This window comes from Anser anser (assembly GCF_964211835.1).
Source record: "Anser anser genome assembly, chromosome: 9".
In the NCBI taxonomy this organism is placed as follows: Eukaryota; Metazoa; Chordata; class Aves; order Anseriformes; family Anatidae; genus Anser; species Anser anser.
In genome coordinates this window covers 13,661,115-13,780,652 of record NC_139729.1, presented here as the reverse complement: position 1 = coordinate 13,780,652, position 119,538 = coordinate 13,661,115, and the positions used below count along the sequence as shown (strand labels likewise).

Below are 119,538 nucleotides of genomic sequence, written 5' to 3'. Positions count from 1 at the left end.
GCTGGAAGGGCACAATTCAGCATTACAGGTGCTTACCTCCTTCACAGAGTGTTCCTGCTACCATTTACTATGCAGAGTGAAGGCAGCTTATTCCATCTCAGCTGATGTTTGCAGCAGCATTGTTTTAAACATTTACCTTCCTCTCCCGACTAGTCAGTCAGAGGCCAATTGAGCTAAGAAAGCAGGGTTTAGTCTCTGTAGGGGCAGCTTGGAGAGCAGTCCATACTGCTAAGTGTCTGACAGGGAGACATCTTACCTCTGCTGGTCATCCCCATATTAATGCACCTTACAGACGTTTTAATTTAACTCATCCTAGACTAGTGTATTTATTTATTTATTTATTTTTTACTGCTGAAGACTTGGAAGACCTCTTAACCTACTATAGCATAATCAAGCGGCAAACACCCATCACCATTTTACGCACTGGAACTTTACTGTAACAACTCAGACTAAAAGCAGCTCCTTCAGGTAGTAATCGGAATGGTACAGGCTGAGGGAAGTGGGCAAGCTCACAACTTGTACCTGATCTGGTTTGGTAACGTACGCTGGGCTGTCTGAATTTCACTTGGAAAGTGAAGTGCAGGAGTCACTGCTGACTCTTCCTCTGATCTTGGTCGCAGGAGTAATTCAACCAGTCTAAAGGAATTTGTGCACCACTCAGCCTTCAACTGGGTCTGGTGACAAGCAAACATCTATTTCGGACTCCCCCCTGCCAATAGCTGTCCAGCTTCCGTACTGTTCTCACTGAACAGCTGGGGAGCAGGCTGGAATAGGAAGTCATCCATCCCTTCGTACTAGCAGTGATCCCTGTATTTAGTGCCTGAACTGCTGCACTTTCACCTCCTGTATGTCCTTCTAGAAGGTAAGTGATCATAGTGGTAGGAAAAAAAAATAAACACCTTTGCTGCTGTACAAAATGTTTAAAAGAGTAATTTATTAGAAAGTATTATAAAAGCTGGTTTTAGCACAGGGGATGCATTCCACTAGAGAGAAAGAAGAACCAGAAACATGGTAGTTCTCTGGAACTTCAAATATGGGAAGGCTGTTCCCTACCTGTTGCTTCTGATCACATTTGGGGAAGATCTGGGCTCAGTATCCAAATCTACATTACAGAACCAAGCCTCCAACAAGAGATCCTACCTGAAGCAGGGAAGATTTCACAAGGAATGTTTTGTGCTCTCTGTATGCTCGCTTATAAAAAAAAGCAGCGGGGACTATGGAGAATGGAAGAGGAGAAGCAGGCACAGTCAAAAGCACATCAGCACCATGCTGGACCAGGAAGAATACACGTGATCTAAGCTGTAGTAACTAGAACGTGATGTAGAGACGTCATCCACCCAAGGAAGGTCCAAGAGGTGAATTTTTTGGTAGGTCTAAAAGAATAACCTGTATTAAGTTTTATTTCCAGAGTTCTCCCAAAGGTTTATTCTGTACCTCCAGCATGGTTTCCTCTGCAATGGACTTAATTTCTCTGTGCAAGTCTTCTATGCTCTTTGAAGCATCAATCATCTGTTGCCAAAACACAAAATACAGAAACATGTTCCTCAATTTCCAACACCATGGGGAAAAAACCCACCTTCCTGCTATTTCTGCTCTCCCCCTTTACTCAATATCGTTACAATTCATGAGCAGTGAAAGGAGCTAGTTACACTTCTCATGCACTACTTCTGCACTGGAACTGGAAAATTTATTTTACACAGGAACAGACACTTAAGAAGTAGATGTGCGGCAGGATGAAGGGAAACAAAAAGGGACAGCTTGCTTGATTTTCACCTTTACAGAGACTGCAAGGCAACAGAACAGATGTAAAGCAATACAACCCATATCAAAACTAAATTCCACAAAGCTTGTATTTAACAGGAGAAATTCCAAGCAGCAATGTTTTTCCTAATATTGTTTTAGAAAACATGACATTTCACTTCAGAATTACAGCTTGCAGGTCATCACAAGTCAACGTTAATTGGCAAAAGGTTTTGTTTCCATGGCTTTAAAATTATTTAGGAGCGACCAAGGCAAAGGAAGAACTTGGTTAAAAGACATAAGCAGGTGCAGGTTGATCATGATGACCTATTTGATCATGATGACCTATGAATACTGGACCGCACAGCATTGTTGTGAAAGAGCAGACTGCGAGGCTATGTATAAATACACTTCGTAATTAAATGGTAGTCTTCTCATTATGGAACAGCTAATGACCCAGCTTTGTGCTCACACAATATTCTCAAGCAGATAGAGGACCTCAATTTATTCTTGTAATTGATGGTGTACTGAGCTCCATTTCATGTTCTGGACTACATGGATATTTGGCAACTGTTGATGTCTATTATTTTATCTGATGTTGAGGGGCAAATTGCCAGGAATGCTAACTGTACTGTTAATGGGTGCTGGAACTGGATTTCTGTGCTCACTTCAGGGATACCTGTCACCTCTACATCATCTGTTTTGGTTATGTACTTGTTTAATAGCTCTGCAGTTTGGCGTATTTTAAACAGACATGTCACTGATACTTTAAACGAAAACTCCTTTCGCATAATGGGTAGAGAGATAGCAGATGACAAGTAATAAGGGAAATATATTCCACTGCTAGAATCTCTGGAAAATCAGGGTTTGCAGACTAGACGTTAGGTAAGTTCCATACTGTCTAATACAATAATTTTGACAGCATGCTCTTTTTTTTTTTTTTTAATTTTGTGCTATGGTGTATGTTTTCTTCTCTTCTGCAAAACCAACAAACAAAAACATTCCCCCACCCAACAGGGCCCCTTACAGTATCCTGGAGCAGTGTGTGTCAGCAGTGCCCTGCTGCAGGCCACAGCAGCTTTGGCTGGTCCCCAGCACGCCCCCCCAGCTTCTTGCCAAGGGCAGGAAGTGGGAAGCACAAGGGCACAACACACACGATCCAGGGGGGAGCCCTCTCGTGAGAGACCACCCCCAGTCTGTGACAGACCCCTTAGGGTTATTTCCTCACCTTCCAGTTTAACGTCTTGTCCTTCATCAGATGATAGAAGGACTGCAGAACTTTCTCTTGGAAGAGGCTGTTCTCGTAACGTTCGCTTCCGAAGTCCCCTCGTGCTGCTGCTTCCTCTGGGCTTAACTGAAGAAACAGAATCAGGTCTGGCTTTGGGAGTCCAATGTCAGGCTGTTTGCACCAGTCCACGCAGAAGTTCTGTCCCAAACAAAGACAACCAAGTTTGAGGTGAAAGAAAGGAATGAGAACAAGGGAAAGAAGCAAGATAGCTGGAGAGTGGGGTAGGGGAGGAACAGCCAGAGAAGAGATGCAGCACAAATCACTGAATACAGCCCTACAAACTGAAAAGGTGATTTCCCAGCCTAAAATTCATGAATTCACTCCTGGCAATTTTGAGGGTCCAGATTTTCCTAGGTGCCGTGCCCCTCTCATGCTCACTGAAGTCAAGCAGAGCTAATGATTTTAACATCTCTTCCGCAAAGCCCAGCAGAGGGAAATAATGAGTCACATTTTGAAGTCCACACAGCGATCAGTCCAAAAGAAAGGTGCTCCCAAATATAAACACCGTGCAGCTTTAGTAGGTTTGTGCCCATGGAGATACCTGTTTGAATACCTCCCGTACACCTTCTCAGCCCACCCAGGAATTCCAGCCCCGATGCAAGAGACAAAGCTTTCCAAATTTTGGATCCCGCTGACAAATTTGAAGACGTCCACAAGGGTATATGGATCCACAACATTGCAGAGACTGCTGAGGCTTGTCTGACCCTGTTACTCCTTGCTGCTCATCCACGTGGTGGACAGCGATGCAATCAGGGTGCACGTACCAAGAGCGACCACCGGGCTTGGGGGGATGAGGATGACACAGGGCATGGGAGCCCAAGATCCACTCAGTTCTTCCAGAAAGGGGGAAAGGTCTAGGTAGGAATAAATTCAGGTCAACTCCCAGCTGCGTGGTTGCTGTTGCAGGCAAGCTTTCAGCTTCTGTGACCACAGGACACTCTTCAAGGACCGATGGCTACAGAGCAGGGATGGGATACATCCCAGCGCAGGCCAAGAGTGTCTGTAGTGAAAAGAGCTTTAAACTAGGTATGTCAAGGGAACGCTTACAAGCTGTAGAGAACTGAAGGTGGCAGGCAAGGAGGAAGCGTCTAAGGGAAAATATGAGAGCAGAGGCTCTCTGGAAAGCGGCACTACTGGGGACCTATCTCAAGCACACAACATGGGAAACACCCAAGGAATGTCCCTGCACAGGACGCTGCGGGGCTGTGATCCTGCTCGGATTACAGGGGTGAGGTGGGACAGCCTGCCAGACTGCTGCGCTGCAATGGATCCACAGAGGCTGTTCAGGAAAGACAGGCTGGAAGGTGAGGAGGAAGAGGTTGTGCTGTTTGCAAAGGAGTGTCTGCAGCACAGGGAGCTTTGCCTTGGGATAGGAGATGAGCCAGGTGGGCACCTATGGGTAAGGGTCAGGGACAGACCAGAAGACAGGACGTCGATGAAGCCTTCTTCATACAGATGGAAGAAGGGTCACAATTGCAGGCCCTGACAGTCATAGAAGACCTTAGCCACCTGTGTATCTGCTGGGCACAAGCGGTCCAGGTTTCTCAGGAATGCTGAAGACAAATTCTCCACACAGGTATTCAATAAGTTAGCGAGTGAAGGTGCCCTGATGGACTTGCTACTCACAAGTGAAGAGGAACTGGCTGAAGGTGTGAAGATCAGGGGCAGCCTTGGCTGAAGCGAACAGGATGGTGGGGGTTACAGTCCAGAGAGGAGTGAACAAGACAAACAGAACTGCGGGTCTGGACGTTAGCAGAGCAGATTTCTGTTTATCAGGGATCTCCTTAGCAGGGTGCCCAGGAAAACTGCCACGGAGGGAAGAGAACCCAGCAGAGCTGGTTGATCTTCACAGCCAGCCTCCTCAGAACAGAAAAGTGGAACATCCCAGCGTGCAGAAAGCACGATAAGCATGTGAGAAGGCTGGCAGGAATAAACAAAGAACTCCTAACTAGGCCCAAAGTGCAGAAAGGAAGCAGACAGAAGATGGAAATAGGCACAACACCAAGCAATAATACAGAAACATTACTCAAGAGTGCAGGGAAGAAGCTGGAAAAGCCAAGGCTCAGCTGAAGTCAGAAGTAGTGAGGGATGTGAGTAACAAGGGCTTCTCTAAGGATGCTGGCAGCAGGAGGACGGCTAAGGAAAATGTAGGCCTGCTGCCCAGTGGGACTGGGGACCTAGTGCCAAGGGACAGAAAAGGCTGAAGTACCTGATGGGTGTTTTGCATCACTTTTCACTGAGAAGGTTTGCCCCCAGCCAGCCAGGTCCTCAAACCTACTAGCAAAGGGGGCAGGAGTGCAGCAGCACCTGCAGTAGAGAAAGACACATTTAGGGAAGCAGTCAAGCCAGCTGGACATATGCAAATTCACAGGACCAAATAGGATGCATCCACACATACTGAGGGAGCTGGTAATGTCGTGGCAAGGCACTCCATCACCTCTGAAAGGTCACGGCAAGCAAGCAAAGCTGCTGAAGACTTTACAAGAGGTAAATATTGCACTCGTCTTCAAGAAGGAAGATCCAGGGAACAGCAGGCCAGTTGGCCTAACGTCAGCTTCTGGGAAGGTACTGGACCAAATCCTCCTGAAAGCCATGTCCAGGCACATGAAGGAACAAGGCAACTGGGAGCAGCCAGCAGGGATTTATCACCGGGAAACTCTGCCTGGCTCTCGTGACAGCCTTCTACAGTAAGGCCGGCTCTGAGGATATGAGGAGAGCAGTAGGTGCTTTGTACCTTGACGTAAGCATGACCTCCTTTCCACCAAGCTGGTGAGATACGAACTGGTAGGCAGACAGTCAAGTTGGCAAAAAAACGACGAGGCTGCTGGGCTGAGCGTGGTGACCAGTGGCACAAAGTCCAGCCGGTAGGTGGCTGCTGGTGCCAGCACTCAAGGATGAATATCCTTCATCAATTATCCTTCATCAATCATTTGTTCAACATCTCTAACGACTGAAACGACAGGACAGGGCGTTCCCTCAGCAACCTTCTGGATGACACCAGGCGGGGACAGTGAGCACACAGGAGGGCAGGACTGCTATCTGGAGGGACACAACACACTGAGGAACAGGCTGCCAGGAACTTCAAGACATTCAGCAAAGGCAAACTCAAAATGTCCTACCCTGGGGAAGAAAAACCTGATGCACCAGGACAGGCTGGAGGCTGACCAGCTGGGCAGAAGCTCTGCAGAAAAGGGGCTGAGGCTCGTGGTGGACACTGAGCTCACTATGAGTCAGCAGCATGCCCTGGCCGCAAAGGCCAGCAGCAGCCTAGCTGTATAAGCACGAGGAGTGATCCTTCTTCCTGTCTGTCCTGCACCCACACCTGGAGTGCCATGTCTGGTTTGGGGTTCCCCAGTGCAACTCTGGAGTGAGCCTACCTCGCTAACAAGTAACCTAACGAGTTTCTCTGTTCTTCTGGGGGAAGGGGTAGACACAGGCACACAGGCCACGTTAACATTTAAGCTGAAACTTTCATCCCCCATTTCAATCCGCATTTCCCCAGAAAAGGAGCCTGGGCCACACTGACCGACATCGAGAGCAGGCCTCTCCCCGTTTCCTGTTTCTCCAAATACAGAGAGAGGCAGGGCCTGCTGGGTCCTTCACTCACCTCCTTGGCGCTTGTGAAGGCCACTCCAGAAAAGGCATATCTGTCAACCACAAGCGTGACCCCTTGACGTAGCTTCTCTTTCATTGAAGGCCTGAAAACCATAGAGAAGAAAAAATAAGTTACACTTCCGACTTCAAACTGATCATTAGCAGCATCAGGGTCATCCGTGACACTGATCATGAATCAATTCCTATTTGTGCTCCGTCCTCTAAGATATTAAGCAAATACCCTTTCGAGACACCCACATTCAGGGTGCACCAGTGCAGGGCATTGCTCTAGGCAGCTCCACAGCTTGCAGCACGATCACCGATGAGCTACAGCCAGGCACGAACAGCTTAGTCTTCCTTCCTAAGTGGTGCAGTGGGTTTGAAATACTTGCCTCTGTCAGAGAAAAGCATCCTTTATTTACAAGAGACATTTCTTACTGCAGCTCACCCATCTGCCTCATGCTCTCCCAGTTTGCTCGGCACTCCTGCTACAGCAGAATCAGCGAAGCTTTTTTTTAAAAACAGAAAACATTTTGCAGCACAGAGGCCCAGGTAAGCACAACAGCTGTCACCGACGGCCCCAGCTACACACACAAAGCCTCCGTTTGGCAAAAAACCACACGAGCAGTAGCTCCCAGGCTGGGGCAGCAGCTCAGTACACCAAAGGCTGTGCTCAGGGGCTCGGTGACGCTGCGGTTTGCCCGCTCCCTTTGGGCTCCCAGGTGGCGGTGCTCAATCCAGGTGGCGATGAAATCCCCTGGTTTCTGGACCCAGCAGCACAGAGGGAGCTGCAGGGGACGAGCCCGAACCCTCCACCCACACCGGGAGGGCAGCTCACAGGGAGGGCAGCCCGTTTAGGGCGCTGCCTGGGGCTGGAGGGGAACGGGCACAGGCTCCTGGCCTCGAGCAGGCCGTGCCTGGCCCTGACCCCGACCCCCAGCCCGGCGGGGGCTCGCTGCTCGCTCAGGCCGGGCCCGAGGGCAGCAGCAGGGCTGAGGGGCGCAGGGCTGAGGGGGTGCCCGCCTCCCCCCCCCCCCCCCCCCGACCCCCGCCATCTTTACACGTGCTCCCAGCGGTTGGCGGAGAACAGGAGGTGCACGGCGTGGTCCTCCACGTCCTTCTCCCCCACCAGGTAGGCTCCCAGCAGCCGCCCGATCTCCGTCGTCCTCTCTGCAACCGAAGGGGCGACACAGCTCGGTGGTGGCGGCGGCGGTAACGGCGGCAGCACCCCCCCCCCCCGACACCCCCCCCCCCCGAGCCCCAGCCCCCGCGTACCGGGGAAGCGGAGGAGGTCGGCGCGGTGCCCGCCGGCCCGCAGCGCCTCCACCAGCCGCCGGCCCTGCGTGCTCTTGCCGGCCCTGTCCATCCCTTCCAGCACGATCAGCGCCCCCCGGCCGCACGCCATGCCGCCCGCTCCCGCTCCCGGTCCCCGCCCCGCCCCGGCGGCGCTCTGGGCAGCGGGGAGCCATAGAGGCGGCGGAGTCCTCCAAAAGGGAGGCCGGGCGTTAAGGGGGGGGCGGGGGCGGTGCTCGCCCGCTGTTTTGAGGGAAAAAACGGGGAGAACGGGCAAAGGGCGCGCGGTGGGGTGGTGGGGGGGGAGGCCGCCAGGCGCAGCGCCCCCCAGAGGGCACCGAGGGAGCGCCGGGCCCCGTTGTGAGGGGTGAAGTGAGTGGTCCCGCCCCCCTTATGAATATGCAATACGTGGCGGCCAATGGGCGCGGGCGGCTCATGAATATGCGATGAGGTCGAGGCCGCGGCCCGTGCGCGGCGGGGCCGGCCGGCGGCGGAGCGGGGCGGGGCGGGCGGCACAAGATGGCGGCCGCCATGTACCTGGAGCACTACCTGGACAGTGAGCGCCGGGCGCGGGGGGCGGCGGGCGGCGGGGCCGTGAGGGGGCGCGGCGCTGAGGGGGCTCTGTGCTCGTTTCAGGCATCGAGAACCTGCCCTGCGAGCTGCAGCGCAACTTCCAGCTGATGCGGGAGCTCGACCAGCGGACGGAAGGTGCGTGCGGAGGCGGCGGCAGGGAGCCGCGGCACCGGGGCCGGGGGGGAGCCGCGGGGGCTGGGCTGCGGGGGGGGGCTGCGGGGATGGGGAAGGGGCCGGAGGGGGGCTGGTGCCTGGGTTTGTTCGGCCCGGAGCGGAGCAGGCTGAGGGGAGGCCTCATGGCAACCTGCAGCTCCCTCCCGAGGGGCAGGCGCTGAGCTCCGGGGACAGCGACGGGACCCGAGGGGTCGGCATGGGGCTGGGACGGGGGAGGGCCGGGGGAGGGCGTCAGGAAAAGGATCTTCACCCAGAGGGTGGTCGGGCACCGGGACAGGCTGCTCACGTTCACGGCACCGAGCCTGCTGGAGTTCAAGAAGCGTTTGGACAAGGCTCTGGGACACACGGTTTGGTTTTTGGGCGGTCCTGTGTGGAGCCAGGAGTTGGACCCGGTGATCTTTGTGGGTCCCTTCCAACTCAGGAGCTTCCCTGTTTCCCTCAACCAGTCTCATGCTGGTTTTCTGGGAGTCCTTCACCTCACTGGGCATGGGGTTTCATTTTCAGCTGTTGCTTGCTAACTTGTAGTTATGTATAATTGTGGTCACTGTACCTGATTGCCCCTTGGACGTTCTTGCTGTCAGACATACTTATTTTCACATCTACTGAATTGTAGATTGCTGCATGCCTTTAAGACTTCTTTTCCTTTTTTTTTTTTTTTGAGGTTTCTGTTGACATGTGATTGTGCATTAATGATTTTCAATTTGAGACATTAAAACAAAGCCATGCAGCAAATACAGTGTTCTTCATACGGAAAGAGAGGTTGAAGTTGGAGAACGTATTGATTCTGTTTCTGGTCTTAACTGAGCCTCTCCTCTGAACAGCAAAACACTTGAGAAACCAGCACTATACCACAGGTGTTGAAGACAGTATGCCTTTAAATTAATCTTTAATAAAAAAAGGTAAATGCATTAAAGAATCAAGGCAAGTCCAAAAACTCTCTGGAGGGGTCTTCTAAATACTAGAGAGAGGCAGAAGGTAAAAATACTTCCTTTGGATGATGGCTTTCTCACGTATGTGTACCGTGTCTCTGCTTTTCAGATAAGAAAGCAGAAATTGACAGTCTTGCAGCAGAATACATTGAATCTGTGAAGAACATGTTGCCCGAGGAGCGAGTGGAACACCTGAAAAAAATCCAAAGTGCCTACAGTAAATGTAAAGAGTACAGCGACGATAAAGTACAGCTGGCCATGCAGACATATGAGATGGTGAGGACCAAAAACAGTGAGACTCGTAAATAGAATCATAATCTGGACTGGGGCTGGTGACAGACTTGAGAGGTGCTTCTGCAGCATCCGTTTGTCTTTTTCCTGGCGTATTTGCCTTTAATATCTTACTGAAACAAAGTATTAGTTCTTAAGCTTCCTTTTCTTACTGTTATCCTCCCCCCCCCCTCCAAAAAAAAAAGGCCTCCCCTTGTGTTCCTGGGTTTTGTGTCAAGTAGGCTTCTCTACTGATTAAAGGTTGGAGATCGCTTTATCAGAAGTACACATCTGCTGTCTAATAATGACAGCATATTTACCCCGCCCACTCCCCTTTCACCCACTAATTCATTTAGGCCTGGTCTTGGTCATAAACAACATTTTTTAGGTCAGCTTTAAAGCTGTATTGTGGAAGAGTTGAGGGAAATCTTTCCAGTTTCTTGGATTTCCAGGTGACAGAGGCATGGAGACCGGTCAGCTCCACTGTTTTGGCTGTATACTAGATGTCAAACTTGCAGTGAGAAAATATCTTTTCTTAAGGTGCAGCTTTCCACTTTTCTCCTGTTCTGCACCTACTCCTGTCTGTTTATCTGTCCCTTGAGTAATTCTTATCTCTGCCTATTTTATCCCATAGGTGCATCTTAAACGAGGGGAATCCTTTTTGTCTGTTCTTAGCATGTTTTATGTAGCTTCTAGAGATGCTCTGGATTCTAATTAAAAGTGACAGCTGCAGCTGGAGTACTTTTTATTGACGTCAAACACTGCAGAAAAGGAAATTATTTCACAGGGATTGAAAAGCATCCTAGATAAACACTAACTTCATGAATAGGTACTGCAGCAACATGGTTTGGGGGTGAGGGATGAGGGTTAAAACACCTTTGCTACATCTCTGTTCTGTAAGCCACATTATTGTCACCAGGGTATTATGAGATACTTACGTAATGTGTACTGACTTGATATTGGAGATGGCTTGTATTTGTTATTCAATTTCATTAAATAGCATGCTAGTGAAATACTACAGAAAATGTTGCCGCCTTTAATGGATATCAGTTGAATAATATATTTTTTAGATGGCCAGGAGAAAACAATCTTTAAATATCTTTCATCATTTTGTTTTGTTCTGCAAACCATTAGTCTAGTTGTTTTGACTCTCCTTTATGCCGCCTTCTCCCACCCCCTTTTTCCTTTATTTCTCTTTGCTTGCATTGGGATTGGGTTCTCTTGCTTTTAGCAAGCTTGCTTCAGCTTTTTTCTTTCTCTGTTTGCTTTAATTCCCATTGTATGTACCATTTCCCTTCTTCCAGTTTGGTACACCTCTCACGCCTTGCCTTCAAGTGTTACATTCCTGTTCATGCTGATAGCAGCCAAGTTACTAGACCTTCCTGTTCTTGGTTTAAGAGTTTTTTTTGTTTTGTTTTGTTTTTTTAATAATTCAGTTTGTGGTTTCCTCTTCTGTGCAGGTGGATAAGCATATCCGCCGGCTGGATGCAGACTTGGCACGGTTTGAAGCAGATCTGAAAGATAAACTGGAAGGCAGCGACTTTGAAAACCCTGGAGCACGAAGCCTGAAAAGTGCGTAAATGTTATGTGTTTGACAGCCTTTTTCAGCATGGAGCGTAACCAGAGAGGCTAAAATATAGAGTTGGGCTGTCGTTTCAGGAGGCTATGGTGCTCTCCTGTACTTGTGAATGCTCTTCAGATATTTACAGTGTTGCGCTGACCAATGAACAGGGGGAAGGAAAAAATCTAGTGCTAGAATCTAACCTGCGCTCTCCCTTGTCAGAGCATCCTGAGGTGGCCCATGGTCACTGGTTGTCAGTCATGGTGACTGGTTGTCACTGGCTAAGGGGGATCTAACCGAGGCAAAACTGAACTGATGTTCAGCCCATGGTTCCTACACCTCTTGAGTTTAACGGTTGGATTCAGGCTTGATCTATTACTGAGTAAGTTCTAAGATCTTTTGGAGAAGACATCTGCTTATTTTCCTGCTTTTACTGGATTTGGATATTCGTCAAGCTGAGAACAGCAGGAAAAATTAAGAGGTAAAGGAAGATACCAATTTCTGTAACATATACAGGAAATCTCCTGTAACTACGGTGAAACTTGGTTACGGTTAACATCAACACAGCTTTATGCCTTTGAGCTATGAAATAAAGAGTAAGATGAGGAGTACGGACCTGTGGAGATAAAAGTTAAGTCAGTAGCTGAGTAACCAATTAACTGGCCAAATGTTTAAAAATACACTTATTATTTTTTAAATCTGCATTATGTCACATCTGATCAAATGTGATGCTGTTTAAATCTTGTGTGACACTATGCACTGACATTGTACTGTAGTGATTTAATTGCCAGAACTGCAAACATAGGAATTAGGCGCTTAGTAATACTACCTGCAAGCTTGGCGTGTTTGTGGCAGAAAAGTGTATGTATATTTCAGAATCGGTGTTTGTATTGAATTACGTATCACGGAAGGATTTCAAAACAAATGCACCAAAAGTAAAATACCTGGGGATGTTTCTGGTATTCAAAGAAGCTGAAACAATGCACTTTTTTTCTTTTATAGAGGGACGAAGTCAAAAAGACAAAAGAGGCTCTCGTGGTCGAGGCAGGCGAACATCTGAAGAAGATACACCAAAGAAAAAGAAACTCAAAGGAGGGTAAGACACCCAGCTACAGTTCTGGTGACTTTGGCTCAACATTTCATGAATTTTCCCTAAGCTCATGTTACCTTATTTATGACTCTCCTGTCTGGGTGTTAGTGGTGGTTAGGTTATTGTGGTCTTAACTATATTTCATTAGAGTCCTCTTTAGGACAAGTCAGATTTGTTAATTAACTCCTTGCTTGACATGTGGAAACTCAGCATGCTTGGAATGCCCTCTGTCTGGAAGGACAAGATCAGAGCCTGTGTTGCTGTTGGCAAGCTGGTAGAAAATAGCTTTGATTTTTGTCATGCAGCTATTTTTAAACGTTGCTTGCAATACTCATTGCAAAGAAACACTTGCCTATTGGGACAAATACTGATGTTGTATTGCTGTTGCGGAAATCTTGGAGAGTTTTTTGTGGTTGTTTTCAAACAACTGTGTCCTAAATAGTCTTGAATAATATAATTCCATTTTGTGAGGCGAGGAAGAAAGCACGTCACCTCCATCGTGTGATTTTTTTATTTTTTTTAACCCAGTTAATTCTACTATCTTCAATTGGCTAAATGGAGGGGCAAGAAAAGAATGTATTTTCTATTACGTGTTACTGACGTGTCAGAGCAAGGGGGTTCCCTCATGCCTGGCAGAGAAAGAAGAATATATATTAAAATGGACTGGGGAAAAAAAGGCAGATTATTCTGCCCTGCAAACAGAAGTGAGTTGTATGTTCATTTGGTTACTTTAGTCATGTCATCTACAAATCATTCTCTTAATCTTTATAGTTGAGCTCATATTTTTGTGTTTGATCAAACCTGCTTTATGTTTTTAATTATTGGACAATATGTGAATGTAATTAAACTCTCAAGTGGGTTCAATGATTTCTAAGGAAGATATTGTTAAAAACTAATTTTCCCAAGAGGGATTTAGATCTTGGAAATGTATAGTTGTCCATAACTGAAAAGTCTTTTGTCCTCAAACTGTTCTTGTCTACAGCTCTGAGTTTGCTGATACCATCCTGTCAGTGCATCCCTCAGATGTCCTAGACATGCCAGTGGACCCCAACGAGCCCACCTACTGCTTGTGTCACCAGGTGTCGTACGGAGAAATGATCGGCTGTGACAACCCAGATGTAAGCACTTGGTTTGTTGTCAAAAGGTGCTCCATGTCTTTCGAAATGATGATTGCAACATCACAGCACTGTGAAATCTGAGGGGGGTACTTGCTCAATTAGATCATCCAAAACAAACGTAACGCTTGTGAAATGCTAAGCATCTCTTCTGAGGATTTTTTCTTTGTTTTGCAGTGCCCAATTGAATGGTTCCACTTTGCTTGTGTGGATCTCACCACCAAACCAAAAGGGAAATGGTAAGGAGGACACACAGGCTTTTTACTTTTACCAAGCTACATTTTCCCTCAACAAGAATCACAAAAAGAATCGAAACCCTATTGTGACCCTTCCTGACAAAGGAACTTTGCTCTTGTCATCAGAGCTTTGCATCCTGTAGGGTTTGAGACTGCAATTTTGTGAAGGCAGAAGGGGAACTTGTTTATTAGGGGCTGCTTCCATGGGAGTCTTAGTTGCCACAGATTTTGGTGGGAGCAAAACAAGGACCTGGGTGTATGTAAATTTTCACGGTAAGTAGAGCAGTTCATGAGCTGAGGCTTGTGTCAATATGTATATCTTAAATCTCACGTTTGCTGTATTGCTGTGCAACTGTTGTTGTGGTTAAGGTTGAGAAAATAATTCTTTTTTTTCCCCATTTATGGAAACGAAGTGTTAGAATTCTGTTTAGGTTTTGCTTACGTGCCCATCTTTGAAAGTCATACGCTTGTTCTGTACTTGCTTTATCAAAGGACAAAAACTTTGTGTAATTGTTCTCTTTACAATTAAAATGCCACACTCTTCAGTTAGCATAAGAAAAGTGAATTTTCAAGAGGAAATGAAATTGTGCTACTGTATTAAGTGGGGACAAATAACATGACTAAAATGTTTATTTTACAGAACACAGCGTGATGGGAATAATCGTAAGCGTGCAAGTGCATAGAGCAGTAGGTCACTGCATTCCAATCAGATACTGAAGTAAACCGGTGATAGCATGGAGCTGAAGTTTAATGGCTAGCCACTGAGTTAAATGCTGATTGTTTCAGTAAGCAGACTTTGAGACGTAAATATTTCTATTTGATGGGCTCCTCTCATCTATCTGTAAGACGCTTATCAGAAACAAGCTGAAGTAGAAGTGAACTGCAGCCATCTGCAGTCACTGGAGGGAGAGGAAGGAATGAACTGGAGGAAAATATCTTATTTTCTCTGACTTTGTTACTTGGAGTAACTTTTAGGTGAATGAAATGGGGGAATCATGGCTGTGAGGGGCAGCCCTGGAAGCCTTTTAGTGCTGTTCACCAGAGTCTGTACAATTCCTTTCCTGTTTGCCCAGTCTTCCTACATGTCATGAAGTTGTTGCTATTAGTTAAAATTACCACCCCTCCTGCTCATTTCCAAATGATAGAAAGAGCTCTTGAGTGATATGTTGTTATCTTCAGGAACTAATTACTGTCTTTTTGTTATTCTTTTTCCCTGTAGGTTTTGTCCACGTTGTGTTCAGGAAAGAAAGAAAAAGAAGTAAGGAGTAGAGGGGAATACGTCCTTTGAGGCTAGAAGAGTTTTTTAATATATTCCTTCCTTCAAGTTGCAATATCATCTTTTTGATTTTGATTTTAAAACCTACCCTCTTCCTTTTTCTGATACGATATTTAATTGTCCAGTGGCCAGTTGTAATTCCTGTTCTTTCATAAGAAAATGACTGCGGGAGGGAGGGAATCTGCCACAGGGATTTTATTTATGTTACACTTGCACAACACTGTAATCAGTGTTACTATGAAGTGTTAGGGCAGCCAGTAGCTGTAAGTCTGCTAGTTTATAGGAGTCTGTGAAACCACATAAGGCGTTGCAGGCACATGAGATACCTGTAACTTCACGGTGCATCGCCATCACTGAAGTCGTTCAGTTACCTGGAGCTTAGCATGGTAGAAAAAAAGGAACTGTCTCTATTGTAGCCTGCAGAAGAGGAATAGTTTTGGTGTGAAGTCCATTTGTTCTGCAGTTTTGTTGTACAGAGGAACAAGAAAGCTGGTCAGCTGTTTCCAATGTCTGTTTCCTCAAAGCCAAATACTGTGCTTAGTTTTGACAGGGTAGGGATGGGATGGAGATAAGACCGTATCTTCTCTTCTGGGGAATTTCTTCTGTCTAACTTTGCACTGCCATTATTTTACTTGATCTTGCTTGCATTCATGTGAACCTTAAGAGAAGCAAAACATCTGACTTTTTGCCTCCTATAAAAGGTTTGTCTCTTCTGGGACAAGAGCTTTAAATCTCACAGGAATTGTCCTGCAGTGTTTCTTACTGACAGTAGTACTGAGAGAGTGAGTTACCTTTCCTGTCAGTTTTCATTTCTTTGGAAATTCTTTAAGTATATTACTGTGAAGTTGAAACCTAGAGTATTGTTATAGAGGGTCTGATTTATTCGTAACAGAAGATGAAGGCCTTATTTTTATTACTTGTGTATGCCTGCGTTGCACCTCAGTAAATCAGGAAAAGAAGCTTTAAGGGAATCCTCTGCAAGGATAACACGTACATTCCTGTGATGGTGCAGCAAAGCTGAAAGAAGGGTGGCCATTAGGTAGCTTGGTGGAGGTTGTGGTGTGTTAATAGAATTGTGCTATGAAGCTGTCTTATTGAAGAAGGCAATTCAGTAGGAATGTTTTAAAATGACATCTTGCCTTCTTAGTAGGGGCATATTTGCCTGTTCTTGACTTCTTTAAGCTGCCTTTCAGATCTTGAATGTGAATCCTTGCTGTCATCACCGTGCCAGTTGCTGCAGCAGAAGGATGAGAAGGAAATCAGTAATAGGAAAACTCAAGTCTTTTTGTGTGTGTGTGTGTTTTTTGTGTTTTTTTTGGTGTTTTTTTTTTCCCTCCTTTGAGTTATAGCAGATTCAGAAGCTGAGGGAAGAACAGAGATAAGTATTGTCTTTAGATATATCCTGGATTATTGGGCTTAACTGCCTACACAAAAATGTTGTGGGTAAAGGTTTTTCTGCTAGGGGAGGGAGAAAACACCAAAACCCTGCAGCAGTACAGACCAGGGTTCATGAACTCTTCCAGCTGTGGTCTGTGATGGGTGTTTATGGCAGCTCTGTGCAGGGCTGTGTGTTACTTGGCATACCATTGTGCGGAGCTCTTGGTGCAGACTGTTGGAAATGCTTCCAGATAAGCTTTTCTTCTGCTTTAAAAGCAATCTGAATAAACAGTACAGAGGGGGGTGAGGGGGGAAAAAAAACAAAACAACACTGTTCTAGTTGGACCTTGGCAACAGCTTCTGAAAGAACTTTGTTGTTGTTTTTTTGGTTGTTTTTTCTTGCCCTGGCCCTCTTACTTGTGCTTTGCAGTGAAAGTAGAACACAGCTCTTGCCTGTTTTCCTTTCCTGCTTTGCTCTGCTGGGTTTTGTAGATGCTACAGGTACGTAAGGACTCTTGCAGAAGAAACATTTTGATACTGAGACAGGTTTTCTGTGAACGTTTTGATTTATTGCATCCGCTATGCAAAAAGACCTGTCTCCAGGGCCCTCTCATTTGAAGTGTGATGTTGTACATGTCCTTGTTAGGTTGCATCACTCCATGCTATATATGAAGTTTCCATAGCTATGTTTACAAGACAATGTACGTTTCTCATTGTTGTCATTGTAAAAGCACCCCAAAACCACACAGACGAATTAGAAACGGATTGAGGGTGAGAGGGGGAGAAGCAGCACAATCATGTAAACCTGATCTTAGAAATACAGTCAGCCCTCTTCTTTCTGCCTCTGTTTTGAGAGTAAATTCAATTGTGATACCTCATGAGCCAGCCTGTAATTCAGTAACCAGTGGGTGAGACCTGTACCTCATTGATCTGCTACACTGGATTAATGTAAGAGTGTAACCGTGTCCTGAAGGCTAGTGGTGATGCTGTTTCACGTTTTATTTTCCCCTTCCATCCAATGGTATTGTAAAAATTTTTTCCCCTTCTCCTAAGGCTTTAATAGTAGTGCTATCACCATAGATTAAGCATTTGATTTGAAACAATCTCAAAGTTAGATTGCGCCTCTTTGGAGGTCTTGCTGGAAGCATGCAAGTATGGAAACGTGCAGCTGTGGATGAATAAGAGCAAAGCTAGCTGCCCTAAACTCAGAAAGGATGGTCAGGTAGGACAGCAAATTTTTTGTTAGCAAGTGCTTTCCTGGGCTCAGAAGAACAGATGTTTTCCATTTTAACCAGCAAAGCAAAAAAAAAAAAGTGCTAGAAGTTTGCATCAGTCTTCAAAAGGAAAGATGCTTCTTCACTAGGAATCATGAGCAAAGCTGAGGTGATCCACGCTCTTCTTTATGCTGGGACATCTTCGACGTGTCTGCCCATCGCACCGACACCAGCAATAGACTGTCCTGTCGCCAACATACCAGCACAGAGCCTCTAGCTGCTGTCACGGGCTCAAGAGCATCTGTTGGCTGTTTACACCTGGGTTTAGAGATCTTTAGAGACTCTTGTAGATGGAAATACCAGTAGCCTTCATTTTTGGTCACTAAAGAGTTTAAATCTTTCTCCTGAATTCTGAATGTACGGTGTTAAATCTGCTTTAAGGAGAAGGATGAACAAGACTGTGATACTTAAAGGAATGTTCCACTAAAGATTGTCGAAGCACCTGCGTACACTGTGGTGTTCAGCTTTATCGCAGCTCATCCAAACTGGAGGTGACGCGACTTTAACCCGATTCTTCTATTTTTGTAAAGAATCCGACCTGTGTTCCCTTTGTAAATGGAAGAGACTATAAAGCTTTTTATTAAACAAAAACAAAAAAACAACAAACAAGAATGTAAAGTAAAATCTATATCTGTATTTTTGGATCTTGTCATAGATGATGGCTATATTGATTTACAAATAAAGTATTTTTGGGAACAAGAGCTGTGCGGGTGCCTGGCAGCACGCGGGGCTGAGGCGGGCGGGCGCTAGGACCGCGGCGCGGCCGGGCGCGGGGCCGGGACATGGCCGCCTTCTGCCCCGCGGGGCGCTGAGGGAGCCGGGGGGCCGCGGGCAGCGGCCGGGCTGGGGGGCGCCTTTCCGTGAGGCGAGCGCAGCCCTCGGGCTTGGCCGGGCGGCTTTGGGGCGAGACGCCCGCTCCCCGCCACCCCGCGCCGCCTCAGGAGGCCGAAGCCCAGCAGCGGGGCGAGGAGCCCGAGCGGGAGGGAGCCCGGCCTCCCCCCTCGCCCCCCGCGGCGGGCATGGCATGGCTGCGCCCCGCCTGGCCCCGCGGCGCCCCGCTAAGATGGCGGCCGTGCGGCCCGGCCTGGGCCCGGCGGGCGCCCGAGCCGAGGAAGGCGCCCGAGGCGGCCCCGCGGGCTGCAGCCGGGCCGTGGCCTCCTCAGGGCGGCCGCGGGCTCCGCACGGCCTCGCCCGGCCTCGGGGAGGTGCCGCTGACCAGCGAGCGGTACCGCGTGCGGCGCCTGCCCTTCTCCCGCCTCAGCCCCCGGGACGTGGCGTTCTTCGAGCGCCTGATGCCGGGCAGAGCCGTCACGGACCCGGAGGAGCTGGAACCGTTTAACGTGGACTGGCTGAAGTCGGTCCGAGGTAAGGGGCTGCCGTGGTTTGCGCTCCTGGTGAAACCCCCGCCGTCTGTCGGCACCGCGGAGCGAGGTCTGCCAGCAGCGACCTCGCTGCTGTCCTTAGCAGAGCGTGTCTTTGCGCACCAGCGAAACGAGTTTTCCCCATAAAAAAAATAAGAGAATTACCTAGTTTTTTTCAGGCTAAAATAAATTCTTCCTAGTTAATTAACTATCTTCCTGAAACAAATGGGTTTGCTTAACAGCTCCTGAATTTTTCTGAAGTTCTGAATGGACCCTCAGAAAACAGGTGGTGTGAGTTACCTGGTGCTGTTCAACAAAGCTGAAGATTTCATGAAAATTCATGATTCGTGAAAAGATGCGTGGAAATTCATGGTTCATGGAAAGACGCATGAAAATTTATGATTCCTGAAAAGGTTCATGAATTCACGATTCATGAAAACATTTCCTGTTGTCCACACTGGCAGCCAAGTCCGTGGCCACGTGCAAAGCACTTCAAGGGAAGGCCCGCTGTTAAAAACGTTTGTTTTAAGTCATTAAAGTAACTGCCTCACGGTGGAGGAGTACTGCTGTCTCACACATCCCTTGCCACCGTGTCCTTTCTGAACTCCGTGCAGCAGGAGACTTGCCATGAGCATCCCTTGCTTTCGTTGCAGGCTGTAGCAAGCTGTTGCTGAAGCCGCAGACAGCAGCGGAGGTGTCTCAGGTTCTCAGGTAAGGTTTGCCTTTTGTACGGGGTGAGGGAGCTCAGCTCTGGTTTGGGAGGATCAGGCAGGAGAAGGGAACTCCTGGATGTTCAGGCACTGAGTGCACAAGCGCTGATCACTGGAGCTGTGTTTGTCTTGGTGGTATGTCTTGTACTCGAGCTCTGGTGACTTCAGCCCTCCTTTCTGTGCTTTATATCCCCCTGCACTCCCCACTGACTTCTCTGCTCTGCGAAATTGTCAAAATTTAGACGTTTCACCAGTGCTCGACATGAGCAGTTATGTTGAAGGGACTCAGGGAGAGTCCCTAAGGAAAAGGGAGAAGCAGCTTGTTGGGTCCAGCGAATTGGTGGCAGCGCTGCCCTAGTTCAGACATGCAAGAGCGGGTACGGTTGAGCATCAGTCTGCGGGATGCTGTTCAGCTGGAGAGCCACAGGCTGCAGGAACCTGCTCACCTGCTCCTAGCTCTTAAAACAAAAGTACAGAGCTTGGGACCTAAAAATAGCTGCTGGTGCAGTGCAGCTTGTGCCGTCCATTGCCCTTGAACTCTGGCGAGCTGGGAGAGGATGTGCTGGGTGGCACTTTGCGCTGGAGGGTGGAGCAGCTGAGGCAGAGATGCACAGACTTCATTGCCTATGGGACATTCTTTCCTGAGAGGAGGAGGAGGGCAGTAATGTCTTAAACTGCTGCCAGAGATCGTCTGTCAGAACCCCCTGAGGAAGCTGTTAGCAGAGACCGCTGAATAAATGTATAAACAGAGAGAGGTGTGTTTTCCAGGCAGATACTGCATGGCAGATCTGGGGCTATTCGAGGGGATGACCCCGAGTGTTCATTCCTTTGCACAGGGCTGGAGCGAGGGGAGAGAGGAGCTGTGCTTTCCCACATTTGCAATGAAAGCGCCCCTCTTTATCCATTTAGTCTTTAGGTTGAGCACCGCTGAATTTTAAGGAGCATTGAGCACGCCCACAGCAGGACCTATTCACGGGGAAGTGAAACTTTTCTGATAGACTGGATTATGGCCTTAAGTGACGTAAGACTTGAGAAACCTGCTTTCTTCCAGGTACTGCTCTGAGAGGAACCTGGCAGTGAACCCGCAGGGGGGTAACACGGGCCTTGTCGGGGGCAGCGTTCCTGTCTTCGATGAGATCATTCTCTCCACTGTTCTCATGAGCCGGATCATCAGCTTTGACACCGTGTCTGGTAAATATTGTAGACACGTGGTGCACGGAAACGAGCCCCTGGCTTTAGCCTGGACATTCTTCTGGGAGCTGTAACTGCAGGATCAGCAAGGTTCAGCCCAGCAGCATCGTAAGGGGCATCAGAGATTTGTTTCCTCCAGATTCCTGCTGCTGTTGTAATCCTTAGGTGTTAACAGTAGCAGATGTAAGAAAACATCTGGTGGCAGAAAGAAGAGGAAAGAGAGCAGAAAAGCATGTATATCGTGTTTGCTAAATGAGAAACCCATCAGGGGGAGAAGAACCGTGGTGGTGAAGGAGGCGTGTGAGAGCCACACTAACAGAGAAGGGAGGAATGGGGAAAACTTGCAGGATGTTTGGGTTTGGAAAGTTAGGAGCCAGGCTGCTTTGAGTATTTCAGTTCTTAAAAGACAGCAAGAAGGGGAACACCAGGCAGAAACAGTCTTAATGTCACTGTATTTCACGTGTCCAGAGCTGGGCATGATCAGATGTTAAGACAATGGCGAAGCTCCCCTGGGGCTGAGGAGGGGTAGGACAATGCCCTGTAACAAGCGTGGGGTTCTTGGTAGTTCAAATTGAACCTCAGAAAGTTTTGGAGGAAGAAGTGGTTGCACCTGCTTATGCTTATCCTGCCTCTTTAGGAGCACCTTCTTCCTGGGCATCGGCTCGTTTTTGTTTCAGGAATCCTTGTGTGCCAAGCTGGCTGCATCTTAGAGAAACTCAACGAGTACTTGGAGGAGCGGGGGTTTATCATGCCTCTTGACTTGGGAGCGAAAGGTAGCTGCCACATCGGTGGTAACGTGGCCACAAATGCTGGAGGCTTGCGGCTTCTGAGATACGGCTCCCTCCGAGGGACCGTGCTAGGACTGGAAGTGGTAAGGCGAGTACCCAGCAGCTCCCTCTGTGTTCGCACCTCCACCTCTCACCTGCTGCCTGCTGTTGTAGCTCTCGGCTATCTGCTACATAGACAAAAGTTCCTCTGCAGGCTCATGCTCCTCGCTGTTCCTTTTGTGGCTCTGTCGAGAAGGGCCAACAAGTGTCTTTGCGCATGTAGCATCAGTTACTGCCGCCAAAGCTTCCAGCTTCCTCCTCTGTCCTTACCGACAGAAGTGGTGATGGATGGTGTTCTTATCCAGGGAAGCGAAAAGGAGGTAGGGAGAGCTTTGGTGATCCCTTTACCCGCATCAGGTTGGTTCCTCTGTGGAGTGGTGGGTCTCTGGAGTGCTCTGCTAAGTCCATCCTGCCACGTGCTCTGGTGTTGACTGCTCACTCAGCTTTTAATAGAGCTTTGTGTTTTTTTTGACTGCTGGCTTTGTCCTAGAGTCCTTCCTGTTCCTCAGCATGCTTCTGCCTGTGCCTCTGTGTGTAAAGGCGGGCATTTGTGATTCTAAAAGATTTATGGTGTTGAAAGCAGAGATCTAATAGAAAATAAATTGAACAATGGGAGCCAGGGCTGCAAAGAATGGCTGATCTTGTGCACCAGTGGTAAGAAAAGTAGAACAAGCTCAGTCTTCTGTTATTTTAGAACATGTGTAAACAGCACCATTTGGAAAAAAAAAAAAAAGAAAAAACAGAAGTAGGAAAGTTTGTGGGAAGATTCAGGTAGGATATAGAGGGATAGAGGGATATATATAGATAGATAGAGGGATATAGAGGATATAGAGCGGAGAGAGCTGGAACCGGAGAGAGCTGGAACCGAGGAACAGTGACAAGACTGGGAACGGCCTGCAGTTGGTGTCTGCTACTGAAGGCTGGCGCTAGCCTTTCATCGGGTTGGTAGCAGACAAGCTTGTTGCAGCACGTTTCTGCATAGGTGCATGGCATCTCCGTGTCCTCGCAGGTGCTGGCAGATGGCACAGTCCTGGACTGCTTGGCATCTCTGCGCAAAGACAACACTGGCTACGATTTGAAGCAGCTTTTCATCGGATCTGAGGGAACCTTGGGAGTTATCACGGCTGTCTCCATACTCTGCCCTCAGAAACCGAAGGCTGTGAATCTGGCATTCCTAGGTAGGAGCTGGTATTAATGATCTCACACCTGGATTCCTAGGCAGGGAAGGGAAGAGTAGTGAAGAGAAGCAAGCACTAGTCAGCCTGCTAGCTACTCAGACAGCACGCTTGTAACAGGTGTGGCCTGGAAAGCCGGGAGCTGAACTCCTGGGGTGAGGGGAAGGAAGAGTAGACTTCAAGCCCTGACAAACCTGTGGAGTATGTGCAGTGGACCCCAGAATTTGCCTGGACTCTCATAATGGCCTTTAAATTCATCCTGGGTTGCCTTCTTGCCAGTGCTGAGAAGTGAGGGTTGGCTCAGACATTTTGCTGTCAGCTGTCTTAGGATGTTCAAGAGGTCCTTGCCACAGCAAAGACCGGTTGCTCTCTCCTCCTGCTGTTCTGCTCTGACAACTATCCGAGTCCAAACTGTCAGAGGAACTAACAGGGATTGCGTGGGATCCAAACCCACACAGGGTTCAGCTTTCCGAGCGATGGGAAAAGTGACTTGAAGCCTGATAGACTTTTAAAAACTTTTGACAAGGTTTTGAGGGGTTGCTTTTGTTTCTTATTCCTCTTTGTCATCTGTCTGCAGGGTGTCAGAATTTCTCTCAGGTTCTGGAAACCTTTACGACCTGCAGAGCCATGCTGGGAGAGATCCTGTCTGCCTATGAGTTCATGGATGAGAAGTGCATGGAATTGGTTGAGAAACATCTCAAGCTATCCTGCCCAGTAAGAGGTACCAGAGCTGATAACTCTGTCTAAAGAAGAGATACAGGTAGTATCATTTGGGCTGCAGAAAGAGACATTATGCTGCTCGGGCATTTTTAGCCCAGTTTTACATGTGTATGTCAGTGAGTGACTGTGTGTGTCCCTTAATTTTTGTACCCAGTATTCAATTCCAAATACACTCGGTAAAAGTCTTTAAAGATATGATTTTTTAGTTCTACCAGTTCCCACAGAACTGATAGTTTTTTGAACGGCAGTGGCTAGGTAGAGGATAGAACATGGAAGTGAAGCGCCTTCCAGATAAGATTGCCACTTGAGCTGCACTCCTGTCTGGCACAAGAGAATCTGGGCTGAAAAGAAACCTTATAAAACATATCAGGTTTGGGAAAAGATCCAGAATCTGAACTAAATTCGTGTGCTCACAGCACAGAAGAGCATCTGCTTATTTTGTGCTTTTTCACTTTCAGACAGCCATTTTTATGTTTTAATTGAAACTTCGGGCTCTAACTCAACCCACGATGAAGAAAAATTGAACAGCTTCCTAGAACAGGCCATGACTTCTGGATTAGTCACTGATGGAACTGTGGCAACAGATGATAAGAAGATAAAGGTAAGTTATCATTTCCTCCTGCACAAATCCGCTTGGAATGATTCTCTCCTTGAAACTACATTTTTTATAAGGAAGTGTTTGTCTTGTTTGATGTTTGAAATAAACATGACTGAATGACCTGGTAGCTTATTTGGTATATTGAGTAAGAATGCTAAGAGAGAATAGTTCCTACTGCTGCCTCTTCCCAGAAGGCCTGAGTGGCCTTCTGGGAAGTTTTCGGTGGATGTTTTCTCTTTTAAAAACATCAGGTTAATAAATTATGTCTATCAGTAGGACTTAAGCAGCTTTGGAGAGAATGCCTGTGGCTGTGACACTTGTTCTTTTCTGTCTGGGGTACTGTCGAGCTTAAAGGGTCAGTGTATCACCTTACCGTACAGTGCTGCCAAGAAAGCGTCATTACTGTCTCCCATGAGGCGTAGGATACCGAGGGAAATGTTGATGTTACATGCAAAGAATCAAAGCTTTTCTTCCCTCCATGCCACAAAGCACTGAACGCAAGAGGAACTTGGCTGATTGGGATTCCTTCGATCTTTGTTCATCAGATGCTGTGGAGCCTCCGGGAGAGGATCACAGAGGCTCTCACTCACGACGGCTGCGTTTACAAATACGACATCTCCCTGCCTGTGGGGAAGCTGTATGATCTCGTGACTGACATGAGGGCTCGGCTGGGCCAGAGTGCCAAAAATGTGGTGGGCTACGGCCACTTGGGTAAGTGCAGATGCTGGGAAAGGGGGAAAAGGAGGTGGTTTCTTTTGTGTGCTCCACGTTTTGCTGTGCACTTCCTAGTAGCTCCTAAAAGTTGGTTTTAGATTACTGGGAGGCAGAGACTAAATAGCTGAGAGCTATCAGAGGAGGAGGATGCGAAAGGATCTTCACTGCCTTCAGCCTGTGTTCCATATATTACTGACAGGTGTGACTGGGCAGCGTAACCACTAGCCACTCAGCAACTGTCAACTGGCTGTTTGTATCTTCTTGCTGTGTACTTTCTGTTTAATTATCCAGGTTATTTAATCGGACCATCGGTGTGATTAATGTACTTAGACACTTTTGGCAGATAAACATCTTCCTGTCCAAAGTAATTAGGCATATTGGCAATCAGTTATGTCTGAGCCATTAACTCTTCAAATGAGAGTGATAAAATTAGTGCACAAAATTAGTGAACCAGCCTTTCGGCTGGTACATTTGTCAGAATGCTTTGAAACTGATTTGATTTAACATACTCCGGAGACAGGTAAGTTGTTAGCAAAGCTGTTCTGTGTTTCCAAACCCATACCCCCCAAAAAAGAACAGAACAACAAACAAAAACATTCCTCAGCATGCTTGATTTGAGATGATTGGAAAGACAGGTTTTTGTAATAACGGCTGCATTTGCTAACTATTGGCATTGAGGATTAAGCTGTGTACTATGAAGATTTGCTGAAGTGCAGGAAGAGGTTCCAGAATGAGAATGAGTATTTTTTTTCTTTCTTTGTGTGTGTATAATACCCAGTGACTATGAGCTTAATTGAGTATCATCACACGCAACACCAACGGAGAAAAGAAATGCTCTGCTTTCTTTGTTTCTGTTGACACAGTGCCAAAGTGCCCTTAGAACACTGCGCAAGTATAATAGGGAGAGATGCAGTAATGAAGGACTGTACTGAAATTCAAGCATCGTTAGGCAATACTGTTGGGGAAGCCATCCGAGTGCAGGGAGAATAATTAATGCAGCACAGTTGTTTGAATGTTAAAATCTCTAAAGTGGGAATTTGAGAGTTGCTTAACTTTCTCAAAGATTGTACTAAAAACGTGGAAAAAACAAAGATCCTATTTGAATTACTTGTGCACGGAGAGGCCTCATGTTTGGTGAAGGACTGTTCACTTCCTTCTAGAAGGAAGACTTCAGTGAATAAGGAAGGCACCGTTGTTGAGTACGGAGATGAAACGGTAATGATTCTCCATTGCAGATCTACAGTTTTTCTTACAGAGCCACCTCTGCAATGTTTTCTTCCAGGAGATGGAAACTTGCACTTGAACATCACAGCAGAATCCTACAGCCATTCCCTGCTGGATGCCATTGAACCATTTGTGTATGAGTGGACTGCAAGGTACAATGGCAGTATCAGTGCGGAGCACGGATTGGGCTTCAAGAAAAAGCAGTTCATTCAGTACAGCAAACCCAGCGAGGCAGTCTTTCTAATGCAGCGCTTCAAAGCCATGTTAGACCCCAAAGGGATCCTCAATCCATACAAGACACTGCCCTCCAGCTCCTGAAGCAACATGTTCTGAGAAGTAAGCAGGTGCCATCACGAGAGGACGACGTCTCTAGTTCGGTAAATGTCTTTTAACACCAAACTGAGGGATCAAGCAAGCATGTAGGATGCTCCTTGGCTTATTTGCTTAGTGTGATGGAACAAGTAAAGGAACGTGGTTCCTCTTTTCAGGGGTGTCTGCTCTTTCTGAAGAAGAGCACATTACGGGTTTTCACTGTGTAGGCTTTCTGTTTAATCTGAACACTGAAACAAAGCGTACAGATTTTTTTTTAATCTTACCTGCTTTTTCTACCATGGGTATGATGTTTAGCGTTGGTAGTAGAACACTTAACTCCTTACATCTCTCAAGCTCTGGTGATTGCTGTTTTTCTTTCCTTTCTGTTTCGTTTACTGCATGCATTCTGCAGTGAGATCAGCAAAGATCTTTGACTTTCTCCATCACCTGTGTAATATCCTTATTGAGGTAAAACTGTGCAATTAGAAGTCAGACCTTGTAAATCTTGTAGCAAGCACTACTTTTCAGAGGGGAGGGACCTTTGGAGTTTTATATTGCCTTTATCTGAAATTACCTGCCAAATTATAACAGTAGAATTGTTTGTTAAAAATAGAACATATTTACCACCCTTCTCACTTACCTGTCTTGGTGAGGTTGGTAGGGTGGAATCAGGGTTCACGGCATGTGGCTAGCACCAGAGCCAGCTGGTAGCAGCAGTGCCCTTGCTAGTGTGCAGCATTTGGGGGTTCCTTAGAGCGTGAGACCTGCATGCACATGGGGCTGAACGTCAAGAGGCAGGCCTTCTGCTTGTGGTGGGCCTTCAGATCCCACTGCCCACCGCTGCCCTGACGCTGTAAGAGCACTGCAGTATTTTGTTACGTTTTATGTACGTGACTGCGGCATACCAACATCAAAAGTATTACAAACCTGAGTCCACAGAGATACGGGGAGGATTTTATCAGTGATGTTTTGGGTCCACAGCAGGTAAGGACTAACCAGCCAGACACATACATCCTTCTTGCACATGTTTTCTGTTTCTGAGGTCCTCCACCAAATTTGACTTGTATGAGTTCATCTGGACTGCTCTTTCCAGCCCCTGGGTTCTGCCCTTAGCCTTATCTTGGATTTTGCCAAGATTGTATTGGAGCATTATGGGTTGGAACAGGCAAGCACTGGGAGCAGTGCTTAACAAGGTAGCTGTAGCAGACATGGCCATTGTCTTTGTGGGGAGGACTCTTAGATACCTGACGAGTGCTGTTCACATCATTACGCCACAAAAGGCAGGAGTCAGAAGTGGCATGACGTGCAAAATGACCATGCAGGGGCAGAGCTGTGCGGGCTGTAGATCTGGCCACAGGAGTGCGTTCTGTTGTTTGACTTAGTACAATGCAATCTCCCCTGTTTCAGGACAAACAGCTTTAAACCTTACACAGAATCAGTAGAAACTATTGCTACTTACATAGGAGCAGTAAAAACTATTCATCAGGATTTTTGACTGTGATTACTCATGTTACTGTGAATGTCTTTGAACTATTGTAACTTAAAAATTGATGTTAATACTGTCTCTAAGGGGTACTCTTCTAATAAAGATTTCTTCACATTTTGAAGCTCTTAGCGTTACGATAGAATTGTAATGAAACTGAGTTTTGATCCTCTTTTAATAAAAGTAACAATTCAAAAGACATTTAAACAAAAAAAAGCCATACGTTCATTCTCTGTGGGCTGTGATAGTGTGTTTTCATTTCTTGTGTATGTACAGTAAATATAAATTATTATAATTTGATCAAAATCAGAACTTTCTGGTCTGTGCCTCTTCTAGTGACCCAGAGATTTTAAGCAGAAATCTGTTCTTGCCAGAATCCCTTTGTCAAAATGTCTTTGCTCTAGGAGGTATGGCTGGAATCCCAGTGGTGCTCTGTCAGATCCTGCAGAGCCCAGCACCGAGATGCCGAGGTCCTGGGCTGGCTGCGTTGGTTCTGGCTGCCTTTGCTCTTTTATCCTGACCAAGCCCAGCACGGCTGCCTCGCAGCCCAAGGGCTGTGTCCCACCGCCTTCTCAGGACTGACCGGGTGGGTAAAGACTGGAAATCTCTCTCTTCATTGAGCTATTCAGGGTTTTCTTTCAGGTACCTCTCTACTCTGCGTTTCCTCTGGAAGCCCTGCTTTCCTTGGGAAGTCTTCAGCCCCTTCGAGAGGTGTTTATGCATGTGAAAGGAGCTTGTCAGGAGTAAATGTGTGGTCTTGAGAGTTAAGGCCCATCGCTGTTGATCCTATATTCTGGCTTTTCACTGCACCAGGCTGAAGAGAATTGAAGGAAGGTGAGAAAGTGTTTCTGCCAGATTATGCAGCATGGTCTCTTCTAGGGGCTCAAGAGCTTGGGTGTGAATCCGTCCCTGGCAGAGTAAGGAGCTGATGCAGTATCTCCTCCTCTCCCCGAGCTGTGGGCTAGCAACTGCCCCTTTGCACAGAATGGTTCTTCCTCCGTCATCAGTGTCTGTCCTTCCCCTGTGTCTGCTCTGAGCGGTGTGAGATCAGTTCTGTTGCCTTTGGGTTGAGCTACAGCAGAGTTTGCTGCTTTTATCTTCAGCACGTCAGTTGCACTTTGGTTTTTGGGAGCTCCTTGTGTCTGGGTGCAAGCCCAAGGACATGCTGGGTGGCTGCGTCAGAGCAAATCTCACGTGTGGCCCTCCTAAAGCCTTGGCTAGAGCCCCAGCCGAGAGCCGCCTTCCTCTACAGCTTCAGCTAAGGAAACAGTTTAGACACATTTTGTGTCCTGGTTGCCTCCATGGTGCTGTGTGTGGATATTTCAGCTTTCTTCCCACTGGTTTGCTCTGATTTAGTAGTGAAGTGCCATCGGTCAGAGGAGGCATCTCCTTTGGGGTGTACAGGTGAAGCCTTGGGCACACAGGAGAGGATGCCACACCACCATCTCCAGGTGAAAATCTTGCTCTTCCTCTCTCGTTTTGATGTAACGTGCTTGAAAAAAACCCACACTAGTGTCAGGCTGTGGGGTCGCTAGCAATGCCACTGCCAGGCTGTCCCAAGGAGGCATCAGCGTTGCTGCAGGTACAGGTTCGCAGTCCTGGAAGGACAGACCAGAGAAGAGAGGGTTCCTGGAGGTTTAACCTCAGGGTAGCAGTAACTGGGAGGGCTTCGATGCCAGAAGCCAGGCTGAGGGGAGCATTTCCTGCTTCCTTGGCTCCCTTCTCCTACATAAAATATCAGGACAATAAAATCATTCTGTTTGACCTTCAGAAGGATCGCTGATTCCAAAAGGTGTAGGAAAAAGTAGGTTCCTCAAGTAGGAGTGTGAGAGGGGAAAGGAGACGGTGGTGTAGGAAAGGATCAGAAGTCAGCACAAGACCTGCTGGCAGTGGAAGGCGACCTTACAACAGCTTGGTTTTACTCGTGCAATTCTCTCAGACTTTGTGTGCCCTCTCACAAGCATGCCCCATGCACTGTGTGTCCACGTCGTCTGCCTAGGGTCACTTCTGGGCAACAAGGAGGATGAAGGATGTTTGGACAGGCCTTCTGTACCCCTTGGGAGTCACTGATTATTATGGGATAATCCTGTTGATTCCGGATCTTGCCTGATCCTCCACAAACCCCAGGCACTGTCTTTGTTTCCTCGCTTGAGCGGGGTTGTTTGGCCACATCCTGCCTCTGTTTTGAGATGACAGGAGAGATCGTCAGGCACAGTTTGGCCTACAGAACTACGCGGCCACCCTTTTGTTGCTGGAGCGCGGGTCATCTCCTGATGAGTCTCCTCCAGTGTTTGCTGATGTTCCTACTGTCAGCCACATCCGTGTTTGCCATTATGTGCACGTCACTCAGCCCAGCAACTGCTGTACCTTGTGCTCCTGCACAAACATTTCTGTTCAGACCTGTTCAGACCTGTTCAGCCTTCACTCAGCATCAATTCGTTCAGTTTTATTCCTTCTGTTATAAATCTCCCCAGCACAGAAACACCCCTGAGGGGCCCTGACACAGCCTCTTCCCCAGGCTGTAGAAATGCAAAGCCAAACCCTTCTTTCCCTGCTGAGGAGCTGCTGCAGTACCTACCTCCTGCCCTCCTAGAGCTGCGTCCTGCGCAGCCCAGCTGGCTTCTGCATTCATATCCCACCGGTCCCAGGTTAGGCTCCTGGCTGGGAATGCCTCGCCAGGCTTCATGAGACCAGCAGAGACAGTTGTCTTACCCAGTCGCCGTCTTTTCCATTACCTGCTTGTCAGTAATTTCTGCTCTCTCACAGTGAACTGAAATAGATGATCCATCCAGAGCATTTTTCCTGGAAGAAAACCATCCTGAAGAGTCTCTTTTTTTCTGTTTTTATCCAGAACACCTCTCTACAAGGCTGCAAGCTGCTGAGCTGAATTAAGGATGGTGGCTTACAGCCCTGCATTATAGCACCCATCCATCACAGCGCAGTTCTAAGGTTGTGACTCTAAATTTGCCACGTGGATGCTTTGACGGAACAACCGCCATACAGCCTGCAGTGTCAATATTTATCCCTACCCTGTGATCTCTTCAATCCCTTCTCTCTCTCTGCTATCGAGGCACCCTGTACCTCTCCCTTCATTCCTCAGGGGCTGTCAGGGAGGAGCTGATCGTCTTCTTCAGGCCTCTGGCCACCACATTGCTGCCATCTTACCATCTTTGCATTTTCCTATAGCTAAAAGCTAGCTCGGGCAGCAGTGCCCTTTAGAGTAGACCCAGTACGATGTTACCCTGATCCAGCAGTAGTAACCCCAGAGGAAATAGCTCCTCAGTCTCTCCCAGTAGCGATTTGAAACGGTGTGTTCCTAAATGACCTTCCACTCCTTGAAAATTCACATCAAGGGACTGGCACTCAGTCATCATGCTCTATATATAGCTTTTGGTGGGAGCTTAGGATGAACTTAGTGGTGTCCCTGGAGTGGGACGGACATTTGGACCTAATGCGGGTGTGAGCCAAAGCCTGGAGTTGCTTTAGTTAAGAGAGGGTTAAGTGGAGGGAACGATGCTGTTGTTAGCAAACAAGGCAGAAGGTGAAATGCTCCCGCCTGAGCTGTTTGTGTATCAGACGATGCAAAAATAGAGAAAGTCCATAGAGTGGTAAAGAAGAAACATAAAGGATTTGCTTTCTGCTAAGTTAATCTGATACAACCTGTTCTTTCCAGATCAGGCTGTTTATATTCTCTGTCTTTTTCCTACTCCGTTCTTTTTTTTTTTTTTCCACGAACCACTGACCATAAGAGTTTGAAATGCAGGCTTTACACATGAATGGTTCTCTTTGGGAAGTGGAACTTTCCATACTGCTCTTCTTTTTTTTTTTTTTTTCTTTTTTTTCAGCTATGTATGGAGAGCGTGCTAGGGAGGGGGCCAGGGCTGGCAGATAACCCGGGGCTGCGCAGTGGCCAGAGGAATTCCAACAGTCACATTTAGCCGCCTTCTTTACACACTGAGATCCATAAACACAGCGTTACAATCACCATCTCGGACAAACAACAAAGCAATTACCTTGAGGGAATGGAACCCCAGTTACCGTGGGGTTATATTATATAATCTTTGCTGTGTAAATTAATTGCCAGTTTATTAATTAATTAATTATCCCACTGTTCAAATTTCTCAATGATGCTTTCAAATACTGGTTTACTGTTGTGTATAGGAGAGAGAGAGAGGTGTGCACATATTTGTGCATGTATTTTTTGATAAAGAATCATTGTGGTAGAAATTTTTTGTCCACAATCTGTCTGTTTTTTTTTCTAGGACAGACTTAAATATTGGAAGGATGAGAAGTGTCTATGGCTGCTCAACACCTTGAAGCAGCAGTCTTCTGGCATGGTGAGGAAGGACTTGACTCTCCTAACCGAGTGGGCTGTATGGAGCTGTTCATCCTGCCCCAGCGAATTCTGTGTCACCTGCATGACCTTCATTGCTTCCAGTCTTGGAGCAAGCCAGCGCTGAGCTATGTGAAATATTTCTTTATGGCAGCATATTTTCTGCATAACCAAACCTGAACAGGTGGGACATTTCTTGTACAACACCCAAGGAGTGAGCAATAAATCATCTATAAAAGCATAAAAAATGGTCTTTTATGATTCATGGGCTCTACCGGGTTCTGAACAAGATACCACACAATTGACGGGTAAAAATTAACAAGAGAAAGAAGTGTGTTAAGTGGTGCCCTGCTGCCAGCAGCAGCTGGCACCATGCTAAGAATAACGGTGCCAGCTAGAAATACTTCAGAAAGCAACACACTGGCTCACGTTCTACCATGTAACTCAAGGAAAGAAACCCTATACCTGCTAATCTCTGAATCTGAATAAGCACTGTGGGACTGACCTGAAGAAGGTGGGATTTAAAAACAAATGCAGTATATTTGAATTTAGCAGCTCTCATGAGGAATACCAGAACGGTGAGTACATGCCTGCTGGTGGGACAGGTTGATGCCAGCATCTGAAAAGGTGGCACCATGCATGGGGAGGGAAAGGGGACTATATTATAAGGTGCATAGGAGTGGCATAGCCATAAATGCCCCACACTGACTGATTACTGCCAAATTCCAGGCTGGAAAAGGTGCCACAATGTTTTATTGCCCGCATTGGGCATGCATCAGCTACCTCCCATAAGGAGCAATTCCTCTGCTGAGCGTGGGCTCTGGGAGGCCACAGCAGTGTGTGTATGTGGAGAGAACTGGGGACTGGGATCAGGCAGCCTTCATTGCTGATGTACAGTGCAGTGGAGCTTCTGCTGTCCCCTGCCCAGCTCCTGCTCCCGCTTCTTCTCCCTTGCCTTTCTGAGGAGATCCCTCGGTGCAAGGAGATGATGCCAGGACAGGCAGCAAGAATGCAGCAAATGGAAGAATTGCAGTGGCATGAGGCATCACAAGACCTCTTCTTGCATGAGTTGTTCTGCAGTTGTCCCCGTGCAGATGAGCAGAAGCGGCTGGAGGCAGCTCCTCTCTGAGCTCGTGCACGCTGTGCCTTCTCCCAGCATAACCCCAATGTGGGGGTTGGGGAAACTGCCCCCACCTCCAGACCTGTAGGACAAATCCTGCTCTCCCTGGGCAAACTGCATCAAGAAACCCGGTTTGTGAAGTGTTGGCGTACAGGAGCCTTGGTGGACTTCCATATTCACGTGTAATGCAAGTTGCAGTGGTCATTAATAACACCAGAAAGATGTAGATGAACCATCAAATATAGCTCAGCTGGTGTAGGTGCAAAAGTGTGGTGCTTTTTTTTCTTTTTTTTCTCCCAAGACTTAGATACAGCAAAGGACCTAAGCTCTTATCCTCCAGTTACTGTAACTCGGTTTTCACTGGGAAAGGCTTTGAGCCTAAGTGGTTTGTGTCTTGGGCTTTTATGCCGGTGGTGCTTCTTAAAATGAAGGGGGATTTCCAATAGCCTAACACCATTCCTGTTTTGCTGTTGTCCCTAATTTCCTGCTGCCACACATGTCTGACAGAGAAGTCTGGACCTGTATCTCCAGGCAAGAACTGGAGGAAAGGCATCTCAGGTACCGAGCACCGCAGCAGGAGGTGTGGCAGAACATGTCGCTTTGGAGGGGCTGCAGAAAATGAAAGGGACCAGTGATGCCCTCCTTCGGCCCCCAGCCCAGCATCCTGCCCGCATCAGCTCCGTGCCTCCCTCCTGCAGCCAGGCACAGCATTTGTGTGCATGTTTGTCTTCCCCCGTCTGTACCCTTGTTCTTGAGGGGGGGTCCCTGCTAAGGAACCTGCTAAATCTTCAATTCCCTGCAAAACTGCTGCAAACCCTGTCTCCTAAGGCAGCCCTGGAAAAAGCATCGGTGCCTGTGTAAATGTGATGCCATACCAGAACTGTTCATGGCTTATTAATTAACTTCCACCCGCCCCTGGGAACACCTAGCCACTCCCTTTGTCCTCACCTGTCCCAGCCATTCATAGCAGCAACAGGATGCTAGAAATAGACACTCTTACACCAAATCCGTCAGAGACCGTAAATGAAAGGAGTTTTGGAACTGATTTGCAAAGGAGATACTTTCTAGCTCACAGCAGCAAGGCAGCATGAAAACCCTCAGGTGCACTTCAAGGTAAGGGGAGAGGGATGTGAATGTTAAAAGGTGCAGAATTAAAACGTGATTTGTAGAAAGGTCTGATTCAGATAGTTCAGTTAATCTATTTAAGTGATTAATAACCTATAGTTAGTTACAGTTTGCTCCGGGGTAGAGGTTAATTTCAGTGTGTGTCTCCTCCTGTATTCCAAGTCTTTTAATTTGAAAGAACCTTGTTATGTTGACACAGATCCTTAGAGATGTTGTTTTCAGCTTAACGCAAATAAACAAAAAGGTTGTCCCACCTTAAAGCATCCGTAGCAGCACATTCAAGTGCTACCTTTGTCAAAAGGACAAACTCTTTGGCTTAGAAGAATTTGTGTTTTAGTGGTAGCTCTGAAGCGGGTCCTCAAAGGGATCCCAGGCTGGTTTCATACCCTGCATGCTTCGGTGATTTCTGTGCAACACTCAGATTTGAACTCTTGAACTTTTGCTTTGGGGAAGACTGTATTAAAGGGGCAGAAAAGCAGGTAGTGTGTTGGCAATGAGGGGTGCTCTGAACGAAACCTGCGTCTTGTGGCTGCGTTGAACTTCACTCCCCCCAGGCGAAATGCCTCCTTGCTGCGTGCTAGGGAGGAATAAAACCCTGCAGCCACGATTCTGCACGTCATGCCCTGTATGCTCCTGTTGATCCGGCTGATAGTTGTGAAATACCTCTGCTTATGGCTTTAACTGTTCATACAAAAGATCAGCTCTGTCCTCTGCAATGCTAGGCACTCGCACTGTTCACCTTCAGCAAATAGAGCAGAACAGCTCTGGAACAAGAGGGACCTGTCTTTCTTGAAGGGAATAAAAGATAGCAGATATTTTAGCCAACATTGTGCATGGTGTCTGTCGGCATTCGGTTTTAGAAATGACTTGGTCAGAGAGTTGTGACAAAGGTAGGTGTGTGGTCAAGGGAACAGTCTTCGAGAGCAGCACTGGCTCTCACAGAGATGTGCCGGGGTGGTGAGGGCAGGATGGGCGGTGAAGCCCCACGTGCAGGTTGGTGACACTTGCTGCGAGTGTGGCTGAGCCCCAGAGAGGTGGGGACAGGCTCCCTGGTGCTGGGCTGGCCAGGGTGAGCAGCAGCTCCTTTGCCCCATTTCCAGTGAGGTTCCCAGGCCCCCTGTGCATCCTTCCAGGAGCCCCTGTCTCCCCAGGAGCCCCAGACCCCCCAGGACTTTCTATCCCAGACCTTGCTGCCCATGCTGGCACAGGGAACGCTGGAAACAGGACTGAAGGAGAGGGCAGGACGAGACGCAGGGCTTGGCGGCACCCCACAGATGTGCTCCCATCCTTTCAGCCCCCCTCCCTGGCCTCCATTTTCCCATTCTCGTTCCTGGAGGTTCCCTCAGCCTGAAGGCCCCATGTGTTACCCCCAGTGTCGCCAGCAGTGAGAGCTGGCCATGCCTGGCCACGAGGCTCTGGTGGGAGCACCCAGTTACACTGCAGACAGGCTCGGCTCACTGCACATTTGGGTATCTGGAAGCAGGATGACAAAATGTAATTGCTTGTAAACGTCAGTGACTAATAAGATAATAAGGGTTACTTGGAGGTGATAAGTTGTAGAGCTGTAAAGAGCCCATTCAGCTTCTTTCTCATAACATAGCAATGATAATCTTTATGGCACATGTTGCAGCTGACTTATTTTCAGGATGTTTAGGTATATGTTGATTCACTTACCTATTGAAAGATCAATCAGAGTATAACTGCTTTCCGTTTTGGGTACACTGCCTGAGCAAACAAGTTCCCTATTGCACACATTCAGTTCTGCAGGAAAGAGGCAGAAGAAGGCTGTAGCCAGATTGCCTTAGGAAAGGCCTCCAGGCAGGCAGGGAGGCACTTTCTGGAACACCATCACACCAGCATCAGCTTCACCTTAAGTGAAAGACCGAGAAAATAAGCAGGGGGTGCATTCAAGAGACAAGAGCCTGCTGGCCTCTCCGCATTTCTTCCCTAGTCTCAGCTCTACTTGTATATAGAGAGTGATCAAAGGAAAGGGGTTGTCTCACCCCTGGGAACAAAAAGTGAAGAAATATTGATGGAAAGCTGCCCCGTTTATGTCCTGAAACTCTTCTTTCAGCAGCTGTGCTGCAAATCCCCATCAGAGGTTGGTGCTGGCTGCGTCCAAGGGGCTTCCTGGGCCTTGGGAAGGGCTCTTCAGCCCAAGGGTTTCCCTTGCAGGAGGGCAAGTGCTTTCATTCAAAGCAAAGCTTACAGCAAAGGTGTTTTTTTTATGGGAAGCAAAGCCAGCACGCTTTCTGCTATGCCATGGCCCAGGCCCTGCATTCTGATTCCTCTGTGTTTGCATTCATTTTATGGCACTTCAATCATTCGGCAGGTGGTCACGATTGCTGTATTTTCATGTGTGGTTCCTAATTTTCTGTTGGACTTTGCGCCCATCCTGTCTCCAGTTTTCCATGGCTGTATCTGGCTGTCAGAGCCCTGCTTGTCACACTGTGGCCGGAGTCATGCAGCAATGGCTGCGTCTGGCTGTGGGTAGACTCTGACAATGTAATAAAAAAGGGCTGACGGACCATGCACCAACCACATATGGCTGGTGTGCAACGACAGCTATGTGTCCGTCATCTTACCCCACAAATAGGGGACAGCCCAGAGCCTGCTGAGCTCTTCTGCACTGCAGTGGGCTGCCAAGATCTTCCCCTTGAGCATGGATGCCTCTCAAGGGTATTCCTCGAGGTTGAGAGATTCCTGTGATAGATACTTGGTAAGTGATTATTAGCTAGCTTCTTGAAGCTATACTTGCAAGACTGAGAAACTTCTTACTCGCTAATAGCTTGCTAACTTGTTATATGGTATTGAGTGATATAAAGGATTGATTGCTTGGTAGAGTTCCATGGGATAAGGCCCTGGAGGGAAGAGGTACCCAAGAAAGCTGGTTGATACTCAAGGATCACCTCCTCCAAGCTCAGAGGCAATGCATCCCAACAAAGGGGAAGTCAGGCAGAAATGCCAGGAGGCCTGCATGGCTGAACTAGGAGCTCCTGGCCAAACTCAAGCAGAAAACGGAGGCCTAGGGAGGGTTGAAGCAAAGACAGGTAGCCTGGGAGGGATACAGCGATATTGTCTGAGCAGCCAGGGATCAGGTTAGGAAAGCTAAAGCTGTACTAGAATTGAATTTGGCCAGGAACATCAAGGGCAACAAGAAAGGCTTCTATAGGTACATTGGTGATAAAAGGAAGACTAGGGATATTATGGGCGCTCTCCAGAAGTAAATGAGAGACCTGGTTACCTGGGAAATGGAGAAGGCTGAGGTACTCAATGACTTTTTTGCTTCAGTCTTCACCAACAAGAGCTCCAGCCACATAGCCCGGGCCCCAGCAGAACAAGGCAGGGACTGGGAGAATGAAGAACCACCCTCTGTAGAAGAAGATCAGTTTCAAGACCAGATAAGGAACCTGAAGGTGCACAAGTCCATGGGGCCTGAGGAGATGCATTTGTGGGTCCATCTGTGGATCCTACTGGTGGATGTAGTTGCTAAGTGACTGTCCATCATATTTGAGAAGCTGTGGCAGTCTGATGAAGTTCCCACTGACTGGAAGAGGGGAAGTATAACCCCCATTTTGTAAAAGGGAAAAAAGGAATACCCAGGAGAACTACAGGCTAGTTGGTCTCACCTCTGTACCTGGTAAGGTCACGGAGCAGATCCTTCTGGAAACTCTGCTAAGACACATGGAAAATAAGGAGGTAATTGGTGACAGTCAACATGGCTTCACTAAGGGCAGATCATGCCTGACAAATCTGGTGGCCTTCTACAGTGGGGTTACAGCATTGGTGGATAGGGGAAGAGCAACTGACATCACCTACCTGGACTTGTGCAAAGCATTTGACGCTGTCCCCCATGATATCCTTATCTCTAAATTGGACAGACATGGATTTGATGGCTGAACCACTTAATGAGTGAGGAATTAGCAGAATGGTCGCATTCCAAGAGTTGTGGTCAATGGCTCAATGTCCAGGTGGAGATCAGTAATGAGTGGTGATCCTCAGGGGTCAGTATTGGGACCCGCACTAATTAACGTTTTTGTCAATGACATGAACAGTGGGACTGAGGGCACCCTTAGCAAGTTTGCCAACAACGCCAAGCTATGTGGTGCAGTCGACACGCTGGAGGGAAGGAATGCCATCCAGAGGGACCTGGACAGGCCTGAGAGGTGGGCCTGTGTGAACCTCATGAGGTTCAACAAGGCCAAGGTCAAGGTCATGCACCAGGGCTGGGGCAATCCCAAGCACAAATAAAGGCTGGGTGGAGAATGGATTGAGAGCAGCCCTGAGGAGAAGGACCTGGGGGTGGTGGTTGATGAGAAGCTCTACACAAGCCAGCAATGTGTGCTTGCAGCCCAGAAAGCCCCCCGTACCCTGGGCTGCACCAAAAGCAGCGTGGGCAGCAGGGCGAGGGAGGGGATTGTCCCCCTCTGCTCTGCTTTCATGAGATCCCACCTGGAGCCCTGCACTCAGCTCTGGGGCCCCCAGCGCAAGAAGGACAGGGAGTTGTTGGAGCGGGTCCAGAGTAGGCCACGAAGATGACCAGAGGGCTGGGGCACCTCCCTTATGAAGACAGGCTGAGGCAGCTGGGGTTCAGCCTGGAGAAGAGAAGGCTCTGGGGAGACCTTATAGCAGCCTTCCAGTGCCTAAAGGGGGCTGCAGGAAAGCTGGGGAGGGACTCTGGGTCAGGGGGTGTAGTGATAGGACAAGGAGTAATGGCTTTAAACTAAAAGAAGGTAGATTTTGATTAGATATAAGGAAGAAAAATTTTACTCAGAGGGCGGTGAGGCCCTGGCCCAGGCTGCCCAGAGGAGCTGTGGGTGCCCCATCCCTGGCAGTGCCCAAGGCCAGGCTGGATGGGGCTGAGGGCAGCCTGGGCTGGTGGGAGGTCTTTCTGCCCATGGAAGGGGATTGGAATTAGATGATCTTTAAGGTCCCTTCCAACCAAAACCATTCTATGATTCTATGATTGCGTATATAATCCTTTAGACATAAATTGTCAGCCAACCCCATGGGAGGGTCTCTCTGGTGCTTTTAGTCTGACCTGGTTCTCTATGCAGTAAATAGCCCAGAGTGTACCTTGACATTTGAAATCTTGTTAAGTCACTGTTTTATCTATGATTAAGCTTAGTTAGATCACTGCAATACAGCAATCAATATATTGCTGCTTTGCTCTTGCAATTGAAGTGCAGAATTCCGTTCACGAAATGGGAGAAGCTTGAAGCGAATAAACTCTAAATGAACAAACTCTAAGGCCTCAGAAACCCAAAAGAAGTAGGTTGTGTGGGTGAAAATTAGGGAATGAGAGTTAAAAAAAAGTGATTTCTCGTTGTCCTGCCTCAAACCCCAGAGCTGCTGATGCAGCTGGTGGCTGGCACCGTAAAGAAATTACGGTCCCAGTGATGGAAGCCCCGAGGACAGCATGCAAAGCTTTGTGGTTCACATTTGGGGAGGGGTTGTCTTCTACGAGATAACATTCACAGAAATTCTGGTCTCTTTCCAGGTATACCAAATGTTTCCTCTTCTTCAACTTTTTTGTGGGAATCGCCCTGTTGGGATTCTTCCATACAACTAGTAAAAATCTGTAAGTCTAGAAAGAGCAAGAACAACTAGTTGCTTGACTTCACCTCTGCAGGGCAACAAGGATCTGGCCTGTGACACTTGATTTAGCTCCCTCAATCTAAGGTAATGCTGGAAGGGCAGCAACCCAAAATCAGGCCCTAGATCCACATTTGGGCACACAAGTGATCAAATGAGCCAAAGTGCAGCTCTTTAAGGCAAAAACAGCCAAATGACAAATTAAAAGGGGATTGAGCTGAAGTATTTGGGCCCTACTTGGCAAGTGAGGAGCAGGAGAAACAGAAAACTGTCCAACATCCATGCCTAAGGGATGGGGCTTGTTTGGGTTGGTGCCTCGCTCCAGCTGCTGTTGTGGGGTCAGGAGAACCCACTTGCATTTGGCTCCTGAAGCTTTACTGCCATGGGAGAAAAAGAGATGGTTAGCTGAGCTTTGCCAGGTCTAAGAGACGGGGTACGGCACTGGAGAGGCTGTTTTCCCCATGCATTGCCTTCCTGCAGATTCTGGAGGAGCTCTGCACAGTTGCTGGTAACTCCCACACCATGTCACGCCAAAACCAATGTCATGTTCCTGAAGACCCACAAGACTGCCAGCAGCACCGTCCTCAACATCCTGTTTCGGTTCACAGAGAAGTATAACCTCACCATCGCCCTCCCAGCTGACCAGCGCTTCCACCTGGGTTACCCGAAGAGATTCATGACCAGCTTTGTGGAGAAATTTCAAACCAAAGGGCAAAACTACAACATCATGTGCAACCACCTGCGGTTTAACCCCTCAGAGGTAAGAGCCACGGCACCTGTGGAGGTACACAGTTGAACAAACAGGGTCCCTGGACTAACAGCCCCTCTTCTTCCTCCCCACAAACAGGTGCATAAAGTGATGCCAGGGAACACCTTCTACTTCTCCATCCTGAGGAACCCTATTTTTCTGCTGGAATCTTCCTACGTCTACTACAAGAACGTGGCCCCTGCCTTCAGTAGCTCCAAGGACGTGAATGAATACCTGGCATCGCCCTTGAAATATTACCGTGAGGAGGATTACACGAAAAACATCTACGCCAAGAATAACATGTGGTTTGACTTTGGCTATGATAACAACGCAGAGGGCAATGAAAACTACACCCAGGAGGTCTTAAAGGAGATTGAACAGAACTTCCACCTGATCTTGATAGCAGACTACTTTGATGAGTCCATGATCCTCCTGAAGCACACTTTGTGCTGGGATCTAGATGATGTGATCTACTTTAAGCTCAATTCCAGAAGCAATGACACTGTCCAGACCTTGACTCCAGAAAGCAAGGAGAGGATAAAGACGTGGTGCTCGCTTGACTGGAACCTCTACCTGCACTTCAATCGGAGCTTCTGGAGGAGAATTGAGGAGACCATAGGACTTGAGGAGCTGGAGAAAGAGGTAAATCACCTGCGGATGAGACAGAAGGAGCTCATGGAGACCTGCCTCTTGGGCCAAGAGGCAGTGGTGAAGACTCACATCAAGGACAAAACTCTCTTGCCTTTTCAGTCAGGGGATGCAAATATCCTTGGTTACAACATCAGACCAGACTTAAACAACGAGACTCTGAAAAACTGCCAGAAAATGATTGTGCCAGAACTCCAGTACATGTCCTATCTTTACTCCCTTCAGCACCCACACAAGAAGAGGAAGCCGTTAGACCTTCCCTTGCCATGGAGCAGTTCCCTGGAGAAGACACGGGTCCCAAGTCAAAACTAGAGCGTACGCCAGCCTCTGCAGCATCCCACTGCTGTGGCCCTTTGCATCGCCAGGGTTTGGTGATGAGACTCTTGCACACGAGGGGGATACTGGGGGGGTGGGGGTCATTTGAAAGCTACCTCCACTCTCCAGCTTTTATTTTATGGGAAAAAAAAAAACACTTATATTTCTCTACATTTACCGCCTCTGTCATTAGGTGGGTGCCACCCACTCCTCTCTTCCCCTCTCATGGGGTCGTGATGCTTGCTGGGGCACTGAGCCCACCACGTGCTTGCAGTCCTCCTTCCCAGCTCACCGAGGTTGAGGCAGGTCCCAGAACGCCTCCAGCCAAGGACTCGGCCAGATAATGCTCAGGTCCGTGCCGCTCACAGATGTGCTGCTGCTGTCACACGCAGGGGACAGCCCAGTGCTCCTGGGAGCTGGCAGGCTTTCGGGCTGGGTTAGATTTTCCTCCCCCTTAATCATTAATCAGGGGCTTAATCATTTGGTTTGCATTTGACCTTTTTTTAATAGCGGTCATTACTTCCAGGCTGGTTACAGCTCACTAGAGCGAGTCTCAATTTTCTGCTTTTAGGAGACAAAAGCCGGGGGGGAGATAAGGACAAGAGCTCACCAAGGGAATGCAGTACTTGAAGGAGCAGGTTCATAGGAAAGAAATTAGGTCTCCAGGCCAGCAGCATCGACATTTTATCATCAGCAGAGGCTTCATCACATCCCATTGCTCCTGTGGCCAAACTTCCAATGCCGATTAGGAAAGGGATCCAGGGAGGCACAGCCACTGCTGGCCTAGGGCATCACCTCGTGATGGGAATCAAACCCTCGTGGGCCAAACCCCCCCAGGGAGTGACAGCTTTGGCGTCATTGCAGTTAATGATCGCCCTCACTCAGTGGCTGGGCTCAGCGCAGGTTTCTGGAGCCCATCCCTGGTTTCTACTGCGCCTGCCACCACCCGTGGGGCAGGATTGCAAAGTTTAACCAGGGTCCCCTCCCTCCTGCGCCGTGCAGGTTGGCCGCGAGGGAAGTGCCTGGGGAAGGTCTGGGCACAGCAGCGGCACCACCCGCTAACCAGTGATTTACCCCACACCAGCACGCAAGGCATCGAGTCACCCGGGTGGTGACGGGGCGATGGCCACCCTGGGGCTGCTTCGGTGGCTTCAGCGGCTGCCTCAGGGTGAAGCGGGCAGGAGCAGGGACATCGTGCAGCTGTAGCTGGAGGAGAGCTCCGGGGCTGCGGTTCAACCCAGCAGCCCCAAGGCCAGTGGAGGCAGGAGCCTGCCATGCAGATCCCGTGCCTCCAGCCTCACAGCACTGGGAGGGGGGAGGGGGGAGAGAGATGGGGGGGAGCATTTGCTCTTACAAACTCGGCATTTTCCATGCACCTTGGTGTGTTTTATATTTTTGTCCTGCAATGAGGCCAAATAGGCCAGTGAAGACACAGCCTTTGCCTTGCACCCAGTGAGACCGTGAGCTGTAGGGCAGGAACAACACAGTGCTTAATGGCACCCTCATGGGTTTTCTGCTCCAGCAACCCCAGCTACATCCCAACAGCCTGAGCCAGCTGGGGCAGAGGAGATGGCAGCCTTCTGGGGGCCCCTGCACTGCTCCCGGGGGTGAGCAAGGGAACTGAGGCAGGAGGGACCTCTTCCCTCGGCGTTCCCTCCCTGCGGCCCTGAGCGCGGCAGATGCAGGTTGAGGGGCCCGGGTTCTCCCTGCCTGATAATGGGGCCTTTGTGCTGCTGCTGACTCAGGGCTTTTTGCCGGCCGCTGGCCACGGCAGGAGCCCCGTGACATATCGGTGGGGGGACGGCTGGGGACAGGCTCTACAGGCAGCCAGCCCTGCAGGAGCCAGCATTGCCCCAATGCCTGCCAGGGGACGGAGGCGGCTGCCCCGCGCTGAGTAGGACCGGGTGAGTGCCTGGGCTTTCCCCATGGGGCGTTGGGCAAAACGTAGGCAAGAACCCCTCCCGGCAGCCTGGGGTGGGCAGCAGACCCAGCCCTTGCCCTGTGGGAATGCAGCAGAGAAAGGGGAGATGCTGAAGGGAGCGGGAGAGGCCATGGAGCTTCCCCAGGGCAGAGCCCCTGCTCCAGCAGGACCAGCCCAAGTCCTTGGTGGCTTCATTCATTGCCAGACAGGACTCCCACCTGCCAGCGTGGCTCAGTTGTGAAACCTCTAGTGACAGCTCTGGCTGAAAGAGGGGGATGAGAGCTGGAGAGCAAAACCAGCAGCCGCTGTGCCCAGGGGCAAGGAATCCCATCCCTCAGGTCCAAGGACGTGCATGGGGACACCCAGGGACAGCTCTGCCCCCTCTGATGCCCTGCCATGGCTCCCACCCTGTCCCTTGCCAGCCTCGGTTTACTGGGAGCCCCACTCCACGCGGTGTCCTGCCCAGCACCTTTCCCCACATCCTACCTGGGCAGGGGCAGTGCCACGAGCCCCCTGCCCGCAGGGGGGCCGCCCCTCTCTCTGCCGCAGGCACCATGGGCTCCCGGCACTTCCCTGCCCGGACTGTGCTCTTCGAGAAGGAGACCAGCGGCGTCACGTACCGCGTGCCGGCCCTGCTCTACCTGCCCTGCGTGGCCAAGCTGCTGGCTTTTGCTGAGGAGCGGCTGAGCGCCGACGACACCCACGCCAACCTGCTGGTGCTGCGCCGCGGCACCGTCTACGGCGGCTATGTGGAGGTGGGAGCGGGGCCGACACCGCAGTGGGGGCTGGATCAGGCCCGGGGCGGGCTGGGGAGGGGTCTGACCGCTCTGCCCCGTCCCCGTGCAGTGGGAAGACATGCGGGTGCTTGAGACGGCGACGCTGCAGCACCACCGGTCGATGAACCCCTGCCCGCTCTATGACGAGTTCACGGGCACCCTCTTCCTCTTCTTCATCACGGTGCTGGGCAGGACACCTGAAGCCTTCCAGATTGTCACGGGCCAGAACGTCACCCGCCTGTGCTGCGTCACCAGTGCCGACCAGGGTCTGAGCTGGAGCAAGGCCACAGACCTGACGCAGCAGGTCATCGGCAGGGCCATCAAAGGTAGTGACACCAGCAGGCAGGGGCAAAAAAGCCAGCGAGTGTGGCACGGCCAGCAGCAGCCTCGGGCTGTGACCAGGCGAGGGTCCAAGGGCAGAGCTGGGGCGAGGGAGAAGAGGAGCCTGAGTGGAGCGGGGAGGAGATGGAGAGAGCAGCCTGGTGGTGGGGGAGCCGGGGGCTGCTCATCACGCTCGTCCCCCTGTCCCCAGACTGGGCCACCTTTGCACTGGGCCCCGGGCATGGGATCCAGCTGCGCTCCGGCCGACTGCTGGTGCCCGCCTACAGCTACCACATTGACTGCAAGGAGTGCTTCGGGCAGCTCTGCAAGACCACCCCTCACTCCTTCGCCTTCTACAGCGACGACCACGGCCGGGGCTGGCGTTTCGGGGAGTTCATCCCCAACCTGCAGACGGGCGAGTGCCAGCTGGTCTCGGTGGATGAGGAGGATGGCTCCAATGTCCTCTACTGCAACGCCCGCAGCCCCCTGGGCTTCCGCGTCCAGGCACTGAGCACCGATGACGGGGCTGTCTTCCACGGGGGGCAGCTGGTCCAGCGGCTGGTCGAGCCCCCCCACGGGTGCCACGGCAGTGTCATCGGCTTCCCTGCGCCCTTCGTGTACGGCCCCCAGCCCCCTGACGTCCCTGGACAAGGCTCGGCTCCGCGGCCGCTCCCCCGTTTTCGGGACCTGCTTGCCTTGAGGGCAGCAGGGGATAAGCTCCAAGTGGACCCCAAAGCCACCTCCGGCCCCGGCACCTTCTTCCAAGCACCAACGTGGGTGCTCTACTCCCACCCCACCAGCCCCATGTCGCGGGTCAACATGGGGGTTCACCTCAGCACTTTCCCCAGGGATGCAGAGAGCTGGACCGAACCCTGGGTCATCTACGAGGGTCCGAGTGCATATTCGGACCTGGCTTACATGGAGCTGCCCCACAGCCAGGCCCCCGTCTCTGGTGGCCCGGCCATTGCTTTTGCCTGCCTCTACGAGAACGGGAGGCGGTCCCCCTATGAGCAGATATCCTTAAGCATGTTCACGCTGCACGATGTGCTCCAGAACATCCCCCTGACGGCTGCAGTGCCCTGCAGGAAGCGGAGGCAAAGAAGCTGCTGTGTCTCCTAGAGCCGCCCGCCGCATCCCCTGGCGTGGGCCGGCCGTGGGCACGTGGGGACCGGCCGCCTTCCGTGGCTGGGCTGGGTCTGGTGGCACGCAGGGAGAGCCCAGCATGACCCTGCGGCAGGGCGAGCTCTGCTGATGTACACCAGGGTGGGATCTGGGGACTCCTCCAGTCCCCTGGGCTGGACCGTGCTGAGGGCTGGTGCTCCTGTCCCAACACAGAGTTTTATCTCATTTGTACTGCTACTTTTTAATTATAGAGGTGGTTGGGCTCAGAGGCTCATGCCATTATTACCATGTTATCCCTGTCCTCAGCCTTTATCTCTCTGTCTCACTGCCCTTGTACCTCTCTTCCTCCACCCAGCATCCTTCCAAATAAAGGACGGGTCCCTAATGACGTTCTCCCTCCTGCTTCCAGCTTCACATCGGCGCAGAGTGGTGGAGGTGGCATTCCAGCAGCCCCTCCGTGCACCCTGCCAGCGAGCAAGCTTCACAGCCAGGTCCTTGGCACTGGAAAAAACCCTTCGATTCACCTCAAGAAAGCAGTTTATTGCTTTCCCAAGTCCACTCAATCAACCATCAATCTGTGAAACACAAATTGAGTGGCACTAGCAGCGGTGCCGCAGATCGGGGCTGCCACGGGGGGGGGCTGCTGGGGCACAATGCCATGGCCTCTCCTCTCACAGGCACACTTGCTTATGCACCTTCTCTCGCTCCTTTTTAATACTTACTTTCAACCCAATTTCTCTCATCAAAACCTTAATCTCATTGTTTTTGTGTAATCTGGCTGACTGCTTTTTCAAGTTACCATGGTCATTGCTACTTTCCTCTCAACCCGACCAGTTCATGTGCAAATACGCTCCAAGCACAGGCACTTTCTGTTCCTGCAGCCCCTGTGCTCTGCCCCTGCATCAGGCAGGGATGAGGACGTGCTGAAGGCGGTGACGCTCGCCGTGAGCGCAGCCAAGCCCCAGGGGCAATGGGGATGGGGCTCTGCACCGCTGGGCTGGTCAGGGTGAGCAGCTGCTCCGTCGTCCCATTTCCAGTGAGGTTCCCAACGAGGTCCCTCCAGGAGCCCCCCATCCCTCCAGGGCTTGCTCCCATACCTCGACGTTCGGGATCCGCTTCTCCTCCTCTGTCCCTAGGCCAGTCTCCAGCCGCCAGCACCTGCAGTGAGCCCCGTGCACGCCAGCACAGCTCCAGCGCTCAGTCCAGGCGTGTGGGGCGGCCCTGCTTCCCCTCGCAGAAGCCACAGAGGCAGCCAGCACAGCCGTTGAGGATCTGGATGGAGGCCAGCACCATCTCGGCAGCACTGACGAGCAGCAGGAGGGAGAAGAGGGCGACATTCCAAGCCACGATGCCCGCCGGCTCCAGGCAGGTGTCCCAGGTGTCCGGCTTGTACAGGAAATAATCCGCCGGCACCAGTACCCTGTGCCATGGGGGGGGGGGGGGGAGAGAGGATGAGCCACGAGCAGCCGCTGAAACACCGCCTTCATTTCACTGCCTGCATTATGAGGGCCCTATACCTGGTGTCAGACACCTGGCTGCCGGTGTCCAAGAAAGGGTATCCCCAGGTGGGGCCGTGGCCATGCTCGGAGGCGTTGTAGAGGCAGAGGGGGCCGTTGGTCAGGCCCACCCCAGACAGGATGAAGCAGGCGGCAGAGCCCAGGAGTGCCAGCTTGGAGAGGACGGCGGAGAGAAAGGCCTGCGGGGAGCACAGGGCTTGGGGCTGGGCGGAATTTGGGAGCCCGCACAAAGCCCTGTCCTCCAGGGAGGGGACACTGTGCAGTGTCCCACCGTGGGCTCACAGGAGAGGTGGCACCATGCAGTGTCCCACCGTGGGTCCACAGGAGTGGGGACACCATGTGATGTCCCACCGTGGGCCCTCAGGAGAGGTGGCACTCTGCGAACATCCCACCACGGGGTCACCGCGCAACGCCCCACCACATGCCCACGGGAGAGGGGACACCCCACCACGTCCAACCCCGCGCTGCTTGGGGGCCTCAGCCCTGCCTTACGTTGCGACGGGTGCCGCAGTCGGAGCAGCCGGCACATCGCCACCCCACCGCTGTGATGTGGGTCGCCACTAGCAGCACCTGCGGGATGGAGAAGACGGCTTGGGGGGGGGGATGAATCACGTGTGGGGGATGGAGGATGCCGTGCAAAACACGATACTCACAGTGATGCCTCCTCCCCAGATGCCCGGCATGACCTTGGCCTGCTTGGTGATGTGCCCGTCCACCAGGTACTTCCACGCCCCGCCAGGGAAGAGCAGGAGGATGTTGGCTATCACAGAGAGCGTGCCCAGTGCCAGCAGGCAGGGGCCCACGATGCGGCTGCACCTCCCCACGCACATGGCCTGCCTGCACGGGGATGGGGAGGAGGAGGAGGATGAGGAGAGGACAAGGCTGCCTTCAGCCCCACCGTGACCCCCAGCACTGCTGCCCCCCCACCTCACAGGGATCTTCCAATGGAAATGCCATTTCCCTGCACTGCAGCCATGGGATGTTTTACATGGGGCACAACCATACATGCAAGCTGCAGATAAGAGTGAAGACAGAAAAAAAAAAAAAAGAAAGAAAAAAAAACCAACCATCCCCATGCTCATCAGCCAACAGGATGCGTCTACGCAAAAACTTTTAAAAGAACAAACAGATCGCAGTGACAAGACCATGTGATTCATTACTTATTCAAATTAAATTCAATATTAATACCAATCTACTGCTGTCAATAAATTTTCTTGGGGCTGAGCTATTTTATTGTAGAAGGAGATGCCCAATTTCAGACCTGCCAGTATTTTTCGCTAGGCAGGACTTCAGACTATGGCAGGTCCTGCATCAAGCTGTCCTCAAAACCCATGCAGCCCTCAGCCCTTTGAAGCAGTCCTTGGGCAAGATGCTCAGCTTTATTTTTCCATTTTATCAAGCTATCAGTGCACCTAGGAAGCACCCGGCCAGCTCCAGGTGACACCTGGTCAAAACCTTGCTCTCGCTCTTCCACACCTCCACCACAGGTGCTGTCCCCCGGCTGCTTCGGGAGCACTGTGACAGCCTGCCGTGCGGCTGTCTTGGCTTTGGATCCCTGCACTGAGATCACCTTGGAGTTCATCTCAAAAGCAGGTTTGTTTGCCAGAATGTGACATTTCAGGCACAGAGCTAGGGGGAAGATCTCCAGGTTTCTTCTACCATGCACACATGCATTCGTTTTTGTTTCAGGTCTCGCTGTTTTTTATGCATTCCCCCCCTTTTGTGGTAGCTTACAACCTATTTTGCATGAATTCCATCAGTCCGGTCACTTCTCATGCTGGTTAATTTATTTCAGGCTCGCACTGGCTTTACAGAAGCAGAACCACTGAGGTGCCGCATGGCTGTTTCCGTGGGAAGAGGTGCCCTGTGAGCAGCTCGGGCTGCACGCCCAGCGCATGGCAGCCCCATGGGACCTGCACTTGCTGTCCCCCCAGCACTCCCCTTGAGCCAGAAGCAGGTTGGCATTAGCTATTTCCTTCTTCCTCGTGTGCTAAAGAGGAACACACACAAACACACACACACCAAGGGGAGAAGAAGGTAAAAGCGAACGGGCAGCAGATCCAGGCTCTGTTAGGATGTTTGCAAGAAAGACACCCTCCCTGCCAGCATGCCTCCATGGCCAACAAGAAAGGGATTCAAGGAAAGCACAGGGAACCTGTCCTCCTTTCCTCCTGGCTTACCTGGGAGCAACACTGGGAGAAGTCAGCAGTGTGGAGCTGGCAGCATCCCCCTGGGAGGAGCTCTGCCCTGGGAGAATATACGGAGGCAGCACCCATGGGTGCTATTTATGATGTCCCAGCACACTCTGCACATCCTCTTCCTCCACCCTGAGGTCCACCCACCGCATCATGCACCATCCCTCTCCCACACAACCAGTGGCTCAAAAGGAAGAATGACTCTTCCTTGTGAATGAGGCAGCCCCTGCCTGCAGCTGATTTCCTTCCCTAAGAAAGCCAGCTCTCGGGGAGCGACGCCAGAAAGCAAATGAGCACGGAGAGCCAGGCAGAAGGAGCAGCACAACCCCCTTGGCATGGGGAGAACCACCAACCCAGCAACCTGCAAGAAAATACAAGCAATCTGTGCTCTCTAACACCCTGCTCTGGTGGCCAAGAAGCTGATACAAGTCCAGCGGGGAGAGGGAATCCTGTACGTGCTCTTCAGCTGGTGAAGAAACCTCACCAATGTTTCGCTCAGAGCAGGTGTGGTATGCTCTAAGGGCCATCTCAGACCATGTTGCAGGATTACGGTGGATGTGCAATACAACGGTGCCTCGCTGTTTGTGGGGACTCATTTTTATGTAAGATGGTGGTGGCTGATCCTTTGTCACACTGATGTGGTGTGTCAGAGACAGCAGCAGATGTGGCTTTAGCTGACGAAGGGCTTCAGAGCAGAATAGAGCTCCCAAGGCACTGGCTGGCCAGTGCAGTTACTGAAAAATGCCTTCCCTTGCTGGACGTGAAGGATGAAAAGACACCTCCACCAGGGACACGTTCAACCCGTGGAAACTGAAGCTGCAGCAAGATCTCGACACCAAAAACCTTCACTAAAAGCTGTAACGCTGCCACAGACAGCTCTGGTGAGATCAGTTTTGCCATGACGACACCAACATCCTGGATACACAGCACTTCCCATGTTCTTTCCAAAAACCTTGCTCTCCAGCCATGTCTCCAACTCAATGCCTCCCAAAGAGCAGGGGAAGGCTTTCAGTAGTGGGGTGTCACAGCCTGGCCCACACCTTCCACTCCTCAGAAACGGCACTGGACATCAGCCAACGGGATGCCCAGGCCCAGCTCACATGTTACAGAATCACAGAATATCCCAGGTTGGAAAGGACCCACAAGGATCGCTGAGTCCAACTCCTGGTCCCCAAAGGACCACCCAAAAAATCTGACTGTGTCCGATAGTGTTGTCCAAACACTTCTTGAACTCTGGCAGGCTCGGTGCCATGACCACTTCCCTGGGGAGCCCGTTCTAACGCCCAACCACCCTCTGGGTGCAGAACCTTTTCCTAACCCCCAGCCTGACCCTCCCCTGTCCCAGCTCCATGCCGTTCCCTCGGGTCCTGTCGCTGTTCCCAGAGAGCAGAGCTCAGCGCCTGCCCCTCCGCTCCCCTCTGAGGGAGCTGCAGGCCGCCATGAGGCCTCCCCTCAGCCTGCTCTGCGCCGGGCTGAACAAACCCAGGGACCTCAGCTGCTCCTCACATGTCTTGCCCTCCAGACCCTTCACCATCTGTGTGGCCCTTCTCCGGACACTCTCTAATAGTTTGAAATAGTTCTTATACTGTGGTGCCCAGAACTGCACACAGTACTTGAGGTGAAGCTGCACTGGCACAGAGCAGAGCAGGACAATCCTTTCCCTTGACCAGCTAGCAGGGCTGTGCCTGAGGCACCTCAGGGTGTGGTTGGCCCTCCAGGCTGCTAGGACATGCTGCTGGCTCATGTTCACTTTGCTGTTGACCAAAACCCCCAGATCCCTTTCTGCAGGACTGATCTCCAGCATCTCGTCTCCTGGTCTATACGTATAGCCAGGATTGCCCTTTCCCAGGTGCAGAATCCAGCACTTGCTCTTGTTAAACTTCATGTGGTTGGTGATTGCCCATCTCTCTAATTTGTCTAGATCTCTCTGCAAGGCCGCTCCACCTTTGACGGAATCGAAAGCTCCACCCAATTAAGTATCGTCTGTGAATTTGCTCAAAAAACCTTCAAGTCCTACATCTAAATTGCTTATGACAACACTGAAGAGGACTGGCCCTAAAACGAAGCCCTGGGGAACCCCACTGGTGACAGGTCACCAGCCTAATGTAATCCCATTTACAAGAACCCTTTGGATATGAATTTCTGTCCTTCCCTCGATTTTCTTTCAATGCTAAATTACTGTTAGAAGTCCCCCACGGGCAGCAGCTCCCCCCAGACCCCCTGCTCCTGCGTGGGCTCCTCTCCACGGGCTGCAGCTCCGGCCCGGGGCCTGCTCCTGCGGGGGCTCTCCATGGGCCGCAGCCTCCTCCAGGCCACATCCACCTGCTCCACCGGGGGCTCCTCCACGGGCTGCAGCGTGGAGATCTGCTCCATGTGGGACCCATGGGCTGCAGGGGGACAGCCTGCTCCACCAGGGGCCTCTCCATAGGCGAACTTCTGCTGCATGCCTGGAGCCCCTCTTCTTCCACCTTCTTCTCTGACCTTGGTGTTTGGAGGGTGGTTTCCTCTCTACGGTTTCTCATTTCTCTCTCCCAGCTGCAGATGCTCAGCATTTTTTTCCCTTTCTTAAATCTGTTCCCCTAGAGGCGCAACAAATTTCACTCACTGGCTTTGCTTTGGCAGGTGGCAGGTCCGCTGAGGAGCTGGCTCTGATCTGACACGTGGCAGCTGCTGGGCTGACGTGGCCCGTTTCGGTGTCAGGCCCCTGGCTGCGGAGGACAGCAGCACCTGAACCAGGAGGGACTGGTGCCAGACCAGAAGATGCTCTGGAGTTGGACTCTGCAAAAACAAATCTCCCTCTCTTCTGCAGCCCACACCAAATGCAACTCTTCTGGTACCAGACGTCCACAGCCTCCACCAAGGGCTTCCATCATGTTTCCCCTTGCTTCACCTGCTGAGCAAGAGCTTTGTATGTAGATGCTGGAAGGTTCAGGTTTGCCTCTTCTCATTTTCACGTGCAGGATGGAAAACACTGTTATTTTAATGAAAGCTTCTAAATGAATATACTCACTTCTCAGCTGTTCCCATCTCCTGCCTGTTGCTTTCTTGCAGTTTTCCTCCAGGTGTTGAGCATACCCCATTACATATATATCACACGTTTTGGTGACAGCATTTAGTTAGGAAGGTTATTTCTGGATATTTTAATTATTGCAAGTGACCAACATTCAGAAGTGCTATCTGAGCTGCTCGTGTTGGTAGTTAATGGGCAGTGGGCAAGATCACACTCGTGGGCCCTCAGAGCAGACCTGACCATGGCAGCTCCAAGACATGAAAAGGGACCGGGAGAACACAACTTCTGTGTCCCAGAGCAGCAGGAAGGGAAGCCACAGTGCAAAAGCGGAGCAATTTTCTGGCAGAGGAGTTGCAGACAGCACAAGCAAAGAGGAGAATTGCTTGTGGGTTATATAGGCAGAAGGAAGAACCTTCTCAAAGCAGCATTTGGAGAAAGCTTACACTCCATGTGGGGTCATCAGGGGGACTTGAGGCACATCAGCTGCTTGGGACGTGAACTTCCCCGTCTGCAACAGCCACAGGTCCTCCTCTAACACAGTAGACAAAATAGGAACCGGAGGGCAACCTGTAGCCACCTCACAGTATATAACCCAACTTGCTCTGCTTAGGGTAACGTGTTGGCCAACACATTTCAAAATGGCTTTTTCTGCTTTCAAATCAACTAGGACATGAATGCTGAGAATATAAAACCTGCCCTAATAGGGCAGAAACGGATAATGGAGTTCAAGCCTTGAGTTCCACATGGAAAAAAATGAACAGACAATGCTGGGTTACATCAGCCAATTCCTTTTTTGTATGGAAAACTGTCCGCGAGGAGCAGATTATATGAATAACCAGATAGTTACTCTGAGAGGAAAATCACAGTTTGCACCAGCACGTAAATCCCCGTTTTATTCTTAAATAAGAGGAATCGGTCTCTAAAAGCAGTCAGCAGTAAAGAGTAGCCAGTCTCACATAGGATAGCTGACAGCAGAGAATAATCCAGTTTCTCCTTTCTCTACTTTTTGCATAGACTGGGAGGAAGCATTTTTCACTCCACTGGAATAAAATGTGTTGCAACCTCATCTCGTGCCCTTTTCTACGTCATGGCAATCTGAGCTTCCTACGTTGCCACACACATGATCGGGTCAATCACGTCCCACAGAAAGCCCCATGCCATTCAGCATGAAACATCAGACTGAATCTTTGCTCAGGGAAGGCTGACGTTTCCCTTACACCAGCTCAAGTCCATAACAATAATGAGAAAAAGCTAATTTTAGCCCTGCCTGGAACAGAATAGCCTCCTGAGCACTGTGAGCAACTGTGTGTCTCCCTTCCTAGCATGAGAACATAATTATGAAAATCAGCACATCAGCACAGCAATTACAGTCAAATAACTGACTGCCAAGTCACCCAGCCACCGTGGTCCCACACTAAGTGATTCTGGCTTGGCGAGATCGGCACACCAACTCCTTTTCTGACAGCAGATGCAGCTAAATAGGTGCTGACCAACTTTTAACCTAGTTGTTTCGTGGCACTTCAACCTGTCACTCTTGGGCTGTCGCTCTCCAACCCATCATGTTTGGCAATGGGTCCTTCTGAACTTTGAGGTCTGTGAGCCGTTTATAACAACAGCATCCACTCTCTTAATCATGCTCTTCTGGTCTTTGCTTCCCTAAACTCCTCTGGGGCTGTGGAAGTTGTATGGCAGGTTAGGTTTCAACAGCAGTTTGGCTTCGACAAGGATCAAAGAGGCCAAGATGAGTTTGAATTGACAAGATCACTGCTATGGAGACGTTCTTTGCTGGAATCATTCTGGGCAAAGCCAAACTCCACCTCGGTCCTGCCCAGAGGATACTCAGCATGATTCAGTTGTCTCTTCCACTCTTTTTGGTAGCACACATAAATCTGTTTCCACCAATAGATAAGACCTCTCTGAACCCAGGTGTGGGCACGTTCACTGCCACAGTAAGCCCATTTGACAAGACCTGCACTGTTTGTGGCAAAAACCCGACAGAAGAAATACCAACATGATGCTGCTGGGCAGTATGATGATGTTTGCTTTAACTTCCTTAGGAATGCCACAAATTTACCACACCAAGTAAATCAATGCAGTTGGAAGGCATCTGCTGAAAGGAAAAATAAATACATTAAAAAAAAAAAAAAGGTATCTTATGAGTCTATCCTGCAGCTGCCTGGCTGTGATGAAAAGGTATTTCCGACTCAGTCAGAATGGAAAATATTTTCCTAAGCTGGATGAAGAGATCAGGTTGTTTTCCAGCTTTGAGAGGTGCACAAGCAAGTCTTTATCACAGAAAGCGGAGCTGTCTTTCTTTAACATAGTGAGGAGAGGTGCATGTGCTGAAAACAACAAAGTCACTTCCCAGATAGCCCCGGAGAGCTGGCTAGCACAACAGCCTTCTCCTTTGGAGGTCAGTGCCTCCCAGAAGGGCCCTATCACAGATCTCAGAACCCCCCACAGAGAAAGGAGAAAGCCTTGGATTTGGACGTGCCAAACCAAGCACATTTACTCTTTTCCAGCACACACTAGAAAGATTGTCATGGTGAACACTAGTTTAAGGCTTTAGGATGACTTGACACAGTTACGCTATTCCATAACTTTTTGGAGCTGTTTAAAGAGGTAGAAACTGGGGCAGTGGCTGAAATTATTGCTTCAGTGGAGACCTAGCTACAGTCAGCAACATGAGGATGGTCCAAGATCAGTTTCTTTGGCCTTTTTCGCCCCACTGTGTCTGCTGAGTACTCATCCAGAAGAGACTCTGCTCATTGGCATTTTGTGTGAGGCTGTTACAAAACGTCTCAAGGAGCCCACAAGACAACTGGAGAAGCTAGGGGCTCCATCTTCACAGCATCTATACCACGAGGACATTGAAGGTTCAGAAGAGGAAGACATCTCTGCTGTTCCCTTGGGAAGGACAGAAAATAGGAGCAGCCCTGCCTCTATTCGTTTTTACAAGGGTATTTTCCTGTCAAGATATAAAAAAAAAAGTATCTATCACTTGAAATTTTTACTAGCTTTAGAACTGGCTGAAACTTCGTTGGTCTAGGCAAGCAGGTTGCAGCAATCAACAGTTCCTCATCAGCAGGAACTGGACGTGTTCCACTGCAGTCACTTTGTTGTGTTTACTCTCAAACTCACTTTGCCAATGGGCTGCAAATTCAGGCAAGTCCCTTCCTTGCTGGTCAGGCAGAACTGGAGCTAGTACCGAAATAATAAATACTTGGACTTACTGTTTTCAGCCAAGCTGCAGTCTCTTGTGACTTAATTTGTAAAACACTTAGGGTCAGCAGAAGCAGCTACAGCCAGGATAGGGAAACTGTAAGCTTTCCAGAGGTTCAACAGAAGCTACAGCACCTTGACCTATTCTGCCAGGTCACGGACCAGTAAGCAAAACAAAAGTACCCAGGCTGACAATTTTACCGAAAAGTCAGATATACACGAACAAGGAGCTCAGCTTCATTTTCCTTCCTTCTGCTCCATAAACTTAATGCAAAAACCCCAAACTCTCTATATTATGAAGGGACAGACCATCATTAGAAATCAAACAAACCAAAAAACTCAAGAGATGACGAAAGCTACTGAAAACAGTTTGTTTTATTTCCAGGATCAAATATTACAATAGGACATTTACATATATTTATAAAAAAATGCAGCAGTTGTGTATATAGATCAGAGGTTTCCTTGAGTTTGGTCCCTCCCAGCACAGTGAGCTGAAAACTTCCAAATTAATTCTCTCCCTCCTCCAGCGTGAAGTTGCATCATTGAAGGAAAAAATGACTACCATAAAAACCGACAGGCAAAGCCCTGATTTTGAAACTGTAAGTTCACTCATTAGAGGAAAGAACCTTGCTTAGAAAATCATCTGTCCTATAGTCCAGTGTCTCTGATTAGACACCACGCCTCTGAGGCGAGTTTTACCCAGACTCAGATTTGTTTCATATAAAGCTGTTCTATAAAATAGCACCTCGTCCCCCTGCTCCATGTACTTTTACTATCTATCCTTCTAAACCGTAAATTCTCAGCACCATTTAACAGGCAGTTACAAAATGACTCTTCTCTGTACTGCAGACACTCACAGTAATTAACGACAGTGACCAAATCCCAAACTTCTGCAACTACTCGTAACATCCTGGTGTAAAACAGAAGATAAAACATCAGTGCCTCAGCTTGCCTCAGTTAAGTGCTGCATTCTCTGGTTAAAAACGTGTGTACATATATACATATGGCTATATTTATGGGGAGCAGACAGACACTAAGCACCTCACAGAATAAAAGTCATCTCGCAGCACATCACAGAAGGGTGTCCATTAACCTCGCAGGCTGGGAGCGGGCAGCAGGATGTCTGCAGCCACAGGCAACCTTTGCGGAGTGGCAAGCAACAGCTTGTGCAGACCTCAACAGCTGCCATCAAAATGCTTTTGCATCAACTCCAAACATGACTGAGGGAATTTCCAACTACACAGATGGCCGATACAGGGCTTGGAATGTGAGTTCTGCCTTAGAATAGCTATTCCATGTATGGGAAATAATTTGTTAATAATAAAAAGGATGAGGGAGAAGTGGGGCTGCGTTCAAATCTGTTGAAATAGCTGGACAAAGCATATCCAATCTCCATGAGAGGCTTTGCACTTCACCTAAATTTCAACTACCCCCCTGCTCCTTAGTGTACAGGGCTGTATTTATTATTAACTTGATTTAAAAGGGATTAAAAACAAGAATAAAGCTGTGGAATTTACTGAAAACTTATGAGAAAGAAAAACACAGTAACGACCTGCCACTTCAAGTCCCTGAAATGACATAGATTTGCCTGGATATTCCCATATAGGTCTCTGTTGTCCGCTTTTACGTGGTTTAGAAAAAGACACATCTTATGTGTTCTCTGTGGTGTTTGGTACCTGTCAAAACACAGCCGAAACGATGCCTCGCTGTCCCTTTCTGTCCCAAAAGATGGCTTTGAGTTTAGCCCTTGTTGCTCTCAAGTTCCTGCAACCCTACCCAATGCTCCAGCACTAAACAAGAACGAACTCAAAAAGCCAGGATTCTGCCTGCAGCTCCCAAAGACAAGGAGCCTGTTCTCAAACCAGCCACAAGGAGCTGCCCGCACCTGCTGCGAACGATGCCTCGCACCCTCTGCAACAGGGCAGCTGTGTTCAAACAGCTCCTGCGCAGAGATGGGGCTTTTTCTTCAAAAAACTAGAGAGGAAAGCCATCATTCTCAACGTTAACTTTACCACTCAGTTACCAAGAACTCAATTATACTGAACACCAGAAATTTTCAATACTCAGAAGGCGTGCCGAGCAGCAAAGCACACGTGGAAGTCTTCTAAAAGGTCTGTTGGAGACATCAGGCCCTTCAGCAGTGAGGTTTGTTCATTAAAACACTAAAACAGCTGCCAGTTTCTGATGGTAGCACATATACAAGCCACAGCACCAGTGAAAGTGGAAGCTGGTGTGAGCAGCGCGTACATTGGCAGGCAGTTCATTTGGTAGTCTTCAAAAAAACGCCTGTGAAACCGGTGGGACACAAACGCGAGCTGCTTGCAGCAGCACACAAGGGACGTGCGTTACGGCCAAGGCATTATTCTCCTGTAACAGCAACGTAGCAGATCTGGTGAGCTCTGGAAAGTATGCTGATGCATGATCAACATGGCCATTTAAGTCTGTGCATGAAAATCGGTACCTTTTGATACCTTTTTATAGACAACCGTGTTTTACGACGCTATTACACACACATGCACATTCTTTTAATATTGAGGTTGTCAACTTCTCTGATTTTATCAGAAAGGGTGACGTTATTCAGACCATAAACGTCAGAAATGTAAAATTGCAGACTCCAATTCAAAGCCTAATGAAAACAACGCCAGTACACCCGGCAGCTTTTGACACAGCTTTTAGCTGCCCTTTTTGCATCAGGAGGGAATGCAGAGGTGGAAACTGCTTGGGCAGCCTGACTGAGAGCAGGTATGGTTAGGAAGAGCCCAAATCTCCCCGGGTCTCCAAAGGAGCCAGCAGTAAATGTGCCAGCAGCACCTGGAAGAGAAAGCCAGTGCTCGTTTTCCCTTCTGAATACCAGCCGACTGTGACTATGAACGATTAGCTGTTGTTAGACATTAAATATCAAACAAAAACAAGTCGGATGAAGAGCACGTGCAAAGATTTGTCTGCAAGCAGTGAGAAGCTGCAGCTTGAAGCACGCTAGTTCTGTTTAGCTCTCTAACCACAAAGCCTTCCACCGTTCAAACACAACTCTGCTCCTCTGAAGTCACAGCAGCGCTTTCAACATCTGCAAATTGTGGCCAGGCAACACCCAGAGGAAGCCACAAACCACAGCCTTTGAAGGATGCTCTGCTTTGTCCTTCAAACTTCAACTTTTGCAATCGGAGATTTAAGGTGTTTTTTCCAACCTTGTCAAGAGCAATCTGAACTTCAGATTTAACATTTAGAAGCAATTGTGACCAAGGCTCTTTTTAAATTGAGCTCAGCTGGCTTGCACTTTCAGTTACAAGTGGTTGTATGCTTAACTTGGTTAATGTGTTCAGCCACATTCCTCGGGGCAGCAAAACACATTCCTCCCAACTCCAAAGGGCTTCGAATTAAAATCTGACGAGGCTGTATCCTGGCTTCCAGCCACTGGAGCACAGCCAGCTGATGTGTGCACTTTCACTGGAGGGCAGGAAGAAGGGGAAAAGGGAAGAGGAAAGAAGGGAGAGAGGAGCCACATGCAGGGACACTTCTCCCTTCAAATTTTTTCTTTCTGCCTCCTGCTTACAGATAAAAGCAAAAGAAAACTGAAAGAAAATGCATCATGGCAGCGAAACAAGAACAACAAACTAGCTTGTCTTTTCCTGGAACAGAACAAATTATCAGGAACTGCCAAAAATGAATTCTGATTCCATCTTTGAGATAGTAGAAAAATTCCATTTTCAGTGTAGATTTGCTTCCCCCCTCTTCACCCCCCCCATTCTTCTTTCCCTATTCGGTTGTAAAAGGATTGCTGTTTGCTAAATAAAAGTGCAAGAAATAGAAATAAAAAGTCAAGAAATAGAAAACTCAAGAAACACATGTAGAAAAGAAATAAAAGACTCCCAGTCCCACTCCACCAGCACGCAAAACCATTTACCATGCTGGAGAGGCACGTTTCTTGATGGCTTAAAAATGAGCCTGTCAGAGCCAAGTGCAACTTTTGCTTCCTTGTGTGAGAGGTGACCGAACTGCTCTAGGCATAACAACGGCAATGGAAAACTAATGCAGGACTCCCCCCGTTGTGGTTTTGATAGCGAGACGTTACAGCCAAGCAGTACAGCTAGTTACAGCCACGCAGAGAAGAAAGGAAGGAGCTGTCAGCTCCACAGCTCTTAGCTGTGAGAAAGGGGGGGTCAGAAAGGAAGGTTCGTAGTATGAGGCCAGAGTGGTCTCAAGCAGCAGAGCTGAAGTTCATCCTCTTGCCCGCAATGGTCTCCCCTCCTTCCCTCTGCTGATACAGCTGTTAGTTACTTTTACACTGAAATGCTGAAGTCCCAGCCTAGCCCCATGTACAACTGGGGAGGGGAAGGCAGAGAAAGAACCTACCAATTAAAGACGTAAGGACAATTTTGTATGTTTAGCTTTACTACTAGCTGATGTGGAACAATGTTCTCAGAACAGATACAAACCCGAGCCTGCCCAAGATTAGCTGGACCTCCACCAGCAAACCCAGCCAACAACAACAACTCAAGAGAGACACCAGTGGAAGCACAACGGCTCCCTGCCTTCTGCAGGCAGGCATGGGCAGGAGAACAGGAAAAGTCAGCTCACTCCCATCCCCGCCTGCCTGAGCAGGAAAAGGACTGCGCTCATGCCGGGTACTGCGTCCTGTTGGCAGCCCACCTTCATTTTTTTGCAGCTAACCACTGAAGAAGAGGTAACAAACTTCAAGGCAACAAAAATCAGAGCAAGTTATTTCAACTAGAGAGCTGAAGCTACCTAGGGAAGCATCAGACCTATGCAGAAAGGGTTTCCTTCTGTCCTGCTCTCTCGTATGTCCAAGTGCGAGCCATGAATTTTGGGTATCGCAGAAGCACAAAGGATCCTTCAGTCTAGAGGTGCTGCTGCTTCAAAGGCCAAACACCAACATCCCTGCTCTTCTGCTGGCCGTGCAATTCACTTTTTAATGCTGGGAAGTACCCTCTGTGAAATGATCTCTTTATAAACCAACAATGACATCTGATGTCACATCACTCACTGATCAGGAAACTGCTATCGGATTTTGCTCTCATGGTACTGTATCTTGCAGTAGAATGCCAGTCTTCATGTAGAAGGGAAATCAATTTATACAATTGTATGATTTTGTATAAAGCCTCAATATGGGACATTTGTGAGTTAATATTACCACAGGGAATGCAAGATGTGTATGACTTCTTACATTTAAAAACTCCAGAGTATGTAGGCTAGCATGAAGTTAAAGGCAAAAATATCTTGAAAAGTTTTAGGCTATAAGAAATTTCTGACACTGAAGTCTTTCTTTGAACATGTACAGTCATCTGACGGCTACAGAAACAGTTATGGCAGGTTTCTTGCCTTTTTCCTCACCGATGAAGAGGATGCTCAACTGGATTCTTAATGGTAAACAAACACATTCACCATCCATCTTGGCAGTGTTAATTGACTTTCGTCTCATTGTAATACATACTCTAACAACAACTGACCAACACAGCTCAATGTCTAGGGGCGATGTTGGGAAAACAGGGCACTCGGTGTACGCATAGGTACGATATGCCTGCGGGACTTCTGATGCCAGCTGCCGTAACTGAAATTAAAACCTAAATAAAGGAGTAGCTTTCAATACTGTCTTCTGGATTTAGAGGTAAATGATGGCAGATTACCACAGAAGATTAACAAGAAGAATAAACAGCAGCCTGGAGTGCTCAAGCCACCAGGCTATGAAGTCTTTTATAAAGCATTAATTCCTTGCACAGTTTTGAAAGGCTGTGTATGTTTTGAACTACTCACAGGAACCCTACCTACGACTTGCTGAGCCCAACTGCAGCCTGAGCTCTGAAACTGCTGCAAAAAAACACTCCTGGTGGGGGCTGGGGGAGCATACACAACGGAAAAAGAAAAAGCCAACTACTTGTCGAGTTTACCACGTGCTTTCTAAGCTCCAAGGTCTTTACAGTATCCTGCCACCTTACATTATCAGTCGTAAAATCCTGAGAGCAAGTAAAAAAGGGATGCTGGGCAGAGAACAAATGGAATTTCCCCCTGCCTGTATGGAGGAGTCAGTCAGCTCTGCTACAACAGTGGACACACAGCTTTCCCTCCAGGTCAAGAAGCTGATCCCATACAGGGTACCACTGTTTTCTCCTTGTAGGCTTTTTTTTTTTTTGATGTGTGCATAAGGGTATTTGTTTGTTTGCTTTAAAAAAAAACAAAAAAAAACCTGTGTCCACTGGCAGCATTTAAAAGATGAAGAAAACACGCATGCAACCTAGAAGCCTTTAAACTAGACGGGGACAGAATACCTTACCACAGCTCACCTCAACTCCTTCCTAAAAATAAGTTTAAGCATAGTGCTAGATAAGTGAACCCTTAAGAAGGCTGTAAGGTTAATGGAGACCTTTCACACAGAGAACCAAAACAAAGAAAAGACCATACTGAAGATTACACTCTCTCCTTACAGAGAAACGACTCAGTGCCTTATCACACAGTATTTTCAAATATAAATTAAACAAAACAGATTTAAGAATAGCAGCGAGAAGGGTATGTGTATTATGGCCACTCCGAGCCCCAGCATGTTGGATACACAGATAATTCCTTTACTTTATTCCATGAAAACAAAGGAAAGATGTTCTTCCCAATGCTCTCTGCAGGGCCCAAGCTGAGAACAAAAATAAAACTCTGAACACTCTCATTTGGTCACAAGAGCAAGGAGAAGGGAAGAAGAGAGAGAGAAGGGCCAGCCAGCTGCCTGCCTGATTTCAGCACTGCAATCCTATGACCCTCAACTGCATATTCAATGAGTTGGTGTCCTAGGCAAAGAGGAGAGGGGAGGAAGGCTGGGAGAACTCAGGCCACGGTGCTAATTCCTTTCCTGCACAAAGACAGTCTCTTGAGGACACAGGCCTGCTTCCTGTAATGTGATCTCATAGTCCAGGTGGGAGAGTTTCCTTCGGGGGAAGTTGGTGAGAAGTTCAAAGCGTTCATTGGGGTATCCTTTTGACTGGACATGTTTCACAAGAGCCTAGGGAGAAAGAAAGGCAAAGAAGCATCATTTCATTACACACACCAAAAAAAAATCACAAAAAAGTATCGCAAAAGTATCCTGGTTTCCTTTAAAAAAAAGTTTGTAATCACTGAGAAAGAAAATTTTGAAATTTTGCATGTAATATAGAACTTAGCTACTTTATTATCTAATTTGACCCTCACATGGTGTGAGTAATCATAGAAGCTAATTACCAAGCAATCCCTTACCTAACTGATTCTTTAAACAGAAGGAATACATACACAGCAATACATTAATTCAAGCAATCTGAATTCTACATCACACATTCAAGTCACAGTAAAATAAGACTTGCAAAAAAAATCAAAGTGCCCCAAATCAGAAGCCCCCTCACTTGCTTATCAGACATTACCCCTATTGAACCTAAATGCCACCAAAGAAGTATTTTTGTCAGACAACACTGACAAAAATAAATGCAACTTTTTCTTTTTTTTTTTTTTTTTTAACTAAAATATTGATTTTTTTCCTGCCTTCAAGAAGCATGTGTTTTTGGGGATCTTTTTTTTTTTAAAGCACTTTTTAATTCATCAGCTTCTCTGCCTACAATAGCAATCGAGGCAGGATACAGAGGGCATTGGGATGATGGGGTACCAGCCTCACAACCCAACACTCAGATGCACCAGGAAGAGCTAATGCCCATGCTACACAAGAGAGATTTCCCAAGTTCATTAGCAAACACAGCAGATGAGAGGATAAAGTAGGAACAGACAGGGACAGAGAAATGGAGTTTGGCTAAGATACAACAGGGAGTACAGCAACAGAGCAAGACAGGCAGAATGAAGAGTCATAGCTTTTTGAAGAGCTGGAAAAAAAGAAAATACGTATGTAATAAACAGAAAGCGTGAAGGAGTCCCAGCAATCCTGTTCACATAGTTCTGGTAGGTAACAATCTAGTAAATTAAGTGCAAGGAGGTAAGCTAACAGTGTTAAACTTCTACTAGGACTAATTATTCTGCCAACTTCCACTTGCTATTCAGCTGACCTGCTGGGACCTCAGCGAGCCAGCACACAGCAAAAAGTGGCTGCCATCACGGGGCTGGCAGTTACTGTGGCAGCTCACACCCACAGGGCTCAGGAGATGGCTGGCTGCTGTTCGTTTCGGTGTTTGAGTTCTGTCAGGAAAGCCGGTGGTGATACCGTGCTGACACGACACAAGATGCAGCCTCCCACAACAGCCCGTGGCACTGCTCTATTATTTCAGGGGCACCGGGGCAGCTGCAGCACCCAAGGAGAGATGTGTTTGTGCAGGTGATGGGCTACAAGGACGCAGCCCCGCGTGGGGCTGTGAAGGATCAGGTGGGAATGGTGGGAAGCAGGCTTTGGTTGAACCCCTGAGCTGTCAGCTCAAGGAGCTGCAGGAAGAGGTCAGCACGTTCTGCTCCATCGGGGAAGAAGAGCAGGAAAGCAGCAGCAGGATGCTGGTAGCAACACTACATGGGCAAGAACTGAGGCCTCACAGTGCGGATGGAATAGGACGACCGGGAGCAAAACTCAAACACACAGAGGGAGAACAGCAACTTGTGGGATAAGGTTCCCTGACGACTTGTGACCCGTGGCAATAAAAACAGCAGCTCTCCCATCATCTGGAAAAATAAAAATAAAAAATCAACTGAAAAACAGATATAAAATCTTGGTAATAAATGGCAAGGACAAACAAGTTCCACTGGAATTCAGCTGGATCTACTGGTCCTGCTCAGTAAATCAAAACCAGCAAGGAGAAGCAGTGAACACTGCAGGCAGGGACACCCTTCTGGGGGGGACTGAGGCACCAGCTGCTGACCTAACTCTGAGTCTTGGGAAGTTTGCTGCTTGCTTGAAGCCAAGACCCAGGATGTCACAGACAGAATGCCAAAACGCGTTAACAAAGCTCAACATGTATCTGAAGCGCACCCTTGCAGCAGCAACAGCAAACCTGGGCTGCATCAGGAAGAGTACGGCCAGCAGATCAAGGTGATTACCCCACTCTGCTGGGCCACAATTGGAACACAGTGTTCAGTTTTGGCCCCCAAATTCAAGTGAGACAAGGAGAAACTAGAGAGGATCCAGTGGAGGGCCATCAAAGTGACTAGAAAATTGGACATGTATTGGCACGTGAGAAAGGCTGAAGGACTTGGGCTTGTCCAGTCCAGAAAAGAGATGGCTAGGTGGGAATATAACAACAGTGTTCTGACACAGAGATGAAGGCATTTCTTTCACAAAGATGCATGGTGAAGAGACAATGCACAGAAGCTGATCTGCAGGAAATTTAATCTGTTTATAACAAAATAAATCTTTAACATGAAAGAAATTAAACATTGGAGTAATTTTCTCAGAGCAGCAATGGAACATCCCTTGCTGGAATCACTCTAGACTCAGCTTGACAGGGTGCTGGATAACCTCGCCTACAGCCCTGCCCTCAGAGGGTTACACCAGATGGTCTCCAGGCATCCTCTTCACCATGGGCTTTCCCATGATTTGATGACTGCAGAACAGCTAGGAAGGTAATCTGCACAAAGATTTCTTACCAATTCATCAGAATGCACAGGCAAACCTTTGGGATAAGGAGACTGTGACCCCAACCTCCTCTTTTACCTGGACTATTCTGCAACAGGCTTTGCACATAAGGATGCCTGTGTCTGACGAGGAATGTATGTTAGACTTCCTTTTCAAGCAACAAGGATAACCGAAACTGCTCACAAACCACTGTACCTAAAGATTTGGTTCAGTTTACTGTCTACATCTTGCCACAGTTTTAAGGCCAGCCTTTCCTGCACACTCTATGACACTTGCTAGCGAATGGAAGTTAGTCAGGCAGCCAAGCAGCTATGCAGACAAAGTGCTAAGCTGCTGAACAGAGCGAAGTCAACTACTTACTGCACATACAGAGTAACTGCTTCTATAAAAAGGCAGTTTTGCTTTTTTTTTTTTTGCCTGGGGAAAAAAAAAGGTTACAGTAATATCAGAAACAAACATATCCTGGAGATAACAGTGTGTAAAGCAGCCACTCTTGATCAATAACAATGCAAGGATTAAAAAAAATCTGTCTTCAAAAATAGTTTTGGTGGGAGAAAAATGTCAACTTGTCAATTAAAACTTTCGAAGTACAACTCTTTCCTTATACAATTTTCTTTTTATAGTTCTGGACAGCTTTAAAATGAAAGCATCTAAACTGAAAAAAAGCTTGGAAATGATGCTCACAGAACAACATCTGAGACTCAGCCTTCGTTTGACTGAAATGGCTTTAAAAGATTGCACTAGTCCCACCGCATCTTTTAGATAGGTGAGAACAAAAGCTGCCTGTTCAGTTCTATAATGAAAATAACACACACACATCTTCACCACACCTTGTCTTACCTAAATTCCTCTGCTACCTGCAGAGCAGACAGTGAAGAATCTACGTGCTGAGATTTAACTTATTTTCAAATTGTCAACTACCATAGTCCATTAAAAGGAGTCAAGCCAGAAGTTAGGATTACTGGAAAAACTTCAATTTCACACCTATGTATCATATAAATTAATTCTCTAACCATGGATTAGTAGCACTTGTGCACAAAAAAAAAGTTAGTTGCATATGCAACTGTAACTTAAGTATTCAAAAGTTCGACATGTTTAACAATACATGCAACAGACTGCTTTCGAAAAACCGTTCAGATATAAAAGAGACCTTGAAAAGATCATACAGAGATGACTTCTATGGCAAAGCAGGAATGAGGGTCTGACACGGGAAAACTGGTTCCTACTATAAGAGTGTCCTCCGGTCTTCCTTTCAGCCTCAGGACTCCACAGTGACCTGCAGGCAGTCTGCATCCTCTGAATGGTTTTGAGACAGCTGCTGGTGTAACAAAGATGACTTTTTTTTTCCTTTTAAAGCTTTCAAGCAAAAGAATAAGGATGAAAACATGACCCTGAGAGTACATTTCTAGAGTTTTGTGGACAATAAGTCTTATTTTAAGAGATGCAAACATTTTTCTTTAAGCTCCTTCTGGATCTGCATGAGGTCTCTGAAGAGGCGTGCTTTAGTCTTCCCTTAGACTTCAACACCAAGCTTTTGAGTTTCTTACACTAGAATGAGCTTTATTGGCCATTGTGTCATGAAAACAGAATGGCTAACAGGAATACAGTGACCTCTTTACACACTGCTTCCAGATGAACGCCTGTGAAAATTTGATGGAAACACCATCAACATCAACCCCTCCAGTGTAAACAAGACAGAAGAACAGTTGAGAAGGACACTTGAAGCACGGTGATTAAATGATGCCATAGAAAGTCTGTTTTGGGAGAGCTTTCCCCAAAGTCTACTGTCATCCATATCCAGAAGGGAGTGCGGAAGCATGCTGAAAGAGATGGAGAACAAGAAGCAAGAGTTTTGCCTTCGATTTCACCGTTGCCTGACCATGGACAATGACTAAATGTTTCAATTTAGAGAAAAGATAAACGAGTGAGCTGAGAGTATTTCATGGTAATTTAACGATCAATGCAAAAGGTATCTGGAGTCATATTAGAAAGGAAACTAGCAGTTTGGGGACTAAGAAAGATATGCAACCTAAGCAGCAATGGAAACATACAGAGCCAGCAGAGTCTGTTGATCACAAGAGAGGAACAACAGGGAAAAAAACACAACAGAATGACAGTGAAAGCGCTCCCTGCTAGTGCCTTTCACTAGATCTAATTTCATTAGTGCCACCATAGGAAAAGAAATTCTCCGGTTTCAGCTTTCCTGTACTCAAACAAGGATTCCAATTAACTCCACTCACCAGAAGTTTAGCTTGTTCGGGCAGTGAAATTTGTTCCCTCTTTCCATCTGGATACCTTAGCATCAGCTGTGCCTTTGGTCCTAGCATAAAGGAAGTTACTACAAGTTAACAAACAACAAGGCAGCTGAATTGAGCTCTTCTGTAGATTTTAGGTGGCACACTGCATAGGATAGTAGGGTTAGGGACTGGAGACAAATACAAAGCTTTTAGCACACGAGGTTTCAGTCTGTGAAGACATACTTGTACTGCATGTGTTTAAAATATACGCATCAAACTCAGGACTCTTGAAAGAGCTCACAGTACTGACCAAAACCAGTCAGTGTTTCCAGAGAAAAGCATACCGTGCTACCTCTGCCTGTGAGACCACCTCACAGTGCTGCATCTCAGCTCAGAACCGCAAGGAGGAACAGAGACTCCTGCGACTTGTTTGTATTAGCCTAAGTTGCACCGCTAAAACCCAGTCCGGACCCTCAAGGCAGCCAAGCTGAGCACAAGGTGGGGCTGCTGTTATTTCATTTCTCTCCACCACACCGGTAGAAGCCCTGTCATATGCATCGGCATTACACCAATGCGAATTTCACTCGCAGACAAGGTCTCAAACTAAGAAACTCGAGCTCAGGGACTAACATGACTGCAGCATCACTGCATCAAAGTGCTGCTGCCGGCAACGTGAACCGCCCAAACGTCTAGTGCCAAGGAGGGAATAAGACAGAAGAAAAGGTTTAGCTTTTCAAAACGAGGGCTGAAACTATGCTCATCAGAGTGTAAAGCCTTTCAGAAAAGAAAGCATAACACAGGTCACTATAAAAAAAAAACACCAACGATGAGGCCTCTTACCATTCACATCTAGGCCCTGCAACGTACTTTCAGGCTTGTCAGCTGACTCCTCCAGTATCCCTGCATCAATGCAGGGCAGTACTCTGTGATTTGATGTTGTTCCAGGCTCAGTCCTTGCAGGGGGCTCAGGCTGAGGCCTTCGGCTCTCCTCTTTTTTATACCCCAAGTCCTTGTGCGGAGACTTCCTCAACTTGGCAGGATTCTCCGATTCCTCCTCCTCCTCAGATCCACAGACAGAAATAAACTCTTCGCTTCCAGAAAAAAGCTCTGACTCAGATTCCTCATCTGATCGACTCTCCTGCTTGGCCTGTGAGGAATCGAAATGTGTCTCCTGTAACGAGGCTCTGATAGCAGCTTCCAACTGGCTGTCCTCACTGGCATCAATGAGACTCTCCTGTTGAATACAGACACAACATAAGGACGTTATAATGGTTTTAGATATGTACTGAAAATCAAGAGGATATTAAAGTGTTCCAAAGGAAAGCTACTAAAACTGTCATGAACAAACAGCATGGAAAGCTAGTCATCCTGTGACTACTTAATGATTCCTCCTTGGAGTTTCATATGGAGTAGTAAATCTTCCTTCCACACACACACAATTCTGTGACTGTTAAATCCAAAACAAACGCTGAAAGTGCAAACTGTAACAAAAACAGTAACCGAGGGAGAAGGGCAGAAGTCCATGGTGCACCACTGCTTTCGTTTTTGCATACTCTTCCACTAATTCATGAAGTCTGTTTATAGTACAGAATTGCAAATCAGTACAGCTGGATACAGACATACTACATTTTCTTCCAGGTTTCTGCAGTCCTCATACTTACTGAACGAGAGCATTTTTGGGGAGGGCTGGTAGAATGCCCATCCAGCTGTCCATGCTCACTCAAGAACCCAGTCACTTGGTCCAAGAAAGAAGTCACGTCCAGCTGGTGCCACTCCACTAGCTTCTGGCCTAGGGAACATAAGTCATCATAAAATGTATTTTCAGCAACATCGACAGTATCATTTCACTACTGTGCAAGCACTATGCAAGAATCCACATTTGTGGAACTGCAGCTGCCTACAAGGCCACCACCTGATAATGACAAAACTTCCTCTCTTCACCCCCTTCAAAAGGTTCCACTCACGTACAGACATAAATACAATCTGTATTTAGTTCTGCTAAGGGAATGTGTGCAGAATGGTGTATTAGGCATCAAAATTAAAAAACACAAAACACTAATTTTATGAAGAAGCATTTGTACATTCACGTCTGCTTTGATTCTACACCTTGGCAAGCAGCATTTATTTCCATGAGTAAAGTGCCGAGAACTTCAGTTTCAACAACAAAAAAATTGTTTTGAGGTGGTTTAAGTCAAACAACAAGAGAAGTCAGCTCTAATGAAAGAAACTATTCCTTCAGTCCTGAGAAGCATGAGACCAAACCATTAACACAGTAGCCTTCTACAATGATAGAAAAGGCAAGGGTTCTGTCACTCAAATGGAAAAGTTCTAATTTCAAAAGAGCTCGAGGTAAATTATTTCTAAGACAGTTTATTCATCACAAGATTTCATGCAGCTTTTAAAAGGCCACTTCAAAAAAACCTCACCAAAAACTAATTTAAGAATTTTACCAGCAGGTGGTACTATTTTCAATTTTTAAGCAAAGCATTTGATAAACTATACCAAGTACCATTATCAAACATAGAATTTCACAAAGCCTTGGGAGTTTTGTTCCTTTAGTTCTTCCAGAAGTTGTCTCACTTCTTCGGGGACAAGATGATCTCTTGGAGGACAAATAAGAGAACTGAGATGCTTTACTTGCAACGTAATACATACTGCCAAAGACGGTATTCTAGCCTACAACTGTATACATAAACTGCAGGTAACTGTCACTTGTCTTACCTGTCCTGGGATCCAGGATGGAGACATAAGGGAAGTCTGCTAATTTATAGAACTGTATGTACCTCTGTCCCTCCTCACTGTCATGGTACACCTACAAAATACCACATTGGAAGCTAGTTACTGAGGGGAGAGGGAACAAAAACTCCATCTTGAAAATGTACCAAGTTTTTCTCTATTTTACAGCGTATGCTACAAGTGGTATGCACATGTCTCAGCAACTTCTACAAGCTGAATATGCACCTCTAATGGTGTGTGTATTAGAGTTTAAGCGATAACATTTTGAGTCCACACATGAAAGGTTGTGTATGCACTAGAACACACATCCATAACTACAAAGATTGCCTCTTCCACAGTTCTGCAAGAGAACCGCAGCAGTACCATTTTATTCAACGAAGTCTGTTTTCACTGTCCTATGTATCAGGACATCGAATTACCAGTGTGGCTCCATTAAGTTTCCCACCTGCCAAAAAATGAAATGTTCCCGGATTATGTTCTTCACGGCCTCGTTGCTCCAGACATCACGGTTGAGACACTGGCACGCAAAATCTTGCACATTCTGAATGTTTATCATGAGCCATTTGTTCTGCATCTGACCACACTCCTTGGCCTGTAAGCAGAGAGAAAAGCTTCATTAGCTAAAACCAAAGAGCTAGATATAAACAATGCCAGCAATGATCACTGATGGCTTCTAACAGTGTCAGATTTTTCACCAAAACCCCTTCACAGTGAGAAAGATGGACAGAGCTAGTGCAAAGGCATCCACAAAACAGAAAGCAGGGCTGAAAGACCTGCTCAAATGAGATTGGTTGAATTACAGAATCACATCAATGAACAGAGCTGCTGGATTTCAACAAGCCAAGCACAGAGTGGGAAAAGCAGCTTTAGGACTGGGGTGGGGGAGAGGTGGAGGGAAAGACACTGAATTAAGTATTTGTTCAGGGAAGAGTGTAGTCAATCACACCAATCTAACAACAGAGAAAAGACCTGTTCACTCTAGAGATAAACCTGTGGAACATCTTCTATTTAAACAGATAGCATAATTGACAGAGGAGTTGCATAAATGCAACAGGACCACCTCTCTCTGTGTTTTGTTTTTTTTTTTTCTCTCCAAGTTTTGAGTTACTCTATTACTGTACAACTGCCAAATTAGACATCCTTTTCTGACACTCGTTATCCAGACTGCAAGTTGGGAGGAAGACGGGAAGGCGCAGGAAGAAATCTTACTGGTTTGAGTCACAAAGCTGGCATAGTCTGACTGCTTGGTTGCAAGTTAATGGTAGGAGTTTGATCAAGAATGTAATTCTGATCGCTGAATTGTCATACCTGTTGAAAAAAAGAGGGCTATATCAACAGAAGGAATGCTCTTACCACCTGGAGAGACTGGAACTAGCATATGAGCTTCCCTTCCTTTTTAAAAATATGCATTTATTTCTAAGTGCATTCACCATCCTGCTGGTAATGCACTTAACAGCAAAGCCAAGGAATTAGAATGTTACAGAAGATTTTGCTGTTTTGGGCAGCAGTTTGTTCCCCAAACCAAAGCATTTACATTTAAGGTGATTTTTAACCAGTGCACCTTCGAATAGTCAGTCTATCCGATGCATGATAGACACGCGAACCCCATCCACTTAGCTCAATGAAGTTCAGGCCTCAACACTCCTCTTAAACCTGTAAATATTAAACTATAAGCTTGCTCGTTGTTCAAGTCTACAAAATATACTCTGCATGGCCAAGTGACCTGCAGAGCCAAATAGTATTTTATTCAAAGAAAAAAAAAGCTACAGAAGAAAAAATGAATGCAGAAGTGTGGAATATTCCTCCTGTTGTCACAGGGGACCTCACACCAACTAGGTATCGCTAACATTACCAAGTGAGAATCCTGTATTTGTTCACCAGAAGGGAGAAACAAGGCAGGTGGCACCTAAGTAACTGCTAAGGGTTTTAATTATACTTGTGATGCCTTTATTTTAAAGATTTATTTTGAGCTAGCCGTGGGATTTGAGGACTGACTCCAGGCAATCAGTTTAAGATGAGGCCTAGAGGTACTGCCCAGGATTAAAAGGGAACATATGTCAGTATGTAAGGTCAGTTAATCACACTGCCTTAGTCCCGTGTTCTAACGTAACCCTTATGGCACTGAAAGAACAAACTCAAAAATACGTAACTAGCATAGCTGGAAAGTTTATCACACTCTTCTACACTTACTTTGTATACTTTTTAACATTATTAAAAACCTGACTCTACCTCTCCTCCATCCAGCCACTGCACGCAGAAGGGTACAAGCAGGAAATTCCACATGACATTTTTGCAAAGGGAAGTTTTCACCTGGAGAGCAGGTCCAGCTCTTGAAACTACTTTTAACTTCCTTGTAAAAACAACAGGCTTCGCTTTGAACAGTTCAGAGGACACAGTTAAACTGCTACCATCTCACACACACATACACCCATGCTCTTACACAGCCATTGCTTTTTTGGAGGTAGAGGGGGAGCGTGGAAGGGAGAAATAGTGTGGGTTTAGAGATTACATTTGTGGACCATTTCGATGAATGACCAAAATAACAACGCAGGGCTCAAGAGCTGGCTTGCATAGCCTGAAAATTGCCTGATGGCTTTAGGTCTGCTGTTTCCTACATCCGTTCCCTCCTCTCACTTCTCCTCCTTAGAGGTACGAGTGCCTGGCACTTAACAAACAGCACCCAAAGGGTAAGTACAGAGCAACTCCTCGCTGCAAGCGTTCCCACTCAAGCCTTCAGCAATCAGGAACTTCCAAAGACAGATGCTTGTTAGATACAACAGGACAGGCCCCCAAAAGACCCATGTCCCCTAAATTCACCTTTCCTCTTTCTACCCATCCATATTTTTTTATCACTACAACAACTTACGGCAACAAACCAGCCATCACAGATCTGGCTAGACGATGTGGGAAACGAGCCTTGTTTTACAATCGCTACTGCCTCTCCCTGGAAACTCTTGCTCTTGTACTACTGAAAAAATCATGGTTTATCATTTGTTTGACATTTCTGAACCATGTATGGTTCATAACTTCTGTGCTGGCTCTTTCTCATCCCTTTTCTGAAATGCACTACTCCCTTCAGTCAGCAGAGAGGAACGAGGAAGTGGAGCCAGCATCTTGTGACCTTCCAGACATCTCCTAGTCAAGCGTGATTCAGTTTGGAAGATACCAGGTGACACAAAGTCAGATCAAGAGATGTGTCTAACAAGAAACATCCTGTTTATGTTAGGCTTACACCTCTTGCCTGGGCCAGCACGGAAGGACAGGGTGCTTTTCATCCTCCTTTCACCAACCAGCCATTCCTTAGCCCATGGTGCATCTGCAGGCTACACTTACACAGAAGGACAGCCTAGAAGCACTTTATGCAATAATTGCACCATTTGAGTACAAAACTAGGTTAGCTTCCAAACTATTACTGCTTGCTTCACACAAAGACAAAAGTCAACATCAGCTGTAAAGCAGGGAGCAGCTAGAGATATTTAACTTGTAGACTGAGGAAACTTCATACAGATAGGCTTGTAACCCTGCAACGTCACAGCTGCTTCACAGGAACACCAAAATCCTGATGAGTATGAAGTAGAGAACTGCACACGCTAGCACTGTCTGCTCCCAGAACAAGAAACGCAAACTAAGCCAATTCGGTGCGTACCCCCCCCCCATAAATTAAACCATAGCTTACACCACGTGCATGAAGAAATAAACACCTACAATTCTGGAGAGCAATCTGTGACCTCAGAACAAAACCAAGCTGCTCATTAGAAAGCAAGTTTGGTGCGTTGCTCTAGCAATTTATACCTAGCAAACTCTACGTTAAAGAGATAGCAAGTGTGAAGCTTCATATGAAGCTCAATACTAGAGTCGGGAAATAAAAGCTAAAAATCCCTCGTGCAAGCTTAACTGATCCTTAACAGCTTCATTGTACAACCACGCAACAGTCCGCAAATACAGACTTTTGCTGGCACTGTTTTGAAGGTTTCTCTGAAATTCTCTAGCGGGGGAAAAAGGGCAGTTCAGGTTAACACCTTGCTGGCACATCAGTCGTTTGCCTCTGGTTTATTCAGCCCTATTCCACCATGGGCCATCAGGTAACTGACATCCACTGCCTCATCCACCGCGTTCAAAAGGGCTGCAGGATTAAAATAAAGTCTTTTACAGATTTTCCATATCAAATCTTTTTTTTCCCTCTCTTTTACACTGTAATTAAGTTAGTCACACACAGCTTTACAAGTGTAACGATCGTAGTTACTATGTGAAGCACACTGCTCCTTGATGGAGCTCAAGTTAAAAAAAATCAATGCTTGTGTAACACTTGAAAATTTCTCTGATGAAATTTAATTCACATCTATTCTTAAAGGCTGGTATTGGAGAGTTAAAATGAGATGGCAACTTTTTGCAACTTACTGTTAATAAAGGTTTTTTTGTGTGTTTGAAGGAAAACTAATTTTCTCGGGCAAAACCAAGGATAAATGAATCTACCTACTACGAAAACCAAAAGTTAGAGTACCTAAACAGGAGCAACAAAAGATGGACAACAGAGCTGCATGAAAAGCTTACTAAGACCAGACGCCGCCACTATTGCTAAGTTTGAATAAAGGCATAAATACAGATGGCACACTGTAGGCAGGCTGTTCGTGCACACCCCTCCAGAGCTTAGAGCACATCACACACCGGTAATACAAAATAAAAACCACAGATTAATACTAAAATATAAGAGCATCAAAACAACTGAATTGTCTTTGGTACTTTGGAATAGGATAAATATATATAAACTACATAATAGAGATGTTATCTAAGTGTACAGAGAAGGAAGAAGCCAACAGCAGCTTGTCAGAGGTGAATTTTGAGAAAGATTCTGGTCATTGGATTCACAGGAGGCCCCACATTGTCCCAGGCTGAAGCAGTACAGCAGTGCACAGTCATAAAAGGTAACATGAAAAGGGTAATGGTCAACAAATCGAGAAGCTAAGATTTTTCTTGCAAGAAAACTGAGGAGCATCAGTTTGAAATGAAAGGTAACAAATGGGACAAGGAACTGGACAAGAACACAAAAAGATGAATACCAATACCATGAAGTGTATGTGTCTTTAAATTTGAGTTACTACAAAGAACAGGACGAGGTGTGTACATACAAACCCTGTGTTGTTTTTTCTTTTTAATTTACACAATGGAATAAGAGCACACAGACTTTACAACAATCAAACCTTTTGATCAGCTGCATCTTCCTCTGAAATTAATTTTGACAGTGGTGCATGCCACAGTCAACATCGCTAAAGTCTTGATGTGTTCTCAGCAAGACATGAGGAGAGACTTGCACACATCTTAGATTCCACAGCAGAGATTACAGGGCGCTTGCTGACTGCGTATACACTCTAGTATGGAGCAGCACTGGCTGTTTAATGTGAATTCCCTTTCTCAGTCCCTCAACCCACGTTTGCTTGGCTCACAAACAGCTCTGAACCACAGGCCTGGTCAGGATAATCAGCTGGAGGACAAAAGACAACCTTGTTTTGAAGTAAACCCTGAAACACATATCATGAGGCAGCGATGCCTCAGCACCAGCTACTTGAGCCTGCTCGTCTGCTTCCATTGCACCAAATGACTTGCTGAGGTAGACACGGCTATCCTCTGTCAGCATCCTTTCAAACCTGGAATTCTGCCGTAAGATTAAATATACGGAGGGCACTGTCAGGACACAAGAACTGGTGACAAGCCAACTGACCTTTGGTGATTCGGGAAGCACAAAAAGAGAGATGAGGCCAACAGGATGGGGAGCTGGAGCCTCAGTGAAGGCAGCACGTCTCTAAAAGTTCTGCAGCAGCATTTGGGCATGGCATTAGAAACAAATGTAAGAGTGTAAATAATATTTTGTTCAGCTCATAGTCAGATCTCCAGCACCACTTGCAGTGTCTGCGCTGCCCCATTTGGTCATTAGTTTGCATTCTCATGAAATCATCTCTAACACTCAGCTACTTAAAGATGACCAGGCGGAAGTTCAGTAGTAACTGTGACTTTCAAACAATATCTGGAAGTTAGGAACTCAGAAAATAAAAAGATATACCGCTTTGCATAGTCTCTAATCACTAACTGGGGCACTGATCCCTATAGTAGCAAATTCTGACTAGACCCACAAGAAACGCCACAAGCAGAAAAGGTGACACCTGAGATCACTGAAATCCTACAGTCCCCTTAGCTTTCCCCTTCTTACAGGGACAATCTCTGGGACAGTTTTTCCATCATGACCAAAGGCAGAAGATGATCACTGTAATTTCATATACAAACACGACTTCTCCTGAAGATAAAGTTGCGTCTTCATGACAATGCCACACCCAGATACATTTATGAACACTCAGGTATCAGAAATCACTCAGCCATGTTAGCAAAACTGCATGAGCTTCTTAGCTGGGCTGGGCTGCAAACTATATTGCCCCTTGCAAAGCACTTGTTCACCTATCAAAAGCCATCTTATTTCAGCTATTTCTGTTTCATGCTGTACAAAGACGCTTCAAGGGATGCAGTTCTTCCATTTTTACCAGCCTCATTTGTGCACAGAAGTCTTTCACTGAGCGCCATTTGCCATGCTGGCATTTAAACAACAAAAAATGCGGTCTACAACCATTAGTTAAATCCTTCAGAAGTCACCAACATTTCCATAAGCACTGTATCAAATATTCATCACTATGTGGTCCTTTGCAACTTTCTCATCAGCCTACATACACGCCAACAGCCTAACACAGGGCTTTCACACTGTACACAGCCATCACATATGGAACTTCACCAGAAGTTCAAAACTTACCGTTTCGAAGCTGCCTTTGTGCATCAGATCAATGGGAGGCCTGAAGAGGTCTGCTAGAGTAGTGAGTTTCTTATCTACTGCCCCTCCATTTCGTAGCTCCTGTTCTTGTCGAACTGCACAGCCCCAAGAGGAAACAAAGCTGAATTAGACAAAATACTCACATGATGGATTTATTATTGACTCTACACCCATACACAAAACTTTGGCACCTAAGTCACAAGGTTGGTCCACACTGAGTAACATTAGCTGTTACTTATGGCAAGAACCCCACTTGTCCCAGCTCCCTCAAGCAGTGGGAATTTATTTAAATACATCTTAAGAAATGTAAGTATCAGTGGAAGTGGTCACGTGCCAATATTTGAAAACAAAAAAAAGGCCACGACTTGTCCCCCATGATGCTTTTAAATAGAGAAAACTGAGCTACATTGCAAGATCATAGCTTTACTCAAGAGTATTTCTATTTCAATGTTTATAACACCTGACGGTAAAACAATCCCACAGAAAGATTCAGTTTATGCGGACAGATCACAGCAACTGCTCACCTATATGCATTATATGCAGTGATATAATGCAGTTTATGGAACCAAGCCAGTTGAAATGAGGAATAACAATCTCATAACCCCAAAGCCTTCCATTTGTGAAAGGAGTTGCCAAGGGGCCATACCATACAAGCCACTTTTGAGCAGAGACTGGATCCCTCCAGGGATAAAAGTATCCCTGTGGAGCAGGCCTGGAAGCCAGGAAATAACGTGGACTTCCGTGGCTAAAACAACTTCTTCAGAGATAACCGGGACAGTGATATTAACCCATAAACTTTTACCATGAAGCATCGTAAACTTGCATCACAAACCTTCACAAAAGTTTACATATCACACACCTCTAAATGTTTTTGCTATAAGAGAGCGGAGATGATGAGAAAAAAGTTAAGGGCATGAAGGTGCTGTAGATTCTGTGTTTTTATTTACATAGCTGCCAATTACTTTAGTACCTGACTAGTTATTACTGCTGGAAACCCCTGACCAGAGCTGTCAGGGGAAAGCCAGCAACTACAAATAGTTATTTTCAGCATCCAATAGCATCTAGTAACTCAGGAACCTGGTCCTTGGTTACAGCTCTTGAGCACTCCCACAGCGTTAGCAGTAACAACTGGGTAACAGCCCTAACTCACAGCTGCGAAATACCTGGTGTCAGCTGCTGCCAAAGAAGCCTGTTCTGTGAAACTTAAAGGCTTAAATAACAGCCAATGCTTTGTCATTTGGAGATTCTGCATATGAACGGATAGACAGTGGTAAACAGCAATTAAATTCACACGAACCTTATGTGTGGCCAAGGAAGAAGCCTCAGGGCTACTCAAATAACATAACAATTTAAGATTGCCCCCAGAAATAAAGTAACAACCTTAACTGCACCCAAAGGACGTGGAAAAGAACTGTCAGCAAATGGTACTGCCACAACAAGGAACAGCCTAATAATAATATTTTTTGCAAAATAACTTTTGCTACACAGTAAGCAATTAAAAAACATTCAGTGACTGAAAACTATCATAGCCCATGCTGGCAATTAATTTACAATCATACTTAGAAAAAAAACAAAGAAAAGGAGAACCTCTAAGTTACTGATCTGCAGACACTTACTGGTTTCTGTCTGAAAATCCCGAAAGCCATCGAATATTGAGCGCGCAGGTCTGCGTCTTTTAGGAGCTTAAAAGAAAAGAGTATTTAAATAATTATTCCAAAGGTATTCTATCAAAAGCATTACTTATTAGTACCCTCCATCACATGTTGAACAACAAAACAGGAATTCAAAGTATGACTGATGTGGGAGTAAAATCATTAGGAAAGGCTGGAGGAGGACGCAGACAAGTCATTTATGAGACCCATTCATTCCTATCACATCCTCTGTCCAGCAAACCTTACCACAGAAGGAAAATGGATCAACAGTACACAAAAATTGAAAGTTCGCCCCTGCAGAAGAATACCTTCCTTATTAAGAAACGCATTTGTTTCTTCCACAAATCATTTCTACTCCTTTTTAATCTCTTATCCAGATCCCATCTTTGTCTGCATTGGCAATAGCCAAGCTCTTCCACTGGATCCAGTGTCACTGCCTGCAAGGAAACCTTCAGCTGGGCACAGACAGCGGGCCAGGCTGGTAACTGAAGTACTGCCTTACAGCTCCACTGAAGTCCTATGATACACTAAAAGCACTGCAGTTGGGATGCAAAACGAAACTGCCTGCCAAGACTTATTTTAACTACTTGCCCGCTTTACTCTTATTTGAAAGCAAAATAGCTTTAAGATAGAACTTTCAAAGCATAATTGTTAGAAGACATGAAATATGAAATGAATTAAAGAGAGCAAGATAAATACAACATATACCCACCAGAAATGTGTAATGGGAAAAATCCATTTACATTGAGGAAGCATGAAATACATACAGGTCACAAAGCAAGTACCTCCAAACCTTGTTTTTAGAGATCTTTATGGTTTTGCACCCGTAGACGAGAGGTGCTGCATGCACTGTCACCCTGCGCCGCACTAAGGGCACGGAGAATGACACGCAGTTCTTATTTCTTGCATTCTTCTTGTACAGTGTATCAAGCAAATAGCAAGAGCATTTTGCACAGCATATGAGGAAATTGAAAGTAACCCTGAATGAGGAGCGTGCCTGTGAATAGCGCCTGTCCAACTCCAGTATGTAACATTGCTCTCTCTCCTAAAAGCTTACCGCAAGCACAGCCTGGTACAGCCAGCTGCAGAGCCATTTAAACTGTTGTTTCAAACAGCAACTGAAGGATCGTTTCAGCAAAGCAACATTTGCCTCTCCAGGCTTAGCTACAAGCCCAGTGCAGCTGAGCTGTTGGACTTTTCTGATTTATTTTGCAGTGCAAGAGCGATTCAGAGTATCTGGCAGAGCAAACGGACACGGGCTTTTCAATCAGAAGAAAACTAAAACATGACCTCAATATGAGGCTGTTAAAACCACAAACTGGAATATTTCCTGCTTGAGATTAGAGCTGAAAGGACCAATAGAAGTAGCTTTCCACTGTCAGCTGGGCCGCCGGGCTGCTTCGTGCTATAAACAAAAGTGGCATTAATGAGAATATTAGCACTGGGGGATGAGACAGAGCCAGGAAGCTACCACTGATCCCCAGATTGCCTCGGTAGGGCAGTCAGGGACAGCATGTCTGCAGTCAGTGTGTGACAGGTGGGTAGAAAAGGATCAGGCAAGAGGGTTGGCAGATCATACTCCTGCACTTTGTGGTTTTGTGAACCCACAGGCATCTCTAGACCTTTGTCAAAGACTCTGCTGGGTCACAAAGAAAGCAAGAGGAACAAGCTGGTGCACTGCCTTCAAAGAGCCCTCAGCAGGTCATCTTCTGCAACCACCTCTCAGCTTGTGCATCCTGGCAAAAGATGTCTCTGATGTTGAAAACAGGATCAACAGAAAACCAGTTCCGCAGTAAACCTCAGATTTGATCTCATGGCTCTCTCTAGCACAGGAACTAAACAACCGAAAACAAATTTCCTATGGGTACAGGATCACATTAAAGACGAGCACTCGCATGTCCTTCCTTGTTAAAAAAGGCAAGACTCTTAATCCAGCTGACGTGTTAAAAGCCATAGACAGCCTGGTCAACACAAAAAGGACAGAGCCTCACAAGGGAAGTACGTAACAAAAACAGAGGGAACTTTAGATCTCTGTACAGAGGTGGACACTATACATAACGAAAGGATAATGCACCCAGTAATCTAGTCCTGCTAGTGAAGAATTCAGAGCATCAGCGTATTAGCTAAGTACTAACCAGTGTTTTAGATAAGTACACAACAGAAAACAGTATTTCCATTACCTCTTTGCTTACAGCAAAATATGTTTCAAAAGCAGAACAGCTTCAGAAAACAAGAAAACTATCTGTGTGATACAGTTTAAAGAGCAAATTAAATTCTTTTAAAGGAGAAATGGATAGCATGATGAGTAACGAAACAATTCAACCCCTTCCTCATGGATCTCCGTGAGAAGCATCCATTTGTCCTCTCCATTTTCACCTGTCAGTCAAATCCCCAGCTTGGACACTTTTGCAGCAGTGTTGCACAGTTCTGAACCCCCAAGAACACAGATGTGCACTCATCATTGCTAATTGGCTGTTACCTCACAAAGTCACATGAAACAGGAGCTAGAAAATTGGTACCGCTGGGAACGTAGCATCTCCGATGGGCAAGGTTTTAAACAACACTGGTGTATTTCCAAGTATGCAACCATTTTACATGGCTGCACGGTTGCAGCAAGAGAAAAACAAGAATAAAATTATGTACACTGCTTTCTTTATATTCACCAAGTTCTGCTCTTTTCTTGCCATGTAAGCTCATCTCAAGGTATTTTAAGAAAACAAAAAAGAAAATAAGAACACAAGCCTACCTCCAAACAAGGGCTCAGGTTCTACTAAAATTTCCTGTTTTTGAGGAATTGGAGCTCGTACTTCATCCCTATCAAAGAGGAAAGAAAAGTGAGAGATAATAACGTTCCAAGTACTATGTAAATTATACCCTGTTGCGCTCCAAAGGCTCCTGCAACTTGGATCAGCTAAGGATGCTGCTGTATCATTGCACAGAATCAGAGATTTGGGGCCAAAAGGGACCTCAGAGACCATCTATTCCCACTCAAGGCACTGAAGCAGGACTTAGTACACTACGCATTAAGATCTGGCATGGATCACCTTTCTACATCTTGACGTAAGATTATACTAATCCTTGGGTGACTTGATCCCAGACTTTGTCAATCTACTATTCAAACATTTTTTCTTCTTTAGTAATTTCCTTAGAACTTGGAAAAGTTTATTAAAAATTAGCAAAGGCTAATTAATCCACTTGCCACCCTCCTATCATGTTTATCTACATAGAGGGGAAAAAAAAGATTATTGGTTACTACAAACTTTCTCCTGCTGGAAGACTTTTTGCCTCCACTTTAAACTCACGGCCCTTTCTTTTTCCAGAGGAAGGAAAACAAGATGGTCAAAATTGTCATTTCCCTCCATACAATTCGGAAGCAGTTATTTGCTTTCATAGCTGGGCTCCTTCGCGTAACAGCTTAGCTATGCTTACAGAGACTGCTAGGTAATCTGAAATTATGTCTGGGAGAAGAAATAAAATCACAAGGGCTACAAAAAGTATAATTTACCCAGTACAGTCACCTAGCCCATGCATCTACTCAAAGGAGCGCATGGGCTCACTCAAAGAAATCCGCTGCTACAACCTGCCTATGAACTACTCCTGAAGCACCCTCTTCCCTGGACTCTCCAAAGTCTTAAGCGTGCAGTTTGTGGCTCTTGGCCATGCAGGTTTCAAAAAGTAACTCGTAATGTCAGCAAGATGCACTAACCTTGCTATTAACCTCCACATCTTTGATTGCTGTTGTGAAGCTAGTTATTCTCCATTTTGCATTGCATATTTATTTTTCTCTCTTCCTAGAAGTAACACTAAGCTGACCAGCACCTGGAGGGTGTCAAGTATAAAAAAGAAAGTATTCCAATAAAAACTCGAATCGTAAGTCACTGATGTGCCAGAATTTGTCTAGAAATTAAGAACTCTAACACCTACAGACACAGACTTTTAACTTCATTGCCTGTCACAGGTTCAAGCAGGGAGGCACTTAAAGGTTAATGCTCAAACAGTTGTTTAAATTTATACATGTGCTTCAGAAGTATAAGCGACAAAAATTTTCTTTAAAAGTCAGTTGCCTTCTCCTTGAAGTGGAAGACTTTCAGAAAGACAGAAGCATGGCTAGGTTTAATTTAGACCTTTTAACAAATGTGACTGATACTAATTAGCTTCCACTCAAAATAGTCCACTCATCCCAAGCAGGCACATTAACAGGCAGCACTGAAAGACTCTCTGCCATGCTCAAGTGCAACAACACTTTCCTTCATTGGCATGCGACGTGTAAGACACTAATGCAGATTTTGTAGTTGCTTACTCCTCTGCATATTAGTGTACACAATCTAGCCATTCCAGTGCCAAACCTAGCTACTCCTGAGAGAACACAAGAAAGTGCTTACAAGCAGGACTGAAGTCACTATGTTTTATAAGAACCAAAACAATGGGATTCTCCCAGCAAAGCAAGAGTGCTGTAGCAATTTTAAAATAAAAATCTCTTTCCACTGGATCCCCACTTTAATGTCTCAAGCTCTGTCTGCAAAAACAGTGTGCATAACTTACGGAAAACTTCTGAAGTACACGCAAGAGAGACCAGCTTATTTAAGAAGAACAGCTTATTTATTAAGAAAAGTATCAGAGCAATCAATTAACAAGATCATCAAAGAAGCACGTTATTACAGTGAAGTGACAGCAGGTTAGGAGAAGGAACAATCGTTTTATTTGTTCCGCCTTCCACTGTTGAATTCCTTAGACAGACAATTCATTTATACACAGATATGTTCAAGTACATACTCGGTGTGCGGTCGAACAGAAGACACCCCTGCAGAACTGGTGCTTGGCTCCTCTGCTATGCCTCCACCATCCAGAAACATGGTGACAGCCATCTCCAGATTGTTGTTGCATGCTTCGAGCATGTGTTTTCCCACGCTTTCGCTGGCACCTGTAACGCCAAAGGAAAAAATAAAGCATTCTTCAGAAAGCGTGTTGATCGGAAGCACTGGGAACAGCTAACCAGCACGCTTTCTCTCTCAAAGCATTAGCAATCAGAGCAGTTCACCGGTTGCCATTTATCCCTAAGGCACAACTGTAAATTGAGACAAACACATATCTCAAGGGGGAACGGAGTGCCCAGATACAGGACAGCCAGACTTCTGCCTTCCATAAGGAGAAAATTTAGTGGAAGCCATACAAAGGGGTTTAGCATGGTCTTTCTTCTTTCTAGACCCTTTCCTGGTACAATTTTCCAAACATTAATTAACAGGTGTACCAATCTTGACTTCTGTTGTGGGATACAAAAAAAAAAAAAAAGAAAACCTGACTTAACATTGTTACAGGGTGAATACTAAATATGGTGCTAAAGTTATTTACCCATCTATAACAGGTACTTAAAGAAGAAAAGATCCCCTGTTTTTCTGAGTGCTCTAAAATGTAAAGGCAATGAGCAGAAGCTCAGTTCACATAAGAGGAGGAAAAAAATAGTAAACAGGGAGAAAGTAGTACTTGAAAATACAGTGATTTGTATCATGACTAACATTTATTAAAATGGGTCCCAAGCCCAACTAAATCCACTCTTTTTCTTGCTGCTCAGGATGAAATATTGCTTATCAGCACCACGTGTAGCTCTTTCCTCAGAGGGTCTGCCTCTGCCCCCCAGAGCTTTCTCAAAATCACACAATCCAACAAAAGCACTCTCATCAAAGGAATCTCTCCTGCACCCAACCTTATAAGAGCCTACTTGCTACAGCATCGCTCTAGAAGTAGCAGGCTGCCAAAGAGTTTATTTTCATACAGGAAAACTAGTATAGAGGAAGAGTAGCAAAATGCAGCTGAACCAGTTTGGGAGTAGCTTTTGGATCTGTAATAATTCTTAGCAGGTTCACTACCAGTCACTGAAATGAAGAAAACACCGTTTTCCCAGCATCAGAATAACAGCTAACATGAGAGAAACATGATTATTTTTTTCATCAGATGCCTGAGATTTTTCAGAGAGCTCTAGATTAAACAGGCTGATAAGTAAGAGAAAATACACTTTTAGAATTGATTTATCTCAACGGTTTCAAAGACCTGCACCATTACGTTAAACCACAAAGAAAGCCAGACAGACCGAAGGAACGGCTTTTTCAAAAACAAAAACAAACAAAAAACAAGACCAAAACAACCTGCCCCAACACGTGTAACCAGACGACACTTAGCTGTACTTAAAGACATTAATTAAGATGAAAAAAAATGCAAAAGAAAAAACTAGTAACATCTCAAATAAAACATAAAAGCATCAAGCTCACATTTTTCCACTAACTGCTCTTTGGTATTTTCAGGAGCCCATTTCATTACCAGTTGTACCAACCAAACACCACCTGCATAGCCTGGATTATACACGCCACCCTCCAACCTTACTGCACAGTCACGTGAAGTCATCCATTTAGAAGAACTGGCACAAAAACTACATCCAATCCTACACTACTTAAAGATACCAAGTCTTCCTCGCTCCTAAGGAAACCACCACCACATGAATATTTTCAGCGCTTGTGACGGCAAGCAGAAAATACTAAACATTTGTTAAGACTCAAAACAAACTTCAAAGAGATCCCATCATTCCATTAGCGAAGATTTACAGGAACTACACACTTTTAGCACTTAGTAATTTTCTGGGTGAGAGCACCAAAGAAACACAATTCTGCCATCTGGAAAAGAAAAATATAGTCAAGACTACTCCTCAATCTTCACCACCAGGTTCTACAATCAGATTGCCATATGGAATTCATTTAGCCTTTTCCATGCAAACACAGGTAATTTTGTACACTTACAAGTCAAATCTGAAAGCTGATAACACAAACCACCAAGGGTGTGTGCTACTGAGCACCTGTCACTTCACGCCAGCGCTGGCAAAACAAGCTCCACGAGACCAGACTTTTGATAGAACCTTAAATTCTGTTAAAAGGAAAAAACAAAACTTCAAAATCCTCCTTTAAGAGCGGATGGGTGAAGTGCAGCAGGTTCTTATTTTCCTTTTTGAAAGCATAAAAGGGGGAGCTCTTACGTTTAGCACGACCCGTAAGCAGAAAAAGCTGTTGGGCAAACAAGCATGATTCTGCCTGTTCCGGTTACTTTTTGAGCAACTGTCTCAGGCACTACTGAAAAAGAAAACACAAGACATCCTGTAATGGAAACGGACTGACTGTAGCTTTTCTTTTTTATTTGAGGGGATTAATTCTCGACGGCTTCTGTAAGGCTAACTGAGCGATGCACAGCCTGTCAGTGCGCCGTACCAGCCCCGTTCAAGGCCCAAGCGTGCACACACTGTGTAAACACAGCCACAACCTGAAAACAAACTGGTTGGAGCAAGTGAATCAAGAGCAGCCGCGCTTGTACCAGCCGAAGAGCCAAAAATATTTTACTAAGCACTCCTTCGGGCCCTGCCCCGCGGTGCCGTGAGCAGGGGGCCCGGGACGAGGTGGGCTGCATCCCCGCAGCGCTCTTTAAGCGGCTCACGACGTCGCTTCTCAAACCGGGTTCTCAGCCAGCCGACACACCTTAAGAGCTGTTTCGGTGCTTTTTTGCCCCGAAAGGCGGACGTGGGCTCACCCCGGCCCCCCTGTGCCCTCCAGCTGCGAGCCCACCGCCGGCTCCCGGCGCAGCAAAACCCAGGGGGACCCCGGGGGAAGGAGGGTGGGGAGGGGGGCAGCCCCGCTGACAGGCCCGGCCGCCGCTCGCCGCCCCCGGCTCGGCGGGGCCCTCCCCACAGCCCCGGCGCCGGCCCCGGCCCCGCGGAACCGGCCCCGCTCCGCCCCGCGGGGCCCAGCGGGAGCTGCCCTCGGCCGCCCCGAGCCCGGCCTCCCAGCCGGGCGGGGATCCGCCCGGTTAAGCACGAAACGACGGCGGCGACGGCGGCGGCTTGTGCCGGGCCCGGCCCTCCCCGCGCCTCACCCGTGATGGCGGTGAACTGCTGGATCAGCCCCCGGAGCGCCGCGGAGGCCGCGGAGCCCCCGGGCGCCGCCATCTTGCCGCCGCCGCCGCACAACAACACGCACGCCGCCGGCCCGCCCGCACCGCGCATGCGCGGGGCCCGCCCGCGCCCTTCCTCTGCCGGGCCGCCGCGGGAGGGGCGGGGCGGGGGCGCGGGGCGGGAGTTGCCGTGGCAACGCGGCTCGCGCCGCCTCTGACTGACAGGGGGGGATCCCTGACAGGAGCTGCGGGGGGGGAAGGAAGAAGGGGTTTTGGGGTGGTTTAACGTTAACCGCAGGGCTCGGGGAGCTGGGTGCTTGTGGCTCGCCTGCTGCAGGACCCAAGGTGGCCGTTTCGATGGCTGTGCTGTTCATCAATGGGAACGGTGAAGCCGTTTTTATCTTTGTTTGGGGCACTCGGAGTACCCGGAGAGCCCGCTGCTCTGTCCTGGTCCTCCAAGCCGGTGGGCGCACAGCCCGGAGTTAGAAATTCTGATAAGAGACATTTGCTTTTCAAATCCACAGCGGAGTGCCTTTTCTATTAAGATGCTTTTGTTCCAAATTCGGAAGCAAGGGCCTCAACAACAGGCACTCCCAGCCTTTCCTTGCACTACTTGCAGGAACTGCATGTGTAGAAAATACATTTCCCTCTTTTCAGCTGGTTTCCAGCACGGCACAGCGTGTCTCACTTGCTGCTAATGCCATCAGCAGGCTGGAATTTTGCAGAGGAGCACCTTATTAATAGGTAGCAGCCACCCTGAATGCAAACACAAGCAGAGGTTTCCTTAAAAGCCTAAGGTGATTTAAAAACTCACTGCCATAAAATTAGGTAGATCTGTTCTCTTTCTCACTCCTCTTCCTACTTCCCAACCCCACACCAACTCTGGCTCCTATAGGAGCTCTCAGGGAAGCAACCAAGCCAGCCCAAGTATTTAGGGGTTTGGTACTTGCTTTTTCTTTTTGTGCCAGTTGGGTGAGCTGAACTTGTTCACAAAGGGAGGTGGCTGAAGGCAGCAGGTACACTCACCCCTTTGTGCAGCAGTGAACCATTGTATCAGCTCAGACAACCTAAGTATGGACTCCTGCTTTACGAACACCATTAAGCAGCCATCAGTCACCAACTCCAGCTGCTCACTTGGTCTTCCCTTTCAGTTTCCCGTGCTGTAGCAATATTCCAGCTGTTACCCTCACAAGAAACCATCTAAATCCAATCCGTAGACGCTGCACAAGCAGTGGAAGCAAGGCTGCCACAGATTGAGAAATATTACCATACCAACAAGAATGGCTTCTGCTCGTGATTCAGTGCTCTTAGCTTATGGATTCTGCCTGTAGTTATGTCTGCGCTTGGCAACTGTAGACAAAGAATTAAAAAATTAAGTTGCACGATCTGACGGTATTTGGGTAACTAACACTCAGAAGCAAAGGAATCATTAACCAACCCAAACCAATCAAAGATATTTCCCCTGCTTCAAGTACCTGGATTGTAACAACAGAAAGAGGTTGCTGGTGCAACCAAAATCCACTCAGCAGTGGCTGAATTCTACCCTCTAACAAGAAAAATATAGAAGAAGCTAAAGAGGAGCCTCCTAAGGCCTATTGTGCCATGCATGCTGTATGATCATTTGGGGGATCTGAGAAGGCTGTTGGACTGGCCTTCTGGTATAGGTTATAACTTTTATGCGTTTTGCAGTTCAATTAGGTGTGTAGCTAATGATTGACTTCTTAGTCTTGTTTATTTTCCCCATCCTGCAACAGCCTTTAACCTGTTCTACGCATGTGACATACATTTATAAAACAAGGATTATTATTATTTTACCTAGTCCAAGCCAAAGCTATAGTGAATTCTAAGCAGCTGAGAAAGTATAGTTACAGAACTAAGAAACAAATCTACATCTTCGGGGTACATGAACTTAAAAGACTGACCCAGTAAGCTTCAAAAATAATGGCTCTTATGTAAGAGGTCATTGGTACAATGAGAGGACAAAATCCATGAGGCAAGAAAAAAATACACAAAACCCCCGAATCCTTTACCACCACTCCTCCAGCAAGTGTACATCTACCCTAGAATACACATCTGTACAATTTAGGCCTTTGAAATGGCTTCTTTTTGTGATTTTTATATTTATTTGCAGTGGAATCATAGCTGTAGCATTTGCTATTGATGGCAAGGAAGTAAGTCTGTAAGATGCAAAAAAGCCCCCAATTCTTATTCAACTTCTAACTGGGATTAGTTTAGTGCATGTCATAAACCTTAGCTATAAGAGACACGTAACTGCTACGTTAAGAGGGAAGAGAAAGAATCCACAGAACAGCTTTGGAGGAAAAGGGAATGGAACTGGCGTTAACTGGCAACGCCATATGCTGGATGTGCTGAGCTACACCCTGGTGCATGTGTGCTGGAGGAAAGCCTTCCTTCTCCCCTGCCCTCTCTGTCCTCCTTGCTTTCTGTCACCCTTTAGCATCTTGAACTGGATGACAGAGAGCCCCAAGCACCACAGCTGAGTGGGACTTGTGTTGTTGGTTGTTTGAACGTACTCAGCTAGACTGCACGATGCTACCCAATTAAGCTGTTTTTTAAACAGAATGCCATCTTGTGGCTTTGCATATATTATTTGGTGTCGTCTTGTTACAGGGATGGAATTAGCCCCAAAACAATGAGACCACTAAATAAGTTGAAACCTGATAAAGAACAAAGCCATCAGGGGATATGTATCTTACTTCCAATTCCCTTCCTTTGAGCTCTTGAGTTTTTAATCTAGATATTCATCTGTACGATCACATATACTTCCTTTTCTCTTTTTTTCACTAAGAATCTATCAAACATCAGGATTTGGCTGTAAAAGTATCTTCCACGCCAGCACTGCGGTACTGCAGTATAATGATGGTTGATCTGGGGAAAACACAGTAATTAACTAGGGCCAGAAGCTGTACGGCATGTAAGATTAATTCTTAAGATACAAAAGGCTTGCAGCTCAAAATACTTCAGGTTCAGACCCCTTCAGTGCTAGACAGTGAAGGCAGTGATTAAGAAGAACAAGGCAAACATTCAAACTGTTTGAGGGGTACAGAAGTACGATCAGGACCAAAGAACCTCAAACTGCAGAGAGCTGTACCAGGCATAAATTATAGGGTTTTGGTAGCAGGTGCCAGCACCTGTAGGAGGCCAGGAATTGCCTTTTACCACTCAAAATCTGTTCCAACCAGCTCCAAAATGCTAAGCACCAGAACTTGAAAAATAAAATCAGAGGAGCATGTGGTGCCTTTGCTCAGACTTACTTGAGAAAGGTCTGCAGTCGGCAGATCTGTGCTCTTGGAAGGAGGTGCTCCATGCCAGAACAGAGACTGTCTTCTGACCAAGTTAAGAACAACTCTGATGTTTGATAAATTGACTGTAAGATGGGGCTGAGCAGAGACTTTAGAACAAAACTTTCTCTTCAGCTATTCTGAAAATATAGGGTTTACTTACTACATGCTTATGACTAGAAAAGCCAGGTGTCATTAGCCCCAAAACAGTCAATACCTCTGCCTTCAAGAACACTGTAATCAATGAACGAATATATTTGACAGCCTAGATAAGACACAAACAAACAAAACAAAAGTAACAATGATACAGAAACTGATCCATATTGAAGGCTTCCAGCACAGTGGTGGAGGCAGCATTGGAAAAAAATGAATTATGTGCAGCAGGCTGCCTGCCGCAGCTTTCTCAAGAAGCATCTTTGAAGAGGCTGTTTATTTAGGAGAAACCCACCACTATTAGAGACATGCAAGCAAAGAAAAAAAATATCACATTTTTGGGTCAGTTTATGCTTTCAATACATTTTTTTAAACTTAAAAAACACCAGAAGTTACTGCTTTGAAACATTTGTTACAAACATCTCAGAGCCGAGTTGAAAGTTCATAGATGGTTCCATGAGTCCATGAGGTTCCAAAAAAAGTACACATTTGAAACACTTCCTACCTTCAGTTATTAGCACGCATATTTTAGCAGCATAGGTTGGTGTTTTTCTCTCATTCAAAAACATATACTTGAGCAATATATCATTACATGGAAAGAAAGGCCAAGAGATGGCTTCACAACAGCAGTACAGAAAACAATATAACAGGAATACTTCCTCTGCTGACTAGCAGCTAGTCAGCTTTTCCAGAGGCCTCAACTTCCCACAGCTGTCACCCTCCCCACACATCTGGGTTGTAATTCCTTTCAGTGATGTTACTTTTAAACCCAACTGGAAAACAGTATTTGGTAGTCCTCAAAAAAAAAAAAAAAAACAAAAAACAACCCAAGCCACAACAGTTAAGAGTCAGGCATGGTAGCTGAACTCCAGTTGAAAGTTAAATGAATCTTTAGGGTTGTTAAGTCATTACTGACAACTCCAGTTTCCATTTGCTTTTCCCCTTTCGGTTTTTGTTTTTGGTTTTGTAACTGTCTCCTGGACTAATAATTTTTGAATATATATACTTTTAATCAGACTCAACAGTTTGCATATGAAAGTTAAATAGCAGTAAATGTAGGCAGTATTGTATAAGAATAAAGTTACAAAATACTAGCACTAAGAAAACAAAATTAACAGAGGTAAAAATGAACAGAGTACATACAAGCCCACAACCAGTTAGATTATCAGCATCTCTAAGAGATTCTTGCCTCTGGCTGTGGGGGAACGATCCGTTTTTTCCCCTCTGACTAAGAAAGGGGCTACTACGCGGCAGGTTGAGGGGGAGGGAAGGAGCGTGTTTGCAAGGCTGTCTGGTTATACCCTTGCTAACTGCCAGGCAAACTGCGCAATTCAGCAAACAGACCAAATTCCAGTAACGTGCTTCAGTTTAACAGAACAGCGGCTGTGCCGAGTGAAGCCTCGATCTCGGTCAGCAGACTACTAGAGACACAGAGTCACCTCTCATTTCATATCTGGGAGATGTGCATCTTTCTCTTAGAAGGCTCCGAATTCTTATTCTAACATAAGACCAACAGTTATCTCAGATTTTAAACACTAAAGAGTATTTACACTCAAAATTATAACAAATAACAAACTTGCAAATGCAAGTCGTAGAAAATAAGCCATAGTCAAGAAGAGGCCAATTAAAATTTTTAAGGTCTAGGGACAACAGTTACTAAAACTTCTCAGAAACATTCACTGCAAGTTTTAATAAGCAGACAGTTTTGGTTGCTCTTGTAGCCTAAAGCGATCCCGTCAAAACCATCACCTTTTCAACTGTTTAGAGGGAGCTTTGCCTAACACAGGGGAAAGCATTACCATGGTTTTAATTCTGATCCTTTCCACCATGTGTCTGTGGTTCTGTTGCTCTACTCCGCAACAGGGCTTTTAAACATTTGAAGGATTGTCTTTTGCTCTTTTTTAGGCAAGGAACAAATATCATTTGAGTCACTGGTATTAACGACACAATTCAAAACGTTTCCACCCTTGAGGCCAGGTGACTTCATTCGGACTCTGGTAGGAGACTGCCAGTTTTCATTGCATGAACCTTTCCGAACCTTGCGGTGATTTGTTTCAGTCTGTTTTTTTGGTAGCTTCATGTCTTTTGCCTTCTTACAACTTCCCTTTCTAGCAGAAGAGTCTTTCGCAGACTGAGGTGTTTTGGTGCGAAGAAGGTACTCATCGGGAGAGCCTTTTTGTCGATTGAGTGACCTTTCCTCCTTGTTGAGCTGTCTTTGCAGCTGCAGGGCCAGAAGCCTATCCTGCTCCTCTTGCAGACGCCTTTCATAGAGCTCCTGCTCAAAGGCTTTCTGCATTTGCAAGTCAAAGTCATTTATCTGCTCCCCTTGGTCCCCTGAAGTTTCTGGGAAAGTTCTTCTCCTCTTATCAAGCACACCCAAGTCAACCACTGCTTCAGCCAGTGGTTCCAGAGATTTTCTTTTTGGAGTCTCCATACTGTTCTGCAAGCTCTCTGGTATCTTTTCATCTGGGTTTCCAGCCACCTTCATGAGATCACATATCACACTTTTGCTGTTAGACATCATAGAATTTGATGCTGACTGAATACAAGCACTAGTTTCAGCACAGTTTTCAAGGCTTATGCGTTCTACATGTGTTAAACTGTCACTGTCCAACTCTACTCCGTCTTCTCCTTTAGTTCCAAGAAGAACTGGTCTAGCCCCTTCCCCTTCTGCAACTCCACAAAGCGTATCCGGAACTTCAGCTGCCAGACAATTTGGCCCAGGTGATCTTTTCTGCTTGACAGTGGTGGTCTCCTCTGAAGTTGAGGCACTTAAGTAGTTCATGCATGACTCCAAAAACGAATCCTGAGCAGTGGAAGACTTGGTCACACCAGACAGCTGTGGAGACAACGTTGGCATTTCCTCTTGCTCATCTTGCCACACAGTACTGCTGCCTTCATTGTTACTGGTCTCCTGAAGGAAAGAGAGACATCCCTAATTAAATACATTTATTAAAAGTCAATGGGTGTGAATAAAATGCAAATCTCATTTATCATAGCCGCACTGTTCATAACTACTCAAGGATATTAACTTGGATTCTTCTTTAAAAAGAATAGAATTGTTAAGTAATACTGAAAGTATGTAGAACAATCTGTCGCAGCCTGGCTAAAGGACTGGAAACAACTGCGGCATTCTTCTGCTATCAATGTCTCAAATCAACTGTTCAAGATATTAGTCTGCTCATCTTCTTTAGCAGTCTAGCAGGAGATACAAAGAGACAGACAGACACGAATTAATGAAAATCAGAGTGCAACCTCCTCGAATGAGCTCCAGAATGATCGTTAGTTTTATACACCATCACTTGCAGCCCAGAGCTCACTGAAGATCTTCATGTAAACAGCATTTACTCCTTCTGAAACCAGGAGTATGCATTATTGTAATCATCAAAAAAGCTACAGAATTAGAGGAAAAACTCAAGGTAATTAAAATTGTCCGTGGACGAGTGATAGTCTGTGAATTGAGTAGACTCAGGTATCCTGGAGCAGACAGATAGCACACGAGATACAAGGAGACTTGAACTTCAAAGTTTTCTCAGTACTTAAGTTTAGTTAACTGGAGTCTTTACATAGATACACAGGGGAACTACCAAATAAGCTGTAGGTGTGCATCTGCTGACTATCGAGCGTGGTTTCTTCCCTTTCCACTTCTGGGAATCATGAATGCTGAAGGCAGTTCAAGATGGGAAAGCTGAATTGCACAGTGCTGATGGGCATTACTATAGGCAAGGCGGAGAATACCCTGGAATTACTAACACTGAGATTTAAGAAATGATTCTAGTTACCACAGAGCCAGAGTCACTCCTGCCTCCTTCTGTTGTTCTGGAGAACGAAGTTGATCCCGATGTACGATGATGCTTTGGAGACAGATACCTTAAAGGAGAGGAAAGTATACCTTTTAATTTTTTTTTTCTCCTTGAATTGCCAGTGCTTTGCATTAATCATCATCTCAGGTTCATTCTGATAATGAAAAACAAAAGAAGGGTGAGGGTTTCCCTTCTCCTCCATATTATCCTATAAGATATTTTAACATTCAGTAGCTTACATTTATCCGAATTATCATGGGAAGCCAGGCTGCAAGATTCCAAGGAACCACATGGAGCAGAAAGACGTTATATCAAGAAACAGATCACTAATCATAAAACAGAAACTTGGCCTTCTTACTTCTGAATGTCTCCAGAGCTGCTTGGTTTGCTCTTCATCTTGCACAAATTAGCTGTGAATGATGCACATGAGAGGCTGTCTCCTGGTGAAGGACTGCTGAGCACACGTTCTCTGGAACTGTCATTCTTCAATGGCAAGGAAAAATAGCATTATGTAAAACAAAACAGAAACAGAACTACTATTGTCCTTCTGTTACAAAATTAGTTACTTTTAACCAAGGAATTCCAGAACTGTGAGTAAAAGGTAATCATGGAATAAGAAACATTGAATGTTCTGTATGCTTTCCTGTATCTGGCAGTAAGGGAAAAGAGGTTTTGGTTCTCAAATTACCTTATTAGGACTATTAGCAGATAGCAAAAAAGCAACCAACAAAAACCACAAACAAAAGCTCCCCCCACCCCTCCCAAAAACAAAACAAGTTAAATTTTCTCAAATGTCATCATGTTCCTTTTTCCAGTACAGGAGGATATAGACCTCAATTTCTTCCAAAATAGTGTTTTTTTAATTCACAGGGAAATGGAAGTAGTCAGAAGAAAAACAATGTTTTAAAACGTTTCACAGCAAGAACTTCCTGCACCCATTTCAGGTTCCTATTATACAGTTAGGAACGCTTGGGGTATTTCACACTCTCACTGGTTCTTCAAGAGTTAACAGTCAGTCAAGGATCTAACGTATCGATGGCTGACAACAGCTTCCAACTACAATTCAGATAAATGTAAGTTATTCCGAAGTTTAACTTTTGCTCTGAAAAGCCTAAGTTGCTTTCATTAAATGAACATCGGTAAATGTCCCCTTCGTGTTAACTCACCAGGCTGTTGCTCAGCTCCCATGCCAATTCTTCATCTTGTTTAAGCTGTTTCTCCATCTCCTTCCGTCTTTCTTCTGCCAGTCTGCGTTCCTCCTCTTCTTCTGCTAGCAGCCTTTGAATGTATTCCTCACTCGCCTTGTTTTCCTCTTGTTCGTGTGCTCGCCTTTCTGCCTCCACCTGAAGAAGTTTGGGTTTTTTTTTAGGCATCTGGTTACTACTGTCAGACCACACTTTACATCAAAACCTCAACTGAGGCTCCTTCGGTGGGGACGATCCACTCCTCACAAAGACACCGCACACTTCAAAGACAGTATTTAATTGCAGAACTCTCCAAAAATGTAAGAATCGAATAGATACTGTGTGCAGAGTCTTCAGTTTGATACCAGCGACCTACCTTTTTTCAAATGAACACAAATAACACAGGGAATGAACAATTAAGAAAGAGAATGCTGTGTATTCATTACTGAAGCTCATTTAATCAGTCTGTTTTACTCAGAGAGTGAAATCAAGAAGGCAAGTACAAGACCAAAGCCAAAACAGTTCCAGATTTTTGTATCTGCTAGTCCCAAATCCTTTATGTGCACCTCAGGACCTGCAAAAGCCATTTCAGTACGTGTGAGTAGGAATGCAGATAGTGAAAGGGCGATACTAATCCCGGAGGAACTCCTCTGTGCAATTTTGGGAAACATGAGGAGAGCTGCCTGGGTGTTCTGCTGTGCTTGTACCTCCACGCATTTCCTAGCTTGTGAAGCACACCTCCTTGAAGGGACAAGCCAGCATATGCTGCTGGCTCAACTGAGATGCTGAGGTAGGCAGGAGAGTTAACTGGCACAAGAAAACTTGGGAAATGCTGGCTTATGTCAAACACAAGGAAGCCTGTCTTCTTTACTGCAGGAGGCTGGCAAGGCGCTCGATTGCAAGTACCACGTATATTTATCCCACTCTCGCAGTCTTCCCTAGGCAACCATTTGCAGCTACTGTTAGAGAACAAAAACACACAGAACTGCAGAGGCTGTGGCCTCACCCAGTACAGCCTTGTGTAGATTTTTATTTAAAGCAAATGGGAAGGCTCAATTCAAATGAAATCATTCCAGCTATCTTGCTGTACTTCCTGCAGAGCATGCTTGAACAGGAACATTAACAAAATAAAAGTTTCAAGTCCCTGAGCCTTTAGATAAAAAGAAACAAAAAAAGACCATAAAAAAATAATCTGCCCCTCAGCCTTGACTTGGAGTGATGGACACTAAGGCTGCAGTATGTCAGTTCGATTAATACTTGAAGGTGGCAAAAGCTGAAACTGCCACCAGAAAATGCAGCCGTTAGCCAGCATAAATAGCTGAGCAAACAATGGCTGCTCGTTCAGCTTGTGCCAACTGTGTGTCTGAACTGCAGACTGCCACCTCCCACTGCTGGCAACAGCCGTTTGACCTTGCCAAAACGCACGCACTCCATCCTTCCTCTCTTCCTTCCACGTGGTATGTACACCACCCGAGTGACACACCGGCGGCAGCACAGTTCAGCATCGCAACCAGATGTGGAATGCCCTTGAGGGTTGCTTCTGCTTGTTTCTTATCTCTGCATGCTCAGCCCTGATATCAAGTTCTCTTCCTTATTCACAATTTCTTATATGCAGAGGTTACAAAGCCTTGTTATATATAGCTTTGTGACTGTGTAGCCTTCTTAGAGTCTCTTTAGTAAAGGATAAAAATTTAATTCATGCTTTGCAAACAACCAGTGTGCTCTCGCAGCAACAATCCCCTTTTAAGTATCTTCTTTGTCTGATAAATAACATTTCAACTGTTTGTGGGAACAATTAAAATACCCAGATACAAAGCATTTCTGCTTTTATATATATTTTTTAGACTTACCTTGCTAACCTCTGCTTCATATTCCTGTCTCAGTTCCCCAGGTTTGCTCAGCTGGTGTTGTGGATGAGGGACACAGACTAATTCAGAAGAAGGGAGGATGGGGAGAGTGAGTAACAAAGCAAGACCGTGACAGTCAACAACAAGTTTTTAACAAAAAAACACTTCCATGCCCTGTCGCAGGAATGACTTAAGTCATGCCTTATGAACAAGGTATAAAGACAGCAATAGTAATGAGGTTATTGCTGCACAACAAAGCAGCAAGAACAGTCAGTATTTTCCAAGCACTGTATACTGAGCAAATATATATGCTGATCATAACTTACGTCTTGCTTTTTGCAATTAATTATTTCACTCTAAGTGGAAAAAGTAAAACAACACGTCTTAGAGCCATCCTACCAAAGGAGGTCAAAACGCTATTCACTGAAATATGTATGTACTTTGTTTTCTGCTAAGAATGTTATGTTTTATGCACCCAGCTAGAATACTACAACCTCCTGAGAGGTCAAATCAGCCCTTCAAAATATTAATTCTACGTCAATTTAACATAACAGACCTAAAATATACTAAGAACAATCTGCTCATGTGTTCTGTTCTTTTCCTGAGAAACTCTAAGGTTACTATATCCATCATTCTCTGATGTGTGTTAAACACTCAAGGTCAGTGCTGTTACTGACCACGCTGGCAAGGATAAGCAGAGGTGCAGGAAAAAAAGTGTTGCCTCTCCCAGATTAGCCTCCCCCAGATATTGACTGTCAGACGAGATCAAATTTTAAGAGAGCTTACAACATAATAAACCCCCAAACCCTTCTTCTAGGAATTAGTGAGATTTTGCTTCCTTTTGTCCAACATCACAATTTTAGGCTCTATGACTCCTGGATAGACTGAAGCTCTGGAATTTCTAATCAAACTTATTAAGAACATCTGCAAGTTGAAAAAAAAAAACAAACTACTTCACTTACCTGACAGTGATGAACACAAACACTTACAGATTTTATAGCTGAAGTTGAGTCAGTAACAAAAAGCTGTCTTTGCAAGGACAGGGAACCATACAACAACACTTTGTGCAAAAAGCACGAGCAACTATCTACTTAAATGATGAGACAATACAACTTCTCTGCCTTGCAAGTCCTTTTCATGGAACAGCTCTGATACCACACCTTCTAGCAATAACACAGCATGTCTATGGACAGTTTCTTCTGTCACAACAGCCCAAGTCCACTAATTACTTTGGTAAAAGCAAAGACAACCCAGGACAAGTCACATTTTACTTACTTTCCTCTTCCAAATCCTGTCCGTTAATTCTACGCTCGCATTCCTTTGGATAATTCTTCTGAATCTTTTCCCAGAACTCCCAGTTGATAAGAGTGTTTCTGCGGGCATTATATCGTGCCCAAGAAGAGACTCGACGCCGACAAAAAGGGCAACAAAGACTGGCATTTTCAACTGTCAGCTGGAAACAAGAATTACAGAGGGTGTGGTTGCACGGTAATGTCACAGGCTCCACAAAGATCTCCATGCAAATTTGACACAGGCAGTCAGCTAAGGAAAGAGGAGCCTCCGATTTCTTCGACATATTGACTCGAAGCTCAGGAACAGGACTAATATAACATCAGTACCTGAAAGCAGAAAGAAACTTGTATTTTGCTTGTCTTAACAAATGTAATAGAGAACACTGTTCCATAAGTACCTTATGAAAACCTTAGCGTATTTAAGAAGTCTGATTAATTCACTACTTTTGCTTGCAATCGCAGAAATTCTTGACTTACAAAGGAAGACACAGGTCTTACCAGAAGTCACTATAGCAGGGCTTCCTACAGTAGCTTCCAGTGTACTGTAGCAGGTACTTCAGAGGATAGCAAGGAGGTAGTAAGAAGAAAGGAGAAAGAGTAAAAATTCTTCCAACATTTATTCTCTAATAGTTATAAGCTATGCTCATGTTTAGCAGATGATATTGCAGTCACTGAATCAACCCTCAAAACAGACCATTTTTTGGTATATGCACATCCTTCAAAAGCTGCTTCTACTACAGATTTAATTCTGATATTTTCTAAAGGTGAAATACAACATTTTCCCTGAGCATCAGAGGAGGTTTTTCCTTGGAGAGAAAGTTCTTCCTCATTCATTCATTTGCTTAAGCTGGAACTTGAAAGTCAAAACACTTTTCAGACTCACAAACATAATCAGAGAACTAACCAATGCATTCAACACTTCACCATCTTCCACGATGACTTGTATGACTTAAAATGGTGGGGATCATCCAACCTTTCCGCTACCAACCATCCTCAAAGGACTTTTCACTTGGCCCACAAATGCTGTGGAACAGAAAACAAAAATAAAGGGCTACCCCCAAACAGGAAAATCAACAAAAATACTACTTTTCAAGTTACAGAGATTTAAGAAAGTTCTTTCAAGCTCCACAAAACAGCCGAGAACAGAAAGACAGGAGAACTTTCTGACAGAAAGGCTGTAATTTCAGTTCAATCTTAAATGATCCACATAGGAATTTGACAACGAGACAGATCTATATTAAGGCAGGTTTTAGCGGTTCTGTTCTTCCTTCACTGATAAAGCAAATCCTTTATTTTTTAGAAAGGATGCTAGGTAACATTGAAACACCCAGTTGTACAAGTCTTTGTAACAAACCACCTAAAAAGTCCATATATACCTCTTCTGGACCAAGCAATTTTAATGGTTACGCGCACAGAAAAATTAGCGCCTGCGAAGTAGGCTAAACGTGGATCTTCAAGAACGAGAGGCGGGAAATGACAGCGTGCAGGTGGCTGCACGACGCAGGGGTCTCACAGCTGAGCGCTCCTCTCACAGATGGGCGACGCAGCTCCACCTCGGAGACGGAGGAAGCGAAGCGGGCAGCTCGGGCCTCTGCTGGGCCGACGAATGCAGGCTCTAAGCAGGTTCCGGATCCCCAAACGGAGCGGCCAGCGCGGCACTAGCACATTAATACCTCATTAAAACACACAAACAACCACCAACAAGAACAAACACAGGGGACAGGCACTGCGAGGAGCAGCAGGGAACAGCACACGGGCGGGCCTCTCGCTGACCGGGCGCTTAAGGGGAGCAGGCCGCGGTGCAGAGGGCGGCGGGGAAGGGCAGCGCAACGCCCGCGGGCGGCCGAAGGCGGGAGGCCGCGGAGCGACCCCGCTGCGGGGCGGGGAAGGAAGGGGAAGGGAAGGGGCCCGAGGCCTGGCGCTGGGGAGGCCGGGCCGAGGGGCGAATCCCGGCGAGAAAGCCCGCGGAGCCGCGGCCGCGCTCCCCTCAGGCCCGCCGCCCGCGCCGCCGCCACCCGCCCAACGGCCCGGCCCGCCCCGGCCCTCACCTCCCCTCCGCCCCGCCGCGCTCCCCTCACGGCCACAGGCCGCAGGCCGCTAGCGGCGGGCTCCCGCTCCCGCTCCTCCCCGGCGGCGCTGGGCCGGCCCCCGGCGGGCTGGGCCTGCCGCCACACACAGCCCGGGCTCGGCCCCCGCCGCGCTGAGGCGCCGGGCGGGGCTGCGGCTGCGGGGCCGCGGCGGGCCGGGGGCGGACCCCTGCGCCCTGCCCCGCGGTCCGGCTGCTGCTCCCGCACCGAGGGGCGCTGCTCCTGCCCTGCCCGCAGCGCCGGGTGTTCGTATTTTGTCTCGTTACGGCCCTCTCTGTGAAAACGTAGGCCGCTATTTCAAAACCAAGAGTCGGAGCCCGCAGAATTATTCTGAACTCCGGTTGTACACGCATGTTATTCCATAATGTAGTTCTCTAAACGAATGTTTAAGTGAGGAACAGTTACCCGCCATTCTGGCTTAAAGGCACCTAGGCCTGAATGTTTCCAGAGCCTGTTCCAGAACCTGGTCTCAGCATTCCCACTCAGAGGACAGGAAAACCAAACAAACACACTACTGAAGTCTAACCACAGGTGCTAGAAGTATGAATGTCCCAGCCTTACTTAACAGGGGAAGGGAATCGTAGCATTAATGCTCTTTTTTCCTACTTATGGTGGAGACACTTGCTTAAAAAGTCTTTCTGCACTCTTGGAAGTGGTATGACTCTCTTTAAACCATATAAATGTTTAGTTTGAAGAAGCAACTGTCTACTACTTGAACCAAAGGAAACTTAGTCTTTCCTCATATTGTCTGTTTCTATCGTACATGGTAAACCAGACTATGTCCAGATTGTATAAGCTCATGTTAAAGTGCACATAACTGCACTGGTCTCCCCAGCGTCATCTGCACGTGTAGGAACCAGGACAGGACCGAGCGATCCTTCACCCGCACTCACCTTTCCTCTAGTGTTGATATCTGCGTCGTGTCCCGGCTCATCTCCTTCTCCAGGAGCTCAAACTTCTGTGCCAGTTTCTGCAAGCTTGAGTCCAGATCTTTGAACTGAGTCTCCAAGGATTGCAGCTTATTTTCTACTCTGAGGGATGGAAAATGCATTTTTTTAGAACTTGAGTATCACTGTACAGTGCTTTCTGTCATCGAAGTGGTGACTCCTTCCACTGTGAACAGATCCAGATCAAATTTGAGGTTCCTCCAAGCTGCATGAGCACATTTACTGGTTTTACAGATGCATACTCCACTAGAGTTATTTGTTTTCTTACACAGTCTTGGTCTTTTTGACCCTCCCCTGGAGCAGAAGTCTTATAACTTGTAAACACAGATACAGCCACAGGAAAGATCTGTATTTAGATATGTGTGTATTTGAGTTGCAGGTGTCAACCGTTTGCATTAACATTAGTGGTGCAAGGTTTCTTTTGTTGTTGTTGTTGGTTTTTTTCCCCTCTAATATATTGTGAGGTGATTTGTACTCTTACTTGTACTGCGATGATCTTCTGAAGCCTTTTCAATTGACATTGAACAGAACTTCTCATTCTTCCCCAGATTAAAAATGACACCAATAATAAGCCAAGCCACCCACATTATGTTACTGTTCTCTGTTAGCTTTTCCTGCTCTGGTTTTCCCTTTTATATGTCTGTTCTTCTGCAGAACAACTGCGTGACAAAGAGACCTTAGAGAAACAGCAATAAGAAAACTGCTGTGTTTTGTAGTTGATATTTCTTCACTTTTTTCATAATTTTGTATCTGCTATGGTTTTCCTTAACTAAAAAAAAATACATACATACATATATATTTAGATATATAAATATATAAATATTTATATATGTCCTTTCTTAAGAAAGGGGCCAAGAACATAGTCACTTGCATGAGTGTTAAGCTGTTGCTTTACCAGCAATAGCTCCTCCATCTACCTGACTTCCCTTTTCCTGTTTTGGGTAGCATCTGCAGTTGTCCTGAATGACGGAGGAAAATAAAAAGGCATCAGCAGTAGAATATTTTCCTAAGTATCCCTGGCCTTAATTCATTATCTGTCTGGCAGCTTGTAAGGGTCCATCTCTAATGGTTTTCCGTTGTTTCCTGAGGCTAAGACTTCCTTTAGGATCTTGTAAAAGTTGCTTTCATCCTGACCCTACATTTGTAGGGCTTCTCTTGCTTCAACAGGTATTTTATTTCTCAGTCTCTTTTCTCGTGTCACATTAGAGATTTTTGGCTGTTGTTCATATTGGGTGTTGGATGTCAACAGATTATTGTACATGCTGTTGTGTATCATTACTTGATTAACTTGGGGAGGGGGTTTACCTGTTCAAAGTATTTTTGTGTGCATGCTTGCCAAATGAATTTTAGGACTAAAATAGAACTCGCATTGGAAAACTGAACTTGTGTGATACAGAAAAGCAGCAAGTTCCTACGACTGTGAAGAGGTAGTGTATCTTAAAGGGATCGAGTCTGTCTACACAGGCACTGTAGAGCAAGTGTCTGAGATGGGGTGACGTTGGCCCGTAGCTGCTGTGGGTAAGTTCAAGACCCACTTCGTATCTTGAGCTATGCAAATAAACAGGGGTGTAAGAGGATAATGCAGTGTGCACAGAAGCTCTGGTAGCATGAGCTGTAGGAATAACACAAGGATAGCATGCTTTCAGAGAGTAGTTGTCAGGAAGCTGAGTCTTTTCTCCAAGGTTCTCCTGGGGGATGATGAGAGCTTCCTGGGGGAGCCATTTACCTGTGAATTGCTCCGTAAATGCCACTTTATCAGGGTAAATAAGCTTTCATTCTTGCAAGCATTCTTCTATATAAATAATAGTAGAAGCTACGAAAGATCCAAGCATTAACAATACCTTCAGTGCTGTAGTAGTTTTTCAGCAGCCTTGAGGTTGGTGCTTTAACATCTGACCTCTTTTGTTTTTCTGGCACTATTTTGGTATGGGGTGTGGGGTTTATTGCCTGTTTGTGAACTACTCTTGTGTACTTGTAAACATCTGTAGTAAACATTTCAGCATGTGCTAATTTTAGTTCTAAAAATGTCTGTTTGGTTACAAAATAGTGAGACTGATCTCTGTAACTAACCTTCTACTTTTTTTTTTTTTTTTGTAGATTCTGATAGAATCAGTGCTTCTGTCTTTTGATCAAGGGTCTGCATGAAACTTGAGGAAGAATTGATTAAACCTCCCGCTTTCCTTTTAATAATAACCGCTAACCACTTTTTCATTTCACGTGAAGTTACCATCGAGTTGGTAACCTCTAATGTCTGTCTACTGTAGGAACAAACCACATCTCAATTCTCTACCAGAAAGCTTTTCAAGTTTTTCTTCTGTTAGCATACAGAGCTAGAAGATTTGCAGTAAAAACTCTCATACTCCCACTTTCCTGGAAGTGTGGTTCTATGCTTACACTTATTTCCACTGCTCAGGCGCTTCCAGAGAATGACATCTTTCCTTACTTTAGAGCTCCTGCATAGCTTTTTATTTTCCAGGCCAACACAGAGCCCCACACTTCACAGCTCTTCCTCAACGCTCATTTCATGATACCAACTCGCAGCACTCATCTTCCTTCAGTTTCCCACCCAACTAATTTTCACTTTGCCTTTCAGGAGTTGTTCCCATGTTTGTTTCTTTCTGGTGAGGTCTCTAGACTAGGCTTGTATCTTTTTTTTTTTTTTCAGTTACTGCTGTGTGAATCAGCCTCATAAAAACTGTTGGTAAATAATGTAAGCATCTTGAGCAGAGGAGCAGTTTTTTACCAGGTCTGTCAGCCAGTGTTAGTGTATAAGCTTTGCATGTAGGTGGAAGGGTTTGGGCTGGGGGGGACGCGGGGGTGGCCTCTGTGAGAAGAGGTGGGGGCTGCCCTGTGCTGGTTCTGGCCATCTCTGCACTGGACCCAGTACTCCTGTTACAGTGGCGAGCTGATCTTTGACTGGAGTATTTTCATAATTTGAATATAAAAGCAAGTATCAGTATCGGAAACAATTTCATAAGCAGAAGTACTACATTTCATCAGCAGTGATACTCTCAAAGGACAGTGATAATTCTTACTACATGTAAACCAGAGTGGTGTGTGTGACACCTAAGCTGGCAGAAATTTCTTGCTTGATCCCATTTGCACAGCACAGACAGGAAAGACAGTACAAGGAACTATGTACGTGACAATGCACTGAAAGGGGACACCAGCTTGCCTGTCTCCTAGCTGTGGAGCGTTTCAGACCCTTTTTCAACTCTTTCCTTCTTCTCAGAGAGCAGTGTCTGTCGCTTGCATTCGATCCCACTGTTGCTGCCCGCCTGGCTGCTCAGCCACCATCTAGTAGCAATGGTGCTGCCGCACTGCAGTGGAACGTGGGGACGGGTGCCAGCAGGGGCAGCATGTGCCAGGATTACTTTACATGAAGCCAATGAACCTGTCGATCAAGCTCTTTTGCAAGCCTCTTGGAGTACAGGCTTTGGAAATGGAAGGTGACTCAGCGTCACCCATGTCCCAGTTCCTTAGTTACAGTGATTTTCTTTCTCAGAGCATACAAGAAGGGTCTGTTCTTGCCTCCCGTTAACTACAACCACCTATCTTTGAACCCTCTAGATGCTGAAACATTTTGCCAAATTCAGCTCATCCCAGCCCTCCCATTTACAGCTGGACCACAGCGGAGTGCAAACCAGAACTTCCCGTTACCGACAGGCCCCTGGCAACACTTCTCGCAGTGCCAGCCTTCGCTGAACGAGCGCTCGCACAGAATCCTGCAGCAAACAGCCGGCACCAGCAGCTTGGAGCTGGCCAGGATGGCGCTTGTGAAATGCTGCAGCCTGTGGCTCTGTCCCCCTTCCCTCTCCCACAAATAAAGGCAAACCAGAAGATTGCACATAAACTACCCCCTTGCCATACACCCAATATACATATTTACATCCTATCTACTACCCGTGACAATTTCCAGAGGAAGTAAAGGTTCGTCTTGCTAACAGACCACCACAGCCACAGTCTTCTCTCCCCCTGCCCCTTGCCCCCTTCCACAGTACTTGCACAACCCTTTGATGACCTGTTCAATGTCTTGCTCAGCGCACGCAGGGATATGCTGTCTTTAGGCATCTTCCTGGAGAACAAGAGAAGAAATAAAGCTGGAGCGGGCTTGAACCTCTCCTGATGCAGGCAACACGGACAGGAGCTCTGACTCCTGCTGGAGGTTGTTTGCACTGGGGCTTTTTATAGACCGTATATCCAAATATAGCTCACAGATGCATGGACACATGCTCCCGAACATGTTACATACCAAATTACGCATCTGGACCTCTTCCCCTGACCCACCGATCTTGTCTGTCTTCAGACATAACATAAATTTAAAGGTGACGATGAGAGTGGGGAATATACGCTAGCCTGCTTGTTTGCTGTTTAGGCTTTATTTAGCTATACTGCCCAGCAGCTCCTGTCTTGGGCCAAAGTCTGCGAAAGGCTGTACAAGCAGATTGCCGTTGGGTTGTGATTTATTGTTTTGATGGTAAAACTGAACTTGGTTGAGAATGATTTTTTATTTGGCTGCTGGGAGCTGCTTCTGAGGATGAAGAGTAGCAAAACCCACATCACTGGAATCTCATCCATAAAGGATGGACAGCCTAACACTACTGGCAACTGATTTTTACGAGCTAGCAATGCAAAAAAAAATTGCCTTTTTTTTCCCGTAGAAAAGAAGGCAAATAACATGCTTCTGGTAGCACAACAGCCAGTAAAACAAGATAGGGGATAAAACCCACATCAGTTAAGCAGGACTGCAGCCAGTGGAAGGTATTCAGTCTTTGCCTGTGAAAAGTTCAGGAGAGAGCATGAGGAAAAAGTCCCCCCCCCCCCTTTTAATTATTTGTCTGTTCATGGGAAATCTAGCATGAATTACACACATCAAGAGCTGCAGCATTCCCACGTAGCTGCACTCTCCCCACCTTCAACTTGCAAACTAAGAGATGTTTCTAACAAGCTGTAATTACCAAGCTCTGCTTGTAGCATCTCTAACAGCTTTGGGAAGGCAGTGGAAGTATTTGGGTGTGAAGAACAGTGCATTTGGCCCTCTGTATTTACCCCTTGATGGGCTATAAAATACACTTCTTGACAATTTTCACAGCACCTATGCTTAACAAGAGAGTATAAACACATGGGAGCAGTGAGAGAAAGCATTTATTAAGACAAAGGTAATAGTTATTTTTCTCTTTGGGATACACACAACTAAATGCCTACGACAGCTGACCCATTAAACAGATGTTACCGTTTTCTCCTGCTCCTTTGTTTACTGCACTGTGAAAAAATCCCATTGACAATGACTGTCTAAGTACTTTGATTACTCGTTAGTTAGTTAATGCTTCTCTAGTCTTATATGCAAAATAATGAAAAACATATTTCTACTAGATCCAATTCAAGCTAATTGTGACACAGTTTAACAGGGACATTAACGTAAAGCACCGAAATAGTTGCAAATGCAAGGAGCTCAGCCAGTTGCAACTCTGTTACTGCTGAGCATCCTCATTTAGCATTGTGGATTTCCCTGCTAGCATGAATTTATTCCTCCAACCTTAATTTTTCAGGTCAGTCGTGCACTAATATTATCCTTAAATCTATTGAAATCAATTTCACTTAAGTTCAGGACACAAATCGCCAGCCTTTAAATAGCAGCTGCAGCGAACACCACAAGCTGCTGAAAATAGAGCACCAGGCCAATTACGTCACGAGTGCTTGTGTGAGAACAGCAAACTCCCTGCTGCTGCTGAGGGTGCAGCGGGGTTCATTGTTCAATCCACCGTCGATGGATTTAACTGGACTCATATTTCAAATGCTGAGGAATGATTCTTCACTGCAAATTTGTCAACGTTTCAGTGGCTACGATTCTGGCAACGGATAAACAGATATAGAACTACTCTGATCAGCAACTAATACTCTCCTGGATCCTTTGATCTCTGTGCACGTGAGCCAGTTCACTTTCTCTCCATGCTCAATGGTTAGCTTTGGTAAAATTCTAGCATGGTCATTTGAAGCTGCTTTGTTGAGCTTTCCATCTTTTTTGGTGGAAGCAGGTGCTTGGGCCCTCCTTTTCTGGAGGGACTTTGCTGGGCTTTTCTGCTGCTTTCCCACATCACCGCTGACATCCCAGAGCAAGACTTTCCCATCGTTTCCTCCAGTCAACAACCAGTATGTTTCTGGCATAAAGAGGACCTGTGATACTCCTAAGCTGTGACCTTTAAACTCCAGCTCATGTTCGAACTTGACACCAGTGATTCTGAATATTCTAACTTTACCATCTTGAGCTCCGCAGCCAAAGATGTTGCCGCATGATGCGACAGACAGGGAATGTGCAAGTGGAGGGTTAAAGAGCTGGCCAGCTGACTGTGGATTGTCTTCTGTTTCACACTCCTGCAAGTTTGTGGTCCACAGGGGGCGAGCTTTCTGCAGGTTCCACAGCATAACCTGGGGGGGGAAAAAAAATCCGTTTTACTTCGAAGGACACAAGATGTAGCATCAGATTCTTAGGTAGAACCAGATCATTTTACTAATAGCAAAAGAAACCACTAATTCTGGCTCTGGCAGAGCAAGGACTGTGTATGAGTGCAAGAGACCCAAGATCTGTTGTGAGAAGTGGTTGATCTTCACCTGCCAAATAAGACAAATCTCCACGGCACACTGCAAGCCATCACAGTGCCCTTCCCAGCAGAGTCAATGACTCAGGCCTTTAGAGCATGAGATGGATGAAAATGCTGTTCTAAAAGCTTTTCCATTCATCTCGGCAGTAGTAATCATGATATACTGCACATCTTAATTATTTAAAAGGCAAGACATGAGCAGTGAATGAAAAGAGAGCTTTATGATTCTGAATTTTAGTTCTGTCCCTGCTGCATAATTATTCTAAAACAATCATTTTCTCACTCTCATGCGTTTGAGAAATGGAATAGCAAAAGGTAAACAATAGTTCAGACCCTCCATTTTAAACAGATCTCTCTGTACTTTTTACATCAAATCAGTAGATCTGGTTTGTCCCGTTACCTTATTAAGGAAGAGCATGCATTTCCTGATAAGGCAGAGGTAGGTGGTGGTTTTAAACTTGCTTTTGAAGTGCCACCCTGCCTCCCAGCTGCTTATGAAGCAAAAACCATTCCTTCAGATGCTTCTGCCTCACAGCAATTCAAGTATTGTAGATTTAAATGGCATCTGTTAAAAATTATACCCTTGTTACTTCTATAGTATGAATTGATGATGATTACTTGCAAGGCCAGCAGATATCAAAGCCCAAGTCTGTCTAATTCAGTACTGATATGCTGTTTGCTTATCTGGAATCCAAAACATATTGCTTTTCACTTTTCTGTTTCAGCAGTCCCTGCTCCCGCTGCTGCATTAAAACTACTTGGCTAGCAATGAAAGGGAAAACTCGTCCGTGATGACTGTGCAGAGCAGAGTAAGTCAGAGGGGCTGGGTCTTACTGCTTCAGCCAAACACTCCCATTCTCATCACAGACAGCGCTGCAACAGCTTTATGCATTTAACAAGTAGTGGCAAGTTTTATGCAAACTAAGTATTTTCTGTCCTTGTGGCCTTTTCCCCATTTCTGTGGCACTTCTGAAAAAAACGCCAGTGACCTAATTTTCAGTTCTCATCAGCTGCTGAGTTTGACACACGAACCCAGAAAATGTTTCCATACTCATAGAGCTGGCGACTTGTCCAAAGACATGCTGCAACTCAGCACTTCAGAATCCTGCAACTCAGCTTCTCTTTGAGAAGTGACCGATCTTACAGCCAGCCCTGAAGCAGAAAAATACACTTTTCACTGTAGAAGAACACTAACAAATGTCTACTATTTTGGGGATACTTTCACCTAACAACTCATTTGCTGAGCTGCACTAAAACATACAAAGAGTCACAACAAATAACCAGTTTGCTCTCACAAAAACAGTATGTAAATGGTTACAATTACGGTAAAAGGTTCCAGCCGTAGGCTTGTGATTCTGTATTTTAGGCATATGAAATTAAGCAAGCAGTTTAAGGTGCTGAGTGCATTTCCTACTCTCAGATTGATACTTCAGTACCCCTGAAAAAAAGTTTCTCAAATACTTCATTTAAAATCTTTTAGTCAATGCTGGACTAATTTTGAGTGTTTTTTTTTTTTAAATGTGACAGTCAAAAAATCTGTCAGACTTCTATCAACCAACTTTTTTTTTTTTCTTTACAAACAGTAGCTTTAAAAATGAAAAAAAAATGGTTTTAAGAACATGTGGTGCATGATGCTCTCAAAGGAAATTTCCCCCAAATGCTACTAGAACCATGGAAACCTTTGTAGAGGGGAGTTTTAATCTCAGGCAGAAACAGGAAGGCGATCAGATCTCAACCACTGGAAAGAAGCTACCAAAAACCATCTATTGTGCATGGTCAGCTTTGGCAATGTAATTCAAGACTCTGCTAATTCCTTAGCATGGTTTATTCTAAGGATGGTTCTGCAAAGGACAAAGTTTTACGCTTCTCTGCCTCATCAAGTGGAAAGGCAAAGAACATTCAATGCTTCCAAGAGGTTACTGCAAAGAAGGGATAAATTTATAAAAACAGCTCATCCTTACAGTGGACAGGTATTTATCTGTCCGCATTAAAGCATTCTCGCTAGCATCCTGTCTGCTTCAGGCATTTTGTTTTCCTACCTATCCCCATTTTGTCTGCAGCCACAGCTGCTCACCGGGGACAACTCCTGCTTCTGCTCCACCACACAGAAAGCCGCCGCGGCCACGGCCTGCTCTGCGCCATCTCCCAGTTCCCCCCACGCCACCCACTTCCACGCTGCAGCCGCTCACGGGGAGGGTTGGCAGAGCACCTGCCAGGTTACGGCACAGAAAGCCCCGCGCTGTCACGGCCCCTGCCAAACCCGCTTCGGAAAAGTTAAGAGGGTTTTCCGGGGGCTCTCGGTGAAGGCGTGCCGGCGCCTCGCTACACGTGGTTACCGCTTCGCCTCCCTAACCTCTGCCCATGGCACGCAAATCACCTGCATGTCCAGTCCGCACGAGACGAGGCTCTGCGGCCTCTGAGGGCGAAAGGCAACGGAGGAGCAGATGTTTGAGTGCCTCAGGGAGCGGCAGGCTCTCTTGCTTTCCAGATCCACCACCTTTATTGCCCCGGAATCGTCCGCCGCGGCCAAGAAGCCGTCGGCCTCGTTCACCGCCAGGCAGTTGATCTCCTCCTCGTTGACTTGGAAGCGCTCCACGGGCTCGGCGAGGGCCCGCGCGTCCAGCACGACCACGGCGGCTCCGTGGGAGGCGTACAGGCGGCTGGGGCAGCGCGGGGAGAAGGCCACCGCGGTCACGTCGTCTGCCGGGGGCAGCTGCAGCCGCCCCGCCGGGACTCCCCCGCCGCCCCACAGCGCCAGCTCGCCCCGCTCGGCTCCCGAGGCCACCAGCCCTTCGCGGCTCGCGCCGAGGCACAGCACGGCGCCGGAGTGCCCGCCCGCCCAGCGGGCCGCCATGGCGGGGGGAGTGTGTGTGTGTGTGTGTGGGGGGGGGGGGACGGCCGGCGGCGGAGCGGCACCGAGCCCGGCTGCCGGCTCCCGGCCTCCTCAGGGAGGCTCCGTCCCCTCCCTCCGCATGCGCGGCGGGCGGGCCGGGGCGGGCCGGGGCGGGCGGCCCGCGGCTGTGATGGCGGCGCCGGCCGCGCGCGCCCCCTCGCCCTGAGGCCTTGGGCGGGCGGCGCGGGGCGGGCGGGCGGAGCGCTGGGGACGGGCCCGCTGCCGCCGCCGCCGCCTGAGGGAGGCCGAGCGGCCCCGAGCCGCCCCGAGCCGCTCCGAGCCCCCTGCCCGCGCCCCGCCGCCTGAGGGGCGGCCGAGCCGGTGCGCGGCCGGGGGGGGGGGGGGCGGCGGGGGGAGGAGATGGCGGCGGGTCCCGGGGGAGCGGCGTCGTCGTCGTCGTCGGTAGCGGCGGCGGCGGCGGGCGGGGGAGCCGGGTGGCGGCTGCCGGGGCGGGTGCTGGAGCTGGTCTTCTCCTACCTGGAGCTGCGGGAGCTGCGGAGCTGCGCGCTGGTGTGCAAGCTGTGGCACCGCGTCCTGCACGGCGACGAGAACAGCGAGGTGTGGCGCAGCCTGGCCGCCCGCTGCCTGGCGGAGGAGGCGCTGCGCACCGACATCCTCTGCAACGTGCCCACCTACAAGGGCAAGGTGAGCGCGGGCCCCGCCGCGGCCTGACGGGCACCCCGGCAGCCGCCCGGGCCGAGCCCGTGGAGAAGCGAGGCGGGGCGGGTGGACAGCAGCGGGGGTTTTACCTCACGTTTACCCCCCCCCCCCGCCCTAGGTTCGTGCCTTCCACCACGCCTTCAGCACCAACGACTGCTCCAGGAACGTCTACATCAAGAAGAACGGCTTCACGCTGCACCGCAACCCCATCGCCCAGAGCACCGACGGGGCCAGGACCAAGATCGGCTTCAGCGAGGGCCGCCACGCCTGGGAGGTGTGGTGGGAGGGCCCGCTGGGCACCGTGGCCGTCATCGGCATCGCCACGAAGCGGGCGGCCATGCAGTGCCAGGGCTACGTGGCCCTGCTGGGGAGCGACGACCAGAGCTGGGGCTGGAACCTGGTGGACAATAACTTGCTGCACAACGGGGAAGTCAACGGCAGCTTCCCTCAGTGCAACAACGCGCCGAAATACCAGGTGAGCGGGGCTTGGCACGGGCCGCTGGCAGCTGGCCTGCGGGGCCGGCTTCCCTAGCGCCTCACAGCTGCTTGCTGAATTGGGCCTACGTGCCCATCTGAGCATCCCTTTGCCATCCCTGCAGAAGGTAGGCAATTTTGCCTTGCGAGGCTTCTTCTCCTTAGTTACCCCTTCCTTATGTTACACCTGTTCAGCCTGCCTGGTCCTCTGTCACCTCCCTGCTTCTGTCTCAAATAGCAGGCGAGGCCCGTGTATCGTGGGTGGTGCTTTAACACCACGTTGCTTTTTAAAGCAAAAGCTGACAGGGCTGTTTCAGCTCTGTGGAGTAAGGCTTTGCCCCGCGGTAAGGTGGCCGCATGCAGTAGGTGTTACACCCCTCTGTGAGCTGAGGCTAGCGCTCAGGTAAGAGCCTTCCTGCAGAACCCCGCAGTGGCGCTGAGTGCTGTTTGCTTGCTCTCTGGCGGTCTTCCCGTAGCTGACGTCCTTCAGCTGGGCTATGAGGTCCAGATAATTTCAGGTTATTAAAGAGTAAGTGCTACCTTTTTGTCTGTCTAGAAGTGTTTACCTTTGTTCCTCTGGCTGCTTGCACAGCCACATTTTGACTGCTGGATTTCCTCACACTGCAACTTAAGCTGTGTGCAGTAAAATCCCCATCTGGTAACGTCATGGGTTGGTACGAATAACGCCTTGCGTGTCAGTTGTGTGTGAAGATCTCTGCATTAACTGTTACTTTATAAATTTCACATAAAAGTTCACTGCCAAGCAGTTAATTCTGTCTAGAAGCTATACCTGCCATTTTTGCAATTAATAACTGAAAATGATATAATTAAAGACATTTAGATTTCACGTTTCCTGACGTGTGAATTGGCTCAGCACTTGCCCCGCTTGCCCACTTGCAGTCACTTCCTGCTGTCCCTGACTAGGCCTTTCTGCAGCAACGGGGTGAGGAAGGGTTTTAAAGCTAAGAAAACTCTCGTGGGGACTCAAGGGTGAATGGTGCTTGCAGTTGCTGCTTTCTTCTTAAAAATCGTTGAGAGCTCAAACTGGTGATCCTTTAAAGTATTTTATGCTTGCTAAGAAACGGACAGTGATCTGCTCGTGGAAAACATACTTAAAGGTAATAGAAATTTGTTAGCGTCAGTTTAAAAAAAAAAATGTCTTGGCTGGAAGCAATCCCCCAGCATTGCGGTTGGCTGGCAGGGATAAGAAGTTTGTGCTATATCATGCTGTGTTTGCTGCTGGTGCCTGCGACTTCTGTTTATAGTTGAAAATAGTAAGTACTAGATAAATGCAGGGAGCATTGTGTACGCCCTGCTCCAAGTCTCTTCTTGCATTCGGTGTTGATTTGGCTTGCCTGTGTATATCTATTTGAGGTTTTTCATGCTTACTTTGCCCAGACTTTGCACTGAAACTTCTTTCTGCCTTGGTCAGGGAATGCCTGTGACGGTACTTGCGCCATCAGGAGTATGTTTGAGTATGCTTTGTCTGTGGCGGTTACCTTTTTAAATCAAGTTCACTGACTTTAAAATTGCTCTTTGCGGAACTTACAGGTCAGTGGTAACAACAACCAGATGCAGAATACAGGTAACTTTGGGCGGAGGCCATTTAAAAATTCACAGATTTCTGCGGTATTTTGAAGCAGAAACTGCACCGTATACTTGCTCACGGCGCTGTCGCAAGGTTCAGGTGTGAAGGATTATGTTGATCATCGTGTAGGTGTTGAGATACAATCTGCCCACTGGAGACAGGCAGAAGAGGTTTTTGGGATCTTAACACATACGAGAGAAATTGAGAAATTCCTGTCGTAAAAATAACGTGGTAATGAGAAAAGGGAGAGCCTTGCTTTAATCTGATCTGCTATAATACGTGTGGGTTTTGCTTTATTTTTGTGTCTCCGTTTGAGTATGTTGACTGTTTTTTTTCTTTTTTTTTTTTTTCTCCCTCCTCTCCTAACTCTGTTTCCAGATAGGTGAAAGGATTCGAGTTATCCTGGACATGGAAGACAAAACGTTAGCATTTGAGAGGGGCTATGAGTTCTTGGGAGTTGCGTTCAGAGGACTGCCAAAAGTTTGCCTGTATCCGGCAGTGTCTGCTGTGTACGGTAACACAGAAGTGACTTTGGTCTACCTGGGAAAACCTTTGGATGGATGACATGGATTGTTTCGTTGGGACGTCAAGATGTGGATGACTGGGAGGAGAAATCTGCATGTTGGTTAGAGGGAAACGTGTATTTAAATAAAAAAAAAAAAGTGTGGGTGTGTGTCCAAGAACCATCAAGGAAACCGTACAGAATTTTGAAACGGAGGACCAGCCATACTTCAGGAATTGTGTTACATTTCCTCTTTCTACCAGGCCAGAAAAATCCTCAGGGTTGCAGTTGGTTGAGTGGGAAGCTGACACATGCATGTTGCAACAGATTTCATTGCTAAGATGGCAGTGCGTGACCTCAATTATTTAACGAAGGATTTGATATAAAACTGCTTGAGGAAATTAACCTGAGATTTGTAAGTAGCGTGTTTTGTGAAAGACTCCCATTTTAAAACTGCTTGTTCCTTTCCTTCCCTCCTTTGGGCCGACATGGGTACCAGAGGAGAGCAAGTCTGGTTGGGTTTTATTTACAGTTTTTAACATACTGAGAAGCATGGTCTGTCTGGACTGCCCTTCTCCAGTATAATGATATAAAATGTGTGCAGCTATTTTTAAGTGTATTTTAAGAATTGTATATATAGACCATGTTGAAAAGAACAGTTAAAACAAAAGAAAGGGTTTGCTTTATTCTAACTGGAATATGATTTCTTAAAGGGGAAAAAAAAAACCAAACCACTACATGGCATCAGAAAAACCTTGGACAGGTGTATAACATTCATGTAAATGTACTTCTGTTGTATTGTAAAGCATTTTGGGATGCTCTTGTGGAGTACGGTGCTACATTGGCTCATTTTCTGTGTAGCTGAAAGCTTCTGTAGCTTTAACGATAGTTTTGTTCTCTGTAGGAAATGCAAAAAGTGTGCCCTGGAAGTTTTCTTTTGCCAGAATTCATGGTCCACCTTTAAGAAAGGAAGCTGCAACACAGTGCTGAGCTTGTCTTCCTTTCGAGGTCAAAAATACGAGCTTTTAAAAGCGTTCTTACGCTTTCTAATCACTGTAGTGAAATGTTTCAAAAGAATGAGGAGGCAACGTTCAGCTTCTTAGTCGATCTTAGTTTCAATTTAAATGGCTTTTCAAGGCTTTACGACTTCACCTTTAATTATAAAATCCCTCGGTACCCAAGTATTCACTTGCCGGTTTTCAGTCAGGACTGTCAGAATTCTCGCCTCCGTTTGATGGGGATTCTGGATTGGGTTCAATGTTTGTGCTTTTTACTTTGCACTGTTCTTCTAAAATCCTCTTAAAAAACTGCCTGGTGTGTCACTGCTCTGGCACGTGCAGGCTGAAGAGGCTGTGCAGCTTAGGGGTATGGGAAGGAGCTGCTTTCTGGGGAAACCGAGCTGGGAAGGAAGGTCTGTAGAGAGCTGCAGAAGGGCTCCTGTTAAAACAGGGACTGAAGCCTGTGAGCCCTCTGGTTATCTCTCGGCTCTCATTTCTCGTTCACTGGTGTTTCCCAAAGCTTCACGGAGCGAATTGGACTGTTTTGGAGTTATTGATGGTGTGCTGTTCAGAGAGGGTGGAGGAAGTCTTTATACAACCTCATTTTGTTTTATTTGCATTGGAGAATGTGAATTGCTTGACCTCGGACACTGACAATTCTCTGAGCCAGGGGGGAATTTCTCTTAGGCTGTGCTCGTTTACCCCCCAGTACTCGAGTGACGTGAGGAAAGTGGCACGAGCAGGTGACTGAGGTGCCCAGCCTGCTGCTGCAGAGCTCTCCTTGGAGTGCTTTTTACACAGTAGATAACCAGGTTCTGCACTGGAACAGAGTATACACGTTATTACCATTTAAAAGGATTTAAAAGTATTTATTTGTTTTGTGTTGTTTATTGCTTAAAGGCAATGTTGAGGTCAGTTCCTCTTGGCTGTGGTAAAGAAACAAAATATGCAGTGAGAAATGGTGCTTAAATGGTACTGAGAGCGACTGAATAAATGGAGTGAGACTGGCACGAAGTGAGTACCTGTCGGAAAAGTCAGTTACAAACTTTGATTGTACTGGACTGTAGGGAACATGTCTAAATAGCAGAACCATGTGGCATGAGGTAGGAAAAAGGAAACAAAACCCTGTCCCGTTTCTGAAAGTAACATCTTCACTGAGGTGTGAACGTGTTGGCGCAGTCTTGAAAAATGTGACCGCTGCGCTGGCTCACGAATCCAATTAGATGTAAGTAAACCCTGAGAACTTCAGAGGAGTTTCATTCACAAATTAAGATTGATTTCCATTCTTCAGACTGCGTCTTGCCCTATAAATAATTTCCCTCTAAATTAGAAATGGTGAAAGTTGAACATTCCTTGAGGGTGGGTTTGGGGGGACTCACTTATGTAAGACTATAACTTATTCCTGGAGACCAATGCTGGCTGTACAAAATATTAAAATAAACTCTGCTATAATTCAGAAGGGTATATTTGTGTGTATTGTTGGAATGACATCTGTGGTGTGCTGATAGGAAAAATGGAGTAGCAGTTTGGCGTGTCCAAACAAAAATTCTTATCGTCAGGAAGATGACGGCGCTGGGACCCTGTGATCTGCTGCATGAAGAGACATCTGGGTGGTGGTTACGAGGACCTGAAGACTCGGTAGTTTAATAGCTGTGCTCGTGAAATTACATCCTCTGAGGCGGGGGTGCTGGCGCGTGGCAGCATGGGAAGAGGCTTTCCTAGCAGCTGGAGGTCTCCTGACGCAAATTACCAAGCAGCGGAGGAAGTATTGTGCTCGCCGCCGAGGCTGCGCTGCCCTGCTGCCGAACAGAGGTGCCTCCTTTCCGAGCATAGCTGCTCAGCTTCTCTTTCTGTAGCTTTCAGTATGGAAGTGCAGTATTTCTTGGTGCTTGCAGGAAAAAGTAAGGAATCCAGGTTGAATTCTACTCCGCAGCAACAAGATCCAAGACGAGCAGTGGTAGTTAATGAAAGTATGTTTTGATGGTGGACTTTCTCTCCCCATTATTATTCAGATTATTAAAATTAAACTCTGCAGGGCGTTTTGCTCTGTCAGGGATGTGTTTGCTCACTGTCAGAGTTTTGCAGGTCTTAAACTTGGGCTGTCGCTGGAAGCAAGCGTGATAGTGAGAACACAACGGAGCGATACTTAAACTTCATCGATAGTTACTCTGTTAGCCTGTGTTACATAGGTGTGCTTGCTTGAAGGTGCTTTTCAACTTTTTGCTCACCACCCTTAAAAATTTCTAAGAGAGAGGCGGCAGACCCAGATGCGCACAACTGAAGGTACCTGTGCTACCAGATCCAATTTAACTCCCCTCCCTCGTTATTTCTGAATAGCCTTTGTTAAGCCGGGTAAGTGTTACAAATACATCTGTGTATTTGGCCGGTGACGTACGGCTGAGACTTTTGACTAACCCGGCAGCTGTTTGCTTGCAGCTTTTCTCACTTGGTAAATCATTCTGAGACTGACTTTATTCATCTTCTATACTTTGAGCTTGGAGTACTTAGAAGAAAGCAGATTGTGAGCTTGCCCTTGGAAAAAAAAAAGGGGCACCCCCTGCTGCCACCTTCGTGGTGGTTCATGCTGGTGGGACAGCAGGATGGTCAGCCCCTCCTGTGTCACCCATGTCTCCTGAGCAGCTTTGAGTACCAAACGAATCACGCAGCTGGAGCAGCGATTTCTGACATGGACATGTGAGTCAGTGAGGCCCTGCAGCATGCCCGAGCCCATTCTGCGGCGCTGGGAAGCCGGGAGACACCTCTCCTCTCCGTGAGCTGCAGCCAGCACGCCTCCTCCAGGCTGCTCAAGAGAGACGTGCTCAAGAGATATTTTGAAATAATAAAGATTTAACACCCGTAAGATTTAATACATGTAGTCAAGCCCTGTGCTAAGGCATTGCTGTTTACTTTTTACTTGTTTTGCAGCTTTTCCAGTCTAAGAGCACTGAAAAGCCTTGCTGACTCAAGTGCATGCCTGCTTACCGGGATTCACGCGGTGCTTGTGCAGATGTGTTAGCTTCTGCTCGGCTGTGCTGGCTTCAGGCTGCTGCTTGGTTCTGGGTAGGTCCTTGGGCTGGCTGTCCAGCGTGTCCAGCGTCCTGCTACTGTTGCTTGGATCAGAATGGCTTCTATGCCCTGTTTTTTTTTTTTTCCCATTCCCACCTGTGTACAAAAGCATGTAGCAGCATGCTTTGGGCACTATTTAAATATATAGAGGATTGTGTGTACTTGCCAGGGGATAATGGAAGAGCAGACAAGCCAGGCAAATACCTTTTTCTGCTCTTAGTGTTGTATATTGCAAGATTTCTGCGATGCCTGAGTCGGGGAGGAATTTGGTCCTGTCTGCAAGGGTCCCACAGAGCACGTTCTCGCGCGTGGATGAACTTCGCTCATGCGACACCAAGTTCTTGTTTTGCCAGAAGAGATCAATCGCCAGTTGCAAATTTAATTCCAGGGCTTCGTGCAGCTTGTGGGCATAGTTCAGACAAGGACAGTGATTTCATTTGACCTAAAATTAGCTGGATGTTGTAGAGGCATCAAGGAGAGGTCGGATGTGCATTTGGTAGCTCGTGTGGGTGAGGGACGGCGTTACGACTGTATCTCGTGGAGCTTTCAGCGTGGTAAGTTCTTAAACACCTGTGTGGGTATGTATGGCTGAAGCCCAAAGAGCTGAGGTGTAACTGAAAGCAGGGCAACATGCTGCAGGATGGGGCAGCATCTCAAAACCAACCAGATTCAACAGATCATCTTGCAGGAACAACTGGAGGAGGGCTTGTTTTCAGCCAGGAACGCAGGAATGCTCAGAAATGCTGTGTGAGGCTGAGCAACTGTGATCAGTAATCAGAGGAGACGGTGTTGTGGTTGGGAGCTCTGAAGCACTTCCCAAAATCTCTTCATCAAGAATTTGCTTTTAAGTGGCAAACTTTGGCTAACGCTTGTTCAGGGGTGAAGAGGTCTGATGCTGGCTAGCCGAAAATGTGCTGGAAAAAGGGATTCTACAAGTTACTTCGGAGTCAGCTAAACAACTGCTTGAATTATTCTCCCTTTCCCAGCTAGTGATTTGACTGCTGTGGTCAAGCGGAACATCTGCTCGTGGCTTACATAAATCAGACAGATACAGGCTTCAGGATCCTTTAGGATATCCCATTTATTTTGATAAGTGAGCATTTTGCTTATCAGTTGAATAAAACACTGATCTTTTCGCAGATGTAAGTGTGCTGTGAAAACTGGTGGGAGATTAGCAGTTGG

At 46.9% G+C, this 119,538-nt stretch overlaps 10 protein-coding genes across 23 annotated transcripts; 5 read left to right on the top strand and 5 right to left on the bottom strand.

Moving 5' to 3' along the window:
• Positions 1 to 410: 410 nt before the first annotated feature.
• On the bottom strand, positions 411 to 8,207 carry DTYMK (deoxythymidylate kinase). 2 transcript variants are annotated; one of them, XM_083848699.1, is made up of 5 exons: positions 7,898 to 8,139; positions 7,684 to 7,792; positions 6,636 to 6,726; positions 2,969 to 3,166; positions 411 to 1,509 (listed from the first exon to the last, which is right to left on the bottom strand). In XM_083848699.1, exons 1-5 carry the CDS (start codon positions 8,025 to 8,027, stop codon positions 1,399 to 1,401), a joined length of 639 nt encoding a protein of 212 aa, XP_083704825.1. In that variant the 5' UTR covers positions 8,028 to 8,139; the 3' UTR covers positions 411 to 1,398. The 2 variants fall into 2 exon arrangements, with proteins under 2 accessions (XP_083704825.1, XP_083704826.1); XM_083848700.1 differs by lacking the exon at positions 7,684 to 7,792 and having other exon boundaries at positions 7,898 to 8,207.
• A 142-nt stretch (positions 8,208 to 8,349) lies between these two features.
• Positions 8,350 to 18,486, top strand: ING5 (inhibitor of growth family member 5). Of its 3 annotated transcripts, XR_014588133.1 has the most exons (9): positions 8,353 to 8,471; positions 8,552 to 8,623; positions 9,701 to 9,867; positions 11,322 to 11,433; positions 12,425 to 12,518; positions 13,495 to 13,630; positions 13,805 to 13,866; positions 14,504 to 14,648; positions 15,083 to 18,486. XR_014588133.1 is itself a non-coding variant. In XM_083848696.1 (8 exons), the coding sequence occupies exons 1-8, from the start codon at positions 8,435 to 8,437 to the stop codon at positions 15,123 to 15,125; spliced, it is 723 nt and encodes a 240-aa protein (XP_083704822.1). In that variant the 5' UTR covers positions 8,354 to 8,434; the 3' UTR covers positions 15,126 to 18,486. The 3 variants fall into 3 exon arrangements, 2 of the variants coding, with proteins under 2 accessions (XP_083704823.1, XP_083704822.1); XM_083848696.1 differs by lacking the exon at positions 14,504 to 14,648 and having other exon boundaries at positions 8,354 to 8,471; XM_083848697.1 differs by lacking the exons at positions 13,805 to 13,866; positions 14,504 to 14,648 and having other exon boundaries at positions 8,350 to 8,471; positions 13,495 to 13,581; positions 18,008 to 18,486.
• Positions 18,487 to 18,610: 124 nt separating this feature from the next.
• Positions 18,611 to 32,710, top strand: D2HGDH (D-2-hydroxyglutarate dehydrogenase). Of its 2 annotated transcripts, XR_014588132.1 has the most exons (10): positions 18,611 to 19,155; positions 19,805 to 19,862; positions 20,913 to 21,052; positions 21,730 to 21,923; positions 22,889 to 23,057; positions 23,632 to 23,775; positions 24,233 to 24,375; positions 24,918 to 25,083; positions 26,369 to 26,687; positions 32,368 to 32,710. XR_014588132.1 is itself a non-coding variant. In XM_083848691.1 (9 exons), exons 1-9 carry the CDS (start codon positions 18,810 to 18,812, stop codon positions 26,626 to 26,628), a joined length of 1,620 nt encoding a protein of 539 aa, XP_083704817.1. In that variant the 5' UTR covers positions 18,611 to 18,809; the 3' UTR covers positions 26,629 to 28,411. The 2 variants fall into 2 exon arrangements, 1 of the variants encoding a protein (XP_083704817.1); XM_083848691.1 differs by lacking the exon at positions 32,368 to 32,710 and having other exon boundaries at positions 26,369 to 28,411.
• A 1,401-nt stretch (positions 32,711 to 34,111) lies between these two features.
• Positions 34,112 to 42,162, top strand: GAL3ST2 (galactose-3-O-sulfotransferase 2). 3 transcript variants are annotated; one of them, XM_083848693.1, is made up of 4 exons: positions 34,112 to 34,671; positions 40,184 to 40,264; positions 40,759 to 41,038; positions 41,126 to 42,162. In XM_083848693.1, the coding sequence occupies exons 1-4, from the start codon at positions 34,646 to 34,648 to the stop codon at positions 41,984 to 41,986; spliced, it is 1,248 nt and encodes a 415-aa protein (XP_083704819.1). In that variant the 5' UTR covers positions 34,112 to 34,645; the 3' UTR covers positions 41,987 to 42,162. The 3 variants fall into 3 exon arrangements, with proteins under 3 accessions (XP_083704819.1, XP_083704820.1, XP_083704821.1); XM_083848695.1 differs by having other exon boundaries at positions 34,113 to 34,671; positions 40,184 to 40,365; XM_083848694.1 differs by lacking the exon at positions 40,184 to 40,264.
• On the bottom strand, positions 41,538 to 50,158 carry TM4SF19 (transmembrane 4 L six family member 19). Its single transcript, XM_083848698.1, has 6 exons — positions 49,827 to 50,158; positions 48,300 to 48,483; positions 48,139 to 48,216; positions 47,647 to 47,825; positions 47,227 to 47,549; positions 41,538 to 41,677 (listed from the first exon to the last, which is right to left on the bottom strand). The coding sequence occupies exons 2-5, from the start codon at positions 48,474 to 48,476 to the stop codon at positions 47,327 to 47,329; spliced, it is 657 nt and encodes a 218-aa protein (XP_083704824.1). The 5' UTR covers positions 48,477 to 48,483; positions 49,827 to 50,158; the 3' UTR covers positions 41,538 to 41,677; positions 47,227 to 47,326.
• NEU4 (neuraminidase 4) lies at positions 42,173 to 46,140 on the top strand. Of its 2 annotated transcripts, XM_083848690.1 has the most exons (4): positions 42,173 to 43,893; positions 44,434 to 44,665; positions 44,757 to 45,012; positions 45,219 to 46,140. In XM_083848690.1, exons 2-4 carry the CDS (start codon positions 44,465 to 44,467, stop codon positions 46,124 to 46,126), a joined length of 1,365 nt encoding a protein of 454 aa, XP_083704816.1. In that variant the 5' UTR covers positions 42,173 to 43,893; positions 44,434 to 44,464; the 3' UTR covers positions 46,127 to 46,140. The 2 variants fall into 2 exon arrangements, with proteins under 2 accessions (XP_083704816.1, XP_083704815.1); XM_083848689.1 differs by having other exon boundaries at positions 42,173 to 44,665.
• A 6,272-nt stretch (positions 50,159 to 56,430) lies between the features above and the next one.
• On the bottom strand, positions 56,431 to 87,098 carry UBXN7 (UBX domain protein 7). 5 transcript variants are annotated; one of them, XM_083848586.1, is made up of 11 exons: positions 86,944 to 87,098; positions 83,812 to 83,959; positions 81,785 to 81,852; positions 79,003 to 79,068; positions 77,369 to 77,481; positions 71,024 to 71,170; positions 70,564 to 70,654; positions 69,504 to 69,631; positions 68,683 to 69,076; positions 67,846 to 67,925; positions 56,431 to 63,073 (listed from the first exon to the last, which is right to left on the bottom strand). In XM_083848586.1, exons 1-11 carry the CDS (start codon positions 87,071 to 87,073, stop codon positions 62,912 to 62,914), a joined length of 1,527 nt encoding a protein of 508 aa, XP_083704712.1. In that variant the 5' UTR covers positions 87,074 to 87,098; the 3' UTR covers positions 56,431 to 62,911. The 5 variants fall into 5 exon arrangements, with proteins under 5 accessions (XP_083704712.1, XP_083704716.1, XP_083704714.1 ...); XM_083848590.1 differs by lacking the exon at positions 86,944 to 87,098 and adding an exon at positions 82,745 to 82,857 and having other exon boundaries at positions 83,812 to 83,947; XM_083848587.1 differs by lacking the exon at positions 56,431 to 63,073 and adding an exon at positions 63,080 to 67,425.
• A 3,576-nt stretch (positions 87,099 to 90,674) lies between these two features.
• Positions 90,675 to 100,749, bottom strand: RNF168 (ring finger protein 168). 2 transcript variants are annotated; one of them, XM_083848507.1, is made up of 9 exons: positions 100,591 to 100,749; positions 99,919 to 100,200; positions 99,447 to 99,565; positions 98,526 to 98,869; positions 97,254 to 97,330; positions 95,386 to 95,562; positions 94,578 to 94,702; positions 94,199 to 94,286; positions 90,675 to 93,330 (listed from the first exon to the last, which is right to left on the bottom strand). In XM_083848507.1, exons 4-9 carry the CDS (start codon positions 98,824 to 98,826, stop codon positions 92,266 to 92,268), a joined length of 1,833 nt encoding a protein of 610 aa, XP_083704633.1. In that variant the 5' UTR covers positions 98,827 to 98,869; positions 99,447 to 99,565; positions 99,919 to 100,200; positions 100,591 to 100,749; the 3' UTR covers positions 90,675 to 92,265. The 2 variants fall into 2 exon arrangements, with proteins under 2 accessions (XP_083704633.1, XP_083704634.1); XM_083848508.1 differs by lacking the exon at positions 100,591 to 100,749 and having other exon boundaries at positions 99,919 to 100,562.
• A 5,954-nt stretch (positions 100,750 to 106,703) lies between these two features.
• WDR53 (WD repeat domain 53) lies at positions 106,704 to 111,678 on the bottom strand. Of its 2 annotated transcripts, none has more exons than XM_083848510.1 (2): positions 111,546 to 111,678; positions 106,704 to 108,002 (listed from the first exon to the last, which is right to left on the bottom strand). In XM_083848510.1, exon 2 carries the CDS (start codon positions 107,997 to 107,999, stop codon positions 107,418 to 107,420), a length of 582 nt encoding a protein of 193 aa, XP_083704636.1. In that variant the 5' UTR covers positions 108,000 to 108,002; positions 111,546 to 111,678; the 3' UTR covers positions 106,704 to 107,417. The 2 variants fall into 2 exon arrangements, with proteins under 2 accessions (XP_083704636.1, XP_083704635.1); XM_083848509.1 differs by lacking the exon at positions 111,546 to 111,678 and adding an exon at positions 110,553 to 111,258.
• FBXO45 (F-box protein 45) lies at positions 111,402 to 116,746 on the top strand. The gene is made up of 3 exons (XM_083848511.1): positions 111,402 to 111,713; positions 111,847 to 112,203; positions 114,169 to 116,746. The coding sequence occupies exons 1-3, from the start codon at positions 111,429 to 111,431 to the stop codon at positions 114,352 to 114,354; spliced, it is 828 nt and encodes a 275-aa protein (XP_083704637.1). The 5' UTR covers positions 111,402 to 111,428; the 3' UTR covers positions 114,355 to 116,746.
• The last annotated feature ends 2,792 nt before the right edge of the window (positions 116,747 to 119,538 follow it).

What these genes read in the sequence shown, in the direction of transcription:
- NEU4 (XM_083848689.1), top strand. Translation starts at nt 44,186, where the DNA reads ATGAGAGCTGGAGAGCAAAACCAGCAGCCGCTGTGCCCAGGGGCAAGG. An exon ending in TCTACGGCGGCTATGTGGAG is followed by an intron (nt 44,666 to 44,756) that starts GTGGGAGCGGGG and finishes GTCCCCGTGCAG; the next exon opens with TGGGAAGACATGCGGGTGCT. An exon ending in CATCGGCAGGGCCATCAAAG is followed by an intron (nt 45,013 to 45,218) that starts GTAGTGACACCA and finishes CCCTGTCCCCAG; the next exon opens with ACTGGGCCACCTTTGCACTG.
- D2HGDH (XM_083848691.1), top strand. Translation starts at nt 18,810, where the DNA reads ATGGCATGGCTGCGCCCCGCCTGGCCCCGCGGCGCCCCGCTAAGATGG. An exon ending in CTGGCTGAAGTCGGTCCGAG is followed by an intron (nt 19,156 to 19,804) that starts GTAAGGGGCTGC and finishes CTTTCGTTGCAG; the next exon opens with GCTGTAGCAAGCTGTTGCTG. An exon ending in GAGGTGTCTCAGGTTCTCAG is followed by an intron (nt 19,863 to 20,912) that starts GTAAGGTTTGCC and finishes GCTTTCTTCCAG; the next exon opens with GTACTGCTCTGAGAGGAACC.
- DTYMK (XM_083848699.1), bottom strand. Translation starts at nt 8,027, where the DNA reads ATGGCGTGCGGCCGGGGGGCGCTGATCGTGCTGGAAGGGATGGACAGG. An exon ending in GCCAACCGCTGGGAGCACGT is followed by an intron (nt 6,727 to 7,683) that starts GTAAAGATGGCG and finishes TATGGTTTTCAG; the next exon opens with GCCTTCAATGAAAGAGAAGC. An exon ending in CCTTCACAAGCGCCAAGGAG is followed by an intron (nt 3,167 to 6,635) that starts GTGAGTGAAGGA and finishes TGTTTGGGACAG; the next exon opens with AACTTCTGCGTGGACTGGTG.
- TM4SF19 (XM_083848698.1), bottom strand. Translation starts at nt 48,476, where the DNA reads ATGTGCGTGGGGAGGTGCAGCCGCATCGTGGGCCCCTGCCTGCTGGCA. An exon ending in ACTGCGGCACCCGTCGCAAC is followed by an intron (nt 47,826 to 48,138) that starts GTAAGGCAGGGC and finishes TGCTCCCCGCAG; the next exon opens with GCCTTTCTCTCCGCCGTCCT. An exon ending in AGCCAGGTGTCTGACACCAG is followed by an intron (nt 47,550 to 47,646) that starts GTATAGGGCCCT and finishes CCCATGGCACAG; the next exon opens with GGTACTGGTGCCGGCGGATT.
- WDR53 (XM_083848509.1), bottom strand. Translation starts at nt 111,029, where the DNA reads ATGGCGGCCCGCTGGGCGGGCGGGCACTCCGGCGCCGTGCTGTGCCTC. An exon ending in CGTGCGGACTGGACATGCAG is followed by an intron (nt 108,003 to 110,552) that starts GTGATTTGCGTG and finishes TTCCCCCCCCAG; the next exon opens with GTTATGCTGTGGAACCTGCA.
- ING5 (XM_083848696.1), top strand. Translation starts at nt 8,435, where the DNA reads ATGGCGGCCGCCATGTACCTGGAGCACTACCTGGACA. An exon ending in CCATGCAGACATATGAGATG is followed by an intron (nt 9,868 to 11,321) that starts GTGAGGACCAAA and finishes TCTTCTGTGCAG; the next exon opens with GTGGATAAGCATATCCGCCG. An exon ending in TCGGCTGTGACAACCCAGAT is followed by an intron (nt 13,631 to 13,804) that starts GTAAGCACTTGG and finishes TTTGTTTTGCAG; the next exon opens with TGCCCAATTGAATGGTTCCA.
- FBXO45 (XM_083848511.1), top strand. Translation starts at nt 111,429, where the DNA reads ATGGCGGCGGGTCCCGGGGGAGCGGCGTCGTCGTCGTCGTCGGTAGCG. An exon ending in TGCCCACCTACAAGGGCAAG is followed by an intron (nt 111,714 to 111,846) that starts GTGAGCGCGGGC and finishes CCCCCGCCCTAG; the next exon opens with GTTCGTGCCTTCCACCACGC. An exon ending in ACAACGCGCCGAAATACCAG is followed by an intron (nt 112,204 to 114,168) that starts GTGAGCGGGGCT and finishes CTCTGTTTCCAG; the next exon opens with ATAGGTGAAAGGATTCGAGT.
- GAL3ST2 (XM_083848693.1), top strand. Translation starts at nt 34,646, where the DNA reads ATGAAAACCCTCAGGTGCACTTCAAG. An exon ending in ACCCTCAGGTGCACTTCAAG is followed by an intron (nt 34,672 to 40,183) that starts GTAAGGGGAGAG and finishes GTCTCTTTCCAG; the next exon opens with GTATACCAAATGTTTCCTCT. An exon ending in CATACAACTAGTAAAAATCT is followed by an intron (nt 40,265 to 40,758) that starts GTAAGTCTAGAA and finishes GCCTTCCTGCAG; the next exon opens with ATTCTGGAGGAGCTCTGCAC.
- UBXN7 (XM_083848586.1), bottom strand. Translation starts at nt 87,073, where the DNA reads ATGCGCGGTGCGGGCGGGCCGGCGGCGTGCGTGTTGTTGTGCGGCGGC. An exon ending in AACATTTCATTTTTTGGCAG is followed by an intron (nt 70,655 to 71,023) that starts GTGGGAAACTTA and finishes GGTATTTTGTAG; the next exon opens with GTGTACCATGACAGTGAGGA. An exon ending in GCAGGGCCTAGATGTGAATG is followed by an intron (nt 67,926 to 68,682) that starts GTAAGAGGCCTC and finishes CCTTTATGCTAG; the next exon opens with GACCAAAGGCACAGCTGATG.
- RNF168 (XM_083848507.1), bottom strand. Translation starts at nt 98,826, where the DNA reads ATGTCGAAGAAATCGGAGGCTCCTCTTTCCTTAGCTGACTGCCTGTGT. An exon ending in GGGAGCTGAGCAACAGCCTG is followed by an intron (nt 94,703 to 95,385) that starts GTGAGTTAACAC and finishes TTGCCATTGAAG; the next exon opens with AATGACAGTTCCAGAGAACG. An exon ending in GGAGTGACTCTGGCTCTGTG is followed by an intron (nt 93,331 to 94,198) that starts GTAACTAGAATC and finishes TCTTTCCTTCAG; the next exon opens with GAGACCAGTAACAATGAAGG.